The 121,896-nt window shown below is 40.7% G+C and overlaps 6 protein-coding genes and 1 long non-coding RNA gene across 22 annotated transcripts; 5 read left to right on the top strand and 2 right to left on the bottom strand.

Annotated features, from left to right (window-relative positions):
* The first annotated feature begins 1,036 nt into the window (after positions 1 to 1,036).
* On the top strand, positions 1,037 to 3,558 carry rpl8 (ribosomal protein L8). The gene is made up of 6 exons (XM_026296094.1): positions 1,037 to 1,095; positions 1,900 to 2,043; positions 2,145 to 2,286; positions 2,657 to 2,875; positions 2,956 to 3,071; positions 3,366 to 3,558. The coding sequence occupies exons 2-6, from the start codon at positions 1,906 to 1,908 to the stop codon at positions 3,522 to 3,524; spliced, it is 774 nt and encodes a 257-aa protein (XP_026151879.1). The 5' UTR covers positions 1,037 to 1,095; positions 1,900 to 1,905; the 3' UTR covers positions 3,525 to 3,558.
* A 1,140-nt stretch (positions 3,559 to 4,698) lies between these two features.
* On the bottom strand, positions 4,699 to 36,550 carry usp9 (ubiquitin specific peptidase 9). 8 transcript variants are annotated; one of them, XM_026296086.1, is made up of 48 exons: positions 36,105 to 36,550; positions 31,338 to 31,606; positions 29,097 to 29,242; positions 28,815 to 28,894; positions 28,417 to 28,529; positions 26,270 to 26,488; positions 25,378 to 25,493; positions 25,004 to 25,255; positions 24,751 to 24,886; positions 24,508 to 24,660; positions 23,996 to 24,100; positions 23,607 to 23,813; positions 23,367 to 23,503; positions 22,207 to 22,245; positions 20,529 to 20,662; positions 20,323 to 20,413; positions 19,576 to 19,689; positions 19,258 to 19,486; positions 18,955 to 19,050; positions 18,575 to 18,786; positions 18,187 to 18,427; positions 17,834 to 17,983; positions 17,479 to 17,599; positions 17,267 to 17,397; positions 16,683 to 16,961; positions 16,429 to 16,554; positions 15,979 to 16,116; positions 15,553 to 15,719; positions 15,341 to 15,449; positions 15,063 to 15,209; positions 14,760 to 14,906; positions 14,460 to 14,667; positions 14,139 to 14,359; positions 13,699 to 13,886; positions 13,425 to 13,598; positions 13,166 to 13,307; positions 12,232 to 12,988; positions 10,738 to 10,861; positions 10,422 to 10,647; positions 10,143 to 10,272; positions 9,828 to 10,013; positions 9,289 to 9,509; positions 9,098 to 9,186; positions 8,847 to 9,003; positions 8,427 to 8,639; positions 7,809 to 7,838; positions 6,990 to 7,088; positions 4,699 to 6,862 (listed from the first exon to the last, which is right to left on the bottom strand). In XM_026296086.1, exons 2-48 carry the CDS (start codon positions 31,437 to 31,439, stop codon positions 6,632 to 6,634), a joined length of 7,833 nt encoding a protein of 2,610 aa, XP_026151871.1. In that variant the 5' UTR covers positions 31,440 to 31,606; positions 36,105 to 36,550; the 3' UTR covers positions 4,699 to 6,631. The 8 variants fall into 8 exon arrangements, with proteins under 8 accessions (XP_026151871.1, XP_026151874.1, XP_026151875.1 ...); XM_026296089.1 differs by having other exon boundaries at positions 15,979 to 16,104; XM_026296087.1 differs by having other exon boundaries at positions 6,632 to 6,862; positions 36,225 to 36,550.
* A 2,387-nt stretch (positions 36,551 to 38,937) lies between these two features.
* Positions 38,938 to 50,906, top strand: med14 (mediator complex subunit 14). 2 transcript variants are annotated; one of them, XM_026295929.2, is made up of 29 exons: positions 38,938 to 39,432; positions 40,133 to 40,159; positions 40,263 to 40,368; positions 40,863 to 41,036; positions 41,162 to 41,291; positions 41,414 to 41,542; positions 41,673 to 41,780; positions 42,638 to 42,770; positions 42,924 to 43,074; positions 43,176 to 43,287; positions 43,635 to 43,760; positions 43,992 to 44,070; positions 44,304 to 44,463; positions 44,601 to 44,795; positions 44,999 to 45,133; positions 45,233 to 45,309; positions 45,436 to 45,596; positions 45,712 to 45,858; positions 46,020 to 46,264; positions 46,415 to 46,684; positions 47,252 to 47,498; positions 47,944 to 48,066; positions 48,276 to 48,452; positions 48,566 to 48,804; positions 48,923 to 49,102; positions 49,386 to 49,493; positions 49,642 to 49,767; positions 49,873 to 50,062; positions 50,200 to 50,906. In XM_026295929.2, the coding sequence occupies exons 1-29, from the start codon at positions 39,257 to 39,259 to the stop codon at positions 50,268 to 50,270; spliced, it is 4,302 nt and encodes a 1,433-aa protein (XP_026151714.1). In that variant the 5' UTR covers positions 38,938 to 39,256; the 3' UTR covers positions 50,271 to 50,906. The 2 variants fall into 2 exon arrangements, with proteins under 2 accessions (XP_026151714.1, XP_026151716.1); XM_026295931.2 differs by lacking the exon at positions 47,944 to 48,066 and having other exon boundaries at positions 38,939 to 39,432.
* A 1,061-nt stretch (positions 50,907 to 51,967) lies between these two features.
* On the top strand, positions 51,968 to 54,815 carry LOC113123750 (uncharacterized). 2 transcript variants are annotated; one of them, XM_026296007.1, is made up of 9 exons: positions 52,028 to 52,102; positions 52,199 to 52,333; positions 52,747 to 52,865; positions 53,253 to 53,313; positions 53,397 to 53,464; positions 53,599 to 53,701; positions 53,976 to 54,094; positions 54,188 to 54,333; positions 54,419 to 54,815. In XM_026296007.1, the coding sequence occupies exons 2-9, from the start codon at positions 52,273 to 52,275 to the stop codon at positions 54,525 to 54,527; spliced, it is 786 nt and encodes a 261-aa protein (XP_026151792.1). In that variant the 5' UTR covers positions 52,028 to 52,102; positions 52,199 to 52,272; the 3' UTR covers positions 54,528 to 54,815. The 2 variants fall into 2 exon arrangements, with proteins under 2 accessions (XP_026151791.1, XP_026151792.1); XM_026296006.1 differs by having other exon boundaries at positions 51,968 to 52,333; positions 52,686 to 52,865.
* Positions 54,816 to 55,524: 709 nt separating this feature from the next.
* LOC113123997 (cohesin subunit SA-2) lies at positions 55,525 to 72,468 on the top strand. 3 transcript variants are annotated; one of them, XM_026296426.2, is made up of 33 exons: positions 55,525 to 55,963; positions 56,795 to 56,890; positions 57,003 to 57,090; positions 57,437 to 57,601; positions 57,960 to 58,056; positions 58,142 to 58,218; positions 58,310 to 58,381; positions 59,273 to 59,477; positions 59,566 to 59,717; positions 59,804 to 59,877; positions 59,966 to 60,089; positions 60,194 to 60,292; positions 60,703 to 60,782; positions 60,881 to 60,988; positions 61,064 to 61,184; positions 61,347 to 61,452; positions 61,531 to 61,634; positions 61,777 to 61,869; positions 61,999 to 62,085; positions 62,254 to 62,454; positions 62,571 to 62,647; positions 62,752 to 62,839; positions 62,958 to 63,038; positions 63,372 to 63,464; positions 63,573 to 63,747; positions 66,126 to 66,262; positions 66,541 to 66,642; positions 66,734 to 66,885; positions 66,959 to 67,087; positions 67,174 to 67,364; positions 67,456 to 67,531; positions 68,122 to 68,255; positions 69,245 to 72,468. In XM_026296426.2, the coding sequence occupies exons 2-32, from the start codon at positions 56,841 to 56,843 to the stop codon at positions 68,252 to 68,254; spliced, it is 3,537 nt and encodes a 1,178-aa protein (XP_026152211.1). In that variant the 5' UTR covers positions 55,525 to 55,963; positions 56,795 to 56,840; the 3' UTR covers position 68,255; positions 69,245 to 72,468. The 3 variants fall into 3 exon arrangements, with proteins under 3 accessions (XP_026152211.1, XP_026152210.1, XP_026152212.1); XM_026296425.2 differs by lacking the exon at positions 69,245 to 72,468 and having other exon boundaries at positions 68,122 to 69,172; XM_026296427.2 differs by lacking the exon at positions 69,245 to 72,468 and having other exon boundaries at positions 56,976 to 57,090; positions 68,122 to 69,172.
* On the bottom strand, positions 68,578 to 88,077 carry ppp2r3b (protein phosphatase 2, regulatory subunit B'', beta). Of its 5 annotated transcripts, XM_026296432.1 has the most exons (15): positions 87,878 to 88,066; positions 87,042 to 87,431; positions 78,681 to 78,866; positions 78,209 to 78,312; positions 77,452 to 77,554; positions 75,916 to 75,990; positions 75,686 to 75,772; positions 74,908 to 75,064; positions 74,144 to 74,192; positions 73,925 to 74,014; positions 73,310 to 73,485; positions 72,686 to 72,804; positions 72,479 to 72,585; positions 71,241 to 71,282; positions 70,285 to 70,421 (listed from the first exon to the last, which is right to left on the bottom strand). In XM_026296432.1, the coding sequence occupies exons 2-14, from the start codon at positions 87,393 to 87,395 to the stop codon at positions 71,264 to 71,266; spliced, it is 1,626 nt and encodes a 541-aa protein (XP_026152217.1). In that variant the 5' UTR covers positions 87,396 to 87,431; positions 87,878 to 88,066; the 3' UTR covers positions 70,285 to 70,421; positions 71,241 to 71,263. The 5 variants fall into 5 exon arrangements, with proteins under 5 accessions (XP_026152214.1, XP_026152213.1, XP_026152215.1 ...); XM_026296429.2 differs by lacking the exon at positions 71,241 to 71,282 and having other exon boundaries at positions 68,578 to 70,421; positions 87,970 to 88,077; XM_026296428.2 differs by lacking the exon at positions 71,241 to 71,282 and having other exon boundaries at positions 68,578 to 70,421.
* Positions 87,699 to 90,684, top strand: LOC117152621 (uncharacterized). Its single transcript, XR_004463015.1, has 3 exons — positions 87,699 to 87,817; positions 88,764 to 88,889; positions 90,476 to 90,684. It is a non-coding gene; the product is annotated as an uncharacterized LOC117152621 (long non-coding RNA).
* The last annotated feature ends 31,212 nt before the right edge of the window (positions 90,685 to 121,896 follow it).

The raw sequence follows: 121,896 nt of genomic DNA, 5'->3' as shown, positions 1-121,896 counted from the left end.
TCAGGAGGGGTGCCATCTGTTGCTCAGCACCATTTCTTCTTCTGTGGTGAGAAGAAACACACAGGTAACTCAGTCAAACATCAGAGATGAAACACTGAACGTCATCTCAGACCATTATCAGTGTACATGCATGAGAAGAAACACATCAGTAACATGTTTCATTGCCATCTCAGATTTCACTGATTCCTACAAATGTAGTCCCAGGAATTGTGTCAGCAGATGGCGCCATTTTTAACTACATCAAATCTATGTCAACTATTTTTAATGCAGCTGCCTATTACAGATCCAGTCCTGCAGAAATCTTTGTTCTCCCATTAACAAGAACACAAACAGGCATGAAACTCACTTAACTTTAACTTGGCTCTGTGCGACTTGGTCTGTTTTTATTTTGAAAATCCTGGCGATTTAATGTTGCATTGCTGCCATCTGCTGGAGGTAGTTGAGTCCTGCTCGTCCAGCTTCACAATATGCTTTTTACTCCTGTGCTTGTCTTAATCTGTTCAGTTCTGCCATCATGTTCCTTCTGTCAGACGTAGCTGAGAGCACAGATTTTGGCAAAGTAAAAGTAGTTTTAAAAAAATGCAACGAGTAGTTGTAATCAAATTCATACAAAGTGCAGTAAACAGGAAAAATAACCAAATCGGCCTTTACCTAAACAGCACGTCTTTGCATCACATGCACAGTTTCTCAAGGCAGGAAGGATGTTCCAAGGAACCTGGAGAACAAAACAAAATATCGAATCCAGCATTTCACTCTTTTCTCTGAGCTTTGTCGGCTTTGCAGAATAAAACTGGAACAATACACTGTCAGAGCCATGATACATGAGAAATGGACAAGAGCCCAACAGTTAAAAACTAATTTGAATTTATTAATCTGTATATTTTACTTTCAGTGATCTGTGATCAGTCTGGTGACTCATGTAAAACATTTATTTTTCAGTCATTCACAGTATTTTTAATGTTTCTCCTTCATTATCATCTGGAATGACTCGCTAGTCGTATCTGACTACAATTCCCATAACCCCCCTCGGTGATTTCTCCGGAAGAAAACCTCCGTCTTTTCTTTGCTCTTCCTCTTTCCGTCAGCGGAGTTTAGGTAGGACATCTACTGTTTGCTTCCCTTCGTCCAATCTGCTCTAAATCATGATTTTATTAGACCATCCGTTTGAAAACAACATTTCAGAAAGTGCAGCACATCTTTAAGACTCAGACTTACCGGGTATCTTAGCGGCAGATGTGTGTTCAGAGACGTTTTTGTGGTTGTGTGCGGCTCGCTGGCGACATGGCGCAGTAGCAGCTAAAAGGCCGGGAGCCGCGACACACAGGACGGCGTGTGTGTGTCCTGAGCCCCGTAGAGAAGACGGAGACTATTCAATTTATGTAAAACCGTCTGATTTAGCGTTAAAACAAACCACAGACCCCTGTGGCCCCTCAGGCTAACAAGCTAGCTGGGCTAACTACTTGTACACTGAAAACATGCGAGTTATTTATTAGTTTGTGACTTTTTACTTCGTTTGAACACGTTTCTGTCACGATGACTGTATCTCACCCAGGAATATGTGTGTGCAAAATAGAAAACAGTAAGTTAGTAGCTGCTGTAAAACACAGGCCTGAATGTGCCGGTAAAATGAAGTGCTGGATTTAAGCAGGACCCAGTCTGAGTGTTTGCTGTGGGTACATGAAGTTTAAATGCATCTTTAAGGAAACTTGAGCCATTAGTTTTCCTGTGAGTGAGTGAATGTAGTCAACATTTGGAAACAACTGAGGGAACATGTGAAGATGATTTCAAGGAAACAGGCCTGTGTTTTAATAGTTTTATACCAGAAGAATCATGTCACTCTCTGACTTTGGCTTGTACGACTGTAAACAGTTCACTTACTTCCTGTGTTGTCTGTTCCAGTACACGATGGGACGTGTGATCAGGGGACAGAGAAAAGGTGCGGGCTCCGTGTTCAAAGCCCACGTCAAGCACAGGAAAGGTGCTGCTAGACTCCGTCACGTTGACTTCGCTGAACGCCATGGTTACATCAAGGGGATCGTGAAGGTAAACGAGGACTCTTGGTGCTGGTTTTGAGGGAGGGGGGAGATGATTGTTGTACTGGTTGTTTGAGAGCATCCACATTTGACACTGGTCTGTTGTCTCAGGATATTATCCACGACCCTGGCCGTGGTGCTCCCCTGGCCAAAGTGGTCTTCCGTGATCCGTACCGCTTCAAGAAGAGGACAGAGCTCTTCATCGCTGCTGAGGGCATCCACACTGGACAGTTCATCTACTGCGGCAAGAAAGGTAAGAGGAAAAAAACAGCATTACAAACGAATATTTGAAATATCGAAAGTTCTGATTAGTACTGACTAAAAATGGACCGCTTTGATTGGGAATAAACAGGCATTTCTCAGGCAGAAGTTCTTTGAACACGTGTATAAAAACTGCAGTAAACTAAGGACATAAAACATTTGATTCCCCCAGTTCTGCTGCTTTGGTTCTCAAAATGTAATAAAATGTTTCAGTATTGGAAGTAGTGAAACAGGATGGTCAGAATAATGCTAACAAAGCAGGTTGTTATTTTAAATGTCAGTGATTATTGGATTAAACTGAGATTTGGTGGAACTGTGAGTTTCTGTGTGAAGCCCATGACTTACCATCTGTTAACCCACAGCTCAGCTGAACATTGGTAATGTGCTGCCCATTGGCACGATGCCTGAGGGAACCATCATCTGCTGCCTGGAGGAGAAACCCGGCGACAGAGGCAAACTGGCCCGCGCTTCAGGAAACTACGCCACAGTCATCTCCCACAACCCTGAGACCAAGAAGTCCAGAGTCAAGCTGCCCTCAGGCTCCAAGAAAGTTATATCCTCTGCCAACAGAGCGGTTGTCGGTAAGGACCCGAAGTCCGGCGCCTGAATTGAAGAATGTGATTGTACTGGTGCGCTTTTTGACCAGCCCTGTGTGTTAAAGGTGTGGTCGCTGGAGGTGGTCGTATTGACAAGCCCATCCTGAAGGCTGGTCGTGCCTACCACAAGTACAAGGCCAAGAGGAACTGCTGGCCACGTGTCCGTGGTGTTGCTATGAACGTAAGTGAACTAACATTGTATTTTTTTCCAACACCAAATAGTTTTTCTGAACTAACAAAAGCTGCAGAGACTTGAAGTTAGAATAAAAAGGTTTTTATAGTTCGGTTGTGCTGCGTTTTGCGTTTTAGGGAATTTTTCACTGTTTCTTAGTGTGAAGCCCTTTGTAATAGTAATGCATAATTTGATCCTTACAGCAAACTTGCACTTCAGTTAAAGGACAAGACCTTATTGTCTCAAAAGGTGCAAAACAAAGGATTTCACATACTTGACCCGATGTCCTTTCTCTCCCTGCAGCCTGTTGAACATCCCTTCGGTGGTGGTAACCATCAGCACATTGGCAAACCCTCAACGATCAGGAGGGACGCACCTGCTGGTCGCAAGGTCGGTCTTATTGCTGCCCGTCGCACAGGCAGACTGCGTGGAACAAAGACCGTCCAGGAGAAGGAGAACTAAATCTTTGTTGATAATAAAACATATTCCAAAGGAATCTGTTCGCTTGCTTTATTTATGGGTCCTTACACAAACCAACACAGGCAAAAAGCAGGAGGGAAATTTACATGTGGTGTTCTAGGGCCTCTGTGTTACCAGTAACACCTGTGCATGGCTTTTCTGAAGAGTTTTCAAACATTAAGTGGTGATGCTGACAGCTTAAGCAATTAGGACAAAAAACCATGAGTCTATTGGCTACTTATTTAAGTTTGCTGCTATACAGATAGTGCCTTACACTATGAGGCTCCTTCATAAAGACAATCTATTGCAGGCAGAAGAAATCTTTTTCATAAAACACCTGAGGTTTTTCATCTTAATGAACAGTTTGGGAGATGCAGTTTGTTACTGACTTGTACTTTACACAAAGATGGCGACAGGTGCAGCTTTAAAACGCTGTGTAAAAAAAAAAAAACTGGATGAAAACATTCCATGTTGTAGCCCCAAACTGTAATGATTAAAATATAATTGGACAATTGGCCTTTCACAAGACCAGCTCACAATAAGTCTAATTGCATTTCTTGGCTAAAAATTATTGACGATAGTCTAGAACTGTTACTGCTGCTGAACCTGCAGCTCACAATACTCATGTTGCCTTCAGGAAATGCAGATCAGTCTAGTCAGACTGCAGTCATAAATAGGCGTAGCTGGGTGGATGTACACTAGAGGGAGCTTGTGCATCAGGACACATGGACAGTGGATCTATTCATAGGCTGCAGGTGCACACTGCAGGAATCACATTTATTTGCATGTAACTAAGATTAGATGTTTTTTTGTGAGGCTCTGACACTGTGGTCTTTGTGTGCAGTTAAACCTCTTGGAGGACTTTTATTTTGAAGAACGTTGAACTAAGGGGTTAAACAGTTGTAATCTAAAAAAAAAAAAAAGTAAACCAAGTATCTGGATTTTTCTGGGTCCCTCTTAGGAGGTGGGCCCCAGGGAACTGAAACATGGACTTGTTTTGAAGCCCCTCCAGAGCTCTCTTCTCTGGAAGCTTCAAGTCATTGTCATTAAAGGTGGACCTGCCAAGTCTTCCTGCTGATTATTGTGTACAAATTTTTGAAACATGTTTCTACTTTGCCATCATGGATACCGAGGGCAGCCTAATTGTGGACGTCCACAAGTAAACATGAGACACAGGTAAGATTCCATGTTCTTTATTTGCTAAGGGCGCAATGCTTTTTTTTTTTTTTGTTATACTTCTGTGCACAAAAAAACCTCACAAAGTGAAAGTCCACATCGCGACTGTAGCTCCAGAATTCAACGTCACACCATGGCCAAAACAAAAGTCGGCAAAAAACAGGGCGCAGAACTCTGTACAGTCAATATCTTCTTTAAAAATAACACAAGGACAAAAATGTTCCTCTTAAATCAAATTCTATTTTTAGTGAAATACAACAAAATAAATTCTATAAAATAAGAGCAAAATATTTAAATATAATATGGTGGGCAGAATATTTTCATTTGCAGGAGTATTTGGTATGTTTTAGACAAAAAAAAAAAAAAAAAAAAAATTCAAAAAAATACACGCATTCAAGTTACCAATTAAATACAGTATTTACTGATCTTTACCTTTTACTCCTACAGAATTACATGTTAGCTGAAGTTGCAACATGACTAACCAGCCGCTATTCTTACGGTACAACCCTGCAGAGGAACCTTCTCTCCACGGAGCGAGAGGGCGAGGGCCCCACCACCGCATGGGATCAGTGAGTTTATCCCAAAGAGCAGCCAGACACCAAACCCGACCAACTCCATGACAGAAAGGAAGCCAATGGGCAACAAGTCTGTCTACAACTAGGCTCTATTGAAGAGACAGAAGCAAACCACACAGCCTATTATACACCGGACAGCCCAGTGCAGCAATTCTGTTGCATATGTGTTTCATTTTTCAAAACTCCTATAGATGAAAGCTAAGCTGTCTATCCCACCGAAACTGACTGCCAAATATGAAATTGGAGTATTATAATGTGCAATTGAAAAGCCACTTATTCATACATTGGTTCAAAATATCGCCCTCATTGTAGATCGGGTAGATGAGTAGAAAAAAAAGAAAAACAAAAGAAAAACAAAAAAACCTAAGGGTAACAACACCCCTCTGGAGATGTGGATTAAGAACAGCTTGAGGTTGTTATGATCACAAGTCTTCCCTTGGGCTACGCTACTGTGGTGAGAAGCCATGCTAAATGTTACAGCATATTAACTAGAGCTTCAAAGAGGATTGAATCAATTACCAGAACAAAAAAGAAAAATAAAAAAGAACAAAAAAAAAACAAAAACAAAAGAAAGGCAATGAGTTTCAGAAAAAATGTTGCATCACTGCTTTTTCACATCAACCAAACAGAGTAAAAGTCCACCCAACGATTCCATCTCACACTAAAACCAACCACAGTCTGTGAGTTGATTTGGCATGGGTCATAAGGTTGCCAAGGAGCTTAAGAATAATAATATTAATTATGATAATAACAATGCGTCCTTCTACAGTTGAATGACCAGTAACTGTCCGATGGCAGAACAAACTTTACTGCTGAGTATGGGTGATAAAACAAAGAGGAGGAGTTGTCTTCTTAACAGTTTTTTTTGGGCATTTTTCTTATTTATAATATCCATTTTTGTTTTTCATAATATCTGCAACGCCTCCCAACAGCAAACCACACAGAGTTATGCTACTGGGGGATCTGAACAGTCAAAAACATTAACATACTATGTACACCTTTTCGTCGTGTAGACAAGCGCATCAGCATCGTCAGCTCTGGGTACATTTTTTATTTATTAGAACTCTTGTCCACTCCCTCGCCTCTGCAGCCGCCAGCAGGCCCCTGTCACACGGTCAGGCAGCCCCAGGCCAGGGAAGAGCACCTCCCACAGGCTGACGGGAGAGAGAAGTGGCCTGGAGAGGGAGTGGGAGGCCTGGCTCTGCCCTGCCCTGGGGCCAGACAGAGAGAAAAAGAGAGAGCGAGAGAGAGAGAGAAAGAGAGAGACAGGCCCGACAAGGAGCTCTGTTGACCGAAGGACGAGAGGAAGGAGAGCGCGGGACGATGGAGGCTCGAGGCACAGCAGAGGGGGAGGGGACATTACTCCTTAGGCGGGGCAGGCGCTGGAGTGGAGGTCGGGACAGGGGCCACCTCCTCGGTGCTCTCCCAGTTCTCTTGTGCTCGCGGGCCTGGGCCAGGAGTGGGACCAGGGCCTGGGGTTGGGGTCTGGGTAGGGCCTGGAGTCGGGGCAGAGGCAGGACCAGGACGCTGAGGGTTGTTCATGTGCTGGGCAGCTGGCCCGGTGTACGGCTGCCCGTGGGGGTGGTTGTTCTATTCCAGAAGAGAAAGTGGAGTCAGTGGCTTGTAACGACCACAATATTTAACTAAATATGAAATATTTTCCCCATAAGCAAGAAATCTGGGAGGATGTGAAGTAACCAGGGCTCTGAGATACTACCTGCTGAAACTGGGTGGTTCCAGGAGAATGTGGGTACAGAGACGTGTCCTCAGGTGGGGAGGAGTCTTGATCATCAGGTGCTTCCTGTTCATCTGGCTCCTACGAAATATGACATAAATACTCTCACATTTATTTCAATATTTAAAGCCATAGATGTATTAAGTAGTAATTTCTTATATATCTGAACAAAGCAATGAGTTATGAGATAACGCTTCAGCCTTTCAGTGTAAAATCGTTTTCTATGACAGTCAAATTTCCACTTCTTAGCCAAGTTACACTGTGTAGCACCTCACACGTCTCCAGCACCCAACCTGCCTTCCCTCTTTCTACAGTAGGGGCCAAAAGGTTGGAGGGCAGCAAGTTTTCTAATGTTATATTTTATCTATGGTCAAAATCTGTTTTATGTGTTTAAAATATGACTAAAAATATTTTTTAATTAAATTAAAATATGAGGTAATACAAGAACTATAATACACATTTCAAGGGGATCAGAAATAAAACTTGACAGATTAAATTCTTAATTCGTTTACTGTCAAGAAATCATTTCAGCAATTTGTAAAAGCAAGAGTCCTCTAACATCCTGTTCATAAGTTTTTATATAGTTTTTATCCAAACTGTGTCCAAAAAGTAAAGTTTACAAAATGGGAACAAATACATGGACACAAAGTTCCTTCCATCTAACAGAGTTTAACCAAGTTACAGGAAACTCTCTAAACATGTGTTCACTGTGTGGGAGGCCTGAACACGCTTCTCTGCTGATTCTTTCATGATATTTTGTTTCATTTCCTTCCTTTATGTTGTGGTGCCTGGAATACTGACCTTCCCTGGGCTTCCCTGAGTACACTTGAGCTGTGTATGGAATATTACAGGAGAAGTGTGTCATTTGACTGGATTTATCAATGAAAAATACAAGTAACTCATTTTGAGTGAGAACTTTAAAAAAAAACAAAAAACAAAACAAAACAAAAAAGATATAAAAATATTTGTATGCATTGTAAACAGCAGCCATGAATCAGTACAAAGCATATTCAGCATATTAAACAGGTCACAGTTGGATGTCATTTACATATAATGGCTTGTTGGAATCACTATTGTAAAGAGTAAATGGCCAATCAAAAAAAAAAAGGAAAAAAAAAAAAGACAATATGTCCTGTGCTAAGTTTGCTACAGTCTAACATGTTAACATGTTCCCATAGTAAGCTGGGCCATGTACACTGTTACTGAGTTAATTCTCAGTATTTATGCAGCCTCCTGGATTCTACTGGTACAGAACAGCCACTTTTCATACTGTTGTTTGACTACTTTTCCATCATGCGATCTCAAATACCTACATTACATTGTGCCCTGTCTAGCTCTATCCTTATTAAAGTACAACAATTTTAATGTGAAATTAAGGCGTGTGCATGTGCATGAAGGGTACAACGTCAGTGCCATTACCTCCTCAGGACAGAGTTCACAGGCCTTGGCCAACGTCATACGTGCACTGTGCGAACGCTCCAGGAAGTAGCCGTTGGAGGTCTCGTTGCTTTGAACTGGAGGGGACCAGTTGTTGTAGGTGTACTGAGGGTTTCCTGTGTATGGCCTCCTCTCCAGCTCGTCCCCTAACCACTCCACTGCCCACGTCCACTTTCGTTTCAGGTCACCATTGCTCTGTAAGGACGGGAGAATGTGCCGATTAGCAGATCAGGCTCTACCTGTTGTATCTGGGAATGTTTCCCATCTACACTTAAAATAAAAGGAGCTTTCCTACAGCAGATAAAGACATTTCATAAAGGAAACGTGACGTTAGGTGGAATCCAGGAGACAACAGGAAGAAGAGTGAACAAGTGAGCGAGAGCACAACATCTGAGTCTGTACCTGCAGGATCTGGTAAGCCACAGAGCAGTTGCTGAACAATGCCACCATGCACTTGATGCACTGGTAGGCCCGTTTCTGATAGTGGTTCTTGGAGCGCTGGATTGTGTCAAAAAGCCCATCTCTGTCGTCAGGAATGCCTTTCAGCACATTATGGATCCTATGCAACCAAACAGGGAAAGGAGAAATTTAAACTCCAATCACATTTCAAACAGTCCATTTTTATAGTTTACACACTGACCCATCAGTCTGACCTGTGTGTCTGCCAGGAGTCCTCAATGAGCAGAATCTGTAGCAGCAAGTCCAGGTAAGGCCTCAGCTCATAGGTGTAGGAGTACGCCACCTGCAGACAGATGACATGTGTAACTGTCACAGGCACTTTGGGACAAATACAAGCCACCTACACAAGTAGTCCTGCTGGAATAAAGAAGTTCCAGATGCCTACCTGCCAGAGCAGCTCACTGAGCACAGTGGAGGAGAACTGAGGGTTCTCCCAGCAGCTGAAGCGAAGAAGCTTCACCGTCTCCTCAGAGTTGCTGCAGTCTTCGATGATCTTTTTTACGTAACTGGTCCTCACAAACAGGATCTCAGCCACCAGCTGCTGAACAGGCATCACTGGGGCTGTCAAGTTGGTGTCTCCATAGGGGTTAGGGAGAGGAGGGTTACCTGCAGAAGGCAGAGAAAGAAATTTAGTCATTCTAAACTGGAATACATGTAGTTACTGTGAAGCAACGTTTCTTCAGATAGTGCATGTCTGAGTTGTTCATCTGTGAAAGCCCTCAGCTCCAGGCTCTGCCTACACAACAGAGGCCCAGAGTGGCTAATGTGTCAGTCACTAGATCCTGAGCAAGGATGAAAATCGTCATCGGGCTCCAACTGTCAGTCCCACCACCAGTCTAGGCTGTTTCCCAAGTTAATACCTTCTCGAGTTCAACCAAATTCATTTTCACATTTTTCTGGGGCTGAAGACTCAAACATGCTCACCATTGATGGAGGACTGCATTCGAGAGGAGACGTCACAGCAGCGCACCAACTGGGAGACCACAGTGTAGAGCTTGCCCAGCTCAGCATACTGGTACTTAATGGGAGGGCCAGGACCCTCATCCAGTGCAACCAACATGAATGTAGCAGGGACATTCAGCTTGAGGAGCTGGGTCTTTTCTGCCAGGCCTATGTGGTGCACAAGAGAGGACAACATCCCAGACAAATGATCAGTTATGTTCTTTATGAACCCTGTTTATACAATGCACTGAGAAACATATGGACATGACAGGAGGGTGATGGTTGTGCACTCCTTACCCAGATTGGCGTACATGACAAAGAGATTGAAGTACTGCTGCAGGTGACGGCCGTGTTCAGAAACCTCTCTTCTGAGCAGGTTGAGTACAGCTCTCAATAGGTGGTCACTTAGACTGAGGTTATCACAGCCCTGAATTGGAACACAGTAATATTAGTGCAAATCAAAAGGACAGGATGACAAACCCTTCAGTGACGTAAACGGTTTTCCAAAACAACCAGAATCTTTCGGGAAGTCTTAAAGATATTTTCCACACAGCTCAGTTTAGGCCTTGGACAAACCTGAGCAGAGGGTCCAGGCGAGGCGGTGGGGGAGGGGCAGGGACCGTCTTGCAGGGAGAAGTGAGCGATGAAGACGATGAGCTTGGCAAAAGCACCACGGACCTCAGCACTCGGGCACTCAAGCAGGTACTCGGAGAACCGGTTAGGGTAAGCAAACAGAACGTTGTGTGCAAACCAAAAGCGTACATTCTTACTGTGTCTCAGCAGGATGCAGAGGGCATCATACCTAAAGGGGAGGGACAAGGTCAGTACTTTCAGAAAATGAAAAAAACAAAAAAAGAGAAAACCCCAAAACACAGAGGCAGTCAGAGCTTACCAGTCACTGGCAGGACCCCGTACTACTTTCTTGGTGTGAAAACCTGTGCTGAAGAGGAACCTAGCAGCCAGCTGAGCACTTATCATAGCAATCTCCTCTGCCTCTGGCAGAAGGTGGTCTTGTCCTGATGAAAACAGACATCAACAAACAATGAAAATCTTCCACATCAGTCTATGAACCTATAGTTAAGAGACCAAGGTCAAAAACTAACGTCCTTTAAATGGATATATAATGTGTACTGCAACATATGTAACTGTACACTGCAGTCCACATATAGCAGTGTTTTGACTATAAATAAAACAGTTTACAATTTCTACATGAATGTGAACAAAACTAAAGCTGAAAGGTGTCACTAACATTATCATTTCCATTCAAATGTGCACCTGACACACTATTTCCACAATGTGCTTCAGCATACAAAGTACTGAATCCCAGAAAATCTGTAGTCTTCCAAGTTGAATGTTTTCATACATAAACTAACATGAAACAAAACCATAACAGAGCAATGGAAATGCAGCCTGTTCAGAATCCCAGATGGAGGCACTTAGGCTCAGAATAAATCTATGAAGCCACCAATAAATCTTTCAAAACATAAACCCAATGAGTATATCCGGTCCGTATATTGGACCAGTAGGCACAACCATCTTTCTTTATAAACTTATCTTCCAACATTAAGTTTGTTTTTTTTTTAAAACAAAATCTTCTCTCTGCTAAAAAGGATTTTTATGTATCTCTCAGACATTAAGCAGAATATACTACGGTATATATTATACTGGTCTGAATCATCTCGATCATATCTTCTGTTTTGGTGACTGCCCATGAACAAGTATTTTTCTGTGAAACACTAAGCTCAGGCTTGATTAATAATGCACTGCTGCTTTTTAATGTCTAATGCAAAGGCAGTGCAATTCTCAGCAACACATTTGAATGCTGACCACCAGTTCTTTCCACAGGGATGCTATAGGTCAGCATCACTCAGAAATGTTATTCTTTGGACAAGCCAGCCAGACACTAGTGATAAAATTATAACAGCAGCTTATTCAAGAGAGATGCTTTGAAATCCAAGGCTGAGATGATGAGAAGAATTTAAGCATCCCTCTGTGGGTATTGGACAGGCAGAGTCATAACTGGATCACTGCAGTGGTACTCTAATAACCATGAACAGATAACGTTGAATAAGTGCTGGAAAAATCAACCTTTTTTTTTTTTTTTTTAAAAATCAGGCATTCAGTTCATCTCTGAATGGGAACAAAAGACCAGGCACCAATAACAAATTGAGCCTAGATAGGTTAGCTTAATGGGGTGCCTGTTATTGCAGTTTGTGTATACAGTGCTTTTACTACATTCTTTCGAACATTCTAGTTGAGGATAAACAGCTAACCTATCTAGGCTCAATTTGTTTTCCCCATTTTTAATATACAATAACAAATAAGACAAAGTCAGTCAGTTTTGCATTTGAAAATCCACTTAGCAGCACACAACAATGATGCATACCTGGAGGAGGGTTTAAATAGACACTGTTACAGGTCAGAAGTTTCTTAATGAACTGGAAATATTCCAGGCTGTATTGCATTCGGTTGTGCATGAACTGGACGTTCTGTTTGCGGACACTGCACTCGATGACACCAGGCATCTTGACCTGATGCGGCTTGGTGGAGGAGATAGTCAGCTCCGAGATGTATTTGACAAGCTCGCTGTCCTTGTCCAGTGAGTCCATGCGTTCATAGAAAAGGATGTAGGCATTCCACCAGCGCTTCTGCCTGCGGTACGACATCCTTTTCATCATATGATCAAACACCTCACCCATGTATTCCCCTCCAAAGCACTGGTTCTTCATCTCCTCCTCATCGTCCATCTTGCACTCAGTCACATCACCATCATCAAACTTATACCAGCGATTCTTCTCACCATCACCCCCATTCCTCTGGATGATGTAGGAGTAGTAGTGTCCGCCACTGGCCTGGCCTGAGTGGACCAGCACTCCCACCAAACGATACTTAGAGCTGCCCGGAGGTGTGGGTTCAGAGGGCTCATTCTGTTGTATCACCTGGTTCTCTGGGTTGACGTCATCACCCTCTAGCTTGGCCACACCAGCTACCGTGTATGGCTCCATGTCCAGCTCCCTTGGGAACTCAAAGTAGTCATTGAACTTGATGGCACACTCCCTCTCCCAGTCATAGTCAAAGCGCTTCAGCTGGATGGCCAGAACTGGAGGCAGCTTCTTAATCAGCAGGCGCTTCACTGTGTCCACCTGGGAAGGAGTGTCAACATAACAGATTACTTGTGAGGCTCTCTAAACTAACCTTCCAGAAGTTAACAAGGAAAAACAAATGGGCACTTTAAAGGTATGTGACAGAAGTTATTGCCTCTTCTATTTTGCTCTGGCACTGCATAAAAGAAACATACCAGGTGGTTGCTTCATTCTTACCTTCTTATTACACTTCTCACAGTGATAGGCATTGGCTCCCTCCAACAGATCTCCTTTAACGTACTGCTCCATGGAGTCCAACAGGTTCTGGTGGTTTCTGATGTCTACATTGAGTGTTGTGAATGACTCTTCACATTCATACCTAAAACACAAACATTTTATAGGTAAGAAGAACGCTAAATAGTCTCAGGTTTTTATTTCTGAAACCATTCAAGTATTTCCAGTAACCAAGCACAGGATGATGCATGACTGCACTCACCGATGAGGACATCCTTGACAAATCTTCTGGTCAGCAAAAGACCCTCCCAACACTTTGCTGAGCATGGCGGGGTGGCCTAGGGCTTTCAGAGCTTCATCCAGACTGTCCACCAATGAGTTGAAAAACTCAAGAGCATCATGCTGTTCCCGCAAGTTCACAGGCTCACCCCATAACCTGACAATATTTGAAGAGACATAAAACAAAGAAAAGACAATTAAAAGATCTTCACCTGATAAAAAGTAACATTTTCCAATCAAATGAGTCTTTGAAATACCTGAACTGTTTCCAGAATCCTCTTGGGACATAGTACTGCAGTCTGGATGCAGCTAGATGGCCAAAGATGACCTGTAGGTGACGCAGCACCCCGATGTTGTATTCTTTCCTGTCCTCTGACTTACTGGACGGCTTATCATCAAACTGGTGATGGTAGCTGAACACTTCATCACGAGGATCCACATTACTCTGAAGGCAAAATGTACAGATCAAGCATAATTAATAACGTATCTTAACGTACACAAAAACTCCCTACTTTTTGATGCTGTGCGGCACTATTTTGTGATTTAGAATTTTTCCTGTAATGTCGTGCTCAGCTCCAAGCTCAGCCTACAAGACCTAGAAGCCTGGAGTTGTCATTTTATCAGTCACTGGATGCTGAGAAAGGATAATGATCATCTTTGGGCATTGGCTTTAATGCAGCACAAACCCTCGCAGTACCTCATTCTCCTGCTTCTCATCGCCCGACATGTCATCATCCACGTCAGTCCCTGTGCCCTCGATGGCCAGGATCCCATTGCGGATGGGAGGGATCATGTACAGCTGCTGAATAACAGAGTTCATATAACATGTGGCGCCAGCGTTCTTCAGTCCTACAAAGCCTTTGTTGGGCCGTGGCCCCACTGGAGGCAAGTACTCCCACTCTGTCAATGTTTCACAACCTGGAAAGAGTTGGAAGGAAAAACAACCCCATGAAGACTGTAATTTACCTACTGTCAGTTGGAATCCAAGTGTAAAATTGCTACAGTGGTGTCTCCCTACCTAAGTAGTACATGTCAGTCAGAGTGTCCACTATTTGTTTGAGGTTGCGAACACAACCAACAGCCAGAGCCACCAGGAGCTCAAAACCAGCATTGATGGAAGCAGGGGTGCTGCACACTGGGATAGCTTGCTCTGTGGGGAACTCCCCGCTTTTCATGTACTGCAGGTAAACATTAGACGCTGGGAAGATGAAGTCATCTATCAGCTCCTATTTAAGAAGATAAGAACAAATAAGTCTTGTTAAGTGAATAAAATACACTTTTTTCCCATGACCTGTTTCTGGTAGTCTGTTTATTGTACCTTGATGAGGTTAGCTCCTCCCTTCTCACAGCCAATGTAATACTTCTTCTCTGGTGTCTGAAAGGCTAGAAGTTCTTTGGTGACCCCAAGATGGCCTTCCAGTATGGTCTCCTCCACACCAGTCTCCCCTGTCCTCTTAACCTCATCCTAAGAAATGCAAACAATGTGTACCATCAATTCTGTCACACCCAACTATCAGTGCAAAACAATAGATAAACTCAAAAAGTCTTTTTTCAGGGGCATAATACAACATACTGGCCAAAATATTTAGATCATGAACAAATGATTAAGAGGATGTTTTACCCTTATCCTTTTCAGCCAATCGATCTCATTATTGAGGAGCACCTCAGCGTTTGGCAGGTTGATGTTACTGTTATAGGCATAGTTCAGGAGATGTCTGAGCAAAGTGAAGTAGTCCCCAGCATGTTTGGCTCGCTCCTTGGCTGTACTCTGGACATAGACATGAACAATTAGGATCCTGTAACCAGTTAACTGCTAACATGTCTGTAATAAAAAATGAATAAATAAAAGAGGGCAGTGAGACACAATAGTCATGAGGCCCACAGGGTATTTACACTCACCCCCAGTACAGTGAACAGGAGGGTGATAAAGAAAAGGAGGGGTCGATGGCCCATACAACATCTGGTTGCCATCAGGAAAAACTGCTCCTGGGCCATCTGACGTACAGATCTGTTACAAAAACATCATCATTATATTCAGTCAAAAGCTAGAGATGAGAGTGTTTTACATGTTTGCTTCAGGTGCTGGTTGGAAAGCTTACTGCTTTACTTACTTGCTATGGCAGTGTAGCAGCAGGTCTATGATGAAAGTCTGCCAAGCCTTCTCCTTACTGAGGGTGTCCAGAGCCGTGGGCATAAGGGCGAAACACAGTGTCATCACTTCCAGAGCCTCGCAGCACACCTGCTCGTCCTCCCCATCTGGCTCCTTAGCTGCATTTGTCTAAAAATAAATAAAGAAAGAAAAAACAAAGAAAAAAAGAAAATGCTTATGCTTTTAAGTTTAGAGTATTTGGGGACTGGGCTTTTATTTTCTTGGCCCCTAGGTTCTACAACAGTTTGCCATTATGCTTTTATGAAGTGATGCACAGCAAACACTCTGTTCCTCCTTCTATTCAGTTGATTATACTTGCTTTCTGAAAGACTGTTTTCAACAAAACACTCCCACAAATAGCAACAATAAAAGGAGGCTGAACATTTACCTTCTCATATATCTTGCTGATTTCTTCATTGGAACTGAAGACCAGCTGTACTGTACCACAGCCTGATGCCCACACTATTTTCTGTATCGCTCGGATCACACAAATGTCTGGGATGTACTTTGATGCCTGGAAGAAATTCTAATGAAAAAACAATAGTGCCATAAAATCTATTATTACAGAGAGAGTACACTGGAAAATAGATTTAGGTCCACTCCTGTGTTTATTTGAAATGACATTTCTTACAATCTTTTTGAATATTCATACTGACACTAAATTAAACATGTATTACTTAAATGAGTGGTTATCTACCTTTATTGCCAGCTTATCCATTAACCATAAAATTTCTATCTGTCCTATAGTGCCAAGAGAAATTATACATTACCATTACTAGCTCAGGTTGCTCAGATCTTACAACACAATGTAAAATCCATACCCTTAAATTATTGTTACCTCATCAGAAATCTGCTGGGCCAGGCGGATGGCTACGTTGCGCAGCATGCACTCTGAGGCAGGGTTAGGGATGTTTTGCAGAGCGCTCTGGAGGACTAGGGCCTGGTCATGAGTGGCCTGATTAATCTGGACACAATGTGAGGCCAGGTGACAAGAGTGTGGAGAACAGATGAAGACATGTAAGTAGAGATAATGGCTATTGAGGAACTAGATATACAGGTATGTCTCTGTGTAAGTTATGTGTGCGGCCTAACCGGAGAGACGGGAATATTTCCCTCAGCGTTGGGCTGGCAGGCCTCAGCCACAGCCTTTACATGCCCAAAACCAACAGCTGTCAGGAGGAGTTTAGCGATCTTCAGTGCATTTAGGTAAGCTCCACGCCGTGTCTCCATGTCTGCTGATGGGAGGAAGTTGTTCCTGGTGAGCATGCTCAATACCAAGGGCAGCCCTCCACTCTTTAAAAAATTGTACTGGAAGTCACTGGCATCTTCTCCAAGAGTGGCACTGGCTGGCATCAGCAAAGCATACACAACCTGAAACGTGCATAAATAGTGTGAACCATCTTACAGAGCTGCAGACATGGGACAGAACACAAGACCGTGTTTTACACAGTGGAATTACTGGGTTAATTATATAACACTTAACTAACAGCAGAAACTCTTAAATGTGGAAAACAGATGCCATGTTTTATTCAGCTAATTTAGTAATTATGCTTCATGGGACAACATATTCATGCATTATGTTAAGATTATTAATGGAATGCCACACAAGGATACAATACTATATCTAAGGTTAGTCATGTCAAAAAATTGCATGAGAAATAAACACTGAGACTCACCTCAATGAGGTAGAGCACTTGTGAAGGTGAAGGGCCGAAGAAGCGAGAGTCCAATGATGGACTGAGGCTGTTCTCACCAAGCTTGGCATGGTCCAGACACACAGCTCTCAGGTTCTCCACTGTAGTGTTATCTGAAGATACAAAAACATGACACTGAGCTCATGTTGCCTGTGAAGTGTGTGTTCTCATCAGGTGAATAGGTTGCATTGTACCTGGTGGCATGAGCTTCATGAGAACTCGAGCACCATCTCTGAGCAAAGGCATGTTGAGGTTGCAGCCCAGGTCAGCCACTTGCCACAAAAAGGAGATGTAGCGCAGATGCAGAGACATAATCTGTGAGATAGGGCAAAGGCCATTAGAGTACTGCTTAAAATCTGCTTCCATAAAAATTAGTCAAGAGACTGCTACAGATTCTTGGTTTTGAGTGTGATATGACAATCAGCTTACAAGAATCACATTCTCATACTTTTACAGGTCAGCCTGTGTTGTCATGTTGTCAGTGTTTGGATGTAACATGTAAAGAGTCCTATTTATGGGATCAACTCAGTGATTATGATGTAAACTCACCACACCAGGAAGACAGCTCTCCACCTCAGGGTTGGGACCGTCGCTATAGTGGTTGCCATGGTTACCAGGAGAGCCAGTGGATGAGTCAGAGGAGCTGTCTGGGCTCGAGGGCATGTTGGCACTCACCTGGGTCAGCTTGGCTGTAATCAGCTAAGCAACAAAACATGAGAGCGAGTTTGAAAAACACTGATCTAATGGATGGAAATTATTAGATCAGATTGTAAGCTTGAGTTTAAAACAACTACAGATTTGGTTTTACATCTTTCATCTTTTTTTACAGAAACATATTAATGCAACGGTAATTTAATCAGAATACATCTTCCTTTAGTGCAGAAGAAGAGGCACAATCTCACCGTTTTGTCCTTCAAATTGAGTTGTCCAATCAGCTTCCTGTCATCAGCTGGATCAACAACTTCTCCACCAATAAAGAGCTCTACTTTGGTATGTGCAGCATTAGCTTTGATCCTGTTCAGGATGCTACGTCGAACTGAGCCAATTGTGTCATTGGTGTGTGACCAGATATCGAGGTCATCTACCTGACGCCCCTGGTTCGGGAAACGGACTATCAACGTGATATGCTTCCCACGGAAAGCTCTGCCAAAGAAAATATAAAAATAGGTTGCAATGAAAGTTTAACATCATCAGACTTGTTTATCTCCGAGAATAACAAGGAAACAGAAAAAACATTTCTTGTTCTGGAGCATGAGCATGGTTAAGTGTAGCACTGCCTTGTGATTGTACCTGGACATGGGCAGTATAGTCCTCTCTTCATGGTAGTCACTGTCACACTCATTGATGTACTCTTTGAGCACTGTGAGAACTCGCACCATGCGAATAGCCTCCTGACGAGCGCAGTTAATGCTGTCTTTGTCTCCATCCAACACACACAGGGTGTCATAGGATGCTTTCAGACGATCAAAACATGACTGAATGAAATCCTCATGAATTTCAACCTAAAGAGGGACAGAACACGTAAGACAAAGTGATGCCAAATAATACGAATTGACATCTAAGCAGTACATTTGTTGACTAATAAACTAGAAACTATAACTTGGAACTATAAGACAGAAACAAAAGCCCTATAAACCTCTGTTCTAGCTAAAAACGAACAATCCCTGTACCTGATTGACTTGAAGTTTTGGTCCGAGGTTGGTATAAATCTCTTTCAGCAGGTCTATGGCTCTGCTGGCAATGTCATCACTTCCTTGAATTACCACCTGGGAAGGGGGAGAAAATTATTTTAATTCCCCCCCAAAAAGCACTCTTTATTATACTCAGGGACGAGACTTTCATGCATACATGACAAATGGTGTGAAAAGGAAAGACAACAGGCAACATAGCTGAACAGCACCTTTCTTAGATATGTCTCTATTTGACATAAAAAACATCTGTTTACCTTTACCTGTTGCAACAAATCTCCTTACCCTCCAGAGGTAGTCCAAGCCAATTAGTTCCAAGTCATCCATCATGTAGGCTCTGCGCTTTGCTACCAGCTTGCCCTCCCTGCAGTTGACAGCCTTAAAAAACCTCTCGAAACACTTCATGCCATTTTCCGTTAGTAGAGATGGGTCCAACTGCAGAACGTTGTTCTCAAAGAAATCCTTATTGATGTCTGGGTCCAGATCTGGCTCATCACCCATGAGCTTTGAGTACCTGTTTGATGATAGTATAATAACCACATTCAGACAAACAAATGGAAATTCATTCAAGCCAAAAGCAAGAACAGATCAAATCCCACGTACCATTTGAAGCAAGCCTCACGATCACAAAGAAACACTGCATTCTCAGCCAGACACTTCCAGATCTGCTTGGCCTGAGGGGCACATAGCCACAGCTGGCCATCCTTTAGTAGGAACCTAGCCAAAAGAAAAAAACAAAAAACCATAGTGATCCCTGGTGGCTTGAAGATTGGAGAAATGTGTGTGTGAAGGTCACAGAGTTGGTCCTAGACTTTAATGATAATTGCTGGTTAGAGCATCGCTGGATGCCTCAAGGACTGTTGTCCTTGAACAAGATATTTCAAAGAAGCAGTTTAGTGGCTAACAGACAGGACAGGGAGCGTATTGTGTAATTCCCACACACTGTAAAGGATAGAAGGCATAAAACTATATTATAGTTAAAACCTGTTGGTGCATTTATTCCCTACATTACAATGTATAAATATTATCCACAATTACAATAATATAAAATTATTTTCATTATATGATTTAACAGTAATATTCTGGTTTGCACCTTTTTCCCCCAACTATCTTTGTGCTATTACAGAATGACAGCAAGTTTCCTATAATTGTCTACATTTGTGTATTAGTTATTGAGTCTCTCTCGTGGCAGTACCCTGAAAATTTATTATAAGGAATCTGATTCTTCCCCCACTTTGTGCAGCCATTTTTCAGACAGAATATAATAAGTGCAGTCCCAGCTTTTAGAGAACTATAACATTCTTCATAATTGGAAATGTGTGAGAGTGGATATGTAGGGATAAATTGTACCTGAGGAAGTTGAGTCGTTCCTGTACTTCCTGGACGTGGCTGTAGCGGCTACCAGGCCTGACTGTCTGGGGGTCAAATTCAGCCTGTTCTTCTGTAAAAGCACACATATGACCAGTCAGACTGCACAGATTGCACATTCCCAATCCCTGTATTAAAGCGAGAGGTACAGCTAACACAAGGTGCTATTTCTGGCCCTGACAAAGTACCTTTGGAGAGCTGCCTCATAGTCTCCATGTAGGCTGAGAGGTTCTCAGCCACCAAGGTGACCAGAGCATGGTTATGCTGCAGCTGGTTGATCAGATCATGACGATAAAACACATGAGGACTTCTCTGGGTTTGACTGAAGAGAGAAATAGCAGTGGGAATGGTGGATGTAAAGAGGACAAGAAGATATTTTAAGACGGGAAGCAATAGCAAAAGACTCAAAGTAAAAATGAAATTGACATAAGTAACTTTGAACAAAACACTTTCTGATTAAGAAAATATAGCATAACTGATTTTTCATTTATTTCTACCTGGGCAATAAAGAAAGCAGCATTTGGTATTGTGTGTGTGTGTGTGCGGGCGCATCATAAAATAACTAGCAAAAGTCATATCAATAAAGGACATTTCCTGCCTTGTTTCCACACAAATGAAGTTGGCTCAGATTTACCAAAAATCTGCAGTCACATTGAACTTTACAAAACAGAAGTGGTTAGATTACATTGAATAGTACCATCTCAAACACATGATAGTACATTTCTCAAAAAACTAAAAAGCAAGAAGACAGCTCTTGAGGAATAGCATATGTATACTTTTGTGGTGAGAGCCAATGGTTGGGAGTACAAGGCATGAAATACCATGATATTTTGCATTGAATGATTTGAGCTGAAAGGAGCTGGCAGGAAGAATGGGGCTTCATCTCAAATGACTTTTCATTTTGTTCTGTCACTGACTAAATTAATGGGACTATTCTCTGCACAGCTTACCTACAGATGTAAGTTATTTTGAATTCAGGGACCACACATGGATTTTATCTAAGCTGACTTTGTACTGAATATAAAGACCCACTTGTGTGGGAAGGCATTTTCTAGTTATATTGCTTGATACTGAAATCAGATTGCATAGACGGACTGAGAGCAATGCTAATTATCATTCATCCTCATTGTAGAAACAGGCAAGCTATTTAGATGCAGGTTTAGATTACATGTATGTTATGATTGTTGTTACAGTCAGTGATTGTTATTCATTTCTTAAACCTAAGGACAAGTGCTGCAAAGAATGTGAAGGATAAGCAAACATTTGCCTTCTGGTTTACCAAGGTTTTATAACAAGAGCAGAGAGGGTGTTTTATTTATTGTACCCCTGCATCATCTCAGAATTTAAAGGTGCAGACTAAGATTTTAGTGAGGAAACAAGTATCTTATCTCAATCGATTGCTTGACTTGGAGGCACATGGAAGTAGCTGTTAATCATTTATGTTTACAATATTTACTTATGCCATTCTGATTGTCCATACTGTAAAATGTATGAGGTTGCTATTTCATATACACATCTATTCCAAGTCTTTACACTGTGGAAAAGGATCTGTCTATTGTTGCTCTTCGTAAGGCTTATTCTCATTTACACTCATTTCCTTATCTGACTTTTAAGGCCCTTTGTATTATTTGGCTAAATAAATGAAATGTCACTTCACCTGACTGGACTACACGTGCACAACTATGTGAACACCACCTTGAATGAAGAATAGGTCATTTGAGATGAAACCCAAGAAAGAATTGCTTAAGCAAATTTGTGGCACAGATTTACATTTTATATAGTATATATTATAAATGTATCAAAGAGAAAGTTAGACTTGACATAACACAGAAATAAGTAGAACCCTGAAATTAGCACTCAACTTACCCCATTAAGTTCGTTTGTAATTTAATTGGCATTTTCTTTCTGAAAAAACAATAGGCATGTATACTACATATTTTCTATATTGACTATAACAAAAACACTACTTAAAAACAAAACAATTTACAATTATTGTTAACAATGTGATCATAAAACCTCCTTACAGTAATTTCACAAATTTCCACAGTAACATTAAACCCATGCCTTTGTTTGCTTGGGTCATAAACCTTGGATATAATTTTTCTGAGTTTAAGTACTGCAGCTCACTAAGCCCAAACAAAATCAATGTATCAGAACAACTTCTGAATTATGCCAAACCTACACTTCTTATCAGCATGTATAACAGATAGGCCTAAAGACATTTTAGATAGATCTCTGGTGAAAAGCACAGGTGTGACTAATGTTAACAGAAACAGTAATTTCTGATATTTATTGAACCATTAGTTAATCTAGCTAGAGGACTAGACAGGTAACTAGCCAGTCAGCTTTAGACAGAAGTGAGCACTACATCTGTTTGGATGGAACTGGTTGCGTTTAGGAGCATGCGTGGAGTGGTAAAGATTAGATCTGAGCCTACCAACATTCCCCAATGTTGTCTGTCAACTGCAGATACTGTTTACCTTGTTACAGAATAACAAAGCAAACAGAAATAAGAGCACCTTTCAGCTCCTTTCAGGGTACTCAAGAAAAATGTGATTCTCTTGACTAGCACCATCCTATCGAAACAAGTGGCCAACCATCCAGAGTGCTTGATTTAAGGGGGTGTCTCACAACCACACGCAGTGGGACATGCTTACAGAGCAAACACAAGCAGTCTGGTAGGTGAAATCAAAATTAGGCTCACTGACAGATATTTAACATCCTCTGTCGGGGAGCTCTGATGGTTAATTAGTGCACTGGGATGAGATGCAGAGGAAAATTGAGATGTTATCTTGCAGCATATGACATTAAATTGCTAAGCTATTTACTGTGCTTGGCACTAAGCTTAGGAGTTGACAAGTTTGACTAAAATGCCAGGAATGTTAAATAGTCAAAATAATTAAAGTTTTGTGTGTTCACGTATTATGTGCAAAATAAATAATCAGAATTTACCACTCTAAAACTAAACCAAATAATGTTTGCTATTGTTAGTATCTTCTCTTATGTGTGCAACATAAAAGACTTACCTTAGGTTTTGAGGCGCTTCTCCAAAAAGGCTACAGATTTCTCGGATTTGCTTCAAGGCAGGAATCACCCATTTGTCATTGGTTCGTAGCTCCTCTATGAAGCGATCTATCCACTGGATTTTCTGGGTGTCTCTATCCTGCAAGTCAAAGTTAAACATGTTCAGTATTTGACATTTACTTCAGTTACTTTTCACACCATTCACCTTTAAACATATTTATTAATTATACACCATCTTGTACCTGTGAGCAACTATAATCCAGTATCTTGATGTGAGCACTAAGAGCCTGGTCCATGATGTCTACAGGGACATCATCACTGTGTGCCAGGTTCCACAACAGGTTGAGGACCTTGTGGGCCATCACACCATCCTTATCATCTTCAGCCAAGCGCCGGATGAGTTCTAGCAGTTTTTCACGCTGCTTTTTGCTAGCATTGGTCCAGCTTGCCTGTGTTAGAGGAAGAACCAAGCCCAGTGTTATGTTAGCAGGTATACCAGTATGTTGTGACCTAGCTTAACTGCAATATCCAGATCTGAAAGGAAATACTAAAGATAATACTAAAGGAAATACTATATTTGTGCACAAAACGCTTTTAGAATGTGTGATTGATTAAGACAACTCTCAATTACCTTGAAACAGTCAAAAAGATGATCAAGCTGCTCAGGTGAGAAGTCCCAGGCCAGCTTAGCCAGGAGGTCATGGACATTCTTCACAATGGCTTCATGCTTGCCAGCCTGCAAGTACAGAGACAGCAACCCCACTCTTGGCTTAAAAAAATATTATAAAACTCCCCACATTATGCCCCAGCATGGTCAAGAATAAGTCACAGTGGCAACATGAACATTTAGCAATTAACAGGTCATCAGCTGACTTTATGGTTGTGGTGTAAAACATGCAGTTGTCTTGAAGTTACAGTAAAAGACAATTTACATCCAACTGTACCAACTGTGGAAATGATGAAAAACCTGACCAGACAACCACGTGGACATTCATGCCATGCTCTTCTCTTAGTCCAAAAGATACAACATCAAACACTGTAGCTCCAAATGATTTGAATTTAATATCAAATACAGACCATTTTGCTAACTTTTATGTTAGTTATTTTATTAAAAATATCTAAATCTTACGAGTAGCAGTATACCTGTGCAGCCCAGATGTTGTCCAGATCCTGCATTGTAAGAGCTTTTTCTTTGATGACGAAGCGAAGGATCTTCTCCAGTTTCTCAACATACTGTGGCTGGTGCAAACTGTCCCTCAGCACAATAGACAGGATGTGATTCTGCTGGATCCACTCCTGAGGTTGGACATGAGGAAACAGAAAAGTGAATTTTAGAGACAGAACTCTTTGTTAAAATACTAAAGATGAGCGCTGAGCTGAACCTACCGCCATGCGCTCTGCAGTCAGCCACTCCTCCTCCTCAGGGTTATGCCGATGAGTGTAGTAGGACACACTGGAGATCACCTTGTTAACTTCATTTAGTGCATTCATTTTGCCATTAAAAGAAGAAATTTGCAATAACCTGGTGAAACAAAATTAGTTTATTTAGTTGATATCAGATAATATTAAATGTGGTGTTGAAACTGTACTTAAATTTGAACATCAATCTAGTGAAAAAAAGATATCTTTTTTGACTCACCTAAGAATCATTTTTAACCTAAAAATCTCTAAATTCTTCACGGTTTCCTCCTGCCCTGGTACACGAGAAGCCAGATTCTTCAGACTCTTGATTATCATGGACAGTGCGTCGTTTTTGGCTTCATTCTTGGCCTCTTTCTTTAGCTCCTCATCTGTGAGATTCTCTAGAAACTGAGGAACCATCTCGATGACTGGAAGGAAGTACTTCTTTACTGTGTGCAATGTGAGGAACTCGTAACACTGGCCAAAAGGCCTGTAATGAAGAGAACACACAATCAGCTGACAAAAACTGCATTCCGGCAGCCTATAAAACGTTAAGGAAAGCTCATTGACAAGATCAAAGTATAGTGTATTATCATTAAACAACAATCTCACTTGATAAGTGCAGCAATGATCTGGACGTTCAGTGCTTGGCCGCTCATGAAGCGATCGTGCAACATTTGAAACCCGTTTAATGTGCCAAATTTGTTTATTAAGTCCACCAGCCAGCCCTGTGAAGTTGGGGGGGGGGGGGAGAAAGGCTCATAAGTTAAAAAACATTTCTACAACTTTATACACTCTTCCCCCAAATAAGTCCCCAACTGCAAACTTTTAGTATTGATTTTATCACCTCTGAGAATGAGATCCATTGTGAAGACAGGGAGAGATTTTGCTCTGCCTCACCAAAAACTTAACTGCCCTTTTCAGCCGATAAATAACAACTAATAAAATTTGAACTGCAGATATCAACCTTAAAAAACTATAGCAAAATCTGACTTAAACAAGTGGAAGTAGTCCTGGGCCCCCTGCCAACTGAGGCAGACAGGGAAGCTGTGCTGCAGTGCTGTTTATACTGACCCTATGCCCACACTGAATTCATCACTCTTTCACTGCAAAATTCCTATTTTCTAGTGTATCCACCTTCTCTTTTATCCAACTGCTTTCTGACACTAGGTGTCTCCTGACTGTGAGTTCCATATTTGTCATTATCAGGCTACTCCAGAGAGGGATTCTCTTTGTCTCATGAGAGCCCTAAGGGTACCGCTAAAATGCCACTCTGGATTCTGTCAACACAGGGGAAAAGATTTGAGTCTTTCTGCCAAGACAATTTTTAATTTTCTACATGCCTAAACATTTATGTTATAATAAATAAATGTGTATTATTAACATAATTTATACTCTGAAGTGTATTCAAAAAAATTGTGACGTACTATTAATCTAAAAAAACATGTTGAATGTTATTTCAAGGGGACAATATTGTGATGGGTCAGCTGCTGTAGTGCTTCACCTTAGGAGATCGCGGATCTGGTGGTCGGGCAAAGAGCTCGTCGTCAGCCAGCTGGGCTCCAGCAGGGACGGTCTCCGAGGGCCGTGTGCCGTTGTAGATGTGAAACTTGCAGTGAGGGTTGGTGGCCATGGCCAGCAGCTCCAGTAGAGGAAACCAGTCCTGAGAGAGCTTGGCCACACACAGCTCCACCAAACGGTGTGTGTTATTGATGATACACCTCTGTGAAGAAAGTTGTGTGGGTGGGAAAACAGCAACATTATGACAGGGAGAGAGACAGAAAGTATGAGGGGGTGAAATACAACTAAAAGGTCTGGATTACTAATAGTAACCTTGCATTTTGACCAGAATATCTAGTGTTTTTCCACACACTGGCTCTATGGGGGTGGCTTAAGCATATTTTGAGATATTACTACAAAAAGGTCCATAAATACAACTTGCCGTCTGTATCCACAGAACAGTGTATATTCATGTCTTCTGCTCATTGTGGCAATTAAGCAGTATTAAGAAAGTCTAGTTTCTTGATAAACTATTTTTGGTCTTAGACAATGTCAGGAATTGGAAAGCTGTGAAACTGAAATGGTGGTTGTAACGTTGAACATGCATTACCACTAACATTAAACGACATTTTAAAGCAAAATATGAATAGCATTGTCTCCAAGCCACAAGTTAGAAAGATCATTTAGCACTTAGCTAAAAGGAGAATATTCCACCTTATTTTATTTTTTCTTTATCTAATCTTCTGTAGCTGGAAATCTCCAGTGTCTTCAAACCAGCTTAGCAAAGGATGAAAGCTCTGCTAAAAAGTATGTTACCATGATAAATGTTCCTTAAAGGTGATATGCCTAGCCTTGAACATGCCCTTATTAGGGCTGCACCCAAATAGACTAACAAGCTGGATCTCATTCAACAGTTTGGGTAAATGCATCAAACACTATGTGTAACTATTTCATGTTTGTTTTTAAATACTGAATGTTATAACCAATGCCTTTTCATTATTATAATGTACCTGGAAATATGAGAAATACTGCATTATTCATGGCTTCTGCCCAGTTACCCTGCAGTCAGGCAAGCCTGGATAAAGCAGCTGCCACAGGCTAAACTCCTAAAATAGACTACCTGTCAAGTGTCACGTTTTACTCTCAAGAGTGATATTTTGGTGCCTTTAGTGGCATGTCACATTGACATTGATGTAAAAACTTTTTCCAGAGAAAAACAAAAACTGCCCAACCACATCATTAATAAAATAGCAATCCCCTGCTCCTCCTGCATTGCTCCTGACAGGTCTGCAGATCTGAAGTAACCAGATATAAGTAATCAATATGGGACTGACACATCATAGCATTCCAGGGAAGCTTTAACTGACTTCAAAGTCCGGTTTGTTTCTTAACATTTTGGACTAATTAATGAACAAAATCAGAGCAGCACTTGATCATTAAAAAACAAGAAAAAAAAACTATGTTACCGTGTAATGTACTGCGCAAGATTAGGGGGGAAAAAAAAAAAAAAAACACCTAAAATTAGTCAAAATGATTTTATGCAAAGGTGAAAAAGAAACAGACACCTCATTACTTTGTCCTTGTCTGTCTCATTGGTTTATTGTGAAAAAGGTTCCACAGATCAATCTCCCTAAATCAACACAACAGCCAGCCTCAGCTACTCGTAACAAAAAGATCATTGATCACTGCTGGTGTTGCCCCTTTCTCTCAGCTCTACAACAAAACTCCATTTACAGGCAAAACCCTTACCTGAACAATTTATATATCCAATATCCAAAGATGAAGACAAACATGTCACGCTAAGATGACTAAGCTGACCCATGCCACCTGACAGTAATACCGATTTTTGTTAACCTTTAACACCTTTGATCCTTTCCATGAAGTAGATGTTGTGCATTGTGGGAAATGAAAGCAGGGTCAAATTTCAAGCTCAGATATCCTTCATCAGACAGACCTAATGTCTAAAACCAGGCTTTTGTGTGTCACATACATTAACAATATTTACTTTCATAAAATCTGTTCAGTAATGTGTTGATCATTTTATTTGAAATGTTCGATGCGTCCTCAAAGCCCAGGGGGTGAAACTGTTAAATGTGGACACCTTGGCTCAAGCCTCATGTACCAAAATACAAAACAATAATGAAAACTCACATGAATCTCAAACTTCCAGCCACTGACTGCTTCATCTGTCAGGATCTTTGTGAAGGAGATGGTCAGGCCATCTCTGAAAAACCTCTGACATGCCTCACACTTTACATCCAATCCTGCGTGGAAGGACACATTTTTAATACAAAAAGTGCACCAAAGTGAAATAAATCTGTTTCTACAAACATTTAAAGACATGGTCTTTAAAAATAGGATTATGGCATTTATGGTATCACTTGTAAAGTTTTTAGTTGACACTGAAGCCATTTTGTTGTTGCTGAATTTGTGATCACTAACAATCTTTACAGCATAATTAAACCGGTGAGTTACTTTAAAAACACTTCTCTGGGATGTGAAGGTCACAGGGATTCTCTGACACAAAAGATGATTCTGTATATTCCTACCTTTTTTACTCAGGTCTATAGCAGCTTCCAAGAGAACTTCTAACTCTCCTTTTGGCAAAACTGGAACAACCCAACGAGGCCTAGGACAAGAAATAATAACACATGAATCAAAAACCAACATATTTTGTATAAGAATCATAGATAATGTCTATCAGACAAGTCTGGAATAAAATCTAAAAAACAAACAAACTGTAATACACTTTGAAATTGCTGCATGTCGTGTTAAGTCATAGCACTGAATTAGGACTGATCCAATATGCAGCCTCTGAGTAATTAAAATACCTGTTGATCATGTCGTCCAGCTTGGCTAGGTCAGTATGAGGGAAAGCAGGCTCCTCCTCTTCCAGCTGAGGAGGCCCATCTCCCTGGCCCTGATCATCTGGTGGGCTCACTGGAGAGTTCTCATTAGATGAGTTAGGTGATGAGGTCTAGTTAAAAAAAAAAAAAAAAAAAAAAAAAATCAGACATTTAACATCAGAATTCCAACTCATCTATATGCAACCACCATACATCCAGAGTCTGACATGAATATTATGCCAGACTAAGTAAAAACAAAAAACCTCAAATGCAAATTCCAACTGCTGTCAGTTTACTAGATTTAATAGTACAGAAATCACACACTTGTAAAAATAAAGCTTTTGTGCATGTTGTGTTGAGTTACTGGGTCAGAAAAACAAAGACCTGCAAAATGCAACTTAATTAGAACACCTGTAAGGAAGAGACGTAACACTCCTTCCGATTGCTCTTGATAGCAATAACCATTATGAAAATCATACATCAAAGAGTCTATTGTGAGCATGGAGTCGCCCTTTTAACGCCCATTAAATGGAAACCAAAAGTGCTATACAGACAAAAAGGTGAGAGAACACTTACTGATAATTTCTTACAACTCATTACTTAATCATAGGACAGAAAGCCCTCAGTCCACGAAAGTCATGGTTACATGGCAGAGGTTTTAAGAAATGTCTTTTAATTTTGTATCATTAACAAATGGATGATGAAATGTGGCTCGGCCATACAATTAAAGAGCAGAGTTAAAGGGGATACTGTTATCCTTGCTCCATCTCCAACATCAGCAACAGCTTTGCCTGTTGGATAAGTCACACTCACTGTCATATTAATTGAAACTGCAGGGTGTTTATTTAATAGGTGTGCCCCTCTGGTCACTCACTATCAAGCTTGTGTGATTCTAGTTTTTTTTATTAGAGCACAACAGGATATTTTAATCTCTGGTGTACCGGGAGCAAACAAACAAAGGATCACATATAGATCTGGCTTTATGAAGTTATCATAATCTATCCAAAATAAATATATATTCCCTGATTTTAATGTACAGACTGCCCCACAAAATCCCCAAAATAAAAACTGCAAATCATATTAAATATGTTTTCTAGTGTAAATGACTCCATATCATATCCAAAATGCTGCTGAAATTTTGATTGAAATTTTTTTTTATTTTTTTTTTTTAAGTGAAACGTCCTGACTATCAAAGAATGAGGCAAAGCTGTTGTATATGTCCGTTTCTATAGTGACATATGCCACTGAAAAGGCTAGGCCCACTTCTTGAAAGGAAGCAGAGTTCCCATTGTTCTGGTCATTAAGTGTACATGCACAGCAGGTATAAAGAGGCAGGTGTCTCTCTCTACCTTTAGACAAAGTCATTCAAATCCAAATTCTCACAGTACTTTGCAAAGAAAGCAAAGCTGTTTTCATCCTGTTATACCCAGAAAAAACAAAAACATAGGGATAACAATCGTTTACGCACAAATGTGTTCATACATGGGGGTATTTTTGTCACAGTTCTGCCAAACAGAAATTTTTGAAAGAAAAGCATTACAGTAACAAAAGTTAACAACCTGCAACCTTCAGCAGCAGCTATATACCCCTTTCCCTCTTTATATCTTTTCTTATGTAAAGAGTATGTATGAGTATCACTGGTGGCGTGAGCAGCTGCCTATGTGAGAGTTAAAGAGGAATACACACAGTCAAGAGAGATGCATAACAGAAATATGAAATGTGGGGGTGTGTGGTGAAGGCTCCTTCTGCTTGGCTGACCTACATAGGCAGCTTGCCTCTCACGTCTCACCACGACTCATCTCTAACCAACACAGGCCTGCACATGCACACTCACAAAGACACACACACACAAACACACACATCCTTTATCCATCACTCAAGAGGCTCTGTTCATTGATGCCTCGCCTTCACTCCCTTTCTCCCTCTTTTCCGCTCCCTCCTCTCCTCCCTTTTCATCCCCTTGGGCATCTGTGTGTAGTTAGGTACAGGCAATATCTGTTAAAAAGTACTGTGCTGAAGCCTATGGACTAACACAGAGAATAAAAATGCACATCTTTTTCACTTTACAGGGTAATCTAAATTATTTCTCTCCTGCAGACTTTACAACAGACAAAAACACAAAACTACATGAAAAAGTTAGCAGAACTGAGACACTATCACAAATATTCACACAAAATATAAAATATGCTTTGATGAGTATTAGTTGGGTGGAAAGATGACGCTAACCTGGTTCTGTGGCAGTGGGGGCTGGCTCTGAGCATCAGGTGCCTGGCCCTGGCCCTGACTGTCATTGCCCCCCACCGGAGAGCCACGCGTGGTGGCCGTCATGCTCGCCACAGGGCAGATCTTGGCAATCTTGGCCTCTTAGGGAGCGCTGACCAGGCGGGAAATCACAGCCACCTCAGCTGTAGAGCAGAGGGAAGAGAGCCCGAACACACAAGAGAGGGACACAAGCACCTGGAGATCTGGATGTGCTGCTGAGACCATTGCATAACCTGGAGCAGAAAAGATGGATAAAAGGTCAGAATTACCAGCTGACTGGTTAAGTTACTGTAAAACACAAGGAAAATAGATTAACAGATGGTTTATAATCTTATTCTGCAGAAATTTCCATCTAAATCAAATTATTCTTAACTGGGCTCTACTTGTTGTCTGCTCCGCTAACCAACAAATGTTCTATGCTCAGTGACCTACTAGATGTGTTAACTAGGATGCTCCAGCGAGGCCTTGAAGGGCTGATATGGATCACTGAGTTGAATGTCATTAGATTCAGAATATCCAGGGCCAATCAAAAGTCTATCCTCAACTTGTGGCAACTTAATTAAACTTGACAAAGTGAGGAACTACATCACTTTACATTAACTGTTCTGGATATGTCCCCTGTACCTGCACACTTCTGGAAATTTCCACAGACACATTTCAAAGGCCAAATAAGATCACTAAAAGATACATTTAAATCAGCCAGCGAATTTGCAAACTAGGAGACAACACTAACCGATACTGGTGATAACACTACAGTAACTGGTGTTATCACCAGTCACTCTAACCCTTATAATAATAATAATGCTGCCCTAAACTTGTTGCACCTCCTGTCCTATGATATATTATGTCTCAGCAGCTACAGAGGCTGGATGAAATGCCCTGAGCATAGCAAAAATCATGGTTATGGGGGTCGCCATAACCATGTTTATACCAGTTGCAATAAACTAAAGGTTATATGACACTGACTGCACCCATCAAGTGCCACTACAATCAAAGGCTACATCTCAGATTTGTATGAGGCTCAATTGCATATATGTCTTCAGGTGTATAGTGCAATGGGGCAGCCCTGAGGGACTGTGGAGGAAAAACCCTGTTGGACATTTCATTTTTTCCCCTCTTACTGTTATATGGCAATACAATTGACTTATTGACTCATTAGTAATGCATATTATCTAATTCTGATTCATACCTGATTAACGGATGCATCCCTAGTTCTAAACTGTGCACTAATTTAAAAGTGATAATTACCACCATTATAACAAATCAGCTCAAAACGGTCTCTAAACACTGTCAAGCTAAATTTATTTCTCCAATCCATCACAACTGGGGTCTTTTTTAGTCTGCAATTTGCATTTAATGTTTAGTCTATGACTTTTATTAATTACAATAAAACTGTGTTTCTTAAAATAACTGCTGAGATCTGGAAACATCTGTGATATTGTTGTATGCTATAGTCCAGTGGAGTAAGAATGAGCAGTCAAACGATTAGACTTAAAAACAAACCAGGAGTTTTCCCAATCATTTCACCACTTTGGAGGTAAAACCTGTAATTTCAGTAATATGCCTCCCTGCATATGTAACTGTAAGCAACTTATGGCAGGTCAAAGGCAAGAAGTTGGTCTGCAAAATGCAAATGGTATTTATCACAGAAGATTTGGGTGATACTATGTGCACTTCAATTTTTATTACAAATATGTTTAAAATCTGCATGATCTGGGTGTCATAGCAGACTAACAGTTAAGGAGCATACAATATGCCAACTGCCATAGTTTGATTATTGTCGAGACACCTTTGTTGCTCTTGCCTGTCTTGCCATCATTTGACACCACCCTAAAATATGACTTGTCAAACATAAAACATCAGAACTTAACAGTCAAAGATAAACTGTATAAGAAAAAAAAATTAGCACTTGGCATTGACACTTGACTGATTAACAAGAAAACCTGAAAAAAAAAGATATATGCTTTTAAGCTAGCTCCATCCTGCGTTTTAGTCTCAAAAGCTTATTAGGTCAGCTTTAAATTGTATATTAATGTTTCAGCTTCCAAAAAGAAGCAGCACAAATCAAAAATGTGTTCATAACATTTTAAGAGAGTGGCAGCCATGTATAAAAAGTGTTATTTAGCCAGGATTATTGCACAATGATAGACCAATGAATGTGTCTTTGGATTAACAGCATAAAAGTTGAAGTAAAATACTATACTATATTATAAAATAAACTATTAGGGGATGGTCCTTAGTTCTTGTTTGTTACAATCAAGAAGTTACTTTTTTTCAACCACACAAATCAAAATTGTTAAACTACAGAAAGGCTGGAAGACAGAAATTAGTCAAATACAAAATCTAGGTAGCAGAATAGCTATCATATATCGATTGAAAACAATATTGTGCACTTCAGTCAAGGCAATCACCATCATGCCTTTCAATCTTCCAATCATTAAAATGATCACCTAGGCTAAAGGGTCAACACATGATTGAATTTTACAATTCAAAGTAGAAAAATGTAATGTCAGTTTTACAGACCAGCACTGATACCAGAAATCTCCTCCTGAACAATTTAGTGAGCACAACAAGCGATCAAAGTCATTGATAAGAAAGAAGAATGATAGGATATGAAATGATAGGGAAAGGTTCTTAAACAAAACTGAGAAAAAAAAAACATACAACAGGACATTGTCCATATTATAACAAGCTGAAATCTTTAGCGAAGTTGCCAATCACAATACCAAGTCTAATCAAGCTCCAAAGAATTTAGCATATTAATTCAAACCCCTTCTCCATGGAATCTTCTTCCCAGGAAGATCAATAGTTTGAAAGTAAGAAAATAATTTAATAATAATGTTTAATGTACATTATATAAAAACCTGAAATATAAATAGGACAATGCAAAACCTGAAAATATAAATATAATCAATAACTGCTGCTGTTCATCCCCCTTGGAGAGCAATGACTGGTTGTCAAGGCCAAAACCAACAGCCTGTTTTGCAAGCAAGTGCCTTGAAGCAAGTAAGGAGCAATACTAATGTATTAGATTGACAAATTTGACTTTTAATAACCCTTTGATGAAATCCATGTAGTCAGGAGTTAGCCACTGATTTCTTTAGGCACAAGAATGGAATGAAAGGTAACTAAAATTTTGCTTATCTACTGAAAATCTGCTTTCTTGGTTTTAAGGTAGTGAAACTAAAGTATTTCCTATTTTACAGGTGGCCTGTGAAATTTGCTTCAGCATCAGTGATTATGGTTGCAGCTGTCACTACACAGAACAGTACATTACAGTCATTGTTAGGTGTGTGTATGTATATGTATATCGTTATAATAAAATCTGAGTGTCTGGTGCATGTATATAAAACTAAAATGAGTGAAATTGCTAAGTAACTACTTATTAATGGGGAGCTGGGTGGGCACTTTCATGACGCACAAAAACATAATGTTATCTTACTTTTTTTTTTTTTAAAAAGTGACAAAAACATCCAGTTAGGCCAAATGTTAAGCTAGGTACAATACTAATGTGGACGTTTGGCTCTAAAATGTTAGTGTTATTTAGAAAATATCCTAGGGAGGAAGAGAAATCGGTCTTGAAAAACACAGTGTGTGTGTGTTGCCTTAGAATATCCTCCAAATTAACACACTTCAGGTGCTTATAGCGTACAATACACGATGGTGTTATATAACTATCAGTACAAAACACCGTTAGCAGCTGGTGGTTTAGTTAGTTAACGCCTGCTGTTAACTAGCCGCAGTAACTAACCTTAGGTTAGCATAATACCAGGCGATCCGCCCAGACAGCAAAGCGGTGAAGGCCTCGTCGCCCAAAGCCCACTGCACTGGGACACGCAGGCCTCATTATTCGGCTGGGCCTGACAATATACTGTCCCAGCAAACACTGGCTACTCATCCCAGGAGGCGCACAGATAGTTTGGTTAACCATAACCACTAATGATCTAACAAGATTTACCTTCGCATTACAGTCGATCAAATACGTCCCTATAGCGCCGTTTACAACGAGAACAATCTAACGTTAGATAAACAGTTGGTGTTAGCTAGCCGTTAGTTAGCTGTCCGAATGTGCATTTAGCTAGCGGTTCTATTTTGATCTATTTCGCCCTGTGGCTTGTCGATATGACTCGACAACTGGTTTTCCTATCTATAAGATAAGCATTGCGATTATGCTTAAGTGTTCAAAACAAGTCAACTCAGCTAGCTACCTTAACTAGAGAACACTGGCGTTCAATTTGTTAGTGACACAGGAGTCGTCTATTTCCTGCAATTTCACTGAGTTCTGACCTGTAACGTTACCGTCTAACGCTAAGTTACAACTTTGCTAAAACAAACTAATAAACAGTGTCCCCAGCGGTGTTGTTTTGCTAAAGTTATTGTATGTGAAACATAAAATGTGACTGGGGGATATAACTACATTTCGATAACTTGTAAACATAATACGTTTAAAGGAAATGTTCCTTATCGGTCTGTAGACAGCGCCGAGGATGGCTGGTAGCTAGCGGGTAAGCTAGCCAGACTACACGTACTGCTAAGACTGCGAGTTGCACTTTAATCGCGTTGACATCGTCAAAGATTTAATGAGCAATAGCTTAGAAATAAAACACCGCCGCCAACTCAACAACAAAAGTCACCCAAATGCAGCAACGTTACCTTGCATTCACCAGCAGCTGACGCTAGCATTAGCAGCAGCCCGCTAACAATCACCGAGCTAGTTGGCTAACAACTCACCAGGAATTTGATATGACTTCCCCCTCTATGCACGGGCTACGTCCAGCCTTGAGCGATGGTGTCGTCGTATATTACATAAACGCGGCCTATATATATGTGACAGTTTCGCAGGACACAAACCTGTTACTAGAAAGATCTAATTCCTACGTTTTTCCTCTGCTTCTGGGTGTTTTTCCTGCGTCACCGGCGCGGTAACAGCCCCCTAACTCTATCTAGTCCGATTCCTGGGGCTTGTCACTTCGGTCCCAGCTGTCACTCACAACTTGAATCTGCTCAACATGGCGGAAGCGCAGTCGGTCACAAATGCTGCTCGGTAAAATAGGCCAGACGACGGTGTGAACTCCAAGAGGCAGCGACGTCGATGAGCTAGTTTGCACCGCAGCCGAGTGCGCTCCAGCAAACACAACACCCGCTCAATGGAAAGAGCATAAAGCCCCTCTCAATTCCGATAAGTGGCTCCGGCTCCAGTACAGACGTACCAGTCCGTAGTTTGATTATAACCAGACGACAAAAGCTGAGCAACCTGGCGCATTCGACTATATCGCCCCCTATCGCATGGGGTGGTCATGAATGAATGCTTGTGTTCTTGGTACCAAATTCCCTATTTGTCCACTGCAGCTCATCAGGGAAACACTATGGAAAGACAAAGAGGGTTTTTTATACTAAGTTACGGTAAAGCTGGAATATATGCACCCAACTGTCCTAAGAAGAAACATGGAAGCGTCATACGAACTTGAAGTAAATGTTGATACACATTTTTGCACAGGAGTAAGACTGGATTTCTTTCTCGACCACTCTCACTTAATGCACATAAAAGGACATCTTTTTCAAATGAGCACTGTCTTTTAACACAGATCTGAAATTTAATTTAAAAAAATGAGGACTGAGCATAATATGATATACACATGTTTAAGCTAATCAGTGCACAGTAAATGGCAAAGGGTGAGAGCAAACCAAAATATAAAGCACTTATCAGTTGCTGAATAGGTGCTAGAAAAATGCAAACACCAGTATAGATCAATGTAACATTTTACAACAGCCCTGCATTTCATATAATTCATTGTATTAATAATAATTTCATAAAAGTTTGTTTCTATATTTAATCATATATATTCTGTTTTCTTGCAGCTGTAGCATTAAATTATAGTGTTTGGAGGTTTCAGGCAACACTGAGAGACAATAATACTTTATCGATTGCACTTGCATTTGATTTCAAAACAAGCTACTTGTTTTAAAATGCTTCTATATTGTTTGTCAGTCTTTTCTGCCACACCCAATGTGTTGTGTCCTTCTGTGTGCAGACAAATACATAATACTCCCCCACCTTTGGAAGTCCCCAGGGTGGTGGATGCCTATGGGAACTATATAAGCCCCTCTCCTAAGATGAGATGTCTGTAGCATTGCTGGCTTTATGTATCTATTAAAGAGACAGCTTTGAGGCATTTTTGCTACACAGGACCCTTAAGACAGAATCATCTCGACCAAAAATGCAACTAAGATAGCATCAAAGGAAGTCAGTAAATTAGATAATTGCAAATATAGAACACTCACAACCACAGCTTATTCTGTGAACATCGTTTTGCATATTATTTATATTTTTACTGCCTATATAGTGTTGTCTGCTGCTTTATAAAATGGTTATTCTATGATAAGAGGAAATACTAGTAACGGAAAGACAGAAAATCTTGAATCTCCAAACATACTCCACAAATGAGTCAAAAGCAAAAAGAAGGATAATAGGTACAGCATGATCCAGCAAAGAAATCAGTTAACCAAACTCCAATCCTGTATTTAGTTCTTTCTGCACCAATTGTGGTATGTCTTAGTAGGATTTAGTAGGAGGAAAGTAGGATTTCCCACCCTGAAGACAAACAATAGGCTTATAGCCTAGTTTTAAAATATGATGTCATACAAAATAACCCCAAAGATATGTAAAATCTGACCTTATAGTTAGTCACATAGTTAGTCATTAGAGCAATTAGTTAATTAATAAATTATAAAACAATTACTCAGCAGCTGTTTCGGTTTGTCATGCCATAATGTTTAAAAGTGACATGCTGCTTTCTTTCGTCACATATTACAATCAAACTGTATAATCTGTATCTGTCCAGGGTGTACCTGAAAATAACCATGTTATTAATATACAAATAATATAGGATAGCTAACAGATAAATGGGTACCAGGGTAACCATTGAGTAATCTGCTACCAGGGTGACAGGTAACCAGGTACCAGGGTAACACATTGTGCAATCTGCTATGAGGGTAACAGATAAATGGGTACCAGGGTAACGTGTTGTGTAGTCTGCTACCAGGGTAACAGATATATGGGTACCAGTGTAACGCATTGTGTAGTCTGCTACCAGGGTAACAGATAAATGGGTACCAGTGTAACGCATTGTGTAGTCTGCTACCAGGGTAACAGATAAATGGGTACCAGTGTAACGCATTGTGTAGTCTGCTACCAGGGTAACAGATAAATGGGTACCAGTGTAACGCATTGTGTAGTCTGCTACCAGGGTAACAGGTAAATGGGTACCAGTGTAACGCATTGTGTAGTCTGCTACCAGGGTAACAGGTAACCAGGTACCAGAGTAACACATTGTGCAATCTGCTACCAGGGTAACAGATAAATGGGTACTAGGGTAACGTAGGTTATTGTGTGATCTGTTACCAGAGCAACAGATCAATGAATAAATGTGACTATAGCCATCGAGCTAAGCCTGATATTAAAGTAATTGTTTGGCCCCAGTTTCCCCAGTCTAGGATACGGTGGCCTGACGGAAAACAGAAGTCATCCATGACTCTCGCTCCACAAGACTCCAGTCTGGGTTTTCTCCTGCCCCGGCTCTATGGTGATCATTCCGACAGCAAAGATGTCGGCTGAGGGGCGCCGAGTCTTCTCCGTAACAACCTATTTGGTTTACGTCTAGTCGGCCGGAAATAACAGAAGAAGAAAAAAAGGAAGAAGAAGAAGTAACCTGGTGTCTTTGCCGAGTTTTTCGCCGAACAAAGGAACTAAGTCCATGCAGCTAAACCCATCTCACGAAGGAAATGTGAGATTGCGAAGAAAACCTTCTCGTAAAGAGTCAGCTCCCGTCGGTTTTGTAGTGCAGGGTGTGCCTCGCTGTAGCTAGCTGCTAACTCACTGTAAAATGGCTCCGGTGCAGATCGGTTCAGATGGGCAGCTCGTCCCACTCGGAGGTCCGGTAGTCTCGGGTCCACAGCCACCACCACCCGGGGCCCCGGCCACGCAGGGGGTTCGACTGAGCCTCCTAATCGAGTTCCTCCTGCAGAGGACCTACCATGAAATTACCCTGCTGGCGGAACTGTAAGTAACATTTAGCATCGAAGGCCTCGAAGCTAACTCTGATAACTGGCGGGCTAACGATGCTCTTCTCCCAGACACTAAAATAAAAACAAATGGGCTCATCAGGACTTAACAGAGTACATGGCACATATTAAGGGTTTCCCTTACGGTGAGAGGGGGTTTAAAATTGTCGATTGATAGAAGTTATATGTTATTAATTATGTTTTTACATTGTTTTCGACCTATCACATCTGTGACAGGATGGCAACACCTACTGTAATCAAGTCTGTTCATTTCACCTAATAACATCTTTGAGATTTAACGAATGAACCTGTACTGACAAGAAAATTCCATTCAAATATATGACATTAAAATGTGTCACCAATATTCGTTTGTGGTGTAAAACTGCAGGGGTCCTAAGAGTGTCTGGCTGGGGTTTGTTTATTTTGGTGGCTAGAAACATTGCCTGTTTCCTAACATTAACTCTAGGTTAGTACAAGTTACTAATAAGTTATCAAAGCAGTAACACACTGTCAGCATGTTTTAACTTAAACCATCTATAACAGATCTATAAGAAAACAAATGAGTTATGCAAGAAAGATTACATAAATTAAAATTATCGTCATTATATATGATGCACCTGTAAACACTAACTGCATGTCTTAACATCTTAGAGCTTTGACAATGGCACTAACTGAACTTTATTTTGTTTTTCTTCCAGACTTCCTAGAAAAGCAGACATGGAGAGGTATGTTTCTTTAGATTTCACTAAAAACGTCTTTATCCCTTCACTATGTTAACCAGCGGTTCTGTTAAGATGTTATTTTATATATTGTTTTTTTTTTTTTCAGGAAAATTGAGATTGTCCAATTTGCCAGTCGTACCAGGCAGCTATTTGTGCGTCTGCTAGCCCTGGTGAAGTGGGCAAGCAATGCAGGGAAAGTTGAGAAGTGTGCGGTATGTTGTTTTATTATTATGTTATTATAACAATCACATATGACACAACAAATTCAAGACAGACAAGTGAGAGATAAATCTTAACAATTTCAATCCACTCCATTGAATGTCTGAATTGAAGGCAGCATTTCAGAGAAAGATTCGCTGCTAAATTCTTCCAAGCCCTGGGTGAATAATAAGATAATGCATTTTTACCAAGTTCTGAGCTGAATGTAGGGAATCTGAAGGTTATCCATGTAAATGATCTGGTCTGGTAGCTGCTAGACACAGGAGTAAGCTTTTCATTAGGGCAAACAGGAAATTTACCAAGGATGTCTTTGAAGATTAAAAAGGTGCACAAGTCCTTCTTTGCACTTTTAATTAAAATAATATGTGTAATTTGACCTTCCTAATATCACTCTGTGTTGGGTGGGTTTAGATGATACACTCCAAATGTCTTTGTGTCGATCAGAAAACAAAATCAACTTACTCCTATCTCTGTGCCTTGGTAACAGATGATTTCTAGCTTCCTGGACCAACAGAGCATCCTGTTTGTGGATACAGCTGATAGACTTGCATCACTGGCCAGAGATGCCCTGGTACATGCGCGTTTGCCCAGCTTTGCCATCCCCTTTGCCATTGATGTTCTCACTACAGGGTCATATCCACGGTTGCCCACATGTATAAGAGTAAGTTCGTTAAACATCCTTGTTCGCCTGCTAAGACTTATATTAAAAGATCAAAAATAGTGTAAACAACATTTTTCCTTGTATGTTCAGTATGCCAGTACAGCTGTTTGTGTCCATTCTTGTAGGATAAAATCATTCCCCCAGACCCTATTACTAAAGCTGAGAAGCAGGCTACTCTGAATCAGCTTAATCAAATTCTACGACACCGCCTTGTCACCACAGACCTACCACCCCAGCTAGCAAACCTCACAGTCGGTAAGCAGCTTGCACGAACCCTCTCTGGTGTTTTTTTTTAACTGGTAGCAATTCTTCATTAACAGTTTGTAACTGTATTGGTAATGACAAGTGTATTCTTGTTCATGTGCATGTTTATTTAGCCAATGGTCGTGTAAAGTTTCGTGTGGAAGGAGAGTTTGAGGCTACCTTGACTGTGATGGGAGATGACCCTGATATTCCCTGGAGGCTGCTGAAGTTGGAGATTCTGGTGGAGGACAAAGAAACTGGAGGTAAGGCATGCACTTAAGCTCTCCTCTACATGAAAATGGGTAACAATGTACTTAATTCGTATTATTTTTTCAACTGTTTTGTCTGTCACCCTATTCCCATTCTCTACCCCCTCTCCCCCAATATTGACAGATGGCCGAGCCTTGGTCCACAGTTTACAGGTGAACTTCATCCATGAGTTGGTCCAGGCTCGTCTTTGTGCAGATGAGAAACCTCTACAGGACATGTACAACTGTTTGCGTATCCTTTTGTTGGCTTATTTACACACATACACAGACATTTTGTGTATGTACTGCCTGCAACCACTTGGCTTTTATCCCAGGATGCTGAGAACTACTGCAGCAGGGTGGGAGTGTGTGTTGGAGCATATAGAGTATTGACCAGTCAAGCAGATGAGTGCAGCATTCCAATGAGAAACACAGCTGCAGAAATGCATCCTTCCAAACTCCCTCTTTTTTTTCATGAGTTCTGAAACAACACAGCCACCTTTTGTTACTGATGGGGAAAGGGCAGCGTTGTCGTCATGTCAGGTGTAATTCCTTAGGAGATGTGTGTTTCAACACCCGTGGACACAGAATAGAAAGAGAAGTTTTAAAAATTTGTCCACACATTTGGAAAATTTCAAAGTAAATTTTTTCTACAAAGTGCAATTGGATCATCATGTCAGCATCAAAACTTAAAATTTGTATTCTTGTAACTCATGTATATAAGAAGGAACAGAGGATTTACTCAGATTAGACAGTCAGAGGCCAAGCAACTATTAGTTTGTGGTAAAATGTAGAGTAAAACAAGAGCTTGTTAGCATTCACAGTAACACTAAAGACTAATCTGAGCACAATCGTGCTAATCACAATGCTAATCAGTACATCTCAGCTCTGCCTTTCCTCACCACTGCTAGCAGTGCAGCTTCAAGTGTCAAAGAGCAGTCTGTGCTGGGAACAAATACCCCTTTTACCAACAAAGTGTATGTGCATGAGGATATGTGTGTGTTAGTGTGTGTTGAATGTTAATGGAAAGATGTGTATAATACTGTATCTCTAGTCACCTGGTCTTAGTATTTTCCCACACTGTATTTTCTTTAACCGTGTTGTTTCCAGACTCCTTCTGTCTGTCACTGCAGCTAGAGGTGCTCCACTCTCAGACTCTGATGCTGATCAGAGAGCGATGGGGAGATCTGGTGCAGGAGGAGAGATATGTGCCTGCAAAATACCTCACACTCAGCGTCTGGAAGTAAGGTTTTAAATTAAGTTCACATGAACGGACATGCACACATGCTTGCAAATAACAATAGCACAATTCTACACTATACTGTAGAATTGTCTTACAAATAATTTCTAATACATTCACACCTCTACTAACCCACACTTCATGCTGCTTCTTTAGTCAACAGGTTTTGGGTAGAAAAACAGGTACAGCGTCAGTACATAAAGTCACTATCAGGATTGATGAATCAGATGGATCTAAACCACTGCAAATATCCCATGAACCTCCTCTCCCTGCCTGTGACTCAAAATTAATGGAGAGAGCTATGAAGGTAAGTGGATGTGTTTTCTGATAATTCCAACACACATGAGCATAGCTTGTACTAATATTGTTTCATTTAATCATGTTTGTTGCCTGCCACTCCTTCTCTAGATCGACCATCTGTCAGTGGAGAAACTTCTAATCGACAGTGTGCACGCACGGTCCCATCAGAAGCTACAGGAGCTGAAGGCCATTCTAAAGACCAGCAACCCAAATGACAACTGTATGTTTTTACTCTATGTTGTTTTAATGAAACCATTCAGCACATTCTTAGATATTTTAGCAAACCCAGTGTTGTCTGCAGCAGCAGTTCCAGGCTTCCAGATTTTTTTAGTTTTAAAGTAACAGCTTTTCATGTCAGGTGCTGATAAGAATTCCTTCTCTAATGCATGTAAAGTGTAAGTGATGGGGCCCTTGTGCTCTGCTAAAAATATACACCAAAGTTTATGTCTAGTTAAAATGATTGGCCTATTCTTATTCTGTCAGTTCACTTACTGGAATCATGGTGTTGAGACATCTGCACTATGGAAAAGTGAAAAGTGATACCTAAGTGTTGTTTGTTTATTTCAGCATTCATCGAGACCGCTTTACCCACACTTGTTATTCCAATACTTGAGCCCTGTGGTCGTTCGGAGTGTTTACACATTTTTGTAGACCTGCACTCTGGGATGTTCCAGCCCATGTTGTATGGATTAGGTATGAAACATTAACTTACAATGGTTTTGTTTTATGTTTGTCCATCCTGTTGGTACTAGTAATGTTTTTTGTTCAGGTTGTGTTTATAAATACTCTAATAAAGACATTGGTAATATGACGGGGAGGATTTAAAGTCATACTTTGTTTCTCTGTGATTCTATGCTTAATGTTTGCGATCAGCTCTGAACATAAAACACTGGCGTGTTCTTTTTTGTTTTTTTTTTCCTGTAGACCAGTCCATGCTGGATGACATTGAAAAGACCATTAATGATGATATGAAGCGCATCATATCTTGGCTTCAGCAGCTGAAGTAAGTCTACCTCTAGTAAATGTGAACATACAGTTAGTAAATGTTTTCTCCATTTTGTTTAAAATATATGAAACACCTCTGCTTTATATCTACTGGAATCAAGAGGACTCTTACCTGACTGTCACTTGAACTGTGAAACTCATGAAGTGGCGCCTTTCTCAACTTTCCACTGTAGTGCAGCTTGGCACTTTTTGACTGCCTTTCATTAAGAGGCTCTTTCTGTCTCTGGCCAGGTTCTGGTTAGGGGAGCAGCGTTGTCGACAGTCTGTGAAGCATCTTCCCACTGTGTGTACTGATGTTCTACACCTCTCCAATTCAGCCTCTCATCCCATTGGCAACTTGTCTAAACACAAACTCTTCATCAAGCTCTCACGTCTTCCACAGTACTACATTGTGAGTTCTCCACCCAACACTTTGCTAAAAGGGGCTAAACTGAAATAGCTTGAAGATAATTCTACTCAGAAAGTTCAAAGTCATTAATATGTCTCCCTATCAGCCTCATCTTACCTCCTTTTTCTTTCTTGTTGTAGGTGGTGGAAATGCTTGAAGTGCCTAACTGTCCCACTGCGTTGCAGTACAAATACTCTTTCCTGTCTGTGTCTCAACTGGAAGGAGAGGATGGACCCATGTGTGCACAGCTTCTGCAACATTTTAAACCCAACCTAGAACACCTTGTCCAGGACACTACAACAGGGAGGGGGGCCCGACCTGGAACTAAGAGAAAGGTAGTCAGTAGTTATAGAAAGAGTAATTCATTAATCACAGACAGATGAATGTGTGTTTTAACTTCCTATTTTGCAAGAATAGATTCTGCTATTAATAGCACTGGTCAGCCTCTGCATGTCTGGTAAGACATGGCTAGAAAAAAACATAAAAACATGTCCTCAGGAAGATATATAAAGCCAAATATCATATTCCTTTTTTGTAGCTATCTGGAGAGCAGGTAGACCAAGAGCCAAAGAAGCCCAGGCGGTCTGGGGAAATGTGTGCCTTCAACAAGGAGCTAGCTCACCTGGTGGCGATGTGCGACACCAACATGCCTTTCATTGGCCTCAGAACAGAGGTTTGTCACTGTGCTGTTGTAATTAAAAGCATCCAGTGTGGCAGTCCCAGGGCAGTGTTTGCAGGCTAGTGATACATATCTCTGTCTGTCTTTGAGTAGCTGTCCAACATGGAGATCCCAAACCAGGGTGTCCAAGTGGAGGGAGATGGCAGCAGTCATGCAATACGTCTACTCAAGTAATAACTACAGTCACAAACCCACATGCATTTATATGCAATGGCAGTCAAATGCAAACTTTCTTTAAAGTATGATAAACTTAACAGACCATTGTGACTCTACACTGTAACTGATTTACTTTGCAGGATTCCTCCCTGTAAAGGCGTAGGAGAGGAGACCAGGAAAGCATTAGAAAGGTCCCTTCTGGATTCCACCTTGCGCTTGCAGGGCCGAAACAACCGGACCTGGGTGGCTGAGCTGGTTCTGGCCAACTGCCCTCTCAATAGCACACACAGCAAAGAGCAAGGTGCACACCATCTTACATCAGAATGTTTTACATTCTCAGCTGAACTTACGGCCTAATGTGAAGAAGGGAAACCTTCATTAAAGCAAACTTCTCTGTTCCCTCTGCCCTCTGTTAGCCTCCACACGGCACGTGTACCTGACATATGAAAACCCTCTGTCGGAGCCGGTGGGCGGGCGGAAAGTGGTGGAGGCGTTCCTTAATGACTGGAATGCCATCAGTCAGCTCTACCAATGTGTTCTCAACTTCTCCCGTGCACTGCCAGGTATGTGCACGCTCATCTGTAAAGCAGAGATTGTGCTTAATTTGATGAATGTATTGCTCTTGGAAAAAATGCCAGGTTTTAAATTGGCCATTGTTACTGGTCAGAAATAAAATAAGGACAACAAACAAAAGAAAATTCACATTGTGACTTTTACCCTCCAGAGATGCCATCTTACCTGAGCTTGTTCTCTGAGGTACGGCTGTATAACTACAGAAAGCTGGTGTTATGCTATGGCACCACCAAGGGCAGCTCTGTCACCATCCAGTGGAACTCCAGCAGCCAGCGTTTCCACCTTGCGCTGGGCACTGTGGGTCCTAACTCTGGCTGCTCCAACTGCCATAACATCATCCTTCACCAGCTGCAGGAGATGTTCAACAAGAACCCTAATGTGATGCAGCTGCTGCAGGTACACAATAGCACTAGCACTATGCTACTAAAAATACTCACTAAATACTTAAAAACACTACTTTTACATCTTTCTCTCTGATCCTCTATTGTTATTGTGATGTTCCAGTGTAAAGTCCTGAGCATGTTTCTGTTTTATCATCTTCCTCAGGTGCTTTATGACACACAGGCCCCTCTCAATGCAATTAACAAGCTACCAACAGTGCCCATGCTGGGCCTGACCCAGCGCACCAACACTGCCTACCAGTGCTTCTCCATCCTACCCCAGTCACCCACGCACATCCGCCTGGCATTCCGAAACATGTACTGCATTGACATCTACTGCCGCAGTCGGGGTGTGGTGGCCATCAGAGACGGAGCCTATAGTCTGTTTGATAACACAAAGATTGTAGAAGGCTTCTACCCCGCTCCAGGACTCAAGGTATAACAGGCTTAGAGGCATAGTAATGTTGTTAAATGAGATCTTCTCTGGAAAAGGAGACAAGATTCATTTAAATTTTTGCTGCTTCCTACCCAGACACATCTGCTGTCTATATATCTGAGTGTTACAACAGTTGTCGTCCAACCGAAACCCAGAAATTGTGACCTGTTAAAGAAACATTTAGGGAAATATGCTGTTTTTCTTTCATTGTTAAGGGATAAACATAAGGACCAATACCACTCTCATATCTGAACGGTAAATATGAAGCTTCTACCGTTAGCCAGTTAGCTTAGCATAGAGACCAGAAATGAGAGAAACATCATGGCTTTGTTCAAAGTTGAATTGTCATCTAACAGCATCCACTGGTTGCTCCCTTGGAGCCTTGTTATCAGTAGGAGTTAATACTCAATACTTCTGAAATTCTGAGTGTTGAGAGCTGGAAGAGCCTTTTCCTAATGAGCAGGACTAAAGAATGTGACTGGATTGTATAGATGCAGCACAGATACTATTTATGTTCCACAACAAAGCTTTTACATTAAACTTTGTCCTTCTCTTTCCCCTTTCTAGACATTCCTGAACATGTTTGTAGATAGTAATCAAGATGCTCGCAGACGCTCCGTCAATGAAGATGATAATCCACCCTCACCAGTGGGTGTAGACATGATGGACAGTCTGATGAACCAGCTGCAAGCTCAGCCGACACAAACGCTGAGAGGAGGAGCAGGAGGTGTATATCCCCCTCTCACTTCACCACCACCAAATTACCACGCTAACGTAACTCCCTCACCATCTATGATGCCCACCCAGTCACCAGGTAATAGCCTACACCAGTACCTGGTGTTTGTCCATGTATGTTGGAATGAATGATAATCTGTATTGTTGGTGTCATCCAAGCTTGTCAAGCTGCTGTAGATCATTATGACCAACAAGTCTTTTTAAAATATCACATTACTGTCATCAATTTCCCTGCTGATTTTGCATTTGTTGCAATAGCAACCATGTGTGCCCATTTCAATTTTGTGAAATCATGAGATCAGTTATGTTCATCATGCAGCATACACACACCGCACAGCCAAGGGGGAACAAAGCATGCATTTAGTCTTGCTCCTTCCATTCTTGCCATCTCAGCCCACCAACCAGAGACTGCAGCCCTTCTGCCCAGCTTTAGCATGTGTGTACGTGAGTGTGCATGAGGTTAAAGGAGAACTTGTCAAACTGAGAGTCTGACGAGCCCTTTGGTTTGGTGTGTGTGCGCACAGGGAACATCCATGCCTCTGGCTCCCCTAGCGGAGCTCTGAGGGCACCCTCTCCCTTCGGGCCCACCCCGTCTCCGTCTTCTTTGGGCATAGCCATGGGCCAAACCAGCTTTGCCAGTCCCCACGGTAAGCAGGCGGGTGAATGCTGGTCTAGTAGTAATTCTGTTCTGCTGGGCAAGGGCTGGAACGGGCTACAGTTAAACCCTTTACTTGCTACAGACACAAGCAAGCATATGACAAATTGCCTGTAAATTGTGGGCACACAGTGGTATATTTATGAGTGTTTTGGTCTTTAAGAAAGTGTTGCTATATGGCTGATGTCTGTCTCTCCCCAGGTGCTTTGGACCCTAGCTCTCCATACGCCATGGTGTCTCCCAGCCATAGAGGACAGTGGCCAGGCTCACCCCAGGTCTCAGGGCCTTCTCCTGGGGCAAGGATCCATGGCATGTCTCCTGGTAACCCCTCACTGCACTCGCCGATTCCTGACCCTAATTCTCCACGAGCTGGGACCAGTAAGTTCTGTTTTCTCAGAATGCCTTCACATTATTAAAGACATTGTGCAACCACTTCAATTACCATTCAAAACACCATGTTTACACATTATGTGTGTGTTTCTGTGTTTTAGGTTCACAAGTCTTGCCTACCAGTATGCCTCCACCTCGCTTGCTACCTCAGCGCCCCTGGGCTGCCTCCATACCTACAATCCTCACCCATAATGCCTTGCATGTGCTTCTGCTACCTTCACCCACCCCCTGCCTGGTGCCAGGCCTGGCAGGAAGCTACCTCTGCTCACCTCTAGAGCGCTTTCTGGGCTCAGTTATCATGAGACGGCACCTACAGAGAATCATCCAACAGGAAGCCAACGTGAGTGTTGAAAAAATCATCCCAAATCCAAATTACTCGTGTCTTTTAGTTTGTTGTTTTCTTAAATTCCATTTGTTCTGAATTCCCCACTTCACAATCTCTATTATCCCTCCTGCAGTTGTCCATTGTGAACTCTAATGAGCCAGGAGTAATCATGTTCAAGACAGATGTGCTTAAGTGCCGCGTAGCTCTCAACCCAAAAAACTACCAGACGTTGCAGCTTAAAGTCACTCCAGAAAATACAGGTCCCTGGTCCCAGGAGGAGCTTCAGGTGCTGGAGAAGTTCTTTGAGACACGGGTATGTTATAGCAGCATGCACTTAAAAGTCCAATTCATAAATTTAAAGACATACTTCTGGACACAACACTCTGAAAACCTTTTCCTCTACTGATTATAATTACACCCATGTTTTCTTATATTTAATTTGACAGTTATAGCTGGTATCAATCTCTTATTCCTATTTTTATTATAGTCACACCACCCACTTATATTGGTATCATGGCTTGCACCTTTTAGTCCACTCACATAGTAACACATACTTATACTAATCTACTTAATGCCTTTTGTTGTCGTCTTTCTAGGTTGCTGGTCCTCCCTTCAAATACAACACTCTGAATGCCTTCACAAAGCTGCTGGGGGCACCCACTAACATCCTTAGGGACTGTGTGCGCATCATGAAGCTTGAACTGGTGGGTAGAAGGGTTATTTGTAAGAATATTTGTATGTACTGTTGTGACTCTATAGTAGAATTACACTATTCCTTTTGTTATTCATGTATGTGCTGCAGCCTAAGTGTGAAAGTATTTACATATGTCCTCCTCATTTCCCTCCCTATAGTTCCCCGACCAGGCTGGACAGCTGAAGTGGAACGTCCAGTTCTGCCTGACCATTCCTCCCAGTGCTCCCCCCATTGCCCCTCCTGGGACCATTGCAGTGGTGCTAAAATCCAAGATGCTCTTCTTTGTAAGTCCCAGTAGTGCTTCACTAGCCCATGTCATAAACCTCTGTAACATCAGTTGAAATGCGTTAACCAACCACACCCTGTGTATGGTCTGTTTTGTCCCACAGTTGCAGCTGACGCAGCGTATCCCAGTGCCCCAGGAGCCCATGAGCATTATTGTACCCATTGTGTACGACATGGCCACAGGCCTCACCCAGCAGGCTGATATCCCCAGACAACACAGTTCCTCTGGGGCTGCGGCGCTCATGGTCTCTAATATCCTAAAGAGATTCAATGACGTGCACCCTGCCAGACAGGGTGAGACTGCACTCCCTGCTAATGAACACTGAACTGGTGTACTGACAAAGCCATAACAAATTCATTTTTTCTAGACTCTCTACAAATGCCTTTGCTAACACTGTCCATATCCTTCTTTTTGTTTCTTCACCTCTCAGGTGAGTGTACGATATTTGCGTCTGTTCACGAGCTAATGGCCAACCTCACTCTACCCCCCGGCACTCGTTAGTGAAGCCAACAAATCCAGAGCCACAACTGGGACTCAGCTGGAGCCCCTTCAGGATGGAGGATGGGCTCGTCTGAGTTTGGAATAAACAGGAGAGTAACAGCTGTGCAGCATGTGTCCTCTCTGCTTTAGCCACTGGACTTTTGACCTGATGTGTAATTGCTGTAATGAAAAGGAGTAAAATATGTACAGTCATCGTCCACACTCTTTATTCTTGATAGATAGAAACCTACAAATAGATTTGCTGTTAAGGACATTCTTTTACAAGGGAGTCATTTATTGTGAAAGCATATCAATGTTATTTCCTCCAGGTGCACTTGTAAACAAGATTATCTATTGAAATTAAGGGGGTTTACAAAAATATGTACATTATTGTATATTGGAGTGCTGAAAAGAATCAGGTGAGTTAGACTTTTGCTAGAGCTTTGTCTGCAGTTTTTTTATAACGCCAAACTGATATTATTGTAGTATCGGGACATATATTTACTTAGCACACTATTTAAATGTCTTTTGGGCTTTATTTTGTTAAAAATTTTAATTTTCAGCTTTCACTTTGGATACTGTAATATTGTGACAGACTTTATAAGGCAGTTGTATTTTACTAAGACCCATTTTGAGTCATGATTGAAGGATTTGATGCATCTTGTCTAACTTTGTATTTAATAAACCAAGCCCAGAGTTGGTTTGTGCTGAGAGGATTCTCCACTGGAAGTTAATATATGTATTGTATTCACTTCATTAAGTCGTGCTTTATTCAACGGTGGAGCAAAATACTGAACCACTGGCAACAGAATGTACAGGAAGTATCAGCTGAACATACACACCTGAACCTCCAAGTCTCATAAATTATTGCACAACTGACATTTCAACATATTCAACACTTCAGCACTTTCACTTCAACAAATATGTGAATTTCACTCAGCAGCTTCTTATAAACTGAGTCTTCTACTTATCTGTTGTTTGCAGCTAAAAGTTATATGATAGAAACTACAATAGCCATGAATAATTTAGTTTTTGTAGTGGGTCAAGTGTGAGTGAATTTTAGTTTTATATAATTTTTGGGCAATCTCAAGAGTGCAGTTTGATATCTGTATTTTTAAATTGATCTTAATCTGAAAGTAAGAGGTAACATTACATTGTTGCACTGATTATGTCAGTCAATGGGAAATTATTTAGTAACTACTGTAATATAGGCGCATATTTTCAAACTATTTTAGTGGAAAATGCTAAAAGCTTGTGAGGATTGGTTTGTTTTATTCTCTGGTGACTGTAAACTGAACATCTCTGGGTTTTGGATACTTGGTACAGACAAAACCAAAGACATCCCATTGGGTTTTTGGGGACATTGAGATTGTTATTTAAAAATATTTCTGACATCATAAAGGACGAGAGATTCATTTTAATGAATCATTGAGATCATCATTAGTTGCAGGCATAAATATATTGCAGCAATAATTACATGTAGTGAAATATAAAGCAGCATAAGACGAAATTACTGAGATTATCTAAGTATGTAAATGTAATTAAATTTCCAAAACTAAGTCAGGAATATGTCGTTTGGTTTTTAGTGTTGTTTTTAAACCTACATCTCAACCCTGGGATGCTGTGCTCATCCCTAAAACATGACATCATCCTGTATGTGTATATGTTGGGGTGTTGAGGGGCGTTCACAACTGCAAATCCGCCTGTGACCGCACGACTGTTGTTGCAAAGGGCGTGGGCATTTCTTTAAATTTCATGTGGCTTCGTCATCTCCATGGACTCTCCGGGGAGATGGACGTATTCATCATTTTGCGGCTGCGTGTGAGCATCGTCACCTGCAGGAAAAAGACGAAGTACGGATGCAAAAACACTGTCGCCGTTTATTCCCCCGCATGAACGTTTGACACTCGAACGCACCCTTTCCGACCAAATGCAATAAAATTTTCTAGGCTGCTGAAGGCGCTTTGTGGAGCTTCATGTGGCTTCTAGCAGCAGAAAGGATTTACGAGAATAAGAGTCGGATATGGCAGTGAACATATCAGAGCCGCTTTGTCAGCCGTGTATTTACCATGAAGCTTTCAAAGGTAAGTCCCAGGATTAGTCAGTCGTTTTCATTTCGGGTTGTGGATGCGTTTTTGGACGGGTTACAGTTAGATCCAAAGACCTGTGAGTAGATTCAGGTGGAGGTGAAGTCTGTTTCCCTGTTAGGTATTAGGTATGTGTTTCCCTTTACCTGACCCCAACCTCACCTTAACCCGTTATATTTGCCTACTCTCAATCAAGTCTTGGGAACTGACATTTACCTTTGTGGAAGTGGTTTTGAATTTTATGACCTCTTGGAGGAGGAGTGCCTCTGTCTGACCAGCCCCCTTTTCAGTCCTTGAACCTGTGGGATAGATGACATCACTGTTTGACATGTGGTTTGTGTTTATTAAGGGGTGGAGGGGAAGGAGGGCTGTGTCAGACATGCCTTCTGATTTGGTTGCTGTGTGGTCAGTGGAGCTACAGGTGAGGAGACCTCTGATGCCTGTCCAGCTGAGTCCAGAGCAAGTGGGCCTGGAGATGCTGTGTCTATGTGGGCAGCTGGACCTCCTCATCAGGGCACAGATGCAGCAGGTAGGGTTATCCTCCACCATCACCGATGTCCTCCGCTCGGGTTTCATCTACATATCTACAGCACAAAACACACCATTAAACAAGTCAGTCAGCACAGAGTGTTAGTGATACAGTCACCCACAGATTATGTTGTATGAAGAAGCCCAGAAATGCATGTGACATTGAATACTGATTTTCGTCCAGCTAATACAATCAAGAGACACACAAGCATTTTCCATAACGTGTTTTTGTTAACTGGTTTTAATTAGTCTTGACACACTGCCATATATATGTATAATCCTACAGTTTTGGCCTGTTAATCATTTCATGAACAAACTGGTATAAAAGCCTAATACCCATCCAATAAACCACAGACTGAGTTTACACATCCATTATATTGTGTTTCAGTTCCAGGAGCAGCTAGGACAAGGCTGCAGCCCAGAGGAGTCCGACACTTTCCAGGCTCAAGGTATGTGTTTCAAAGAATGGGAGAGTTGAAACTGACTTGGACAGCGCCTGCATGTCTGACATTTTTGTGCTATTTTCCTAAAGGATCAGAGATACTTGACCAGATGCTGCAGTGCCTTGAACATCTACCAAAGCCTATGCCACAGCTGGAGGTATGACATCTGGCCAGAAGCCTGATTTGTGCTTCATGCAATGTTATACCAGGCACACATGACTCATTACTGAAAGAGAGCTGGGTTTTTAGAAAACTGTATCAGAAATCAGTGGGTCTATGTTTTTTTCTCAGGACTACCTGGACATAGTGGGTCTGTCAGTCATGTTTCCTCGTGTAGAGGTTTTTCTCATTCAAGGCAGCCCTGTGGACATGCTGGAGAGGCCACCAATGGATGGTGAGAGGGGACATATCTCCTGTAAAAACCTTAACAATATGCTAGTTGTAATTCAGTACAGTATGTATTAACAGCATTGGCAAAAAAGTATGTATACCTGAACAAAATACATTGTGTGCATTTAGATTTTGCATGGTAATGATTTGAAGGTATGCCATGTACAGGTGGATGCCCTGTAGTTTACACAGTACCATAGTTACGAGCACTCGCTCCATGTAGGTTGGTTAAAACATTTTACTGTGTTACTGACTGTAAGCTAATGCTCCTTCTGCAGAATATTTCTTCCACATTTCGAAACTGAACCAGCTCCTAGTACTGAGCCAACAGCTAGAAGAAGACATCAGACACCTTGGAAGTCATAAATACATTGCACACCAGCTCTCAGTTATATATGTAAGGAGAATAAATCCACTTTTTAGACATGTCTTTTTAAAAATGTATATTCCACTATAAGTTGTGGTCTGTTTTTGAATGCCTGTTTGACAGCAAGTCATCAGCTCTTTCAGGGGAATTCAGGTCTTCTCTGATATAAAGAAAGACATCGAGGCCAACTTCAAGCAAATCAAACAGTCTCTAGTGACAGAGGATGGCTCCCGGCATGAACCACAGCTGGGTGCGCACTACATTAACTGGTGAGTCCAAATCCAGGCGTTCTGTTGGCAGAGATGATGATTAACAGGGGAACCGTCTAATGCAAACACACTGTTCTCTCTGCAGGATCTTAGAAATAACTCACAAATTAACATCAGTGGTGTTGTCACTACCAGAGGAGCTGACAGAAGACATTCATCAGGCTGTGAGCTTCACGTCGCAGTTCCTGTCCTGACTCACCGCGACACACACACACACACACACACACACCTTCATATCTACAGATCCTGATGTTCTGATGCCCCAAGGTCTCTCCAGGAGTCTTCTGTTTCTAAATAAACTGATGTTATTTTGACTGAAAAGGTGCTACACAATATCATTCATCCAATAGTGGGAACGGATAAAATACGTCATATACAAGTCATTTACGTTTTTACATTGTCCTTCTGAATGTGGCCTGTGTTAGTCCCAAAGGTGAGTCAGTTGTTGAATCCCTCCTTGCACTACTGTAATCATTTTTTAATCTAAGGTGGAATAATAAAATTTAATGCAAAATGAAGATCTCAGCTGTTTTCTCATCTGTAAAACAAGAAGCATTGCATTGTTAGGAGAAAGTTGTACAGGCACAATATACACACTTTCTATGTATAGTCTATATTATAAATATATATATATATATATATATATACATATATATATATATATATATAGTACTAGTCAAAAGTTTGGACACACTTTCTATATATATATATATATATATATATATATACACATATACTGTGTATTTGTGATATATATATATATATACACATATACTGTGTATTTGTGTATTTTATTTATTTTTTTTGTACTAGACTAAATGCCACTGGATCTCTGTGACTTGTGGTTAGTTCTGAGCCCAAAATTTGGTTATCACTCAAGAATGAAATATAACAGACTAAGTTTGACTGAGGGACAGCAACAAAAGATAAAATTTGGTCTAAAAAATAACTTTAATCAGGTCAGACTGCTGAAGCCTCATATTAACTTCAGATAAAGTCTGAAATATAGTGTTGTGCAGACACAGAGCTGTGGATTTCATTTACATTGAAAGTGCTTCGTTTTCATGCTTTTCTGCACATGTGCAGACCACAATCATGTGCGAATGGCTCCTCCTGCTGTTCAACCCATGCAAAACGTAAAATCAGGAAATACCATCACAGCTCCCTTCTGAATTACTAGTCTGGCTAATTAAAAGACATTACGTTACCAAACGCAGACAACAGAGTCGGCCCGGGTTGGGTGGATATTTAACAAAGGACACAATACATTGTGCTGATTTTTGTTTTCCTGCTGGTGCAGTAAAAAAGCACCGTCTTCCTGTGGTTTATGAACACTTGTGTGCATTTCCTACAGATGTTTACAGATCTGTGCGTGCACAAAACCAAACCGGACGGTGTCGGGGGGAGTAAACACAACCTGAGCGACGTTTGAGAAAACCCAATGACATGAGTCCGTCTTGGCTCGCCAACCAATCAGGACGCGTTAGGCTGTCCGGCAACTTGACTGTGAGAGCTGGGGCAAAAAAGGAGCATATTCGCTGTAAAACCTGAATAATTTCAGTCTGACAGCCTTTAGGTTAAAAATCACACATGTACGAACTTCAAGGAAGGACGAAGAAATGTAACGAGGGTAAGTCTGAAAAGTTTTGAAGCGATCGACCAGTCTGATTCTCTGTCAGTGAGTTTTAATCTTTGTTACACTGCACACACCTCAGGACTATTCATTCTCACATTATTATTATTAAATTATTACCGCTATTTCAGCGTGTGTAAAAACATGTCAGATAAGTGGTAAAAGACTCAACATGGCCAGAATCACTGACATCAGTATTTGTACTATTAATGTCCAGTCATGATGTTTGGGCTGCATAGACAGCTGCACTAATTCATCGACCAGTTACTTGGTTTTGAGCTACAATGTGAAATATTTGCTGGTTGGAGCTTTTTTTTTTGTGTCACACACAATAGAAACTCAGTATATTTGCTTTCTGGACTGTTGGTGAGAAAAAAAAGGTTTATGGGAAATTGTAAGGGTCATTTTCACAATCTGCTGGCACATTATAGACTAAAGATTCAACTGATTCATTGAAATAATAATAAAACAATAATGATAATGCATTTTATTTATATAATAATCAGATTAGCAGTTAGTAGTTAAGCATTTCTTTTGACTATTTTGTATCAGTTTTCACAGGTAAAAAACAAAGGATTATCATTATGTTGTATTTCTGAATTAAAGATCTAAAAGATGAGTGCACACAGATCCTATTTCGACTTAAAACATCATATTGGTCATTGGTCAAATGGACGTTATCGGCCACATATTAATAATTACATTAACCTCCTCTCTAGGTGGGGCTGTGGGGTCAATACTGAGCACACATTCATCATTTCTGGCTGCACTTATTGTCTTTTTTTTATCCTGATTGTCAGGCCAAACATGGGATGTTTTGTATTCCAGATGCAGAGACACACTGCTGAGCCTTGTGTGAAGACCTGAGGAGGAGATGATAACAGAGCCCACAGCTGCAGCTACATCCAGGCCCACAGAGCAGACGTAAGACTGCTACCAAAACAAGTTATTTCATGAACTGTCAGTGTGTTCTTGTGTTTGATCGTAATTCATTTTTTCCCTCATGCAGTCTAACTTGATGTTTCTGACTTCCCAGTAACAACTCTCATGATGAGGCAAACTCGTCTGCAGCTGTCAATCATTCAGGGGATGAGTCAGGGAATGAGAATAGACACAAGAGTGTGGTAGGTGCTTTTCTTTTGGTTTGCATGGTTGAAAATGATTTCACAAAGAGCAGTAGTAGATAGTGATATGACGATACAGGGAACGTGCCAATGATTTAAACGCACATAATGCACAGTCCTGTGATGCATTCAGGGTGATATTGTCACAGTAGGAAAATCACAGGTATAAATTGTGTATTAAAGGGCTGTTTTTGTAGTTTGGACATTTTTAGAGCTGAAACAAATGGTCAAATAATCACTGATTACAAGACATTCAGCCTATTTTGAGAATCACTTTCATCATTTGTGAATACAAATCATTTATAAACATTTATATTTTTATCTGTCACATTTCCAAACTTTGCAGAGAAGAAGGAAAAGAGCACACAACAGCTCAGAGAATGTCAAAGGCAAGATTGCCAAAGCCAGCTGCAGCAGCGTTAACAGGGCAGGAGGCAGCCGCAGTAAACAGAAGCATGTGGAGGCTGTCACCCTGTTTGAGGTGGTCACCATGGGCAGGAGTGCCATGCAGGTAAGCAGCCTCTGTGATGGACACTTGTTTTGACAGAATGTCCAAGAGCTGCATTAATCCTATATATTTTGTGATTTGAAAGTTAAAAGCGTTCACAGACAAGTCTCTGGTTTCTATCAAACCTGAGAGATGTGCATGCAAAACATTAATTCACTCTTAATACATAATACTAATGTAGAGCTTGATCATGCTGTTGGTAGGCTTAACATTACAGCTGCACTCGGGATAGTCAGGTATTCAGCTAATGAGTACAAAAATAAGAATGAGCTAGTATAACAGCTCCTTCAAATACCAGCTGCTATAAGACAATATGACCTGGTATGTTGAGAGCATATAAATGTCATTCTGCCTGGGACAGGGGGTGATTGATGATTGGATTGAAGCGTACCTGACGGACAGAGACTCTTCTCTCCTCGATCTCATCAGCTTCTTCATCCAGTGCTCTGGATGCAAAGGCAAGCAGCCATCAGACATGCACACCTGTAAACACACACACATAAACACAGATGAATGTCCATGTCTCCTTTTCGTCTTGTCCAGGTGTGGTCACAGCGGAGATGTGTCAGAGCAAAGACGACAGTGACGTGATGAGTAAGATGGTCGAGGAGCTGGATGAGGTTAGAAACCCTCAGTCTGTGTTTCTTGAGTCTCTCACTGTTAAATCACTTTGAACACTTTGAACTAAGGTTGTATGATTGTGTGTTTCAGGTCGTCGGTCTGCAGTATAAGAAGTTTCTGGCTTTTCCATGGATCCTCACCGTCACATGGCCCATGGATACAGTCAGTAGCACTTTCCTGCTCCCTGCACTTTTCCTGACATTTACATATAAATGATTTGATGTATTTATTGTAAATATCATCTTCTAGTTATTGGGGAGTCTCATTTCTATTAACTAAGACACAAGATGTTTCATTTCCAATTAGGGAATTTTAAGGTCGTTATATAGCTGATGAGTTTTATGCTTAGAAACCAGTAAATAAAAATACTTAGGAAACTGGGCATGATTCTTGGATTTATCTCTGATATGTGTGTTCAGTTCAGTGCTCCAGTACTTTTATTTATCCAGCGTAGGTTCACTGAGCATGAATCTTGTTTTGCTGGAACACCCTGTTTTAGATTTCTGTCTCAGCTGCTCTCATTGACACCTGGAAGCTGTTTACAGGTTGAGTTATTGAGCTGCAGCTGCAGAGTTTAAGATCCTGTCATGAAATGAAGGTCATAAGCTGAAAAACTGTCACTTTCAGAAAAACACATTTGTGCACATTCTTATGTGTGATGTTGCACTTTACTGTATAAGTTTATACTGTTTAATACTGCTGTTTTTACTCTTTGGTACCTGCTTGTTTCTTTACTGTATATGGTCTAGCACTAAAAATAACTTTCTCTCCCCTGTTCGTTGCTGCATATTTCTCCTTTGACCTTTAAATATGGCCTCATACTGTAATGGCAAGTAAAATTAAGATTTTTTAAAAATGAAACCATTGCAGTGGCTTGAACAAAGACATTTCTACTCCTCCTTGCACCTTGTTGTTCCATCTTCTTTCTTTTTCCTTCTAACTGAACTGATATCCAGTTAGGAAGGTAGAGGTGTCAAAAGTATCTTTAATCTACAAGTCATTGCTGCCCTTCCAAGTGTTTCCTCTGTGTTCCCTCCCTCTGGCCTACTGTAGGACAGCGTGGAGTATCCCCTCATACAGTCCGGACCGTATGGCCGCTGGTTTCACTCCGAGTTCTGTGAGTTTGTGTCGGTGCTGGTGGCTCAGTGTCAGCACAGCATCATCTTTGACAGTTACCTGATGAACACACTCATCTCGCTGCTCACAGAGCTGTCAAACTCTTACGTACGAGCCTTCAGACACACCTGCACACTAGCAGGTAAGTAAAAACATGGAACAGTTACAGAAGCATAAATACACTTTAGAAACTAATCTGTGGTGTCTTTGGTGTATATCTCACTGATAAGCGGTGAAGCTGCTGAGCTCTCTAGTGAGTGTGGCTCTGAGCCTGAGTGTCGGGATGGAAAACAGTCAGAAACTGTATGAGGTGCAGAAGACAAAGACGACAAGACAGAAAAGCACGCCACAGCTGGAAAAAATACAGAAGAAGATCACAGAGGTAAGACTGTACCTGACGGTGCACAGGGGAATTCAGAAGATACTGTGACATCTTAGTCCCTTTTGTCTCTTTTTATGGCCCTCAAGCTGCAGGAGAAGAGAGCAGAGATAGAAAGCATGATGGACATCATCTTCAAAGGAGTTTTTCTGAAAAGATATCGGTAAAATGACTTAACTGTTTCCAAACTTTCCAAGATCTGACGAGTATTTAATTCAGCTGGAGCTAATTTTAGTTGTGTGCCCGTGCAGTGATGTGCTTCCAGAAATCCGCTCGATCTGTATGGAGGAGCTGGGTTTGTGGATGAAGCTTTACAGTTCTGCATTCCTCACTGATAGCTACCTCAAATACATGGGCTGGATGATGTACGACAAGGTAAACAGACACATATTATGATGACATTCATGGTTATTTTGCATATCTAATTGAAAACCTCCTAAATACTGTGTGCTCAAACATCTCTGCATATCGTCTTTCAGATACCAGATGTGCGTCTCAAGTGTGTGTTAAGTCTGCAGGGTTTGTATGGCGATCCTCTGCTCCTGCCAAAACTAGACTTGTTCACCAGTCGCTTCAAGGTAACAGGTCGTCCTGTATCAGGGCATTTATGGCCACTAGGGGGCAGAAACCCCACATAAAAAACAAGCTGAGAGAAACACTGACATCAAAGATCACTGGTTTGGAAAGTTATGAACAGGCAAACAGGATATCAACACAACATCTGTTCAGCTGACAGATTCAAGTCCTCTCTTCATGATCCTCTCAGCCCTGCTCACATATCTGGGTCAGAGACATGTTTTCTTTCTTCAGCAGCGAGTTACAATTTTTGTGTTTAGCTACTGGAGCAATGACATTAAACCACAAATAAACCAGCAGGTTATTAATTCAAAAGAATGAGCTAAAACAGGCAGTTTGCTAATATTTGAAACTTTGATTGATTAATGCAGGATTGAACACATGTACATGAAAATATGTGTTTGTGTCCCAGGACCGGATGATCTCCATGACCCTGGATAAAGACAATGAAGTGGCAGTTCAGACCATGAAACTATTGGTTCTCATTTCTAAGTAAGTCACCAGCCTGTTTGCTGTTCTTAACCATTTCCACTCCCCCACACTGCTTGGCTGCTGACGTTCTTTACATCAAACATCCTCTGATTCCTCAGAATATCTGAGGATGTGCTCAGTCCTGAAGACTATAGCCAGCTCCTTCAGTTTGTCTTCTCCTCACAGCGCCCTCTAGCAGCCGCCGCAGGGGAGCTGCTCTTCTCAAGGTATGCATATAAAACAAACCCCCAAACAAACACACAGCTAATTGTGTTTACCTCCATATTGTTGGTCTCTCTCAGGCTTCTCAACACTGTAGCTCCTGCAGCTGATACTCAGGATGAAATGAATGAGGAGGAGGCTCATAAACAACAAACACTGGCCAGACTGAAGGCTCTGCTGCAGTTCTACCAGGAGTCTGAGGTGAAATACATTAGCTGATTGTTTTAGCACAGAAACAACCGGATTAACTTGTGTTATTGATGGACCAACTTTATATCCTGACTGTGAATCTCATCTTCCATGAGAAACACGGTTCATTATTATTTGGTGAGCTCCAACACATTTGTGTGTGTTTGTCTGCAGCTGCATAAGCATGTGGTGTACCTGGTGGACAGTCTGTGGGACTGTGGTGGAGCTCTGCTGAAGGACTGGCCCACACTCACATCTATACTACTGCAGGACAGTCCAGGTTAGAAAATGCGTGTTTGGACTAGGCAGGAGCCATCAGTTTGCAGATCTGTAGCTGTTATTTTGTGTGTGTTTGTAGGTCTTACTCAGGCAGAAGAAGCGGTGCTTGTAGAGATTCTGGTGGCGTCGGTGCGTCAGGCCTCAGAGGGCCCAGCTCTGGCTGGGAGGAGTGGAGCGAAGAAGGTCAGTGGAGGAAATGTTTCCATGTTTGCTTCAGTTCTGTTGAAAATAAGCCACTGATAAATTTCGCATCACCAACTAAAATACTGGACTGTGGGAGTAGGAAGGGGTATTTTACTTGTACTGTGGTCTTATAATGTTGCAGGTAATGAGTGCCAAAGAAAAGAAAATTCAGATTGATGACTGTACTAAGCTCACTGAACATCTCCTCCTGGTGCTTCCTAAGTTAATAACCAAGGTATTTATTCCACATAGGATCTTTACGTTATTCTGTATTAAGAATGTGCAGGTCTTTGTGCTGCACAGTCAGATTCTGGGCTTTACATTATCATAATGTATATGTTTTGTTGATGATGGTGTTTTATAGTTTTCAGGCAGCTGGGATGTTGTTGCCTCCCTGATGAAGATTCCTCAGTATTTCCTCCCAGAGGTTGCTGAGGCTGAAAACACACAGGTCTGTATGCTTCCTGTTTCAATCTACACACTACATATGAAAAATTAATTACCTTTAACAATTTCTTTGTCACCAGCATCATAATGTCTGGCCAAAATAATGAAGTCATAAAACTTACATCTGCAGACATTAGGATTAACTGGTGTTGCTCCTGTTCCTGTCCCTCAGGTGGTCTCCTCTCTGTTGGCACAGATGGGAGCTGTTTTGGACCTCCATTCGGGCCCTGCTGTTCTGGAGGCAGCGGCGCGCACATACCTCAGTCTGTGTGGGGAGGAGATGAGCTGGTTCTCCGTGACCCGAGCCGCCAGAGACTCTCTGGTCCAGCGCTGGGTGGACCAGCTAACAGCTCTGCTGGAGGGCTCACTACAGGTCAAGTGCACTATTTCACTACACGGCCAAAAGTATGTGGATATATGTACGTGTGTGTGTGTGTTTTTCTGATCTAGTGAACTGTGAGTTGATTATTTCCTGTTTCTCTTTTGTAGGTCGACAGTTTCTCTGCTGACAAGGAAACAACCAGAGAAATTTTAGCCACACTGATGAAACTAAGAACCTTCTATAAGTAAGTGTTGACACTTCATACTGACATGCGATACAACACTACTCAGCGAGTGATGTGTCCTGGTGCTTACTGGCTGTGATTATCTGTTGTCCACATTGTTGTAGCTGTCATGACCTTGCTCAGTGGAATCTGTTTAAGCTGCTGTCTCCACTCCTGTTGATGGAGGACAGCCAGGGAGGAGCACCACCCGAGGTACCACCAGTCCCTTCAGCTTCTCTAAAATCAAGTTTTATTACAAGTCTTTAAAACTCATTTATCGACTTTAAGCGTCCTTAATCTCTTTGTTTATTCTCTTGCGTCCTGTCTGAAGGTGCTGTTGGAAGTACTGCAGTGTTTGTGTTACTGTATGCTCTGGTCTCTCAACACGAGCAGTGAAACTCTGAGCTCCAGAGTGAGTTACATCTGCTATAACCAACTCATAGCTAGTAAATACAGAAATAACTTTTGTAAACCCATTTAACAGTAACCTCAGTGAGATCAGGATCTGTTTAGCAAAAACAAAAATTTACAGACATAAAATAAAAAAAAAAAAAACTAAAAAAAAAACGTTATATACAGTACATATTCCTATTGGGTACAATGAGCTAAAGCTGGTGCTGTCTAGAACAATAGAACCAGATAATTTTTAAATTTCATTGTAGCTATACAAGTACTTAATTACAAGTAATGAAACTATGGAAAAGCAACGTAATTTGTCACTCCTGTGTGTGTGTGTGTGTTTTAGGACAAAGCTGTAGCCCAGAGGCTTCAGTTACGTCTGTTCTGTGAGAGGAGTCACCGCTTTCTCTCCCACTCTGAGCACAATGTGCAGCAACAGGTACAATCAGTGACAAATACTAAACAACCATTTTAACTACAATCGCACGATTAACGTTTTTTTTTCTTTTTCAGTAGACTTTAATTGTGTCAAATGTTTTCGTTTTAGGCTTTCCTCGGTGTCTGTGACGTCCTGACAGCTCATTCCTACCAGCTGCACCTGTGGGATCCCACCTCCTTTGGTCCTCTGCTCTACACACCCAGTCCCAAACTGCAGAGGGCGCTGTTGACCTTTGTGTGCATGCAAGTCTTTGTTGGACCAGACTGTGATAATCAGAGCAGGGGTAAGACTTCATGAATTATTTTCTTACTCAGCCTTCCTGCCGGTCTTATTCCGTACTGAATTACAATCTTAAAGTCCCTGTTAAAAAAATGAGATGTGCTTATTGTTACTTCACGAGGTTGTTTGGGCTTCACTGTGCAGATCGATGTATATACAGAGTTTAATACTTGGAGGCCGTTTTTACATTTGGCTGCTGAAGGAGGAAAGATTCTCTGCTAGTTTTTTTTTTTTTTTTTTACATATGTATGTATGAGCTGGATTTTGTGTTCAGTCATGGGCCAAAATGAAACTTAAGTGTGATGTGGAGATTTAAAACAGCCAGTGCACAAACACGAAGAGGATCTTTGTTTTAATAGTTGTAGCAGTGACGTTTTCTGTATTTTTCAACTAATTACGTGGAAGCTATTGGGATATTGACCTCTGCGTGGGAACTATTTTGCTTAATATGTAATTTTCCTAGTTTATTTTAGAGGATGTAACAAATTTCCTAATTATTACCAAATGTCATAGACCTGTCTTGGAAATAATCCTACTTATTAAAAGTTAAATACCATTTTTTTTTTGTTTTTTTCTGTTGTTGCAAAAATTAGAAAAAAATTTCAGGAAATGAGCTAGAAAATATAGCATCTCTAAAATAAAACATCATTAGTAATATTTTGACAAGGTAAATTAGCATATTGGATACTCCTCGCAGCATATTTGTATATGTTTGAAGAGGATTTTGATGTGATTTTCTAGGGGATATTTTTGTTTCATTTGTAATTTTCATGAGAAATGAGAGGTGACAGTAGGTGAACCAGGGTCCAGGGGTTGAAAAATAATATAATAATTTTAAAGTACTCAGTAATAAGTAAAAGTCGTGCATTCAAAAGTAAACTCTGTAAAGTCATTTAGTGCAGTGGTTTCCAGCATAGGGGTCAGAGCTTTCCACAGGTCAGAAGATACATTTGTTGGGTGGTAAAAGAATTAATAGGGCAACAAATGAGAGAAAATGATTTAAAATAACCCCCAAAAGGGTGAAAAAGTCCAGGAACCACTGGTGTAATCTTTACCAAAACTGTAATGTATTGTAATAATGTATTTTATAAGCCCAACACAGGTTTTTTTTTCCATGTTAAATATTAATCTTAATAGTAACTGTGGATGTTAAACAATACAAAATACAAACATATGTAAATTGTACCTTTATTAAGTACTGCGCACTTGTAATTTGTTTTTACCATCTTTGTAGAAATCGGTTTAGATAAACGTACAGCAAAGAAAAATAAATATTATCAATGTGCATATCTTACACCCTAACAGCCACCTCGTAGCATTGTATTGGACAAACCTGTACCCAGGCTACATGTGGACAAAACACAGCGCAGAGTACCACAGTAGATGGCACTCTAACTCTGTCAGAGCAGCCACCACTTTGTTGGGGCTTGAATGCTCTGAGTGAAGCTTCAGTACTGCAGCTTGCCATGGTAAAAACATGCAGATATTAAATGCGCGGCCACACATTTGGCTTAATAACTCACCGCTGAGCTGCCTGCTGACTGTAAATGGGATCTGATTTCCAACCTGACCCGACAATTGACCCTTAATTACAAAGGAACCCCTGTTAATATCCTCAGACTGAAACAGGTTGACTAATTTGTATGAAAGGATGTTAGACTTTGTTATGCAAAGTGATGCAGCTTGTAAATTGATGACGACAGTATGCTCCTGTCTGTTTGAAAATGAGAAAAACTAGATTGATGTGTTGGAAATACATATGGGGGTTTCACGTTGTAAAGGCCTGCATGTAAACATAATGAATTCATTGATGACTGACTATAACTAAACATTTTATCATCTTTACAATTGCTTTTCCTTTCAGAAATGTATTGCATCCAAATATGGAAAAGTCCAGAGAAGTCAATAACTGCCCTGGTGGGAAAATCCTAAATGTTCAACCAAATACAATACAGGATTATTGGTTTTTGAACATGTAATAAAACTCTATTGTTTTATTGGATTTGCCTGGTAACGGTTTTGTCATATAGACAGTGTTTTCTATTAGCTGCTGGATCAGAGATCACTCAAAGGGCAAGGGCACTGAGTTAAATCATAAAATCAGGGCAATCTCTTTCCGTGAGAAAATTCCATTAACTCTGGCTCACCTCCGAGACTATTTTATTAGCCTTGTGAAAGATTGAAGCCACATGGTGTCACAACCATAACTCTAGTCTTATGTTATCTTTGATTTCCACCTGCTAAAGCCATTGTCCTGAAACTAACTAAAACACTCTTTCCCACCACAGCTTTGTTCTTTTCTTTCTGTTATGATTAATCACTCTTCTTACTTCACCCCCTTCACATCCAACCACATGCTTCAACTCCATCTGGCTCCCTCAGCCAGTGATACCTCTGAAGTGGAGAGGCTCGAGGACCTTCACAGAAGAAGAAATCTGCTTGCGGCCTACTGCAAACTGATAGTACACGGCGTGCTAGAGATGAGCATGGCAGCGGAGATCTTCATGTACTACATGAAGGTAAAGTTCTTAAAGGAACAGTTCAGCATTTTGGGAAATGCACTTATTCACTTTCTGCAACCATCAGCTGCTTAGTTTACATTAGTATAAAACACAGGTCGTGACCTGCAGGACTACCTGATGGATTATTCATTGTTGATTGAACTGGGTGGCCATTTTGGAGGCTGTAATTAAGTTGTACTGAATAATACAGAGGGCAGGGTTTAATGAAATAAACTGTTATGTTTACAGATATGGTAGTTAAATATGTGTGGCATGTTGTTCTGCTTCGTCCCCAGTATTATAATGACTTTGGAGACATCATCAAGGAGACGATGTATAGGACAAGACAGATAGATAAGATCGAGAGTGCTCGGACGCTGGTGCTCTGCTTGCAGCAGGTATAGTCGCACCATGTACGTCTTGAAGAAGGAACTCGAGCTGCACAGTGTTGTTGAAAGAGGTAGCTGAGGTTTTCTCTGCTCTTTCCAGCTGTTTGTGCGTCTTAAGAAGGAGCAGGAGAGTGGCGGTAAGGCTCACCCAGGAGTCCAGACCTTCACCAGCATCAAGGAGCTGGCCAGGCGCTACGTTCTTACTTTTGGGGACCTTGTCAAGTTTCGTGAATGTATTGTCATGATCCACAGGTTAGTAGAAGGTGGTTTCTTGTAATTTGCATTGTTTTTTTTATATTTAAAGTTTGTGTGTTAATATGTGCAGGAACGGCATAGAGTTTGTGTTTCAAGAGTTTAGCCAGACGCCAGAAACACCTACACCACCATACCTCTCCTACCTGACCATCCTCAGTGAGTTCTCAAGCAAACTGCTCAAACCAGACAAGAAAACAGTGTAAGTGCCGAATGCAGCCAGGACAGGTTACAAGTTCTTCTAAAACCTAAACACAGCTTTCTGAAAACCTCTACATGTCTGTGCAGCTTCTCCTACCTGCAGAAACACACAGCAGAGCACATCATCGACCTCAGGCAGGAGTGCTGGCAACCACTTATCTACTATCGCGCCTCCCTATTGGCTGTAGCCGAAGTGGAGGATGCAGTGTCCAACGTTAGCTCAGACAAGAAGCTCTACCTGCCCAACCGCTCTCCCTTCTCCAAACATAAACCGGACGGTACTACACCAAATACAGCCAGCCACAAAAGTTTTTACAGCATTGTTACATCCCACCTGCATCGTATGTGTATCTTTTTTTATTGTTTTAGGAAGCAAGTCCCCCTGTCCATTCAGCCCAGCTGATTCTAAAGTTAGTAAGGTTCACAGAGCCGGCTTCAGTCCAAGGTGAGGCTCAACAACGCTATCTCACCTTCAGATTCTCATTCATGTCCCTTTTCCATTACACAGTTTTAGTACTACTAGGCTCTACTTGGTTTAGGTCATTTTCCATTACAACTGTACCACATCAACATGGGCAGGGTCTTCATAATACAGTAGCGTGAAACTGAAACGTCTGCACCTCTGCACCTCCTTGTAGGACCCCAGCGAGTACTGTTGGCCATTAGTGTCGCTAAAGACAATAAAAATGGAAATCAAACAGTAGCTGTTGCCGATTTTTAAAAATGCCAGGTTTTTGATTCTCGTGTCGAAAGCGGTCAGACTTCGCGCTCATTACTCTTCCAGTGACGTGACTCCCTGGCCAATCTGTGGCCCGCAGTCTGTTGACGTCACATTTTAGTATCAGCGCACCTGACTTGGATCCTCAGCTGAGCAGGTACTAAAAAAGTACCTGATACCAGGTACTATCCCCTAATGGAAAAACAAAAACAAAAAAAAACAAAAAAAAACTGAGTCGAGCAGAGCCGAGTAGTTCTAGTGGAAAAGCCCCATAAAGAAAAGCCTTCATTCAACTGTAACTTTGTCCAACTCCACAGCCATCAGAAGACAACTGATACAGATCTGTTTTCTGTTCCACTGGAACCTCCCGCAAAGAGACTCAGCACTGAGGAGTGTGTCCTGAGCATTAGCAGTGAGGCGGAAGATGAGGCTGTGGAGGTGGAGGTTTGAGGTCAGTAAACATCAGTGGTTCCCTCTGGCTTGCAAGACCTCACAAACTCTGGTGATGGGTTTCCTTTTTTTGCACCTTGTAACTAGTGCCCTATGTATTCAGACATTAGTTTTATTATAGTGTAACATGTTTTTTGAACATGTGTATTGTGTTCTTTAAGAGGACAAAGGATAGGATTGAAATGTGCATTTTCCTTATTCTCAACAAATCCCACGGAAAAAAACCCCAAAAAACAAAAACAAAACCAACTGACCCAACTAATAAGTGTATTGAGCTCCAGTGTCATTCACACAGTACTGAAACACATTAATGAGCCAAACTATTGCACTGAGTGACATGTAACTTTATTACCATAAATACATGTACTGGATTTGCTTGAGTCAATTCCACACAGAGCAACCTGCTGCCATAAATACTGACTGTGGATTAATCCGCCACTGAAAATATTCCCTAACAAAGGCACTCCTTATAACTCTCTAACTTTTTCTAAAAGCTACAGTGCCCAATGTTTAGGAACAACTTGGCCCTTTGAAGACTTAAATCATGTCTTTTCATGGAATTTGTTGAGAATAATATATAAATAACGGCCTTATTCTTCAAATGTAAATTTAAATTTGACTTAAGGTCAAATATATTAACCTTAAGTCAAAATGTCATGTTGTATTATAATATCAGAATATTTCATTTGAGGACCAAGCACAATAGTATGTGTATACTGTTTCCTTTTCTTTACCAACATGAGCTTTACTGTAGACTGTACTTGAAAGTTAAACGTGACGCCAAATGATCCATTTTTAATTCTTATTTTGGGATCACACTCAGGAGTGGGTTAAAGTTTGCCAAAAACTACTTATGTATTACTGTAAATTAATTTAAATTAAAAATTCTTCCTACAAGCACATTTTCACAACCTGCAATATATTTTCCTAGTGTTCATTTTTTTGCTGTATGTACTTTTACACCTTTGTAACATCTGTACGTTTTTGCAGAGCAGTGGCAGCACCTGTACGTGAGTATTAATCACAGGCAGAGCTTTTAACATCCTGGAAATGTTTTCTGTGGCATTTAGCTGACAGTATGTATGTATTAGTGTGTTTATCTAGAGAATAGTAACTGGTTTATACCTGATGGATTTGTTTTCTTTACTGTCACGAGAGCCGAAGCTTTATTAGTCATTTAGAGAAATGCAAAACATTTTAAAATTGGTTCCTGTTGTTCTGTTAAAGTACATTTAAATAAGGTACTTCATAACATAGAAAAAAAGATGTTTAAAACACTTGCCCAAATAATTTACAACACAGCAAGCACCGAATAAATATTTACAGTTATTTAGAAATTCATTTCTAATAATTTATAAGCCCACACAATGAGTGTCGTAATGAAACAGACCTGTACAACAACAATCACTGTGTGTAGCTATCTGAAGTGTGTGCTGGTGTGTGTACAGCAGACTCAACTGTGGCCTTTTAAGCATGTACAGTAACTTCTCACTGCAAGAAACAAGATTCATGAATTTACAGCCTTATAGAAAACCTTCAGTTTATGATCATTGGAATGTAAAATTAGCCAATGACTTCAGATGATAATTAGTTCAAAACCTGAGTCAAATCAACATGGTTTCCCTCCAACAACTCAGCTCCAGTGTGTAAAGAATGTGATTTAGCGCATGTAAATATAACACAATACTGATAATGAGCGAATACTCGCTCCAGACATTATTTATACAAAGCTTTACATGGAGAACAGACTTCCGTGAGGAGGGAGCAAAGGTCTAAAATGTGCTGCTTCTGACATTGTGAAGTCAACTGTGTGATTTTTTTGTGACCTCACCAGTGCTTCGACTGACTTGTGGTTTTCTGTTCACTCACTGATGACATGCGCCCCTTATACACCAGGAAGGGAACTGGGCCTGAACGTGTGGATCTCTGATGTAATGCAATTCATTCACTAACACTGCTGTTTGAGCTCCATTTCTGGGACCACACAGTGCTCAGCAGGCTTGTGAGAAAACACTACCAGACTGCAGGTCATTCAAAGTCATCGTCATACTCGTATTCGTCCAGGTCCAGGTTGCAGTGTGGACTGGGGATCTCAAAGAAATGTCTCTTTGTCAGACCCAGCTCACTGGAGATGTGCTGCCCTAAAGGGCTCAAAGGATTATCATACCTAAACACACACATGGAAAACACACATAAGTAAAATATCACTTGTAAAAAGAGGTTATGTTAAGCTGATTCCAAAGCTGTCTGACAGGATCATTAATACCCGGTGAAGAGTGCTGGTTACTCTGGTTTATGTGTTAAAGGATAACCACCTAAAGGAAATCATTTAACAATTGAAATGTGACTATTTGCTTTCTTTTTGAGAATTAGATGACATGATCAATACCCACACACTCATGTCTGTCCTGTAAATATGAAGTCACAGTAGTCAGGTAGCTGAACTTAGCATAAAGACTAGAAACAGGGAGCCTGGTTTTATCCAAATGTAAAATCCACCTACCAGCACCTCTAAAGCTCACTAATTGAAATGTTACATCATGTACACAGGAGCACTGCATGAAGGTATGGATAGAGATGTGCAGGAGTTGAGGTTTTTGTTTTGTAGATGAGGAAGGATAAAAACAGAAGGTGCCTGGTTCAAAAACAGACTCCTAGCTCTTAGACAAATCATAGTGTATAGTCTGATTTTAGTTACCAGAAGCCTGCGTTTGAGATTGAGACATGGAAGATTATATATATATATGTTGGTCTTAGTACCTTAAGGGCATTGTGTTTGTCTAGATTTGTGACTAAGATAGGATCAAATAAGCAGTTACTGCAGTAAACCAGGTTTACATGTTTTTCTTTCTTTCTGCTGTATCTGCAGTCAACAGTACATTGAGACTGGCAGGTATGGGTGGAAGCTAGGAGTATGTTTAGGACTAGATTTGCCCGGAAAGAACAAGGAGAAGAACTGTCCCTGCTGGTACCCTGAGTGTCTTACCTGCTCTGGTTATCAGCCTGTCTTTAGAAGTCGGTGGTGTTCCTAAAACCGCCACACAACAAACCTGTCAGCAGCTTCATCTATCACTGACTCACACTCACAGGGGCCCTGCTGCTGAACATAAGCTTCAGTCTTACAGAATCAATAAGATGTCAACAAAAACAGTGAACTTGGCCTTAGATAAATCTTACAACTACTTCAGAATCTCTAAGCATTACTATGCACATCTGTGACAAACTCCTAATTATAGTATAAAAAATGCAGCACTCAAGTGATTGCATCAATATTCTCATGTATATTCAGAGCAGGAATTGGCAGAGACAGGATTTACCATGCATCTGCATCTCACCTAATATAATACACTATTACCCTACAAAACACAATGTAATGTTATTCATTAAAAAGGGTTCTGCTGCTGGTAGAGCAGCACTTGAGCAGAAACATTAGGAAAATTTAGTACCACATTGTCAGATGCAGATCAAAGAGGTGCATGAAAAGTGACTACAAGCATAATCAATTCAAGCTTTATTCCTGCTGTTTGCATCCCTGAGCTATATGAGTTCCAGCTTACTGAACCAGATATTTGGCTCTGGCGCACTGGCAATAGGGCATGCAGGGGTTCCTGGCTCTCCAATCTCACCTACTATTTTGATGCTCAAAATTCTTTACTTCTGAAGAAAGACATTAAGAGCAAGTTTCTACTGCTGCACCTTAACTCAGTTTATTATATGATGACATGAAGTGAATCATTATTAGATATATATTTCTGAGAAATATGTCATATGGATGTTTAAAGTTTTAAAATCAGCATAAGAGGTAATTTCAAAAGATTCATAGCAAGACAAGCAGTTTTCTGTCTTTAGGACAAAGAGGGGGAATAAACAAAATCTTTTTTATGCTGTTATGAGATATTGTGTTGTAACATGCAGTTAAATGTTACACTAAAACTATCCAACTCTGAATTGTATATATCCTGACATATTATTGATCTTGACCAATGATATTTTTTACAATCACTCAAAAACATGTCTCAAGTTTTGTGCACATCACTGTTTTCTATAACACAGATATCAGCAGTGCTCTTATATTGTAAATTAAAAACATATTCTTTAGATTTTAAGTGGGAATTAGGGATCTTGTATTTTTCAAAAATTGCAATTTAGGGAATTTGATGAATTTTGGCCCAGGGTTGTAGCTGTAGGTATATTTAACAGATGTGTGAGTAAAGTCAGACTTACACATCATTGCACTGATCGTTAGCAGCCTCCTCCGCCACAAGGATGTCGTACTCCTCTGCAGCGTATTTCTCCCAGTCTGAAACCTCCTGGCCATCTGTCTCCATCTCCTTAGAAATATGACAAGTTACATGACAACCCTGACCCCAAACAGGAAAACAAATCATGACAAGTGACAGCTGGTGACATCATCTCCAGGTTTAATCGTACCCTTATAACAGCAAAAGGGTCCTTCTGCTCATGGTCAAGGTACTTCTCAATGTTGAAGAAAGTGTCAAAAAAGATGTGGGACAACTTGCACCTCTTGAGGTCCCGCAACGTGATCTTACCTTTACAAGAAAAAAAGTCATTTCAGAGTTAGTATCACAGTGGACCTAGCTCATCTCACAGTGTGATAAGGTTTAAAGATGTGGCCTCCTGCCTACTGATCAAACTACAAAACTAGAGCTGCAGCCTAGGATAGTTTTTTTATTTATTCAGAACTGAAGATATTCAATTTATAAGCTAGCTGGCACAGTGGGTGTAATGGCACAAATGTTTATGGACAATAATTTTATTAGCCTAACCTTTTATTGATGGACAATGAAATTCTGCATTCCTGCACCGCAGCATTTTAGACATTTTCTAAGAAAACTCAGACTCACACTCATCTGATTTACATATTTTGTCATTCCCATTGTGATTAAAAGCAATCTCATAAAATTTCCATCTATACCACAGACCCAGAATCTCATGATGAAGGTTGTATTAAGTGTGAAATTTTAATAGACATTTAAATCTGTTGAACTGCGGTGTAAACTTCTGAGCATGTCTATAAATGTTAGAAGGTCTGACCTTCGACCTCAGGCTTGACAAGGTCAAGCATTTGGCAGAGGCAGTCCTCGAAAGGAAGAGGCTCAATAGCCATAGCCTCCAGCTTCTGACACTGTTCCTCATAGAAGTACTCCAGCTCATACATGCTGAGAACCCCGTCACCATCCAGGTCCATACAGCGGAACCAGTACTCTATACTGCACACACATGAAAAGCAGTGGGTAGAAAAGCATGTAAGAAGCAACTCAGAGCAAACATTTTTACTTGCTGTAGCAGCAAAAAAGTATTACACATAACATGAGTGATGGCTCTGTTCAATTCAAATGTCCCCGTATGTCATAACAGCTTGACGGTGACCCTAAATAAATGATAAATGAAATTCAGGCATCAGTAATTTTGCCTTTTATGCGTGTTTCATAAAGTAACAGGTTCAAATGTCTGCTGAGAAAATGGTCTATAAACACTATAGTTCACTATATTTCACATCGACAGCAATGGATCATTTCACATCATCACTGACCGGAGTGGTGTCACATGACTGATCAGTTAAGGCTTATCTAAATGTTGGATCACAGATGCAGTGTGCTATGCAGTAGATGGCAGTGATTTCTGAATACAATTTGTGCGTCTCAATACCTGGTGTCAGTCTTTTTGTCCTCCTCAGAGATGAGGAACCAGACAAAATCGGCGTAACTTAGCCGCCCCTCCTTATACACTCGTCTGTCCCTGAAGAATAAAAGACAATCAGTCTTTTTATGCTCACACCAGCAGTGAACTAACAATATAAAAGACACATTTTCTTTCTTTTACTTTTAGTGTGCCTTAGACATTTAAAGTCAGACATTTCTCACTTACCTGGTTACTGTTCCTGAGAATATTCTCTCAATCATCTTATGTGAGATGGCTGGAAACACAGAGGACACGATTACTTATAATCCAGACTGCTGTGTTTTTCTCTTAGACAACAGTTCTCAGTTAATGTACAACTTTTTCAAAACACATGTAATTCGTTCTCACAGGCTGTAAATCTAGACTGGCTAGTGCAGCAGATGACAATGCTATAAATCCTATGGTTATCGTTTTGACCATATAGTGGTAGAAATTGTTCCAGACATGGCGTCATTGGAGCAGAATATATATACTGCTGTCTTATTGATCTTGTGTCTCATTTCCCCCATCTCACTCACAGACCATCAACCAAGAACATGTGGTATGGAGTGTGTGGAGAGGTAGTGTCTAGTCTTTTCTCTGAGCATGTGCTTGTCTGCAAGGAGGAGACCTGTACCAAATAACATTTACAAGTACTTTTTATTGTTACACATATTTACAGTCTACTGACTGTTTCAACAAATGCCTGCAAAGATAAAAGAAAGCTAATTTAGTGTGCATCTCTTCTGTCAAACTATAAGTTCTCATCTTTTCTCATTAGCATTTATTTTTCCACCACATTGAAATAAATCTATAAATAATTAAAACAAATGCATGACAAACTGAAACACGTTGCTTATTCATAAGGTGATTTCCATCTTTCGACAAAATACAAACTAATCTGCAGCATAGTTACTTTAGTTTATGGTGTGGTGTGCTTTTCTTTAAGAAAGGGAGGTGTATTTGTGCACCTTGGTCATTGTGTCGTGCCAGGTCCTTCTGATCTATGTAGAGGTCATGGTCCGTGTCCAGCTCCCAGAACTTGCAGTAGATAACATAGAAATGTTCATAGGAGAAGAAGTCTGTCAGCTGGTTCACATCTTCCTCTTGTTCCAGCAACGCTACATTCTGGCACATCAGGACAGAGTTTAAAATTATTATCTTATTAATTATGGATAAAATTATTACCCAAACTGTCCCTTTAAACAAGCATCGATCACAGTATAGAGACCAACCTATTAGTTTAACCTTGACCAACCATATCCTATTCTTACTGTAGTTATAGTATAAAACACTGGTTTTACAACAAAGAATCATGCCAACATTAAGGTACAAAAACATCTAGAATGATTTCTGACAACCTGGCTAAATGCTTTTTTGTGCCGGTCTGGTCATCTGACAATGTATTTCCCCATGTTATCATAAACAGATAAAAATGATGGGCAAAATGAGAAACATATGGCCAAAGTTAATATAAACTGAAATTTTCCTTTCAGTTTCATTTACGACAAAAAGGAAGCAAAGTAATTATTGATATAAGTAAAATGCTAGCATGGCATAGAAAAAAGTATTAGGACAATTCTGTTAAAACTCTCAAAATACAACTTAAGTATAGTGTGTATAATAGAGATCTGAGTTCTAAATTAGCTTTATATTTATTTACTAAAATTAAAGATGTAAAGTCAAAATTGATTTCAGTGCACGTGGAAAAAAGACACCAAGGAAATTAAAAAATGTATAATCATGTACCTGAAGAAAGTTACTTTTCCTGAGTTCTGAACATGTTATTTTTCCAGTCCATGACCGGTTCACATTGTAAAATATCCTCTGAATCACCTGAAAAACAGATGACAGCGCTAAAACATAGAACTAAATAATGGATGAGCAAAAGTTAATCATTGCATTATCGTGCCATTTTAATTTTGCACTACTTGCAGTTTTGTACCAGTACTATGCAGTTGTATATTACTGTAGTATACCGTGGTGATGTATCGTGAGTGAAAGTCCGGTGCTTCTTTTAGAAAGGCCAAGCCTGCATGCGAGTTCACCACATCCTGTAAACGGAAAGGAAAATTAGCTTACTTTGTTTTTACTAATGGTCTGCCTCATTTCAATAACAAACCCAAAAGAAATTTCAAACAAAAATGCTAAAAAACTGCTTGTTGGCATCAGTGACTATAACAAATACATATGTTCAGTTAAATTCTGTGTCAATTTGCACATCTGTCTCTTTTTTGATAGCCAGAACACATGACAGATATAAATGCAAACTTACCCACACATCAGGTGTTGTCAGCATCTATTTACATCACTCTTTCATTCTCTAAATGATTAAACTCCTTCCTATATTCAAGATCTGTGAACTTATCTAAGTTTAAAGCACTTTCGTCAACCTAGGTAGTTTTAAGTGTGCTATATGAATAAAACTTGATTGATTGATTCCATGTGCTCTAGAAATTGTGTTATGTAATGAAAAGACTCCATGCCTCGTGGGGACAGGCCATCAAATTTAAATACATCTTCCAAGTTTGAAAACACTGGATCGACTGGTTCTGAGATGAGCTGAAACCTTTCTGATCTGACAGCACAGTGTTGGCAAGCCAAGAAAAAACAAGACATTTGCTAGTGACTGTTCTTCACCTTCTTGCCTTTCTCATACCATAAAACCACAGGTGGTGTGCTGCATTTCAAATGAACTATAGCTACATGTATATTCTTGCCATGAAACTCCCTTACATTGTTTCTTTATTCAAGCCCCTTTTCTTCTGCTGGGGCAAAGAATTGTTGACATAAATGCGAAGGCGGCAATGAAATTAAAAGGCCTTATTTCAGTGCAGCCGTCCTGCCTTTTGACTCTTACTGTGAGAAATTAAATCATAGAGAAACACATAAATCACAGGGCACAGGAAACAGGCGGGGACAGTCAAATCTACTCCATTGCAATCCACCTTTCATTCATCAAAACAGTCAAAGACAATTTGCTGTGTGGAACTATACAAATTAAACAGTGTGTGCCACAAGGCATCTCTGCTGGTATGCTAATGTGTGTTCAGAACAGCCCGGCAGCCCCTGCCAACATCAAAACGAATCAGGTGTAGGGTGGGGCCAGTGTGGACCATCAGGCGACTTGAGAATACAAATAACCAGCACAGCAGGTCCACATGATAAGACTGAACACAGTCAATAAGACTATTCTTATGAAGCAATTTGATGACTCTGTCCATGATTTCATGAATTATTTGGGTTCTATGTGTGTCTGTATTACATGTATTCCATACAATCTTAATTTTTGCTGATCCTGAATTCTGCACCAGTGGACTCTCCCCTAATTAGTCCTCCTTCCACTATATTACTTATAGTAACATCCCAGAATTAAACCTCCACCACATGAAAAAACACTTCTTTAGCAGGGCAGTCCAAAAAATAAGTCCAGTTCACACCACCCAAGCCAGTACAATTTTGCCATCCATAACTGCCAAGTCCAGCCCTCTCCCTGGGTGTGCTGCGGCCAGTACCTGCAGGAATGGAATAAAGTCGTCTTGTTCCAGGTAATTACAGCCAGGCTTGGCCAAGAGGTGCACAAATTTAGAAGCATCATCATGACAGGTCTGCAGAGTTCTGGAGAGTAAAAGACAGAACAGATGGTTGCAAGGCTACTCCTTCTTTCACTCTCATGTTCTTACTATCCTTTTTATCATTCTTTCAGGAACCCAAGTTTTAAATAGTTGCCCTAAAATTGCAAGTGCAGGTATAATACATTCTGAAATTAGAATTCTGAATCACTGCCTAGTAATTACAAGTGTGGAGTGTTATGGTAGTGATGGGGAAATAATGAGAGCGTCTGTTGTGGCCTCTCATCTAAGAACAGCTCAGTCATGAGCTCAAGTCAGAGGTCAGGTCTGTCCAGTCCTCTGGAGGCACACACATTAATACAAGACCATGCCTATTGCATAGAACAGGATTCAGCACACAGCTTAAGCACACAGCCACCATTACAAAAGCTCTATGGTATTCCTTTCAATTTCACGCAGACAGTGACTGAATGGATGTTTTCATTTATCTACTGTATATGTACAGAATCTACTTCCTTGCGGGTGCTTACAAGGGCATTTGTGATCAATGAATTCTGTTTAGGAATGAAAAGGAAAATGTCATAATAGCAGATCACTGCATAGTGTCTCTAACCATTGTTCATAGGAGATTTTATGGGCCATTTGGCCGTGAGAGAGTGTACCAGTGGTCTAATGAGAATAAGAGGAGCTATTGTCTTACTTTCTCCACATAGCCACAAACTTGTGAACGGACACGAAGCCCGTCCTGTCGCCTCCAGCCAAGTTGAACAATGGCACTTTCCAATAGAGAGGGCACTCACAGGCCTGAGGAGACAAGGAATCAGGACAGATTGGTGTGTGGTGAAAAAGAAGAGAGAAGGATCGCAAAACTTAAATGAACATATAAACTTTAAATCTTATACATGTTACATATGATACAGAAAAGAACAGAATTACAAATAGCAGTGTCTGGATCAAAAAGCAGCATTGCACCACTTATAGACTTCACTAAGAAATCTTAAGTTCACCTCAGGCCATTGTTCACATTCTTCAGAGAAACATTACAATGTAATATGGAATATTTTTCACAGGGAAAATCAGCAAACATTTATAAAGACAGGACCTATATGACACTAATGAAAATAATTTATTGGATGGCAGCTAAACCTCTATGCTACAAACCACATTCTCACCTTGGCAACCTGCCCCATGTCCTCAATGGTGGCCCTTTCATTGGGGAATTGGGAAAATATTTTCTCAATTTTGGAAATGAGACTGTCGATGTTGAGGTTGGCTTGGGGCCGGCCCTGTGGGAAGTAAAACTTTGGAATGCTTTCACTCAGTGCTGTGGTGATGGGCTCCTCCGTCCTCACCTGGGCCTGAGACAGAGAAATAAACTGTTAGCCACTGATGCTAGTCAAATGCTAACAGCGCAAACATTCTTGCATGTGCTAGGGCTTGTTTCTGCAAACTCTGCACTGTTTGGACTTACGTAACCACACCTCCCTGTAGCCCAAAGGCCCACCAGGAAAAAGTTGTAACTGCTCAGCAATCATAATCCTTCATTTATCTGTAATAGGTACCCCTTGTGGTAGACATTACTAGTATATTATCACTCTGTAATAGAAAATTATTAATAAAAAAATCAGTATATGGTAATTTACTTACAAGTGCACTCCATTCTCAGATGATGAACACAAACATTTGATTAAACATGCATACATTCATAAATAGATCACTAATTGGCATTTTGTTTTCTTGGCATCTTAAAAAGAACTGAGTAGTAGTTGCCATTCATCTGACCTGGAAAATTATAATTATAGTATGATGCTGCATTTGTGAATATCCAGATATACACAAAATGGTAGCTGTAAGCAAGAGACATTGTAACACAATTTATCAGCCATGTTTAAAACAAGTCAATATTTCCAACTGTCAACTAAGGAAAACACAGAATGCTGGAACAATTAGGCAAATAGACAAAATCAAATGTGACAAATTCTAATTTGTTCATGGAAAAACATGCTGGTTTTGGGTTTTTCAACTGTGGCTCTTTGTGGTTATAAAGGTAAACTTTTCATTTGTTGACATAGGCCATAATCAGCAATGGTTCTGAAATGTATCGGTTTCATTTCAAAGTCAAACTCTATGTTATGATTCATGTTAATAAATTTGTAAATTATCCGCTCAAAAAATACTGAATGGAAGATTAGTAAGTTTTCAACACCTTCCCCTTAATGATCAGAAGCATCATCACATTAGATATTTTGACTCTACAAAGCAGAAATCCACAGCTCTCTTAATTAACAGTGGCTGTGTCATAGTACCCAACGAGTATGATCCAATATATCACAGCCCTGGAACTGACAAAAGGACGTTATTAATGCTATTAATTATACCCTATGCTATTCCTGCTATGCTGTGCCAATGTCGTGTTAAAAAGGGCTTATGGGGTAAACAAAAGCACTGTCATTAGTAGCCATCTAAGATGATCTTTAAGAGTAATAGACAGCTGCAAAAAATGTGTGTCCCTAACAGAAGAGCAAGAGAGCAACTGAACAGACAGAATGAGCTGGATCATCTTGTCTAAGTTTAAAATCATATGTGATTACAGCTAAACAGTAGTGGTCAATTAGTTGCCAAGCAGAGCAGGCATGTGATGCACCCGTGTGTGTTTATAAAGTACAGAGATACACTACTCTGTTAGCATGGAGTCATTACTACAAATAAGGTTGAGCTCTTTTTTTTTTTTTTATCTCCACTCTGTACCTGACCAACTCTTTTCTAATCAAATCCAATGGATGTCATTCCACAGTGTTGCATTTCACAATAACACTTTTCTGTGTGTGTGTGTGTGTGTGTGTATTATTTTAAGTACTTCCACCTAAGACCAAAAATAATAGCTCAGTAACTGAGAACATTGCAGCACGTGCTATGAAGATCAATAATAATGGCAGTAAAACCAGCATATCTGTTTAAGACTAACAATGATCACATCATGCAACGATTGACACAGGCCTTCATATCATAATAAATCTGATTTCTATGATTTACCTCACCTTTTGAGCATAGCTGATATACTATGACAGCTCTATTGTGTCTTGCCAAGGACCATGCTATATAAGATGTGGATCAGTGAAGATATTTTCATAGCAAAACAGACAAAAAGCCAGAATGCATTAAGATCTAAAGGTGTTATGGTGCACGTATCAGCCAGTGACTAAAAACAGCTTGAGCAGCCCATGCTTCACTTTTAATAGTCAGCTCATATTCAAAGACTATTTACATGGCACAAGAATTTGCTGGATCATTCTCTTTGGGCTTTAATGGTAACATAAACAAACCCACTACAGTCCTCTGCTGAGGAAAATACCATCTTAGTGTTTGTTTTGGTCCTAGAATCATCCACACCTTGGCTTAGTTTTGACAGAACTCATATACAGCAACCAGCCTATAACAATAAAACTTAACATTATCCACAACCTTAAAATTATATAAGTCATTGTAAATGGGCTAATGTGTCCATGTCTACGTGTGTGTGTCAGTATGGACTGAAACCGTTTTGTTGTAGTTTTAATGTGCTCATTTTAGCCTGCTAAATGACAAATGCTGTTGATCCTCTACTCTTCTGCCCTGTGTGTTGGTGTTAGCCATTGCTATAAAAGGACATAAACATCTCCTGTTGCCCCACCCCTTACTATCCCCCCCTCACTTCATGCTAACCACTTAGCAGAGGTCTAGAGTACAACCACTAAACCACATGACATTTTGCACACTCACAATGGTGTGGTCTGAAAGAGAAAAGCAAAGCGGTTGAGTACAACATACCATAAGAGATGAAACATTATGTTATCATCATAACAACTGCAGAAATAATTAACTAACAAGTGGATATCATTGCACAGTTACAATTCACATGACACAGTAGCACATGTAAGTTTTAAATGCCTGGAGAAAGTTATTCAACTGATCATTGTCCTGTGTGTTCCAAGGTGCAACTCGCTCCTATAAAGCCTATAATTCCACTTTGTAATGATTAACTAAAAACACTGAGTAACATGCACAACTACCAGACAAGCTGACAGGCCAGTAGAGGCTTTGTGGTAGAGGGTGCACTTAATACAAACACCTGCCTGTCCTTGCTGGAAAGCTTTGAGCCTCTTCTTGAACCGAGAGGGCAGAACAAAGTCACAGCCGCGTGCCAGCAAAGCCAACTCCTTCCTCAGGTCAGGGTCCTGACGCAGAGACAGCTCCCTCATCCTCATCCTTTTGCCAGACAGGACGGGGAACACACATAAACAAACACAATACTCAGTCCAGTGTTATCCTCTTGACTGCACAAATCACTCGGCTCTCTTCAGCAAGCAAGCAAAGGGCAGTGGGAGCAGTGGAAGTCCTCTGTGTCTGCGTCTCTGTGATTGTCCTCTGTCAGAGTGCAAACCTCTTAATGCAAGGGAGCAGCTGCTACTGTGACTCTCTCTCCCCTTATTCTAGATCTGGTCGCACAATTCCAGTTTTGCCTGCTGCTCTGTCCCAGTCTCTACACAACACATGCATACGCACACACACTGCACAGGGTCAGAAAGCCCTTGCCTCAAAGCTGCTGGAGAGATAAGAAGTGACAGGGTGTATGTGCGTGGGCGTCACTCAGTGTATGTTTGGAATGGGAGGGGTGTATGCAACAGATCTATCCTTTCCAGTTTGCATTCTTTAGTACTCATTGAAGGTTATGTAAAGAAGACAGACCTGGTGTTGTAGCTCGCAGAAACCACAGAGGGGATGTACCTCGATATCATGATGACATGCTGTCACTGGCTTCATTTCTGGTAACACTACACAATATTTCAGGGGACTTTTGCTTTGGACCCTGAAAAAGGACTCCCCTCTGACAGTATATGGCTACTAATAAAAAAACGTTAAACAAACCCCTGAAGTAAAGAAAATCCAGTCACTTCACATAATTTACCATTATCTGCTACTAAATGTGCCTGAAATAAGTCACAAGAACAACAGATAAAATTAACTTAATGAGATATAGGCAAAGAAAACAACCAACATACAACTGTTTAATAAATAAAAATGGCGGTCAAATAAATAAAATAATGCATAAACAGCTTCATACACGTATTCACCTGTTCTGCAACATATTTTACAGTGGTCTTTGTTTTTACTTCCTTTTGCAAGCTTGGGCTGCCAGCCATCACACATCTTATTATAGATGATGGGCAACAGAGGGGGGGAGACATGTCAAATTTAAGGAACGATGACCGAACCAGTCTGCACCTATTAAAAGCACCAGCAAGCACTATCTGGACAATCCAAGAAACTAGACCTGGAGAAACAAGGGTGTAGTTTTACTGTTCAAACAAACATCCGCTGGCTTGCTGCTGTCCTGGGGTGATAGCAATTACATCAATTCTCCATAAATATGCTGATGTAACAGCTGTCACATTGTTTTCACACAACTAAAACTGTTAATGTGATGGTACACTGAAGGTGTAAGCACACCCATTATTTTTAGAAAACAGTTTTCCACTGGTTTCTCAAACCCAGTTCCTGTTATCCTCTACACAGGACATTGCATGTGTTTGATAAGCTATTTGCATGGTGCGTTTTCCACACTGGCTACTTTTGGTTCATGCTCGTTAAATCAAACCAGGTATTGAAAAGAAAGCATTGTAGTCAAAGTAAAACCTTGTAGACTATATGAAACTCTCACCTCAGATGAAATACTGTTTGTTTGATTATCACATCAAATCATCTTGGGCCAATGCAGACAGGCTGTCCCACATCAGACAGACAGACACATTGTACTCTATCCACAATATGACAAACGGTCACTGTAACAGAAAAACCTGAAAACTTAAACTGACCACACAGTGTGTCCAATCTGTAAACTACTAAATCTAATTTGTACAGAAACACGTCCCCAGTTCTATTCGCTTCATTACATAACAGATAATATTATGAAACACACTGTCTATAGAGTTTTAGAACACTGGCAGGTCTGGATTTTCCCTGCAGTCTAAAACTGTGATATTCAAGAAACAACATGTCAACCCTAGCTGAGAAACATACAGAAGGGTAGGGAAAACCTGATCAAAACTCCCCCGAGGGCCTTCCTAAACTATCAGTACAAGCATACATGGTGTCCCACAAATATCGTTGAGCTGGCTTTATTATGTGATATAACTGAAACTGTGACATGCACTACATAATGTCAATCGAGAGGTGGGTCAAACTATCACACAACCCTGGGCTAGAGCCAGAGTTCACAGCCTGGCTACAGAACCAATGTTGCTGTGAAATCCAGAAAGCTTCACCTGAATCCACCACAATAAGATGTCTGAGACAGGGATTTGGGATACATGTGAACATGAGCCAAAAATAGGCCTGATTGACTGACAACATGGTGGGCTTGGGAATGCCAGCAAGTAGAACATGATGTGAGCAGATCAGCTATCTTGCTCAAGTGCAATAATGCAAACACATAGTCTATCAGTTACCATGGAGGTTCGCTGGGGGGGGGGATTACTGCAGCAAATATGGGTGGAGCAAAAGCACCCCTACATAAACACAGAGTTTTAGCTTATTGTTAGAGACCAAGTGACTTTTAATCTATTTTTATTAAATTTCACTTTAAAAATCTTATTTTGTTAACATACTGCACTGAAAAAATTAGGAAATTGATTAAAATTATATTTACCACTATATTGTAAAACAAATTACCTTTAATCTTCTAGGCTTTTTACTACTGCAAGAGACAGAAATTATGTGGCTGTGTTATCAAGAAGGCAAAGGGCATTGGTATTTAGTTTATACTAATTATATACAAACACAGGGGCAATTGAGACTGATAATTACACTTTGGTAAGGAACCTAAAATTCAGATTATTATAATATTCATATTGTTAAAATAAAAAATGAAATTAGGTCTAAAATCTGATACATATAGAAAGTGCCATGGTGCTGAAGAAATATTCTTAACAATGCACTGATTAACAGATACTCCTCATATTTCTGTGTTATCGTGAATAGGGCTAGACCAGCGGAGACCTAGTCAAAACCCAAAGTTTGCAATCATACACTTTACAGTCACAAGTTACCAAGACAAGATAAAGGCACTTGTGGGAAACAGTTTAGCACCTAGTTCTCTGACAGGTTGGACAACTGATAATGTGACCCTAGGCCCCTGCTTCAAATAGCTTCCATGTTGCTGAGCACAACCAAACATGTTATAAAAAAACATCTTGAGAAATAACAGTGATCATAAATGCAGACCCTAACAACAGAGAACACATACACCCTAAAAAAAGAAACTATTTTCTACTGCTCTAGCTTACTAAAACTGGTGAGTGTCTACATGTGTCAGCTACTGAAGTCATAACACAAAGCCAATTTTAGGCATTATGTTACACAGCAGTACCAGAAGCCTGAAAATCAGTCTAAATACTATGAGCACATATCCTGACAATGACAAGCACCTAATTGAAGCAGATTCAGGGTAAATTATACATAGGAAGAATGAACTGCCACACTGCATCTCACTGGCAGAGTTCTGGATGTCTAATGCCAAAACAAGGGAACCAAGGCTATCTATATCGGTGGCTGATGTCAAAGTCAGACCAGCTGTTCCAGGCTGCATCAGTGTGACATAATTTGAATTTCTGACTAATCCTTTGAAGAATGCATATGTATTAAAGAATTTGTTTTGTTGTCTTAAAATAGAAGTATTACCTTATACAACCTCACAATTGTAAGGTCATAGGATCTTATGTTAAACAAAGCCCAGAAAATGTGATTATATTCATCATGTAAACTGTTATTTCTGAACACTTAGTAGTAGTGTTTGAAAATGTAGTCTCATATTTATATTAAATTAGGGCAGTCCTAAGCCTATGCAGGTTGGGTATAGTTGTACAAATTAAAAAAAAAAAACAACTCATCACCTTCAAGAACAGAAAAATGTCTTGCACTGTAAATTTGTGCCTGTTTTTCAGCCCTGGTGTTTCAGTCAGAGAAAGAACAGATGTCATACCATTGACCGCTTGAATGACTCCTCATGTCTGTGTTTAGTACGTCAACAACACATAGAGGTGGAGTCTCTAAGAGCACGTGCCCCCAGCTGTCTGGTCATCTCACTGTCATCATACTCACTAATCTCCACAATCTAATGGTATGTCAGGCTGTGAAGGCGCACTTTCTCATTTTGACAGAATGAGAGTCCTTGCTTAGACATACGAAACATGTTGGGCCTTTTGTGTGTCTTAATTTTTTAAATAATTAAACAGCCAAAAGTAAAAATGCTATTTAGCTATGAGACCTCAGTCATAAGATCTATACTTCACAAGCTAAAAGGAGTAACCAGCATACCAGTGACTGGTTAGGTCCAGTCACTCCCACTTCTCATACCAAACTAATTCATGGGTGAGGCCTGAACATTTGGAAAGTATTTGACTAATAATCACTATATATGCCTACAGACATGGAGGCTCCACAATGATAGTGCAAAGTGGACAGCCCTGTGATGTTTTGGATGCTGTAGGCTACTCAGCAGCCTCTTGTGGCCAGCCTGGGAAAATAAAGGCCAAGTTTGAGAAGATAGAAAATTAAATGTAACAGCCAGAACTATACATCAAAATTAAAGTCCCTATGTGTCACATCTGAAGCATTTCCAACTCTGGGGACTTCTAGCGGTCAAACTGAAAAAGGTGACAGACAGCAACATATGTTGCTGTCGGCATGCAAAAGGCTTAATCATATAAAAATTGTAAAGTTAAGTGAATTTAACAAGCATGTTGTCAAGGCAGCTGTTAACCTAACTTTACAAATGTAGAATGTACAATGTGGCATTGTAGTAGTCCAGTACAATACTGGACTACATCAGATTGCAGAGGTGTACTGGCAGACTGGTAATTTAGTGTAGTGGATTAGAACTAGTCCGGAAAAAAAAAAAAAAAAAATCAGCGAAGTCAATAACTAAAATGAAATTGCACAAATAGTGCTATACAGTCTGTTGACTAGAGAACACTGACAAGTTGATGTTTCTACAATAAAATGTTGCTCAAAAAAATGTATGTTGGTCATCAACAAATGCAAACAGAAAATCAAACTAATTTAAGTGATCCATATCAAAATTGATCTTTTTTTAAAAAAATTCAAACGAGTAATGCTGTAGTGTGATAATGTAAATAGTTTAAATTATATTTAATGAACCCTGTAAATGAATATCTCGTCCTGTTACTGAATGCTGCTACACAGAGACGAGGCTTACAGAGGCAATATATGTGTAAGTCATGGTACCTCAGGTGGCTTCACAAAGAAGGTAGAAACAGCACGCCACACCTTGTGTTTGGTGTTCTTAAAATATACCTTAGATGAAAGCCCTGTGGTATGCAAGCTTAAGATACTGTTTCATAATTGCAAGGGGTTTAAGAATGTTGGGAAGTCAGCTACATGTTTACACAAATATGACAAATATGAAGCCCGAATAGGACCATTTCAGTCCTATTCATCAACTATTTAGTTACTTACTGTTTCAACCAATAACATACTTTTTTTGTGCTGACAGATCTCCGCAGTACTCTGCCGTTGGGTCCTGTAACTCTGGAACTACTGTTACTGCCAGAGGGGAGGGTAGTGGCAGATGGGGGGCTGGAGGGAGTACTGAGGGAAGCAGGTTTCTTCTCTGTCAGGTTCTTCTGGGATGCCACGTTGTTGTTCTCCTTGAAGTTTACTGAGCTTTTGTCCTGAACATCCGCTCTACTAAAATCAATGTGCTGTCCACTTTTGATTAGGTCAAGATAATCTTTGAGTAGTGACTGGGTTGCAGGATCACTCAACCAGTTGAGAAAGAGTTCATCCACCTTCATTTTAAGAACAGGCTGGAGGACTTGTGGTGACGGCATTTTGCAGAATATAAATTGTTTTCTTCTCTGACAAACCTGTGGAAAAATAAAGAAAATATTATTGTCACAGTACATCACTCTGGTTCTGTGTTTGCACCACGATACTGCCCAACTGAGGAGCTAAGTTTCAATAAATGCAGGTAGTGATGGTATCGGCTGCCCCTGCTTAGAGCACACACCAAACGCTCACTGACGTTATTGAATTTTAGCGCGAACCATCAATGCCTGGTAAAAATAAACATGAACCCATTCTGACCTCTGCAACGTTAGCTACTTTGTAACTCCACTGTCGGATACAGAGCTACAGTATTTATTTACCTAACGCCACAAGACGTGTTTCTACTTAGAAAAAGCAGCCGGCTCCGACAGAATCGGTAGAGTCGATGTTAGCTAGCTAAAAAACTCGGAACAGCAGCCAACAGGTTTGTTCCATTCGGCTTTAGCAAGCTAATGTTAGCTGGCTAACTAACCAAAGCACCTACCGCGGAGTGAGTGGGCGGTCGTTCCAAATGCGTCGATATGGCTCTACATCACAGTCTTCATCAGCGAAACTGTGTCACATACATCTATTTACCTGTAAATTACCCACGAAAGTGACGCTAAGACATCCCCGGTCTTTATTTCGATGACAAACGAAGAGCAGACAAGCTCAACTTTTCAGGCTCGCGTTCCCCTGGTAACCGCAATGTACTAACGCGAGATCTTTCTCAGGACGAGAGTTCAAACCATCAATATCAAAAATCAATTACTTAAAAATATGGTAGCACATAAAATCCACATATTTACATCCCTCCAATAAGTCTGTTTTGCATCAGCTATTGTAACTCACTTCCATGTACACATGCGTGCATCCAAACTGTGTTATTAGTTTCCTTGTAATTTTAAAGCAAACATGCCAAATATTTGATATTTGCTGGTTTAATCTCTCCACCTGAGGATATGTTTTAATTTATTTTGGGGATACGGCCTGTTGATCAACACACAAGACAATGAACACAATCTACTGGGCCGTTATGTACAACAACAAACATTAGTTGCACTTGATGCAGTTAATCAATACAAACAACTGGCACATTGATTGATTACATGTATTGGCCTAGTTAGCGTGGTTAACACAATTATATTCATACACTTTGTTCCACAAATTTTAAATTACCATCTACATTAATTTATACTTTGTTTTATGCAATGCATCATCCAAATTTGAGGTGGTCATCACAGCAGTACTAATTTCCAGGAAACCAGCCCTGTGTGTTTAATTTAGCTCTTATGAACTTGATCCTGACTCTCTTTGCATGAATAACAATGATACATCTGTGCCTGATTCCTCTCCTTTTTCTCTCCCTGCACCCATACTTCTCAAAACAGCTGGGCTGAGCACCTGGTGTGAATGGAGCTGAACATCCTTATTGATTACTGCAGGGAGGAGTGGTCCCAGACATTGTGGCTCCCTCACTGCATCCCCAGCATGGAAAGCAAGAAACACAAGGAAAGGTCAGTTGAAATAATGGGCACCATATTTGACACTCATGGATTGGAGTGGATTGTTTTAGCAGGAAGGGACTTTCCCACTTTGCATTTTATACCAGACCCAAGCAGGCTTCAACCACCAACATATTAATTTAATGCATAGTTAAGCACTGAGGAAACACATTCTGATTACACATGGGGAGCTAACATGTAACATGATCATTACTGAAACAAGTTGTGTGATCACAAGGTCAGATATTAATGGTACAAAAACAATTTCACTTGCAATTATTTTCACTTATATAAGCATTTCTATGAAAAAAAAACTTAATCACTGTATGGTTATGTGACTACAGAGTTGCTAGGTAATTATACCTATTATTCTGGCAACATAACAAACTTTATCTTAGATGGGTATGACAAATTACAGCCCTAAACAAAATACTTGGGTATATTTTTTCCATTGACATTATCTTTTGTAATGTAATTGTCGTTGCTATTGGTTCTGTTTTGTTTTACATGGGCATTATGTATTACTAAGATGTGATGAACGTTAGTTAGAAGAGCTTGTGAAGATAATTTTGAAGCAAAGAATGAAATCAGTAGTTCTGGATGAAACCCATAACACAGCTGTAGTTTGACTTGCCAAAATATACCTGACATTGACCTCATTGCTATGGGCCACTTATCCCTCAAACCTCTCTCTTGTTAATAACCAACCAAAGTGCCTGTAGCCTTTTTGTCAGGAGTAAATTAACGGTGGCTGCATGGCGGTGAAAATTATTGACTGAAATGTCCTGATTGCTTCCCTTGATAATGCCATTAAATCAAATATGAAGCATTTGTCTGAGGCGCAGTACGAAATGAGAAACCCCTTTGTTCTTTAGAACAGTGAGCCTTACATGTGTTTTAGAGCCTAATCAATATCAAAAATGAGAAGAGAAAAATTGAAGGTCTTGAAACTTTAAACTTTGCAACTTTTCAAAGTGTAATTATAGTGTACAAATAAGATTTTACCCAAAGCAATGTGCATGTTGTTTTTTCATGCCTTGAAGGACATTTCAAAGGTTTGGCCGAGGCTGAAACCACAGGGGGACAGCTGGTTAGCGTAGGAAAGTGTTAGTGAGGAGTTCATGTGTGCAGCTCTCCCTTACTGCTGTCAGCTATGCTATATGCGTGCTCTGTGAAGTAGGCGATAAGCAATCTGCTCTAATAAGGAGAGTGAATAAAGTAGAAAGTGTTGTGTTGTAGTTATGCCCTGTAGAGAGTAATTTGGATGGTACTTTCTGTACATGGTGTAACAGGCAGAATGCCATGGTTATCTTAAGGTTTAATTTTGTTACAGTTTAGATACAGCGTTGTTCTTGTAGTTTCTTTTATTTCCAGATTCAAGTTTCAGATTTTTAATTGAATGCAACATAAATGACTTAAACATATCTTTTAAGATATTTTAGGAAGGAATTTAATTTATCTCTACCTTTTGCAGTATTGAAACTCTACTTAACTATGTTTAAATGATTAATTTAAACATAGAGGGTGGTTTAATGAGTACTTTTTAAATATTAGTCATTGTCCTTACATCTAAACACTGTGTGCTATTTGTCTCCCAGATGGAGTTCATTCCAATCCTTTCAAAGCTTTTATATCTTCGAGTGATCCTGGGGATTCTGGTGCTGCTAGCCTTAAAGAGCATGTCTGTAATTTTGGTTTTCATATAATAGGTACTTTTCCAAATAAAACCGATTTAGATTTGACATAAAGATTACACAACGACGATCAGAATGTTTGAGCTCGCTTCATGAGAGATCATCTATTATCCAGCAAACGAATCCTATATCTTTTCTAAATATTCTAAAATTCGTCTGACAAACTTTGCAAATTTCCTGAAGTTTTGCAAAAAATGGAGGATCTCGTCAATATGAAATGCCTGCAAAAATAAATTTGTTTGAATGTATGATGCAACATAAATAAAGGTTACATTATTTTAGTGTTTAATTTTAGTTTTGCCTATGATATCCATTTACCTTTTATGACAGAGAGAGTGAAAATGTGTGATTATTGAGCTGATCATGATGGTTGATAAAAAGTTTTAATTTCTTTTAGTGTGGATAAAGACAAACAAGCTATAAGTTGTAACTGTGTGTAGAAGTGCTTGTGATTTAGAAAAGTTAATTCAAGAGTAAAAGTACTAAAAGAGTCTGCCACTTACTATTAAGAGAACTGTTATATTATTTCACAAGTGTTCTTCTCACAAACCACACAAATAATGTTTCCATCAGAACATATTTGTACCATTAATTGTAACATTATTGTTTTTACGATTGTATGTATTATAATGCCTGTACCAAACATTTGCAGCAAAACTAATCATATTTATACTAATGTCATCTTCATCACAGACAATGGAGAAAAAGTCTGAGTTTAGATTTAAAAAAGACTGGACTGATATCCCGAGATGTTAGCTATTTGAAAAATAACATTTTCACATTGTTAACTTGAGGAGTAGTAGACTACTATGGAGGTTTTAAATACCAGTTTTCACTTTAAAACACAGTTTTACCTGGAAAGTATATTAATTGGCTCTAAAACTTGTAAAAACAGGCATTTTCTGGGTAAAACAAAAGTTATTTTTATAATCAGTCTGTTGTGTTTGTACACACCTAGTGTCTAAAAGACAGATAAGTAAACTTATCAGACAAAGAAAATGCTGCTTAATATATCTGCTTAATATTAGGTATTGACGTTCCTATTTGTAGACTGCATGAGGTGCATAATAAACCCAAACAGATGTCGCAAAAGCAATTTTTTTTTGTTTTGTTTTCTACCTGGATACTAAGATTTCACTATATAAAACTCAAATACAGATTTAAACAATTTTGCACTAAGCTAAATCACTAAAAGGTTATTCTAAAAGGTGTCTCTGCTTTGTACACCTGAGAGTGATACAATATTAAACCAGAAAAGACAAATAGTTACCTGCTATTGGCTGCTTTCAGCTCTCAGATATCAGTACATGTTATACACTTTGGGTCATAATGGTCCTGAAATGTCACTCTAACTTTTTTTTTGTGCCACAGCCTGTCTCAGATTTAGCATAGACCAGACTCCAAAGTTAAAAGAAAGAATGGATTTGTAGATATTTCTCATCTTTACCTAATTTCCAATAATAGCGAGACAATGTTGAAATAACTGGTAGAGTAAAGCAGCAATTTTACAAGAATGTTGCTGGTCTAGTGATATTTTTGACCAGAAATCGCTTTGATCGTGGTCTTAAACATTCTCTGTTTGATATGGCTTTCAAATGAACTGTGGTATGAACCTCACTTTCCGCCTCCCAAAATGGCATCGGATAGTGATGAGCCTTCTCATAGCTCTTTCATGGCTACACTGTAAACACGCTGCACAGTTTTTATTCCTTAAGAAAATCACAGCCAGAGAATCAAACTGTCTTCAGTCAACATTTAGATTCCTAATACGCTGTGCGAAATGGAGCCGCAGAGGAGGAGACTCCTTTCATTAGACACTTCACTTAGGCTCTGAAGTTTGCTCCTTCCATCTGAGATGACTTTAAAAGAGAAACAATGCATCTGCCTATTGGGGGTCTTTGGAGATTTTCTCTCTCATCACATATTAATGAAAGAGGTGGCATGTATGGAGTTGGGGAGCTTAAGCAGGAAAACCTGGTTGTGAGCATGGCAAGAAAGCTGTTGTTATGTTCACAGATGCATGACCAGACTTACGGATTGTATATCACTGACAAGAAATATGTTTTTCAAGATGTTTCTCTAACTGGTAACAACAAAATCTGCACTGCTTTTCCTCACACTATTACCGACACACAAACTGTACAGTCAAAACACAATTTAGACTGTGTGAAGCTGCCTGTAGGGGGCACACTTCACCTGAAATGCCTCAGCTCTACACCTTTCCCACTTTCTCCTTGCTCACGCAGACAGACATGCACACACATAAATAATATTCACTCAGGTATGATCATCTTATATCAGGCCCTTAGACAGCACGGATTGGAGGTGAGTTCATTGCAGTTACTCAGATGAATGTGCTGTACATCATTTTCCCACATCGGCCTTCATTTCTCCTTTAATGAGACAAGCTTGTCGAGATGGAGCGGGAGCTTTTTGATATCCTCAGAGGGGCATGGTGTGCAGAAATAGTAATGCTGATAATTCATAGCAAAAAAATATTTTGTTGGAACAGAGGATCACACCAATTATCAGTTGTTTATTGTTTGCTATTGTTGTGTTTACTGCAGTCTAATCATATTTGGAGGTCGGCCACAGCACTACATCAACTCCAAGTGGAAAAGCTCTTTTGAAGCCTTTCATTTTTTGTGCCATATTAGCAGCCCTAGACAACATGCTGCCTTTTCTTTCAAGATTAAAAGAAACAAAGAAACAAGCATTACATCACTTTCTAAATAATTTTGTGAATTAAGGAAATTGGTCACCTTAAAGAGTGACCAGCCCATTAAGAAAAGTGTGTTTCATCTATTAATTTGCCTCACGATAGTAATCGTTTACATAATGACTTGAACATGGGAACAAGATTTTGTGTTCAGTTCTGGGCAAATGTTGTTGGCAGACAAAGATCTCTCTTTTTCCTTCTTGCCCCTCCTATGGAATAGCATATTTGTGGCATGAAAGCAAGAAAATCATGGAAATCAGTAAGGCCTTCATTATACCAAGGTCATTACAGCTGGCTTTTATCCTCCTCTGTACTTATAGGAGGTAAGGGAATCCTATTCTCCATCACCCAAGGCCTCACCTTTGAACACACACACACACACACACACGCACGCACACGCACACACACGCACGCACACACACAAGCTTACACCAGGGCCAACATTGCTCATATACACACACACAACCACAAACACACACCGGTTCCTCTTTCATTTGGCCTCCTTGAATTTCATCATTCATTTTTACATCACATTAGTGTGGCGTGTTAGTGGTCGGTGTGTCTGTGTGTAGAGGGCGGCTGTTACTTCAGGAAAAGACTGAATAATGTACGGGGAAATGCAGGGGAATGCGCAAAGGGAGTCAGCAGCAGCACAGATGATTGCCTCCTTAAGCCACATATATGTAGCAGAGTATACATGAAGTGAGATAAATAGATCCGAGAGCTTCTTCTTGCTGTTTTTACTCCATGTAGTGAGGGTACAGTTTCTTGACTGAGACTCAGTTTTATATCGTAAAACACACGGAAATGGTTTAATAAAAGCTATAATTTCTAAAGTTCTCGTGTTCTTACATATACAACAGAACAATTTGCAGATCAAGGTGATAACGTGAACAAAATGTGAGATAAGTGACTAAAATATCTCACTATTTTGTGACATAACATTATAGTAACTCTTGGAAAATGGAAAGTATTAAAAGCAGATTTTGTTGTTTTTGTAAGAGCCGTGCAATGTGATTTGAAAATGAGTAGTTGGGTTACCATTTCAGATCTTTCCACCGTTTGGTTAGTATAATAATACATTAAGTTAGTGTAATTAGGCCATTACTTTCAGAGTAACCTAATCCCACAATTTGGAGCACAAAAACCTCTCCATGTTTAAAGTTAATATTTTTAATCAACATCATAGGACAGATGAGTCTTTCTCAGTGACTCCATCAAAAAAAGAATAACTGTGATCTTGAGGAGAAGGAACGTGTTTTTTTAATGTGTGCCAAAGATGGTCTCTTCTGTCTGTCTCAGCGGCTGTGTCTATTTCAAACTCTCCATTGATCTGATACCACCAAGAACTGGCCTGCATATTAAACCAGCACTGTGATATGGCTCCTCGGAGACGGATGAATTTTGTGTGTGTGTGTGTCGGAGGCTTGTGGCTATAGTCCAGGTTCAGGGTATAACAAAAAAGCCCAAGAAAATGTATTCAGAGTTACGTGTTGTCCATTGATAGTCATACAAACTGTAATTTTTCTCAGAAGCCCAGCTCAGTGCCTGCCAACACACATTGGCCTTCGCTTCTGATGCTGACATCAATTAATCTTTAGGAGGAGCTTGGGGTTTCTGTCCCAAATCCTTGATCTGGTTCACCTTACAGGATGAGCCCCCTGTCTGTTCTCCAAAATACACATTCATTATTATACTCACTCTGGTCCAAGGCACAGACTCTCTCCCTGTCTTTGGGTAATGAAGCTTTGCTGAGTTTCAGCATGTCCACAATTCATTAAAGCTACTTAGAGCTATAAAATAGGCACAAACGCATGGGAAAGGACAGCAGGCCAGGAGATATCCTGTAACATGTGTATGCACATAAATATATGTGCAAATGTTCTAGTGGTTTTCAGCACAATCTTCTTACCCAGTCTGAAAACAATCCTGTGCAGTCTTGTTGCTTTTGTGTCTGGGTGTTTTATAGGCACTGAAAAGGATGCACACTTCTCAGATAAGGAGTGGCAGAAGGGCTCGAGAGAGACCGTCAGAAAAGGATGAACATTAGGCACTTGATCGGACAGGATCAATGAAAAGCAATTAGATGATATGTCAGTGGGTGCAGGCCTGTAATCGCACGAATACAGAGGCTGAGACCTTTAGAGCAGAGGGAATAAACTGTAAAATGTATCAGAGGTTTTTTTTGGGATCTTAGAACTTAACAATTAGTTCTTCACAGTCGATGATGATATGCATAGTGTACAGTATAGTGTGTTTGCTTGTGCTTCTGTCTCCTTGTGTGATTTGTGTGTGGCTTATGTGTTTTGCCTAACATCTATTGTCATAATGATGTGTGATTATTAAGGGAGCAGGGTTTTCACAGCAGGGAAAAAAGGGGCTGAGCCGACAACAGGTTGGGCCTCCCTTTGTGTCTTTGTTTGAACGCTCAGCAAATACATATTCATGCTCTCAATATGCACTCAATATGCACACATTTGTTTATAATCTTTTTTAATTTTAGTTGCGTATATTAATGAAAACACACTATTTGCGATTGTGAAGCAAAACAGGGGCACAAAATAATGACAAAGAAAGGGTTTCTTCTAAAAGAGGTGGATACAGTACATGGGATAGAAGCCTATGCCTTGTTATCTCAGTAGTATCCCTGGGAGAGGTTAAGCTCTCGCAGCAGGCTAGCTATTAGGCTAAACCAGTGTGCGTTGTGCTCTGTGTGTGGGTTAAAAGGACAAGTTCTGACCATTAGTGTACCTTCTGTGCCTGGATCCAAAGTACAAAAACAGATGAAAGTTTTTCTTCCAATTTCTGGTATAATGATGACACACAACAAATAACTCAGTGCTTAATCCAGGCTTTGTTAGTTTATTGTGACAGTTTTCTGTTTCTCTGCTCCAACTAAAATATCCCTTATTTGTGGCCCTTAAAACCAAGTGAAGGTATGAACATGTCATATAGGCTGCAATGAAGTGCTTTTCCCACTTTGTGGATTCATGCATCTGCTCATTTCCAACACTAGATGGCTGTCTGTGCTGTGTATGCTTTGTATCAGCACCAGCGCAGCCTCTTCATGCTGCTTTTATTGGCTCTGGAAATGCAAGACTGAGCAAAAGATTTTTGTTAATAATGCTTTGAGACACTCGGGTTATGAAAACACACAGCCACACAGACATAGCACCCAACTTAATGTTTTGATGTCTGAAATTGCCAGGCCTTTATTTTTTATGAAGTCATGAACAATGGATTAAATGTACTGTCATCAGAAAAGTCAGGTACAGATACACACACACTGAGGTGAAAGTGCATTTGAGTAGATTTAAAAATAAACTCTATGCAATGTCAATTTTAATATAGATTCCACACATCTAGATATTGTTGTGTGGATCAGGAAAAACTTCAATTAAATAGACACATTTCAAAATAAGTCAAGGGTACTATTAGTGTCAAAAGAAACCACTGAACACATTTATCATTCCAGTTATCATATAATTATTCTGGCTACAGCATCATTTACATGCCTTTCCTTTTCACGGTGTATCCAGTGTGTGTGTTTTGCGTGAGTGGCTATTTGTAGTTTCATTATGTGCAGTAAATGCGACCACATAGAGCACTTGGTTGCAGTATTGACTTTGAAGACTGCTTTTCTTTTTCTTTAGAGGCTGTCTGTCTCTTTTGCCTGAAGCTCCCAAACCGCACAGTCGGCCAGTTCATGTGGCCTTTTATTATGATGTCAGCACTTCGCTTAAAGAGCATTCAATATCTCCAGGACGAACGTTGGTGGAGCACCAATAGAATAACACAGATGCACACTGGATGGCTATTTCTCATAGCTGGTCAGTTCATTTGCTCATTGATTTATTGGAAGCTGACAGTGTAATGGAATTAAATAGCAGTGGTTATCACAAACAAACAGGTTGTTTCTTTGTTGTTCCAGCATCTGTTCACTGTGAGTTTCAACACGTAGCCTGAGACAAATACACATGCAATCTGCAAACGCATTCATACAAGCACATTAAACAACTTTTACTGAATTGCCTGAAGAAAATGAGAAAAATCCCTAAATGCAACGATTATTATCTGATTTCTCTATTGAAGACATACGGTCCTGAGGCAAAAGACGAAGTAATACAAAGAAAGGGGAAAGGAATGAGCAAAAGAACAAATAGGAAAAACAGTGGACCAGAGGAAAAGGCTATTAGGCCCAGCCTGATTCACAGGCTGAATAAAAGATGTTGATGTACAAAATAAGCGCAGCTAGTGAGACAGCTGTACCGAAATCAGCCACATAAATCAGGGTGTGATTACATCAGGCGCTGGAGTTATTTGTTGCTAGCATTCCCATGCACACTCTTTAATATTATTAACACTCTTAATAATGAATTGCTGCTTGTAACAGAAGCATGCACAACCACGATCTCCCTTATAAAATCAGAACAGCTGTAGCAAAAACAGGAATCCAAAAAAATCAGACCCATTCAACTGGTGTCCTGTTTTGTCTTGACATCGTGACAAATATGCTGAAAGTCTGATGATTCAGTACTGAATGCTTTGTCTGGAGTGTTTGTGTACCTGTGTGCTTTCAGAACACCCCATCTCCATCTACTACAGCACCTCTGGCTGTATAATTCATGCAAACTGAAATGAAAACCTTCTTAGCAATATGCAGATTTTTTTATGCAAAGCAGCATTACCTATGGTGCATGGACGGCAGCTAATGCCTTTGATCAGTCTCTCTGACATTCTCTAACTACTGAGAAGAAAAGAACTTAAAAATTGTAAAGGCTCTTAATTGAAGTGAACATAAAAGAAGATACATGGTGTTAATTGGTATACGCTAAGAATAATCTAGACCTTGGAGACTACTGTCCCTTACCGGCCCCCCTGCCAAAGTGTCAGGATTTACATCTTTAATTCAAGATTTCCCCACATTAATTACCTCTCAGGCAGCGAAATGCGGATCACATCATTTTAAAGTATAATAAACATCCAAATAGTCCCCCCCCGCCTCCCCATCCATGAATATCAATTTTTGTTAGTGTGCAAAAGCTTGGCACTCCTGTTCTTAAGGAGGTTCTCAAGTACTTGTGAAAGTAAGTGAGATTTAGTAAGACAATAAGCAAAGTCAATCATCATAGATATACACACATATACATCTATTATATATTATATTCTATTATATATTTATAATATGGAGAATTGAAACATTCTCAGGGTCATTTTAATTTTTTTTAATTTTGGTGCAGGTGTCACAACACATTGTCATGGGATATACACAGCCACAGTTTAAGGACAACAGACCATCTAAGAGCATCTAATTTAGAACTGCATATTTGGTGTGGCATCATTTTGGCAAGGCAACTAATTTGTGTGTGCGTGCATATGTGTGAATGTGTGTGTGAGAGAGGGAGAGAGAGAGAGAGAGAGCGAGAGAGAGAGAAAGAGAGAGTGTCTGCTTTCCAGTGAAGTAAAGCAATTTGAACACTGGACCACAGCTTGACCTTTGATTATGAGAGGAATACAACGGTGCTCATAGAGCAGGCCTCTCCGTTCCTTCTCAACATGATGAATGGGACACCCTGAGCTGCAGGACAAAACAACCATTTAAGGACCGAGGGTGTGACCCACACACACACACACACACACACACACACACAGATAAATGTATGTGCACACATATAGCAATGCTGACAGACAAATGACACTCTGATGGAAAGTGAAGCACTTTTAAGTCCTTAAATGCCACCAGCAGCAGTACTCACACACAGAGTCTGTAATATTAGAACACTTGCTCTCATCTCCTTCTGTTTAAAGCACATTTAACACTGTGATGCCCTTGAAAATAACCAGCTAAGTTGAGGCTTTTATCTTCTGTGCAGGGTCATGTATAGATTCATTAAAATAAAATAAAAACATCTATTATGGCTGATTGAATCAGTTTCAAGCACAGCCCTGATTAATATTTTGCAGTTTATTAAGCAACAATAAGCAATTTATGTAAACATAGTTCAAATGAGCGCTGCTCCTGTACACTGTAAAATCCTTCTTTTTTGAAGTGGTTTTATTTTAGGGTTTCGTTGTAATTTATTGGCTCAAAGTGCACGATACAGTGTTAAAACTGATTTGATATGGAAACCTGCAGGGACATATTAATTAAAATAGCAATCTAATTAGCATTCCACTGTGACCTAAAAGTTGAATATTATTAGAGTTGCAACCGTCGGCTGTGATGAAAAGAGCTTACATGACAGTGAAATTGAAATTCAAAGAGCTGGAGATAATGTACACACAGATCAAAAGAACAAACGGTGGGGAGAAAAATAACACACCAAGAAGTTTTCCATTTCCTCACAAGGGGGAAAACCAACACGTGCACACTCCTGCATACACATGCACACACACTCACTACTGGTTAGTGAGTAGGTAGTTAGTATAGGTAGTAATTCAGCCCCTACATCTTCCAGACACAAAGATCACTGCTATGATGCTGAGCTTTCATCAGGAATTCAATGCATTACTGCTTTCGATCTGCAGATATTTTAAGCTGATACTTTTTTTACTCTTTCTTCATCTGTTATTGTTGTTGGAACCAAACTCATATGAAGACAAAATATTAAAGGTTAAATTGGTTAATCAAATATTTGTTATGCTCATCATTACCATTTATCAGCATACTTGATTAACTGGTTTCTAACTACACTTAGTTCAGTGATGAAGAGTTGTCACTGTGACGGTGCACAATAATCGGATTTCGTGGGCCAAGCCATAGTTCAGCATTAGTGGTAAAAGTACTGATTCTTTACTTAATAGAAATAGCAACACGATTATTGGTTATAATTAGAGATACTTGTATGTTGTTGTAGAGTTTCCACTACAACACATATCATTCATATATATATATATATATATATATATATATATATATATATATATATATATCAAATTTTCCATCCACCCATCATCTATACCCACTTATTCCTAACCAGGGTCACAGGGATCTGCTGGAGCCTATCCCAGCTCTCTTTGGGTGAAAGGCAGGGGTACACCCTGGACAGGTCACCAGTCCATCACAGGCATCACATTTTAAAAAGTGATAATATAGCTTGGATGACAAATAGGAATCTGCCCAGTAGTAAATAAATTGTACAACACTTTTGATATAGTGAAGTACCATCAAGTACAATACTATAGGTACAATATTTGAGTAAATGTACTTAGTTACTGGATTGAGGCAAACTACAGGATATGCATATAGTCAATGTTGAGTCCTGATCTGCTGAACATATACACTATTTTCAAATGAAATAAAAATATCAATATTCATTGATAACTTTGTCCACATCTATCTGCTGCTCATATTTCCCATTAATGATAATGAATTAGTCGAAATGCAATAAGCAGCCCTTCACATTCAGACTGAAGTATAGCTGCAGGAAGCAGAGGAGAGGTTTCCATTGCTTCAAGCGTGGACACTACAGTTGAATTGACATGCTTCATCCTATCACCAAACAAGCTGCTGCTACCAGTCTCACAGCATCTGGTTAATCTATATCAACTCACAATAAGACTTAAACAACTCATGACAATCCAAACAGTCCTCACAGGGGTTTGTGCATGCCAGTCCAGTCAGTGTACTATTGTTTAACCATGAGGACTTATATGCTTCCTCATCATCTCTTCAGGGAGACATGCACATTCCTGCATAGGCCTACGCATGGACCGAGTTGCCTGTTTTCTGGGTAACGGCCTCCACGCATCTCCTACAGCTCTACAAGCAGGCGTATTAACGTGTCCCTGCCGTGGGCCGACATGCCAGCCAGCCAGTGATAATTATTCATTAGTATTCATTAGTGTGAGGTGCTGGCCTGTGCGGGGCTCATGTTGAATCAGTGTTCTGATGAGGCCCTGGCCCGGCACAGGTCAGCATAGAGCCAGTAATTAGGCCCAGCAGTCAGGAGGCATTTTCCTAAGCACAACACGTGAGGTTAAGAGAGAGAAAGATGCAACCACCAGGAGAGAGGCTGCAGAGAGAGACGAGGGAGGTTGTGAGAGGGTGTGTGCTTGTTCAAAAGAAAGCCAACCTTGGCCTCCTTGTTTCCCTGTGTGGGTTCTGCTGAGTACCTTAACCTCTCTCCATCACTCACTCCATCAACACTAAAAATGCATGATAGCCTTGGTTGTCTGCTTTGTTTGTCATCTGCCCTTTCTCTTATTCTCTTTCCTTTAGTCGTCTGTGAAGCTTTTTGTTTCAATTCTTTTTTCTACTCTTGTCTGTCTATTCTCCTTGTCCTCATCTAAACCAAATATGCATGTACACATGTTCAGACTAATGTGCACTTAGGGGTCTTTGCATTTTGCATGACTGATAATAATAGTAGTTATTATGACTTATAGACATTGTTGTGTAATGGTTAACATGGCAGAATGGTTGCCTCCCAGGAATGCTGTTAGTACTGTAAATACGACTGAGGCCTAACTGAATTAATATAATCGAAAGATAATTACAGTAGCTGCAACAAAGCTGGACCAGATTTATCAAACTGTTTCCTGCCCCCATAAGCCATTAAAGGAAGCGATCTACCAGCCCAGTAAGGTTAAAGGCACCTGGCACACCTCAAAGCTGCCTTTGCCACAGCTGTCACTATGTATCTGACACAGAAAAGGCTTCTGACGTTGACTGACAGCAATTGAAAAAACAAGGGGTCAAGTGTTGAGCTGTTGTAAGACAGGAAAGGATGGTGCAAATACACAAACTCCAAATCCCTGTGGAGGACAGCAGAACCCAAGGAGATGATAGCTTCTCCTGTCAACACATAACATCAGTTTACATTGAATTAAAACAAAGCATTACGCACTGACAACCTTCCTTCTATCTTGTTTTTCTCTTTCTCATTCACCAACGTACAAGCCTGGATACGCATGGGATGGGGAGAGGGAGCGCCTTGCATAGCCTTGCTGTAGCCTGACATGATTCCAGATTAGACAAATTCCCTAAACTACAAGTGGATGGCATGACACCCTCTTCCTCTCTAACACCCCCCCCTTCTCTCCCTGCTCCCGTCCTTTACCTCCTCTTTCCCCCTTGGTCTCCAGCGCACACATTTTTCTCCTTCAGATTTATGACATCGACATATAGGTACACTTGACAGCTCTCAGATTGGAGCTGTAGAAGAGGGAGATCCCAAGTGAGACGGGTTAGCTGGGTAAATCTATCAGGGGTCCATTCAGGAGGAGGAGGAGGAAAAGGGGGAGAAGGATGTAGAGGGTGTATGTGCAGGAGAAGCCAAGGGAGAGGTGGAGTAAGGGAGAGGAGAGTGAGGGAGAGAGGCTTGGTGGGGCCCTGCTGAGCACATAAGCTTCCATGCTGAGCACAACCGTGGCTGGCTGACAGTTGTGCTCAGCCTTCACTGTAATAATGAATAAAAGGAAACTCCCTGCAGATTACACATCTTCTCTGTTTTGACATTGACCTTAATACATAATTTAACCACAAAGCCTGAAGAGTGTGTAATGAGATAAGAGAGGACCAGAGGATAGAAAAGAGATGCCCAGGCTAAAATATACAGGCAAAAATAAAAGGAAAGAAAGAAAAAATTCTCAGCTGTAATGGATCTAATATGATCAAGCCAGAGAGGACTCTTGCCACCACTGAATTATTTTTTTTCACAGGATGGAGAAATTCTGGGGTGAGGACTGGAAGATGGAAAGAAGCAGAAGAGGAAAATCGGGATTTTTGTGTGTGTGGTGTGTCTGCACCAGTTTTCTGCTTATCGAATTCCCCCATGGGAGGAAAAGGTAGTGCTGCTAAACCTCAATAGAATAGTAATGTGCCATCCCAAGCTGTTCTGTGTGTGTGTGTGTGTGTGTGTGTGTGTGTGTATCTCTGTGTGTGGTCACCACATTTCCCGTTTGTGTACTTCCTCCTTGTGTGTGTGTGTGTCTGTGTGTGTGTTGACAGACTAAATGTAAAATCTGAAAGAGGTATTTGTCACTGTCAGTGTCACTCGTTGTTGCGTGTGTGTGTGTGTGTGTGTGTGCGTGTGTGGCTGTGTGTTTTCCTCAGGGCGTGTGAGTGTTGCGATGTTTTGAATGACTGTTTAGAGCGGTGTTTGCTGAGCCAGCACTCTCCACCACAGGTTATGTCACTCCAGCTGAGGTCACCACGTCACACACGCTGTCAGGAAAAGCTTTCTCTAGCTGAATGCCTCCAGGAAGAAACTACCAGACTCAAAGTGTTCAGTGGAGTATGCCCAGCACAACCTTAAATAACGCTCGCTCTGTCTAGCAACACAATGTGGATATTGTTTTTAAAAACAAAACCTTATTCTGCTCTTGTTTGCGCATTCACTTGTTCTAATGGGAAATGCTGGTCCACATGATTCATGCATTGACATTTAGAACTACCCAATTAAGAGGTGATTATGTCGTCACTGGCCTGCTAGGTGCTGTGAAACACAGATGCAGATATTAAATATGAATTACAGAGACTGTGTCTGACCCCCTCCTCCCCCCGCTCTCTCATCCTCTTAATTCCTCTCAAACCCTTTCGTCTTTGGGCTGTATGAAAACAGACTGTTCTGTAATTGAACCAGCATGTCAGAGTTGTCTTCCTGTCCGCATGTAACCCTCTGATTCCCGCTCTTGTCATTAGTGTTGTAATTACCGCTGGTTGAAAAGCGGGGCCCTGAGCGAGCCCCTCGGCAAGTGCTAAGGTAAGAATGCGGACCTGTGGTGCTCTCATTTGGGGGGGGGGGGTGCTGACCTCCAGCCCTGTAGGGGGCAGTGTGGATGTACTGAACATAGCCTGCATGTTGTCCACATACTGCCCACATGCTTCTTTGCAGGGTAACAAGTTGAAGGAAAACTGATTGGTTGATCAATAAAATTGAAATAAAATTGAATTTATGAGCTCTGCTTTCTCACATTCTCTATTTCTTCTGTCATCCACTCATTCAAGCGTTCTCCTCTTCTTCATTCTGTGACTCCACAAAGATTCATACACCTGTCATTCTGTCCCCAGGCCTTGGCCTCAGCCTACGTCTTTGGGCTCTTGGAGCATTTCAGGGGATTTGCTTGGCTGCATCTTAACTGGCCCTGAACCACCTCCAAACTGGTCCAGCTGGGCTGTACATTGCGTGTGTGTGTGGGTGGACTTGTGCCATCGTGGCTCAGTTACCACACAGAACCACAGCTATGACTGTGGTGGCAGTACCACTTTGGTGCTTTGCCATCAGGCTTCCCTCCAAGGGCCATGTCAAGACAGAAAGACTCTTGGTCCAAGTATGCATGGATGTGTGTGTATGTTGGATGATGCAGGGCGGTGCTCTACTTCTGCAGCAGTAATCTAATGAGCCTGTAAACACATTCATTTGACATCATTAATTGGATGGAGATCAGAGCTCCGAGAGGGGTGTGTGTACAGGGTGTGTGTGTGGTAGCGGTTGGAGGGTTCTCCCATCAGAGAGGGTTCTCCCAGATCAAAGATTTAGAGTGTGAAATCCTTGATTATGCGACAGGGAGACACATTAGAGGCAGTTTTCTGCCAAGCTGAGAGAACAGCAGTGTTTGGTCAGTGCCAGCAGCAGGCCTTGATTTTACCAATAAAAAGCACTAAAGCAACATACAGAAAGCCGCCCTGTGGTTTGTCAATTTTACAGATGAGTGAACAAATCAAAGTTGAAAGACAGGGGGCCTTATCTGGTCCCAGTTTATTGATTTTCAGGTATTGTAGAAGTTTTAAGCACATAAAGCTATATTTGGGACGCACAGTGGCAAAACGTCTGCTCGTGCCTTTGAGAAAAGTTTGAATCCCCTTTATAACTGTCACAGAGTATCATCCATTAGCTGTAATTGTGCTGCCATACTGGTTCAGTCACAGTTGTCAGCTGCCTCTGAGCTGGGGGGAAACAGTGGTGCAGTGTTGGAGTTGCTAGCTAGTAGACCTCTGCTCTGATTGTAATCCAGTCCAGTCCTTAATGATCTGTCAGTCTACCACCTGCACAATGGCCCACACTGCTGTTCGCTTTCATTTACCGAGTGCCTGTCTCTGAACTCCCCTCATTAACCCTTTGTTCCTGGCTGTTTCATGTTTTTAGGGGGCTCTGACTGGCATAGCTGTATATGGGATACTTTTGAGCAAGTGGTTGAGAGAGACAGCTAGAGCAGGAATTTTCCAGTGCAATACATTATGAAGATTTCACTTTCTGCCTTTGATTCTGCACTGACAGTTATCCTTCAGCCCTCCTTTAAAGTCCCACTTTCAATCCCTAATGGCTGTCATGTCGCTGTGCTCTCTGGACTCTTACTCAAAGTGTCATTGGCATAATGGTCGGCAGCCGTTGGCCTCTTTTGATCATCCATGCTGTGTGCGAGAGCAACTGGAGCCGAAACAGTGAGGTGTATGAGGTGTGGGTACCCGTGTGTGTGCACTGCTTGCACCTCTGCTCAGCTGCCACTCCCAGGCAAAGCTCCACGACCGGATATCTAAAATTCACTTTTAAATAGTTTTCCCCTGTTCTTGGTGCCTAATAGTCAAGCAGTGGAAAGTGTGTGTGTGTGTGTGTGTGTGTATACTCATTAAAGGGATAGCACCAGTTTCTACCGTATCAGCATCTCAGGCTCAGCCCAGTTTGGCACTCCCTCAATGGTTATGCATACCCCAACAAAAGGATGAAGGGCCATGAGGGAGAGAACAAAGAGAGACCAGGATTGAGAGTAAAATCTGGTGTGTATGAGAAACTGTGAGCTGAGGCCTTGGACAGAGCAAAACTGTGTTCAAGTTCAAACACTGTGTTCAAATGTATCAAGCCAGTCCAAAATAAATTCACACTCACTAGGCCAGAATGAGCACATCCAAGCAAGATCATCAGGGCCAGAAAACATCCGGAGGAGCGCTCACACATTCCAACAGAGACATCCCTATAATAGACGTCAGTGTGCATTTATTGAATGACATTATGTTCAAACGTCCTGGGATGAAAACTTGTGTGTGGATCCAAACAGTGTCACTCTTCCAGGACCAACACCCTCTCATTTCTTGCCTGGTTCACCTGCTTGCCCGCAGCAGCTCAGGCCCCAGTCCAGGTGTTGTCCTGACGAGGTCCAAAGCCCAAGGCGCTAAAATTATCAGTGCCCAGAGAGTGAGGACATAGAGTGGCCACAGGGCTGCTGCATATCAGGGTGTGTGATCTCATGAAATGAGAACAGTTATTCTACTTTGGTACCATTCACCAGAGTATGAGTGTTAATCAGCACCATAGGAATATAAATTCACTCACATGGAGCAACATTTGTTCTGATATTAGTAATTATTCCATGATGTTTGCTGTTGTTTTCTCCTAAATCCATCATTCCCTTTATTTTGTTCATATTTAATTTTTCTCCCAGTGTTTGCTCACATGCTTTGGTACTGAAAATCTTTTTACCAAATGCTAAAAAATATATAACAAATATAACTAATATTGAATTATACAACGCTCACTGCCTCCTACAGTTTGAACTTTGAATCCACTATATTTGATGCATCCATGATTGAGTTTAATGTAATGTTTATATTGCGATAGCTCCACAGATGTTTTTCTTTTTACTTGCCCAGTTTCCCCAGTTTAGTTTAGTTTTTTTAGTTTCTACTTTTCTGTGTTAATCGATTTGTCTTTGGACTTATTTATTTATACACTCTCTCACACACATACATGTGCAGCCCTGCCCTCCCCTTTATCCACAGAGGGATCTAGATCAGAGCACTCGGCCAAGATCGTGTGTGATGTAAACTTCTAGAGAATAAAAGATGTCTTTTCCAATAACATATTTCCTGCATGTATTGAAAGACGTGTCAATTTCAGTTACACCTGGCGCAGCAGTTGGAAAACAGCGAGTTCTTCACTTCTAAAAGACAATGCCATACCAGTCACTCCCCACCTGAATGACTGATGCATTAAACATGCAGAAAGCAGCAGGAGGACACAAGGGAAGGAGTGTTCAAAGACAAAAACAACGCATCCAAAAACGAAAAAAGAGAAGTATGTTGCTGACTACAGTACAGTATAACACAGCTGTCTGGTGCTGCAAACTAGTGCCAACATGAGAACCTAGTCTTTCCAAGAATCGAGACAGCATTTAACAGTACATACACATGGTAATGAAAAAATTAACTACTATTTTTCAGCTTCATGTGGACTTCTGTAAAATATCAGCAATGTTTGACATTAGAAAACTGAGCATTTTCTATATTTTAGAGGCAGCGGATCACACATGCTTTTGTAAGAGGAGCAGAGCAGCATCTCTGCCTTCTAGTTTCCTGACAGTCCTGTCAGAGTACATGCTGGCTTATAGACCAAACGTGCTAAAATCCCAGCCCTCACCATGCTCATGAATTGCTGACACAGCTGCCCTAGGCCTGGCCTGTTGTAGAAAATTAATTCAGGCAACGCAAAGGACACCGCAGTCAGTCAGACAGACAGGTAGAAGAGGTCCTGTAAGGCAGGCGATGTGAAGAGGAGTAGAGTCTTTGGTCTTTGTTCACTGCTGGACACGTTAAGACTCCATTAAGAAAGTCTGACACAAGGCGACGGCTGTCTCTGTTCCTACTGAGGAAGCAACTTATTAAAAAACTGGGACTTCGGGTCTTTTCTCTCTAACTCTTTCTCGCTCACACTTGCACACAGAAACTCACACAGCAATATTTAAAGTCAAACTGAGATTTTATTTATTTAGCTATTTTACCAAAAGCACTCTATATTCCTGATGTTAGTTTTGTCTGGTGTACTTGACTGGTACAATATTAGTGTAGATAGGCAATAAAAATAGTTTGTAATATCATTTCAATTCTTTAAGTACCACAGCTACACAATCCAGTTCTCCATGAGCCTGTGCTTTATTATTTCTGTCACAATTTGAATCATCGAATAATAACAGATTTATGTGGTGGCAAAACTACAATATTCTGATGAATATATCTAATTGGGCCTTTTATCTGAATAGGAGGATTTTCTTTAATGAGTTAGTTTCTTCTGGCGCTAGAGCTACATTCATATTTGAGTCTTAATCTTCAGTCTTTAGTTAGGCCTTGGGGAATTCTTGTTAATAGATCCTTTTGCTTAGGGCCTCTGGCTTAATCCTTGCCATTACCACTTCCTATGCTAGTTTGCTAAATACTATCAATTAGGTGGCTGGCGGGGCATTTTGTATCACTGTATCATGTTCTGACCACTCCTCTTTTTTCTGGTAATTTTTTGGAAATGGGGAGATTGACCTTGGTGCTTATAGAAATGGCCATGATGGGACCTTGGTGCTTCATCTTCGGCATGGATATATTGCTAACTTCATAGTGAAATGATAATTAACTCCCAGCATCAATTAGCATTATGCTTGTAGAAGGGTAATGAGGCGCCAATTACAAGAAAATATACATAATCAATTATTTATTCACTCTTAATTACAGTGAGTTTTACCCTGTTAGCGCAGCGGCAGTTCAATTAATGACCTTCAGCCATCTTCATTTGAAATTGCTGTGGAGCGAAGGAATTTACCCAAAACCCCTTAGTGAAACAAAGCAGCAGAAACACACACACACGCAAACACACACACACACACACTTACACAGAGAAAGAAACTGAACAAGGGAAAATGAGAGAGAGAAAAGCAAGGGCAAGAGAGAGATGTAGTGAGAAAGAGAGCAGAGGAGGGAAGGGACTGGCACTGTCTGTCAGTCAGATGCCCAGAGCTGCGGTGTACATGGTGTCACCCACACGACCGAGCCGTCTGTCGAGGCCACCTGCCTCATTATGGGAAATGTATGCATCTGGGGCAGGCTCTCGCTGGCTCGTCCTAAGCATGGGCAGGAGAAATGGCACACTGGCAACTATTACTGCATTATGTTAGCATGCTGTACACACTGCCTGCATACACACTGCACTGACACAGAGAAAGCTAGCTGGCCAAGACTTTTACGGAACGGGTTGGAAAATTTGTTTGTGGGTTGGCATATGTGTGAATTTCTCACGTGAGTTCAGGATGGGATTAGACTGGTGCCATTGTGAGACAGGTGGCTTACTGCTCATGGCAGCATGATACATAAAAATATAAGACATTATGAGGTAGAATTCAGAGCAGCTGATCCCTATTATTTGTAAATTCTACCTTTGTTAGGGGTGTGTAATCTTTGAGTAAGTTTGACAGATAGTACAGGAGTTCTGTGCATGTGTGAGAGATAAGAGTGAGAAGAGAGCATGTCAGTCAGAGGACAGCTGAATGTAGAGACTGCCAGGACCCTGTATAAATGTCCTCCTTTCTGGCCACAGGATACTATAGAAACCAACACGCACAAATGGAACAAACTGATCACCACAGAAAACTTTCTCCCTGTCCATCTCTGCTCCCCCCCTGCTCCTGCCTTCCGCCCATACCTGGCCTGAATACCATTAGACCTAATAGAGCGCGGTGTGAGGGACAGCCAATCATGATGGCGTCCCGTCAGTGACACCGACATGTATCTTGGTGCTCATTATCATCCTTGAACAGCGCCAATTTACATCTGATGCTCTGACTAATTCTGCTCCAGTGTTGTCAAGAGGCATAGGAAGTGGCCTGGCCGTGATGACAGCGCGGCTGTCAGGAGCCTGTGGATGGAGGATTCCTCGGGGCATGATTTAATGCCCATGTCAAGCCCCGCTGTCAGCCTCTCTCTCGTTCCCCACTCCCTGCACTCCTTCTTTCCATCCAGCCATTAGGATTCAGCCAGCGGAGAGATGGAGCAATAGAGCTGGCGATTGGCCTGCTTAGGATTCACACTCTGGGCAAGAAAATAACACGCCCTGTTTCACAAGTGATTACCCTTTCCTTGTAAACTGCAATTAAGGCTAAAAAAGAAAGGTAGCAAAGAGGTGATGGGGAAACAAAATGCGAAAGACTGCCAAGTGAAGAAGAAAACCTTGAGCATTTTCCCTTGCTGGTTTATGGCTGCTCGTTTGTCTAATTTCTGCAGACATCTTTTCCATGTTGTTTTGCTGAGTTGTTTTGGTTTCTGTTTGGTTGTATAACTCCCACAGAGTTCGTAGCCCCGTCCACTCCCTCTTGTAGAGTGATTAACATATTGCATGTTGTCTCTGGATACTTCCACACTCTCTATCTGCGTATTTATTTTGGTCAGGATGGACCACACCAACCGACCTGTAAAAGTTTATTCGTCGTGATTTACCAAAATTCTAGACATGTTGTGGAATTGAGGATAAAGCTGTGTGCGTTTTTGCATGTGCATGGGTTTTTGAGAATGAGCTGGCCACTGTTTTCTCAAACAATAGCCAAACCTGAGATGCCTGACCTGTGTTGACCTCTGCTAAAGGTCAAAGGTGAGAGTGGTCACAGATGGCTGGAGATGGCTAGCCAGGACAGACAGGACAGAGGGGCAAGATGCAGACATTCACAATCTCACAATAGGAGAACTGGGTGTTATATGAGTCTGAAACATAGATCTACAAAAATATACATTTGGCCTGTCTGACTGCATGATGGTGTTCCTACAATATGTTGCTGCAATATGTTGCCCATACCCTGGTCAGGCTCCTCTCTAACAAGGCAGTGATGGATGACCAGAGATTTTGCTTCCTAATGTGCAGAGTGTGAGGACATATGGCTCACTTTGGTCAGTCCTTGTGAGCTCTTTTTAAACACAGCGCTACACACAGATGAACACTGCAACTATCTCAAAATAGAGGCTGGCATGGTTTTGTGTGAGTCATTAGCCTTTAAGATCACAGTAGCAAAAAGTAACCTGGCTGTTTCCCCTGCTTTAACTTTCAATGAACATTAATTAGACTCGGTCTGCCTTCTGCATGTTTTGGCTCAGCTTCATACCCTCCTTGGCCACATTAGGCCAATGATTGCAGCAACGCTTCAGTTGTATAAGGAAAAACACTTTCCTTTCAAAGCACTGGCAATGGAAACCAGTAAAAAAAACAGGGAATTTTTGGATGTGATTTATCCATTAGTCATTTTTATGAAGTGTTTCTTTGATATCATCATTAGCTACGGCTCAGTAGTTGGCAGACTGAAGGAGACAGACTAAGGAAGTGGACTAGACTGGTTTGGGCCAGTCAGCATTGACTCTGCTTGGCTAAGTGTCCAGTCTAATGCTGTGTACCTGGGTTTCTCACTTGACAGTCACACAATGGGGAGAAAGATATCTAAATGGTTTTCATAATATCTATTTTGTGTTCAATAGTACAATAAAAAGAATCACATAATAACTACAAACATCCATCAATCCACCCATCAAAAGCTGTTCAAAGTTAAAAATGTCAGGAACAAGAAAACATTCTGAAAAGTACAGTAATTAAGAATAAATGAGTACTTAAATATATAATGAAACCTGTAAATCTGTGTAACAAGTTGCTTTTAAAAGGGTGACTAAAAGATTAATTGCTTTATTTTGTTATTTTGTCCAGTAAACTTCTAGCACCCTATTCCTATTGGACTAACAATTTTTGTCTTCTGCTATAACGAGAAAATGAGTGTACATATTCAGCAAATGAGAAAATCCTACCTAGAGTAGTTTTCCCATTATAGGAATACGTAATAGAGCATGTCCCATTTGGATCACTTATAGCACTGAGAGTAACTACGGTCAATTATTACACTTGCTAGAAAAAAAGATGTGATACTCAAACTCTTCATGTATATGTTCATCTTCAATTGGTTAAATTGCCGCTTGATGCAACAAAATGGGGTCAACTAAAATTTTGCTTATGGTGCTTTCCAGTAACTATGTGCTGGTTTCACATGTAGAAAGCACTGGGGATAGATGGGGAAAAATAGTTTTTCTAATTGGGTGAAGTGACCCTTTAATAGAGGCATATGTAATCCAACACTCTACTGTAGAATAAATAAGCCTTTGGGACAGACATGACGTGTAGTGTCATTGGAAAGTGTTGTTCTGACAACAAGGCACCAACTAACCCACTCGGTTATTATTTCTAGTTTGTGGTTAACTTCCTGTCTGAGGGTGGAGATTGATGGATACCCATAGTGCTCCTGTGTGTCTTGAAGGGAAGTATTGATTGCTGTTGCTGTTGGTTTCAGCCTCTATTTGTTGATCTGACCATGAACTGCACAGATCATAGAAATGACCCAAGCTCTTTTAATAAAGTTGAACCTCAGAAAAAAAACAAAAAAACAAAAACTGCTGCACTCAGTCAGGCGAGCCACGCTCGGAGAAAACTCCATGGACGTGTTTGTTTTCTATGAGTTCTGGTGCAGAGTGATGCTAAGAAATTGGGAGACACTTATGTATTCACAAACGTATGCGTGCACAACAATTGTAGCAATTTTGATAATGATGTTCTCTGAATTATGACACTTCAGCTCTCCGTTCATTTGCTAAATTGTGTTTAGTGTCGTTTTTATTGCAATTTTCATCAGTGCTTTTTTTCTCCGCTTTAAGAAGAGAAGGGATCATTAGCCCAGGACTGTTCAACCATGCACAGAGGAAAAATGCCATCAAAGTTGTCACAGAAAATGTCCTTGTTCTCTAATTTATAAACAAAAAACACAGATTTTCCCTTTCATGTGGCTTCTTGGAGATAATTATGACAAGATGAAAGCAGTTAAATTCCTCCCTCTGTTCTCTGCTCTTCAGATGGTTCCCCCATTGTCAAAAATGGAGATGAGATTTCATGTGGCTGTCACTGCCTGTGTCCCGGTCTCTCTCTGTCTCCCTCTCTCGCTCTCTTGTCTCTTTTCCTCCCCCTTCCTGTCTCTCGCTCCCTCTCTGTCGGTCTCATTGTTTCACTCTTCTTTGTCAGTCTTTATTGAACTCTGATATCCGAATCTGTAATGTTTTCAGAACTGTCAATCAATCAGTCACTACCTGCCTCAGAGGTTGCTGTCCCCTATTGGAAGGAAACGATTAGCTTTTATCAGCTCACTGATTTATATGGTTTCAAGCACCAGCACACAATCAAAGGGACAAATAAGTCTTCTTCTTGCACACATATGTCTTCATGTGCACTCACACACATTCACGGCTCACTGTTGATGGGGTGTGTACAGATGCCCCCCCAGCACACACACACACATACACACACACACACACACACACTAGGAGACAAGGGGCTGGTGCACTGCGAGAGTGTCGTGCCATGCTATGGTGTCTGCAAGTGTGTATGTGTGTGCCCTCTTGGGAGGTAATTACCAGAATAAATACAGTAGAGGCCACGGCTGATAATTTATGCCTGATTGTTGACAGTCGGAGTATTGTTTAACATGCAAAGAGAAGGCCCTTGGTGTTGCGTTTCATGATCCTCCTTCTATGTGTGTGTGATAGAGAGAGAGAGAAAGGGGACACTGTGCAGTGCATCCTAGTTTTCTGTGATTATCCTCTTACTCCTCTCAGTGTCAAAGACCTTGCTGGTTAAAATAAAAAAAAACATGCATGCAGATAAACTGATTCTGTCTAAAGTGTCTTGTGTCTGACATGTGTCTGCTGCCTTTCCTTATTGATAACCTTGAATCATTCACAACCTCACTGTGATTGCTCATGCACCAATTTAAGTTCCAGGCCTTTACTACACCTTCAACATTTTACCTATTCAAATGGCTGCTTTAGGGTTAAGTCTTGCATTTAGGGTTAATGAGGAAGAAAGGGTAAGGGTTAGCAGTGTGTGAAAAATTGTTGCTACCTCATTTATTTCTCTGATAAAACTGTTCTGACGTAGTGAGGTTTTGCAGAAAGTGCAGCACCAAATGGCAAAACAGCTCAACTGGTTCAGATTTTGCTGCAATGCAATGCAGCATCATCTGGCATCGGTGCAAGTTCACATTCCAACTAACAACACACATAAGATACGAAGTGAATCAGGTAACTTTGCTATTTACATTATGATCTTTGACATTATGAGTAAAACATTAACTTCCAGTGTTCAGTATATTTCGCAAAACTGCTCTTATTTATCTTTTTACTTCAAAACTAGTCTTCCAGTATATTTCACGGTGTGAAATAGTGTATTTCATATAGTGTGTGTATATATATATATATATATATATATATATATATAGTGTCATTCATAGTGTTCAGGAAAACCCATTTTAAAACCTATTAAAAAGTGACAATAATTTGTCCTACATGATTTTTCATTTTGCCTATAACGTCTCTGTGGCCCCACTCATTCCTAGTGAATGGATGAGCTTTTAAAAAAGCCGAAGTTAAAAAAAATGGCAATTTGAAAAAGGGCAAAGTAATTTACACAAATAAATTGGTTCTATAGTTTTAGCTAATGTTAGTCAGACAAAAATACATTTTTTGGACTATTATGAGCAATAGATTGCATATTTAGTTCCCTGTATTTATGGAAATGCAGCGGTGTGGCTCATGGGATTTTCTGATAATAACAGAAATATAAAATATCACCAAACTCATTCTTTGATTTTTTTTAACACATGAATTCAATAATTATCTTTTTTTCTGACATGTTTCCGCAGCTTGTGTGTAAACTGTTTATGTCTAGTGTGGCTGTGGTTACACTGAAATTCTCTCCACCTCACTGCTCCACCCAGCAGTTCCCTGAATCCCCCACAACCACTTTCTATTGACTTTTCCTGTTCCTGAACCACACAGTTGTCATCAGATAGGCCAGCTGTAGCTGTGTGGTTGAAGGGCTTTAAACGCCTCATAGACACCTCATGAGCTTTGTGAGTGTGAGAGGATAAAGAGTTCACAGTGCTGCAGCTGCGAGAGCTGCTAAGACCCTGTGTAGCCCAAATTATCTGCAAAAAGTCAGTAGACTGGAAGTTCAGACACTGCCACCCAAAGGTTTGAGTGAAGTTAACTCTCAGTCCAGAACTTTTAACGATAGCCTGGGTCTATCAAAGATATTGGATATTAATTCATTAATAATAGATACTAATGAGCTTTGAAGTGGGTGTACTGTTGGACTTTTTTAGTCCTCAGTGAGTAATGAAGCCTGTGGAAACACCTTTGAGGTGCTGGGGGCTGTGGGTCCTGGCTGGAGGAAATCCTACAAGTCTTTGTATTAGAGCTGATTGAGCTGGTCTGTACCCCAGCTTCGTTACAGCCGACCACTTATAAAGCCCGAATTCTACTGAGGAGGCCACTGATGAATTTGTTTAATTGAACGTAAATAATGAATTCCCAAGGAAGAGATTTAGCCCAGTTGTAATTGCCGTAGATCAGAGGGCACAAAACCAAACTTCAAAACGGCCGATCCAGGCGGTGGTAAGAGCTATAACGATGACTTCGAAGAAAGAAAAGAGCGATATAGGAAGGGGGGACAACAGAGGAGGAGAAACAGAGACGGAGACGGAGAAAAGAAGATGAACTAATGAGATACAAAGACCTAACGAGTTTCACGAGGAAAATGAAGTGTTTCCAAAGTCGTCTTTAAACTTGGTGAGATGAAACGCGGGAGCAGCAGTTGTTTTTGACAGCTTGGGATGAGATGGGCCACAGCTCGGAGAAAGAGGGGGTAATTCCCTATTCCTCTGTATTAGCCACTCTCTCCCCCCTCTCTCTCTATTGGGAGGCCCCTCATTCCTCTCTCTGCTTCCCTACATTGATTCTTGAATTAGACAGTTTTAGTGAATAATTAATAGGCCTTTTCCCATGAATGATGATTTGCATGGCTTGAATATTAGCTTTTCAATCAAATGCAGCTTGTTCTAATGTAACCATATTGAAAACATGTCAGACACTGTTTACCCACTTTGTGCGCGATGTTGTCTTAAGTTCCGGCTGCTGAGGCCTCACAATGCTCAGCGGTGGGGAATGGCCTTGTTGAGCACCAGCTCAGTGCTGATTACAAGGCCCTTGAGTGCTGACACTCATTCTGAACACACATATGCAAAACACAAATACATGCATTGACACACTGTTGAGCACACCAGCACGCACGTGCACAACCAATCCTCAGCCTTCATATACAGGCATCCATGTGCACGAACACACGCACAGGTACACATTTACAAAACATACACACAGCAGCCCTGATAGTTTTCTTTCCACTGTAAAGCCATCAGTTCCCCAAAAGAGCCTGTCTAATAGCTACAGTAGTGCTCTTCTTAGTTTGAGTGGCAGCAAGGCCAGTCTGGGAATAGACTGTCAGGCATATTGCGCCTACCATCTCAGCACCATATCACAGACAGAGAACACAGTGCTGGGAGAGGCACATGCATTAAGATTCCCTTTTAATTTGACTGGGATTGAAGTCGAGCGCTAAATTACGCCGTCATCCCCCTGCTCACGCAGCCCCCCTCCCCACCACAACCAAGCTTGTTTTTTGTTTGTTTCGCTTATTTATTTATTTCCCGCCTTACTTATTCATTCACTCCAAGAGTCCGATTTTCTGAGTGTGTCAGCGCGTCGCTCGGCGCATGAAAGCACTTTGTGTGGCGTTGTGTTTGGTGTGTTTAGACGGTTTTAAACATGTGCATGGTTAAATAATTTACAGCATAACTGACTAATGACAGGCAGTGATCATGTCGAGACGAAGAGGCCTGGGTGACTGCTGATCAGGGACAGAGCCTGTCTCTTCCCCTCACACTCACTGGTGTGTATGTATGTGTGTGTAGTTGTGGATTTGGCTATGTTGTGGGTGTGGGAAGGGAATATGTTTGTGCTGGTGTCTCAGTACTGCAGTCAGCAGCACAGATTACAGTTCACTCTGCTATATATGGAGTGGCTGGATCCCTCCCAAGACATTTGTAGAAAATTGATTTTGAGTTCCATTCATCACTTGGGTTTAGTGTGTGACAGTTCATTCACTGTGTATACAAGGAGGCTATGAGCTCTGCATACTTTAAGTTCCCAAGACATTTCACTAAGAAATGCATATGAACTCAAGATTGACTGAAACGCATAATTGTATCTATGATAGTTTATAACGTTTGTGCTATTAAGCCAGATCACCAAAAACACACTGCTTAACCTGTGCTGCTAATAGACAGGCCTCATTATTGTTGCTATGGAAGAAAAGTGTTGAATATTTAGATAAATCTAAAAAAAAAAAAAAAAAAATTAAAAAATACATACAAGAAATTTGGATTTTCATAGTGGTGTCCTGTATTTTTGTGAACCAATCCCATAGAAGGACCAGTTGTGTGCTGCTTTCACATCTGTAGGTTGTTCTGTATTTGATCACACATTATCACAGCAAAACTAAGAAGATATAGCATTAATTAGGATAAAAAAGAATAACTGTTTGATTGGATTATTACATAGGAAGACATTTAACTTAATACAGCTGACTGACTCACTAATGTGTTTTAAAAGCTTTGAACAACAGCTGACCTCACTGTCACTCCTACTGTTGTTAGGACACAGTTAAAGTTGGTTTTCATCCTTTCAGGGACCTTGTTGTTAGTATATATGTTTTATTATATATTATCTTTTGAAACTACTCTTTGCATTTAACAAGTTATTTTTATCTCAACTTCTGCAAGATTTTCTAAGGTTTTACAAAAGGGCTTGTTAACCTTAAACTAAAATGGTTAAGGCAACAGGAAGTCAAAATGTGTGGGACATAAAATCAATTTAAACCGATCTGCTCGCTTTAAAAACCAGTTAAAAATGACAAAGGCTTATATAAATATATGGAGGATGTAGATCTGACAGGTAAATCCCATTAAAAGATTTTGTCTGGACGTTTTCTCTTCCCAGTAACGATTGAGTGAAAGTGGCAGATTTTCATAGAGTAGCTCACTCAGGTTGAGGCTAAATGGAAAAAGACACAATCGATTAACAACAAAGATATTTAATAAGAAGCTAAGCTGCTAAATAAAGAAACCCAGAATTAAACAAAAGCATGTATAGCACAATAACAGCATCCCAAGCCTCAGCTCTTCTCACTATAAAGGCACCTTGAAGAAGAGGGCCGCTCCCTGGGGCTTACCAAGTATCTGATCTATTATGCAAAAAAATCATTAGGCTAAATTAAAAAGCTGTTTGAGGGTAACCAGATCCTTTAATGAGGTCAGCGAGCAGAGGAGCGACATTAAAATACAACCCTAGAACAGAAATATGAGACAAGAGGAGAGGGAGGCCATTGATTATCAATCACGTAAGTCATTATCTCGCTGACTCTTTCTCTCTCACACACATGCACTCGCAGAAACACACTCAATTACAAACACTTTCCATTACTCTCACTTTCTCCCTGTGTCTCTATTTATCAGGCAGGTAAACTTTTTATGGTTTCAGTAGTCATCCTGTGAAGCTTCCTCGCAACTTTGCTGGTCAGTCTGTGACAATTGTGGTAATCAGGATGGATTCTGCGTCTCCACCTGGCAGGATCGTTTGTTTTCAGGTGTGTGTTTGTGTGTGTGTGTGTGCACACGTTTAGGTTCATCTGACAGTCTTCATAGAGGCCCTGAGAAAAGACATCAGTTTATTTGGCGTGGTGAGCGCCCTGTCTATTTAATTAGCAGTGTTGAATCTCAAGCAGGCTGCACATCTAAAAATACAACCAAAATGATGTTAAACAGACAAGATACAGTAAAAGCTGACAATTATGTTAATATGACTCAGTTTTGATAAAGATATACAGTAAGATGTGTCCAACCTGCCTCCAGGAGCAAAGCAGTGATGTGGGTGTGTGTTTCTGTGTGTGTGTGAAAGAGCTACGACAAAGCCTGCTTTCTACACATTAACTGCATCGATTTATGAACAAACATACGTCATAACCATAAAACAAACAGAAACATAACTGAATGGCTTTGAGAGCTGTAAAGCCTATATTCATTTATCCAAAGGGACAGGAGACCTCATCAGTAAATCTGAAAACTATTTGACAAAGGCTAACATGGACAGTCAATGACAAATGTTATGCAAACATCTGCATGTTAGCATGTTGAACTGACTTTATTCTTGACGTATATTTGATGTCATTTTAAGACGATGAACGCAGGTTTTGTATAGTGTTATATTTGTATGTGCCATGTAACATGTCTGTGTGTTACACCCTCCTTGTGCTGTGAACAATTCATTCATAAACTGAACTGAATAGGTCATCTTTTACCTTTTCTTTCTTTTTTCTAGTTTTAAGGTGTTTCAGAGTGGCCTGCTTTGCACATTAATGTCCACTGATAGCAAAAACCACCATCTGATCCAAACACAGCTAAAAGCAATTCATTGTCCTCTGCTATTCATGCCTCACTACTCATGACTTGTTTGTGCATCTACCTGTTTTCTTTTGTATTTGTATGTGGAGGGTTGATTAAACCTAAAATAGCTGCCTGCTGATGTATCCAATCAATCACTATCACCCTTTGTGACCTTGTGACCCATCCTCTCCCCATCCCTGTCTGTAACTCTCCATCTCCCTTCCTCTCCATCTGACTGACTGTCTACGTCCATTTTCTCATCTGGTGTCTCATCTCCATCACCTGGCTGTGCTCTGCGAACAGTTCCTGTGTGTCTTGTCTCTGTCAGGTGACCCTTTGACCCCTGGGGAGCTGAGTGAGAGGGCTCAGTCTGGGCCTGTATTAAGCGGGATAGTTGGCACAGTCTAGTCAAATCAAGTCAAGTCAAGTAGCTTTTATTGTCAGTTCAACTATGTATAGTGAATATAATGTGCAATATACAGAAGACAAAGGCACAATAAAGGACAGTGCGGCACCAACTAGTGCAGAGATGAATAAGGTGCAAGGCAAAACGAGGTGCAAATCAATGTAGTTCAGTATGTTCATAATAGATGTAATGAAACATAAACATGGCAACCATAATGCAGAATTGATAATGAACACTATTTCTGAGTAATTGGCAGCCATAAGAATGGGCAGTATGCTGGCCATTTTGTTAAGATCCACTAAGATCCCAATCAGATGCAATTACATTGCCTGAGATTAGTGCTGCCAGTGTCGGAAGTGGGGCCATGGGTAGAGATGAGAGATGTGAATAATGGAGGAGTCTGTGCTCAGTGGAGTGTAGCAGCCTTCAAACATGTAACCTCTCTAAAGCTCTAGCCTTGGTTGCTCTCCACCTGTGGGAAGGGGTTTGCTGGGTAGCTGAGTTTTTTACCAGGCTGTTCTAACATTCCTCACAGCCATCTATCACTGGCAAATGTCAGCTGTAGGAGCCTGGAGACAGATGAGAGCATGACGGCTAAAATACTTAAAAAAAGCAGACAGCATTCATATCACAGGCTGCAGTGCTTTGAGCGCAACACTTGTCAGCTGATCTGAGGACGATTATTAGAACACCTGCTCAATGCTTTTGGTGACACGTGGCCACCTGTCTATCTCATGATCACTCTCAAAAGCCTGTAAAGACTTGTATGGCACATGTATTCAAACCAACACCCACAACACTCATGCTTTGCTTTAAACACAGCAGGGTCAAGCAGGCTTTTTAAGATATATGTTTTCATCTTTTAGATATGTTTTTTCATTTTAATAGCTTTTTGAGTGATATTGGCTGTGGTCTAATTAAGTAAATCCCTAACATAGTTTCCACAGTGACAGGGGGCTGTGTGCCAGTCCTCCAACCGTAGCCTTTGATTTCATCCTCACAATGTAATGCGATTGTTCTGATGTGTGAGAGCAGGTAAGAGCAAGGTGTGTGTGTGTGTGTGTGTGTGTCTAGGGATTTGTGTGAGGCAGCAGGTTGCAGAGCCCTGCACACATGCTTCATGCTAACAGACTTTTGGTGCTCTTTCTGAGTGTGATCAAGCATCTCACTGTGACCTGTAGGTGGTAGGCACACAGAGCCATGATTAGAGGGTCACTAGCTTAAACCCTGCTCCAGCTGTTCCCCTTCAATGCCTGCAGAGTCCCAGTTACAAATGGGAACAGTTTGATGACATCACCAGTCACAGAGAGGCCAGTGGAAAGCCCGTCCTGCCCCTTCCCCTCACCTCTGGGATAGTGCTAATGAGGCGTGCCTTGTCTAGCGCTCTCTCTCCCCGTCTTCCTCTCTGTCTAGGTTCATCTGCTCTACTTCCATGGTCCTGTTCTGTTTCAAAGTCATTGCTGGATCACCCTGCAGAACAGAGACATCCTACAGCTCCCGCTGCTGCAGCCCTCTAATGACTTGCACACAGGAGACTGAAAACTCAGCCTGCAGACCATTCAGCAAGTAGGCTGACCAGCCAGCCAGCTTCATGCTTTCTTGTCCCTCAGATCTCCTTAAAGCTGTGCAGTAGGGGGTAACCTTCACACACTATGATCTGAATAACTCGCTCACACGCTCACATTTAGTGTCAGCCAAATCACTCCAACAGGAATGGTTTCGATACAGGCGAAATTCATTGGTTCATTATGTGAAAGCAGCATGTCCTCCTTTATTGTCTAGGGGAAAAACATCACTTAGTTCTAGAGCTGAATGGTAATTGGGCACAAAGGAAACTATATAGTGCAAATAAAATGACTTGTTTAGTACTGAATTAACACGAACAATGACATGTGAAAGCAGGAGCATCAGCAGGCGAAAAACAAAAGTAAAAATGTTATCAATATGCAAAACTGAGCAATGTGTCTATTTCAGGCCTGTTTCATTTTGTTTAATGTGGAACTCGTGTGTGTGTGTGTGTGTGTGTGTGTTTTGGTTAGATACACAACAAGGCTATTGGGATAGTCATTAGAATTTCACAAACCAAATCACGATTGTGCC

Source organism: Mastacembelus armatus, chromosome 21, assembly GCF_900324485.2.
Source record: "Mastacembelus armatus chromosome 21, fMasArm1.2, whole genome shotgun sequence".
Lineage (NCBI taxonomy): Eukaryota > Metazoa > Chordata > Actinopteri > Synbranchiformes > Mastacembelidae > Mastacembelus > Mastacembelus armatus.
This window is presented reverse-complemented; position numbering and strand designations above follow the sequence as displayed.

Coding starts and splice junctions, on each gene's coding strand:
- rpl8 (XM_026296094.1), top strand. CDS start 1,906: ATGGGACGTGTGATCAGGGGACAGAGAAAAGGTGCGGGCTCCGTGTTC. Junction 2,044..2,144: donor ACATCAAGGGGATCGTGAAG/GTAAACGAGGAC, acceptor CTGTTGTCTCAG/GATATTATCCACGACCCTGG. Junction 2,876..2,955: donor TGCCAACAGAGCGGTTGTCG/GTAAGGACCCGA, acceptor TGTGTGTTAAAG/GTGTGGTCGCTGGAGGTGGT.
- usp9 (XM_026296086.1), bottom strand. CDS start 31,439: ATGACGGCCACCACGCGTGGCTCTCCGGTGGGGGGCAATGACAGTCAG. Junction 10,648..10,737: donor CGGGGTCCTGCCAGTGACTG/GTAAGCTCTGAC, acceptor CCTCCCCTTTAG/GTATGATGCCCTCTGCATCC. Junction 10,014..10,142: donor TGTCATGTACGCCAATCTGG/GTAAGGAGTGCA, acceptor TGCACCACATAG/GCCTGGCAGAAAAGACCCAG.
- med14 (XM_026295929.2), top strand. CDS start 39,257: ATGGCTCCGGTGCAGATCGGTTCAGATGGGCAGCTCGTCCCACTCGGA. Junction 41,037..41,161: donor GGTTGCCCACATGTATAAGA/GTAAGTTCGTTA, acceptor CCATTCTTGTAG/GATAAAATCATTCCCCCAGA. Junction 49,494..49,641: donor GCATCATGAAGCTTGAACTG/GTGGGTAGAAGG, acceptor CCCTCCCTATAG/TTCCCCGACCAGGCTGGACA.
- LOC113123750 (XM_026296006.1), top strand. Junction 54,095..54,187: donor ACCAGCTCTCAGTTATATAT/GTAAGGAGAATA, acceptor CCTGTTTGACAG/CAAGTCATCAGCTCTTTCAG. Junction 54,334..54,418: donor GGTGCGCACTACATTAACTG/GTGAGTCCAAAT, acceptor TTCTCTCTGCAG/GATCTTAGAAATAACTCACA.
- LOC113123997 (XM_026296426.2), top strand. CDS start 56,841: ATGATAACAGAGCCCACAGCTGCAGCTACATCCAGGCCCACAGAGCAG. Junction 58,219..58,309: donor TGGTCGAGGAGCTGGATGAG/GTTAGAAACCCT, acceptor TGTGTGTTTCAG/GTCGTCGGTCTGCAGTATAA. Junction 60,090..60,193: donor GCTGGATGATGTACGACAAG/GTAAACAGACAC, acceptor ATCGTCTTTCAG/ATACCAGATGTGCGTCTCAA.
- ppp2r3b (XM_026296429.2), bottom strand. CDS start 87,395: ATGCCGTCACCACAAGTCCTCCAGCCTGTTCTTAAAATGAAGGTGGAT. Junction 75,065..75,685: donor GGAAAAGTAACTTTCTTCAG/GTACATGATTAT, acceptor CTGATGTGCCAG/AATGTAGCGTTGCTGGAACA. Junction 74,193..74,907: donor GGCACGACACAATGACCAAG/GTGCACAAATAC, acceptor CTGTGTTTCCAG/CCATCTCACATAAGATGATT.